Genomic DNA, 123,825 nt, shown 5'->3' with positions numbered 1-123,825 from the left:
AAAGTCAGTCACATTCCTGAAAGGTTGGTTTACCTCCTAACATCAAGATTAATATCACGTTTTGTTTGTCAAATCTTTATCACCAAACTGTGGATGTATTATTTTAACAAGCCACGGTGAAACAGATTCTTTCTATATTTTGCGGGATCATCCAAAATGAAGTTCAGTGATTGAGCAGGCATTCAGGGTTAATGCTAATGTCTGAGTGATACATCAGAGACAACACAGAAAAAGGAAAGTGCAAAGATTGACTGACATATGTCATGACACAGTACCTATACAGCTGAGGTGAATGACTGATTGAGAGGTTGTGTTTCTGTAGTTTAGATGGTGTGAAGATGGTTTTATTTGTCTAGAGTTTTTCTATATTAGCCCGCAGAAGGTCAGCAGATTTAACCTATTTTCAGAAAGAGCAATCAGTCTTAATAAAGAGTGTGACTTTGTTTTAACACTTAGACTCATCCTGGACTTGTTAATTTGTCAAAGGGTATACTTCTGTATTTTCTCACAGTAGTAAGGGTGGTGTAAAAATGACATCAGCTCATTTGACACCGGTCAAATGAGCTGATGTCTTGCGCTTTCACACGATAACCCACCACCTGGAGAGAACACAAGACAATCCCCCGGGTTAGTCAGTCGGAGCACGAGTCAATGATACATTCAGTCCATGTGGTGTATGTGTGTGGTTATTGTGACTCATGTCAACAGAAAGAACCAAGTGCTTGACCGATTGTGCCAGGAAGCAAGCGTAGAGAGCCAAGCGTGAAAGCGAGACAGGGAAAGAACATTGTAATTTCCTCTCTCAGCTGCTGGTCCGTCAAGAGTGCAAAGAAGGCGTGAAAAAATGAGAGAAATACTGAGCGATGGAGGACGATAGGCTGGAGGAATAGGGGTTAATTATTCCCAATGAAATGTTTCATTAAGGAGATGCAAAGATCTGAGTTGTGCAGTTTCAGGTCCACAGTTGCTTTTTGGTTTTTAAGTATTTGTCTTTCTTGTTATTAATGCATTAGTCCTGCATATGGGAACCATCAACCACATTCTTGCCACATTCTTGCATCACATTCGCCTAATATGTGAAGGATCCCTTGGGAGGGTTCTATCAGGAAGAGCTTCTGGTGTAAGAATATGCCAAATCAAATATACGGATCCATGTGTTGACATCTTGTGGATAAGGCATCAGCCAAAAGAACAATAGAAGAGGTATGCCCATCAATGAGCCACCTCTTTCAACTGTTATAACCACAGAGCACATTTTTATTAATTTCTCAAATTTCTATTTACTTTCTCAGGAAAAATGTAATATTTGAAAGACTTGGTTTGATACTTATTTGTGACCGTAACTAAATCCAGAGTAATACGATTTTATTTCTTCACAAAGATAAAAGAGCGCACACTAAATTTTCATGTATTCCTAAATTTTAAACATGTGTTCTTTTTTCATACTAATGCAACAGCTGATGTTGAGGGTAGGAATAAAAAACATATCACACACATGCACCACATACACCATAGAAATGCAGAATTCTTTTTGGTTTTTTTTACAAGTAGGCTGAACCATTACCTGATCACACCTGGCCTCTCATGCATGACGAAGAGTTATAGGATGTTAACGAGAAAATGCATTTTGGGATGTCTTGTATTTCTTAAGTAGACCTCCCTGCACATATACATTTCAAATCAACTTTGGTTCCATAGTGTTATAAAAGCATCACCAGTGAAGCTGTACTTGGGTTTGGGGTGCTTTGAAATAATTAACACATGTTAATGTGTATGCTAGAAACAGACTGTATATAAGTAAAGGTTGGACATAGTTTCCAGGTCTGAAAAGTGAAGCTAATACATAAAACTGATTTGTTCACTGCACATTGTTTTGAAGCTGATGGCTTGTCATTTGCACACTTTCCAGCCTCCAGTTGCCTAGGTGACCTTCGAACATATTTACTACCAGGTCATACATTAATCAGGGGTATGTTTCTTTCTCAATGGCAGAAAGATGCCTGGAAGATGAGAAATGTTTACAATTCAGTTTCTACGGTCTCTAGTCACCACAATGCTACAAATAACTTCGACTGTGTATTTAGCTTAAGTGTTTCTAAGTTGGCCAGAAGTGGGCAGCTCCTGGGGAAATCTGGTTTTATAGTCAGTTAGTTAATTCCATTTAATTCAATTCAATTCAGTTTAATTTTATTTATATAGGAACTGTAGGAGCCTTTTTGTGTTGTTACCTTATTTGTGCCACTAGGGGTCACTTTTTGTGTTTTTATGGTATAATATGTTTTATGGTACAGTGTTTAAGGTAGGCACATGTAATTAGTGTCAAGTGTTATTGGTCGGAAGGAGCAAAAAATTTGTGATCTCTGTGCTGTTGTGATTTATGTTAAATGAAGTTGTATACTAAGAGAACTGTTGAACTACAAATGCAACTGATGGAAAGCAATAAATGTGTTAAACGGACAAGATAAGTACAGCTGCACTCTCAAGTGTCATTCATGACAGTGGCATCATGTCACCTCCGCCATCGAACACCTCAGTGGCTTCAAGCGTAGGCTTAGTCTTTACAGGAACGAATTCACAATAATAGTCACCGCAAGGCACTTTATATGTTAAGGTAAAGACCCAATAATAATAGAGAGAAAATCCCAACAATCACATGACCTCATCAGCAAGCAATTGGTGACAATGGGAAGGAAAAACTCCCTTTTAACAGGAAGAAGCATCCAGAACCAGCCATCGGCCACTACCAGATAAGACAACATGGGACAATTTGAAAATAACACTTGGAACAAGGTAGTTTCAAGCATTTCTGGATACAGAATGAGGTTTTTCTATTTCATGGACCGTGTTGGAGTCAAAAAAAGACGATAAAACAGGATATGCTTTAGAGCAGGTTGACCTCACAATTGAGATATGAGTGTGCAGTGTTTCTCCTTCCCTCACAACATCTGGTTTCCAAACACATTTTGTTTCATAAAATGGTAACAGCCAAAATGCTCACCTAGAGGCTTTACCATGAGGCTCATGTCATGGTGGCCACATCCATGTATATAAAGTCTCTGATGCTAACATGCTCAAAATGCTAACATTAACATTCTATTAATGCACAAAACGTCCACAACCTGTCGATCGTGGTAGCACAACAATGGTTTAATTACATTTTATCAGCATACTTAGTTGGCTGTTTTAACAGTGATTTACATGCAAAAGAGCTTTCATCAATAATCCTCTAGCTGTTCGCATATCTTTATTTAACATCTGTTTGTCTACAATGATTGCAATATATTAATAATTATTTAACTGGAGAAATATTTCTTTACCAGATTTCCATCAGAACCAAAAGTTCAGTAATAGGAACAGGCTGTAAACACCTTATATCCACCAAAGTTACTGAAAACATGACATTTGTGGCACAAATTTGTGGCACAAAAAAGGGCGCAAAAGTATTTATGCTAGTAGTAATTGTAAGAAGGCAGTGTGATTCATGTTAAGTCATAAAGATCTTCATGAATGTCTTGCTATCGCGACATGAATGAGTAACACTTCTGACTTGTTCTTCATTCATGATGTGTCCTTATAAAAAAAAAATCACCAAATATGAGATTAAAACCTCGCTTTACTCACTGAACAGTGAGTCTGATCCACTGGTGCCACTGGTGACTGGTTCCGCTCATTGTGTCTTGAATACCATGAGGTTATGAAATCCCCTCTCAGACTTTGTCACACTTGCATGTGCCAAACTCCACATTTTGCCTCTTTCTGTTGGGTTCGCAGCTCCTCTGGGAGACTCAACATGTCACCAAGCTATTCTTGGAGTGTAGTCTCCTGCTCACACACACATGGCGTTCACATCAGTTTCTGTGCCAAGAAGACATGATCAGTGTTGTCACATTCAGGGATGAATTGAAGGGCTGATAGACTGAGTGAATGTTTGGATCATTAGCTATCATAACTAATGATAGATCTGTTGTGTAATTATTACTCATTTTAAGATTCATTCCAACTGTGACTTTCTAACAACACAGTGGAAAATTGATAAGAAAATTACTTCCTGGATAAAAAATACTATCATCGCATTTAAGCTTCTGTACAGTAAATTATTATAAGAGAGATTATAAGCCACTGCAAAGCATTTCTGTTGAATTGAATATTTTCAGATCAAACAAGCAAATTTGAAGCCTTCAAATATTGTAATTCTATCTGGATTCACTGGACACGAACAGTAGAGAAATAAAGAAGCAACGTATTTGATGAAATTGGAAATGTAAGTCTTCAAAAAGTGATGTGATCAAGTACAAATGAACCAGCATATACAACAGACACACACCTACACATATTTATGCAGACACACACAAATGTCCCAGCATGTGTTACAGTAATGGGCAAGTGGATTCCCCAAGAACCCAGTCTAATTAGCCTATCTTATTAAGAGCCACCCCAAGACTGGTCTCTGCAGGGTACAATAAAGTAATGAGAGCTAGGAGTAGGTGTGTGTGTGTGTGTGTGTGTGTGTGTGTGTGTGTGTGAGGGAGAGAGAGAGAGAGAGAGCTTTCACTTTTTCACAATTGAACACGTGTAGCCAACTTTATCTCTACACACAGTACCTACTTTGATTCAGGGACCTTTGTCACATGATAAACTCCACTTTCTAATAGTATTTCTGTCGTGAGCTACACTGTCATCTACACAACATATACAAAAATATCTCATAGTTCATTTCAAGCATTAGCAGGAGGATTAGCAGGACTGAAATCAGTAAAACAGTTTGTTATTATGGCTTTGACAAACACTTTCTGTTTAAATTATGCTACTAAAAATCCTCTTTGTTTCTGACCTCTTAAAAAGTTATGAAAATAATTTTCATCTTATTAAGTTGAAAATAATCATATGTTTGTTTTTTAGCATACATGGTTAATCATTAGATTGTTTCTCATTCCTTAGTGGCTGTTATCAGGTTGCTTTAAATCACGGTTGGCATCATTAAAACAGTGTTACCCTGCTTGACTTGCAACCAGGGTAACACTGTTTTGATGATTAATAACTAGGGAATAAGAAACAAGCTGGTGAACACCATTACCCCACGCCCTTGTTTTCATGAAGTCCTCACTCTACCTTTAAGACATATTAAGACATATTCCTTACTCCTGCTAGTTTGTATCTGTGCACAGCATAAGAAAGAGTAGCACAAATAAAATGTTAGCTTAGTACAAATAGTAAAAATGCAGAAAAGTTGCCCTATGTTGAAATTGAATACTTCTGAGGTTCACTAATGATCTCTTTTTAGAGATAAAAAAAAAATAAATTAAATAAAACAGCTATGGCTTTATGGGGAATCATATGTTGGAGTCCCCCTTAGAAAAGTGACATCAATTCTTCCACCAAACCCTCAGGAGAAATTAAGACATAATACACCTGTGGCGTGTCCATATGTCCCTTCAAGCGTGCACACATTTATGTTTTGTGAACACCACAGTTGGATATTAATGGCAGGTTTCTAAAACAACAACTTTGCCTCATGTGTCTCTGCTGATTCATGAGTCTTCAACACCTCACAAGGATCTCACACTCGAGAGGTGTAAAACTCGGCTGATTGAGATATTGAACATTTTGTTCATTTTACTGAATGCTGATTTAAGTAGGAGCTTTTCAAACTGATACACCGTTCTTGCATCACTGTATTTGATCCAGTGACGCACTTCCTGACAGTGTAGCTGGTCTCCAGCTGGTCACTTTTTAGCCTACTGTGTGCCAGTCAGGACTAATGAGACAACAGAGGCCAAAAGCAACACAGAACAGCTGATCCCCCGTTTCATTAAGAGGATCACATCTCTGTGAGAGGACGAACAACTGTTCATCGTTACAGTGTATTTAACAAATAATAATCTCTTCCTCAGGTCTGTCTTCCAGGAATGATAACTTATCAAGACTGAATTATCTAGATAACCTCAAGTTTAACTAACTGACTTTAATATTTTCAGTAACTTAGTTAAAGTTACAGTCGTGATTTTAAAGGTTTTGCATTACTGGATATGGTAATTGCATCTATGTTGAAGCACTCACAAGTGAGCATCACACTTGTGCTATCTTCAGCAACCTTATACTTGTATATAATTAAAGGCAGAAAAGAGAGAAAGCTAACCAGTTCCCTTATTAAAGCAACCAGTAAATCTTGGCTAGCCGTGTTATAGAGGGATTAACAGCACAGTTGGAATCCTTCTTTAATGAATCAGGTTGCATGGCTGGACTGATCCCAGAATATAGATAAAGCATCCCACTTTATGCCAAGTGTGCACTTCTACAAGAACTGCATATTTGATGAAGTATGCAACCAGTGATCACATTTTTGTCAAAAAGGATGGTTTATGGTCCAGTACTCTTTATCTGTAGTTGTCCAGATGTTCCATTCTGTCTCTGTTATGAAGCAGGAAAATGTGTTTGAGGGAAATCACTAGTGTTTGAGTCACAGACACATTTACTGACCGGCAAATAATGGACAATCATCATGTCAGAGCTGAAATTTTCTGTAAGGGCTTCTCTAGCTTTTGATGTTTTTGTGGAATTTATATTATAAAGATTATTACTATGTTTTTTTCCTCATATATTTTCGTTACCAACAACAAAATCCCACGAAGCAACACGCTGACCATAATACCAGTGATTTCTCAAACTACTCTTGTTTTCAAAAATATACAATTAAGCTAATAGCTTCCTCTACTCCCTCCACTTTCCGAGCCCTTGATTCATTGGTCAGACCAATCCATCTTTAGAAGTGAATTAAACTATCTTAGCTTTTGTTAAATAAATAATGACATGATGTAATATGTCATGTGTTGTTGCTCTTCTGAGGGTATTTTTATTATGTCCTAATAGCTGGGATGGGCTCCAACCAAACCACTAACCTGAATTGGATAAGTGGAAGAAAATGGTTGTAAATGGATGGACTGATGACCTGATATGAAAACTTTGAAACTAAGGTTGTACTTTTGATACACCACAGTTTTCAAAAGGAATTATACATCAAGAACATATTTCACACATAATGAGAACTGAAAACACCACCACTCCTCATTTGAAATAACATTAACTCAGAGGACCAGGACAAGGACAAAAATGGTCATCATTTTAAAATTTTACCATCAACACTGCTTTAGTCTGTCTCTTAGTATTGAGATCTCAAGTCCATTTTTCCCCACAGGATGCACAGTTTTTTAAATGGCTAAGAAAACATAATATTCCCTAAAATACCTACAATATATAGAAGTAGAAGTAGAGAGAGTAATAAGCCAGGAGTTAAACGATATTCATTGTTTTGAATTATAAACAAGAACTTTAATTATAGATATTTTAATTATAAATTCCACAGACATTTTGAAAGACAGAGAATCACATACAGAAAGTTCATGCTTTGAGACGCTGGCCCATATTTACTGGTTAATAAATGTGTCTGTGACTCAAATACTGGTGATATTTTATGACTTCATAACAGTGACAGAGTGGAACATCTGAACAAGTACAGATAAACAGGACTGGGCCATAAAATTCATATTTGATCACTGGTTACATACTTTATCAGCCATGTAATTAGAAGTGCACACTTGGCATGAAATGGAATGTTTTATTTAAAGTGAGAGAAGGACTCCAACTGCGCTGTTAATCCCGCTATAACACGGCTAGCCATGCTGTACTGGTTGCATTCACGAGGAAATTGGTTAGCTTTCTCTTTCTGCTTCGCTTCTGCCTTTAATTCATATACATATATATATATATATATATATATATATATATATATATATATATATATATATGATTGCTGAAGATAACGCAAGCGTGAGGATGTGCTTAAGTGCTGCCACTGCTTGTATATTGTGAATATATGTACTCTTATTTCAGTATATTCAGGCTTTGTCGCTAACAGTTTATTTTTTAATTAATTTTTAAAGGCATAGTTTTAAAACAGGAGATGCTTGATGAATGAGGATGCATTAACTCTAGTGGTAGTTCACAAACAACACGAACTTGAGCTTTCAAAATTCCTTAATAATAATAATATGGGTCTCTCAAATACCCTGAGCGTCCGAGCAGCACATGACGAGGTGGCCGAGTGGTTAAGGCGATGGACTGCTAATCCATTGTGCTCTGCACGCGTGGGTTCGAATCCCATCCTCGTCGGTCTCATTTTCGGGAGGAGATAGGAGATAGGTTCGCCCAATGATCGGGATGAAATGCGGGGGTTCAAATCCACCGAACGGCTCCCCTGAGGTACGTCTGAGCAAGTTACAGTCCCTACACTCTGCTCCCTGGGGGCTAGATTGGTGGCTGCGCACTGGGTGAATGGGTTAAATGCAGAGTTTAATTTCTCTACAGGGGATTAATAAAGTATACCAAAAAAAAAAAAAAAACAGTTGCCCATTAATATCCGCAGTTTGCTAATAATGTTTATGTAAAGTGGTCTAAACGGGACCAGTAAATGCGTCTGAATAAATTGTACAAAGTAAGCTCATCAGTTTATTTTCATTCATGTCAGTAACAGGCCACTTTAAGAAAACTGTTATTTACATCCAGTCTTTCCTTTGAGTCAACACATATTTCTGCATATCATATTAGCTACAGAAATTGCATCACTTATTAATGGCTGCCATGTAGGCCACAATACTGGGTACCATCTGGGACTCACAAACTGGCTCTTATCAATTTCTAATCAAAACATGACTCGGAGCTTCGGGGTTAATTCATGCATCCATCTCCTTATCATTTCTGAAAACAATCATAGCCCTATTTGTTCACCAGATTTACCAAATTTGGGAGTCTACATTTTGAGATGAGCCGATCGTTAAAATGCTTTCCAAATATTTACTTACAAAGCCATCTAATGAAACAAATGTCATGCATGATCATTTTGCAGGCTGAATTAAGGCCATGAAGATTACTTTCTCCAATTTGTGATGTCAAATGACGCATTTGAGCAAATGACAGGTATCAGGTGCTCTGCTTTGCCCATACAGAACCCATTAGACCTGTCTGCAATTCATTTTCATTACATCACTCACCTTTCATGACATCTTTTCTTGTCATTTATCAATTCACTTGCACTTTTTAGAGCCATATTTAAAGGTCTATGTTGTTTTTGACATAAAAAAGTGACAGAAATAATTAAGTCCTGACTTTTTAAGAAAGTGAGTAATTGTTGCGAATTGAAGTTAGAAAAGAAATTCAGCAAATGTAGCATCAAATAAAAGGCAGATAAAGTGAGAGTTAAATTAACACTGTGTAAATTTACAGGTATTCTACTCTGATGTTCTGGAAAGAGCTGCAACAGGTTCGCCGCACTGTTAAAGTGAGAGGCAGGGTAACGCCGCACTCGAGTGCTATCAACAGCACCACTTACAGACGCAATTTACTTTGCATCACAAAGCAATCATGTAGAGGGCTAACCCACTAATAAGATAGAAGCACTACAAAGGCCCCAAAATAGAAGCAACAGAGTGAATTCAATTGAGCTGCAACAGCTCTTGTGGAGCTTTTGCTGTTGTGAGTCATAAGTGTTGGTTCTGTGTCTTGATGACGCGGGCGGATGCGTGGGTGACTCTTGGGGAGGGTGGGCGGGTAGAAGTAGCAGATGCTGTGCTTGTGTTACCCCAGACCCTTGTCATCCACTCAGTTGCTGCTTCATTCAGTCGGTTGTTGCTACGATACTACGTGGAAGATGACACTTGAAGTGAACACGCAAACACAAAAAAGCTGTTACGTTTTTACACATTCTGTGTTTTTTCTTCTTTGTATGGTAGACACAATTGAAAAGTCTTGCGCACATCAGAGTGGTGTGAAGCCATACTGGGATTGCTTTGCCGTTAGCACTTTACATAATGCTGCCGTGGTCAATATAAATCACACACACACACATACAAAAAAAGCAAACACTTGACCTATTAATGAAACGCTGGAACACTCATGTTTCCACAGGTTGCTCTTTCTCTTGGGTGGATAATGAGGAGCACAGAGTTTGGGAGCTGTTTTGATCATCATGAAGCCCAGTGCACTTTACCTTTGGTATTTCCTGTGGTATTTCCACAGCTGAGCTGCAAAAGTGACATTTCTATGCAGAAGTGAAAGCAGCTTCATGGTTTCTAACTGAAAACCAAGTAGTTTTGCAATATTTTGACAAAGAATGCTTTATCCCAGCTATTCTAGGGCTGAAACTGGACCCTGGATAGGTTGTCAATGCTCACTTTGGCTATGGCAAATTTAGAGTCAGCAGTTAAACTAACAAGCATGTCTTTGGACTGTAGGATGAAGCTGGAGTACCTGGAGAGAACCAGCTCGAGCAAAGGGAGAATATACAAATCTCAATGTTGTCTCAAAGCGCAAATTTCAACTAACATATTCAAAATATATGTAACAATTTAAAAAACTGAAAGTCTGTTTTGGATAGATATAGAAAATGTGTCATTTATATGTTATTACATTAATTACTGTATCATTCTTTAATATTCAGTGTCAGAGTCTTTGCATGGATATATTAATGTCACATTTCTCTGGAGCCTCAGTGCGTGTATTTTGATCTCAAATGCTAATGGTGTATTTTGAGGTGTGAGCTACGAATGAAGCCATTCCCTGGGAAAGATGCAATGAATGTGCTATTATAAATTCTTTCGCCTGTGACATGTTCTCTGTTACACCTGAGCTGTGAGACTGATGGCTGCAGGCTGGTTTCCCATCACTCCGTTTTGCTTCAGTTCAGCTGTAACTCAGGCACACCCTCCTTTCTGCAATAGCTGTTTGCACATTTGTCAGACGGATTAATCAAAACGAGAAGCCCTGACAACGCTTCTGCTCAAAGTAAAACTCCCATCCAATTCTACAGCCACAAAGCAACCTAAAAGCAGTCCCACAGATCATATTGTTCTTGAAAGTAACAGATGCCTTTGGGCAGCATGAAAAAACATCTGGGACACATGAGGGATGTTTCTTCTTCCAAAGACAGACTTCTGTAGAGTTTCCAGTCATGTAAAGAGACAGTGACAAAAAGCTTTAGTGGTTAGGGACATGGACAAGACATGCTGACCAGTCAGAATGACAGATGCTCTAACTGTTTGCATGCTTGCTGCTTCGATTCTTCTTCCAGAGCAGAAACTCGGCTGGAGCTGCTTCCCAGTTTGGGGCGATGGGCCAAACTCCAAAGCCACACAGGTCCCAAAAGCTGCAGTTCCTCAAATGACCACTTGAGGCAGAAGGATGAGTCAGTCTGTTAAAACAACTAACTTTAAAGTTGCAATAAAAACATTTTGTAGGTATAAAAAGTGCTTTTAATCTCTAAAGTCAGTTTCTTTATATATGTTTGTGCTAAGGTCATAGTGGTCAAAGTCACATGGAAGTACTTCCCGGAAGCGCCGCTTGCATTGTGCTGAAATTTGCTCGCAGCAAATCATTCGTGCACAGCGCAAGCCAAAGTGTTGTTGTTGTGAGAAGGGGGCTTTATAGTGACCTATTTTTAGAGGTGTTGCTGCTTTGAGAGGCAGGTGCCAGAATGTGGTGCTTACATCTGTAAATGTACTATGTACTAACAGGGGGAGGGGGGTAAAGCAATTAGGTAAAGCAATTAAGCAATAAATCACCAAAACTATTGCCAGTAACAATATTTTACATAGTATATGCTGCTGCGCTCACTTCTGCAACTGGAAATAAGTCATTACTCAGTTGAGTCAGGAATAACACATTTGAGGTGTGGTCTATAGTCCGATAGGGTGCTGATTGTGCTGTCTGATGTGACGTCTGAAGTCAGAAATATAGAATTCATATATGACAGGATTTATAAGAACAGTAACCTCTAAGTAAAAACTCACGTCTCTGGCGTGAAACTCCAAGTTTGGGTTTGTTCTGTCAAGTTTAATCACTTTTGACATTTCTAAGGAACTTTTTGCAGCTGCTCATTCAAAAGTGCATTAGCCCGCTTTGAAATTCTTCTAACGAGTGTCGTAGTGATGAAACTGTGTCAATGTCACTTTGAACTAAAGGCCTTTATTTATAGGTTTAGAAGAGCCTCATTTTGACACCGAGACCTATTAATTGAGCTCTCCACAGACATCTCCCTGTATCTAAAATAGGTAGGAAGTCCATCGTGGAGGTGAAGAGGGACAAAGTAGGCCAAGGACTCTCACAGAAAATAGACTGCGATTCACTGAGGGGCCGGATCATCCCGAGAAAGAACAGGAAATGGGAAAGAATGTGGGTTAACAATAATTGTGGAAAATCACATGAGTACAGACACTCCACTGGAGTAATCAAGTGAAGAGATTTAGTAGGTATGATGTGATATTACATGCACTTAAACTTTATCTAACATTATCTACATGAGGGCTAGAGTTAGGCTGCATCAGGAAAGGAAAGCAACTAAATACAGCTGTTCACATTATTTACAGAAGTAATTTTAAAGACACTTAAATCTGAGGATTTTGATATTATGCTACTTTTTCCATCCAACTACATTTCAGAGAACCTTTGTAACTCCTGTATTTATTTGACAACCGTTAGCACTGTTTTGGTTGAATGTGAGCATTTTGACATTTGACCTCTTTATAAAATAGTTCTCATTGTTAGGGCCAAATGACCCATTTTTGCGCAAGATAAAATTAGCTCTATTTTGACACCATGACACTACTTGCATGTGAAGGCATCACTAATAATATATCAATAAAATATTCTGTATTGGGCAACAATAACAGCTGAATCCACAAAACTTAGTTGTGACTTGCAGTGGAATAATTTAGAACATACAATGCAAAAGAAGTGGATACCATTCATAAATCTATGAGAATTCCACTGTCTACCTGATATGAATTTATTGTTGAAATATGGATTTAGATCATTAACTTTATCTAGTTAATGTGTGCTTAGTTTCATCTAAATGTATGTTTTGTATACAGAGTTTTTTTTAAGTCCATGATTTTCCTTTGAAGTGTAAATTACCTTCTAAACCAAAGAACAAGAAACTTCAAATCACACTTTGGCACAGTACATGAGGAAATTTATTTTATTTTGTAAGTTACTTTGCACCAGTGCTAAAACTAATAGTAGGCTGCCTCCTTACTGAACTGAAGTTAGACCTGCCAAACTGTTTCTGAACAAAGAACCATCATGCCTGAATAGAGCATCAACTCCTTGGTTTACCTGCACTGCCCTCTTGTGGTAACGTCCATCACTGCATGGTAATTTAAAAAAAAAAAATGACACAGTTTCAAAACATCAGCACATTCTTTATTTACAAGTCCTTACATGACAAAAAAAAAAAAATGGTGTTGACAGGCTCAAGACTACATGGAGATACAATGGCGACAAATGCTCAAACTAGAATTTCAAAGCAAATGGAGTAAGTCTGACGACCGGTGACGCAGCTGGTAGTGAATGCGGTGTATGGGTCATCCTTTCAAGTCTAGAGACTTAGTAAATCTATTTAAACTTGCATATGGCATTTTCCTCAGTGTTCAAGTCAAGCATGTGACATGATCTACCAAGACTCAGCTTGGAGCCAGTTCCAGCAAGTCAAAGAAAAACTTGAACTCCACTACATGATGACAGGAATGTGCACATTCTTGTTCAGTTCAAACACAAATATCCTAGCAGTATCTTTTCACACAGCAAAACCACACCAAAGAAAATCCCCACTCCTGTCAGCCAGGACATGACAGCAACAACAGAGGAGGAGGGACACGTGTGGAAGTATTTTTCTTGCGACAACTTTCTTCTTCTTTTTTAAATAAAAAAACCTAACACTTGTGAATGTCACACATACACACAGCTGGTTAACAGGCTAACTGTATGCTTGGGAGTCTTAATATAAAAGCTGAGAACAAAGGGCACATTTAGGACAAACGGAGGGCAGGATGGATGAAACAAACCCATGGCACTTTGAATAAACAAGGGGATAAAATTAGGCATCTGAACAGGTAAGGCGTGGACCGATCTAAATAGACTTTCTGTAAAGACTCTGCACGATGTAAAAGCTCTCTTACACATAAGCTTAGTCTCTGCCTAAAGTAAAATCACCTGTTTAATATTACATTATAAACATTATACAGATGGTTTTCCCTACCAACTAGTCATGCTGCACACAGGCAAAATTGTTAAGAGTCTTAGTTGTACAAGCTTGCATCTGTTGTTGGCTTTACTGGAAATACAACTCAGGATGGGGGCATATTTCCCTCCTTTGTCCTCTTTATTATCAATGTAATCTCTCCCCTTTCAGTTGTAAAATCACTGACTATGGATCTGGATGTTACTCTGAAACTAAAGGGCAGAAGTGTAGTGGATCGAGCAATACAACAGTACATGATGCTGTGCATTTCCACAGACTCAGTACTGAAATGCACACATCAACAGCAAACAGCCTAAATGATTTTTATGATAAACCTGCAGTACTTCCCTGCATATGCACTACAGCTGTTTCATCTGTACATACACATTTTCAAGTATGCGAGAGGACTTCTTGACATAGCTAAAACAGGTTTGCATCTCCTTAGTGAAAGAACTGAAAACAAAACTAAGAAAGACGGGCAGTACCCTCTTCAAAGCGAGGGGCATTCCACAATTTGGGTCCAAAAACTAAATGATACTGGTTTAATGTCAGCCTCCCCGGTGTAGTATTATAAAAACAAAAGCAAATCAGAGTTACATGACCGAGTGATTGGTCATCATTGGGATCAAGTCTGTTTGAAAATAAAACTAAGAAATTTTAGAGAGAAACACACTGAAAGTGTTGTGTGACGCAGTGCTTAAACTGACTGTTACCAAGAGTTGGCTGTTCCCCTTCACAATGCACCCGCACTGGTTTTAAGTGTCTGGGACAAAGTGTTTTTGTTCTATCTCTGGCAGACAGCTATTGCCTTGGGTCTGAGGAGCGAGGTTGTGGATCCACGGGTACATTATCCACAGGCAAAGGCCTAAAAATCACGAGGAAAAGAGAAAAAAGCAACTAAGAAAAAACAGTTACCTAACACTTGTGGTCAAAGGTTTAATTTCTTTTTTTTTCTTTTAAAACAGGAACTACAAAAACTGAGTCTCTCCCCAGACTTACATGGAGCAGCAGGATTGGGTATTTCTTAACATGATCGCACTACTTTCTTTTCACAGAGGCAGCATCTTCATCCTTCAGGACAAACTTTTTCCTCAGAGCTTCTGAAATCAGCGAGGCCGAGTCCTCCTCCCTGAGGGAAGTGCAGCCTCTGTTGTACCTGCATCACAACACCAAAAACCATTAAATTCATGACTACAAACCTGAGAACTCTGAGGCTTTCTGCACATCAACATCTCCTACCTGTCTTTGCTCATCTTCATGCGGTTCATGTCCTTCAGGATGTCCATAACATCAGCAAAACTGGTGGACTTTGATAGCGACACTGTATCCTCCTCTGCCTCCCGGAAGTCCATGCTAGGCCTGTCCAAATCAAAGGTAGCTGATGCTGTCATAGAAACAGGGGGCAGAGGGTCAGGGACCAGCTCTGAAACCACAGAGACGGCATCTTTCTCATCTTCCTCTTCCTCCGGTTCTTCTTCCTCTGTGACGTCGCTGATGACAAAGGAAGCAGCCGCCGTGGGGGCCGGCTGGTAGGACGCCGCCTCGAAAGGCGCCATGGAAAAGCTCATGCTTGTGTCATCAGGCGAGAGCAGATCTGGGGTGAGGGGGTTAGAGCCTGAAAGAAAGCAGAGAAATGGTCTGTGCAGCAGTTGTTTAGTTTGTGCCTCTCAGCAATGTCCCACATAAACAACTGCACATTTCAAACTGAGCCATGTCTGATTATTTCCTTTGAATCTAATATAAAGTCAAAGTATAAACATAAACAAGCATAAAGCGTTTTAAGCACTGCTTCTACATCTTATTGTCCTAATTATTCATAGTTCACATAATCCCCTATGTGTGAGCTCCCTCCAGTGCTCACACATCACAGCTGTGCACAAAATCAATTCATCAGGCAGTTGGAAATTTTAAATCAGTACCTAAGTACTTAAACATCAGTTCCAAAGAACCACTTCAAGCTGGATCCACAGATCACTTGTTCAAGTGGCCTATTAAATAACAAAGGTAAACATGTCTACAGCTTCTTCGTTTTGGTTTCTATAGCCCATTTCCCCATTAATGACATTAAGGTGGAGGTGTGATCATACTCTAGTGCAGGGGGTGGGCAACTCCAGCCCATGAGGGCCGGTGCCCTGCAGGTTTTAGATGTGCCCTTGAACCAACACAGCTGATTTAAATGGCTAAATGACCTCCTCGATATGTCCCGAAGTTTTCCAGAGGCCTGGTAACGAATTAATGATGTGATTCAGGTGTGTTGACCCAGGCTGATATCTAAAACCTGCAGGACACTGGACCTCGATGCCTGGAGTTGCCCATCCCTGCTCTAGTGGAATTGTTTGCCTGATAGATGAAGACTTCCATTTTTTTAATCATAAATCAGAATTAAAATCAGAATCCATTTATTTGAATTATAATACAACACAAAGAACACAATGCAAATGAATAGAGCTCATATTAAATGGGTAACTCTAAGAGATTATCTTTACTCACTGACCTACAAACTGATGCCAAGATATCTTAGTACCAAAGAGCCATGCAAAATCAGGGCTGCTGACTTGGCAACAAAGGAAACAGTCATGGGAAAAGTAACTCTGTCACAGGCTCAATAAAGCAATCTTAAAGCTCCAATCCTCTGCGGACCTCATTTAACCAGACTGCCAGTTTCCACCCACCACAGCGCTATGGTTGATATAGCAACAGCTGACAACACCTTACCAGTGTGGTAGCAAATCTCTGGTTGTGTTACCTGAATCACTTGCCACAATTTTAGCGATCTGCGCTCGAAGTCTGCTGAGCTCATCCTGCAGTGCTGTAGTACGGTTCAGTGCAGTCACGCCGGGCTTCTTCAGCCCCTCCATCCTTTTGCCCTCACGGCGGAAATTGGGCACAGATGAATTCCTGTGAAGCACCAGGAGCGGTGTGGGTCGCCATTCGTGTTTCAGAGGACGTGTGTCACTTCTAAAAACAGAAGAGCAAGTGTTTACTGTCACAAAAAACAGATTTGAGGTGTTGAGTCTGTTTATCTCCCCAGGGTACAAATGTCTCCTTTTAACAACTCCCCAGAAGAGATCTTTGTCAACAGCTCATCAGATAGAGGTGTCTATTGTGAAACATTGGCACTGTAATTAATCCGACCTTTTTCAAATTTCATGAATAAAAGGACAAAAAAAAACAAAAAAAACCAAGATGAAGCAACACCTGTCTAGTACAGGAAAATAGGACAATATATCAGTTTCCTAAGTTGGAAAATAAGTGTCTGGTTTAATGCTGTTGAGAAGAATTAACCCGGCACTACTCCATAACCTTCATGTTTACCTTTCTATTCGGTTCAGTCTAGACTCACCTCACTCTGGCATATGTCTCCTCTTCATCTGCAACAATCCAGGCTATGTCTGCCAAGGTAGGAACCATAGGCCCGTCCATTGGACGAAGAGAAGGCAGACCTGGTAGCTCCTAATGCACAAAGACATTAATGTATACAGCAGCGTTTTTTTTTATATAAAAAAGGACAGAATAATTAGGAGAATACAGTATTTTTCATATACCTGGAAGCATGCCCTTTGAGGAGGTTTAAGTGGAAGAGTGGAACCTATTCTTCTCACAACACTGCGCGTGGATCCGTGAGGCTTATTTTGCCAGATGGGTATAACTTCCTGCAAACAATAAAAACACATAAGTTTTTTTTTTCTTGCTGGATTTGTTTTCCTGAACAATCCGTGTGTGTAAAATACTCTTTAAAACTTACCGTTTCTGCTTCCATGTTAATTGTGGATCAGTCTCATTCGTCTCATCAGGAAGTTGCACACCAAAGTTTGTTGCTGGGAGTGTCTGAAGACAAAGAATTTCAGTAAACAGATGTCATGTGAGAGAGACTGCCAGTTCTCGGGACCGAAAATTGCTTATTATTTAAGAGCAATGATGGGAATAGCGGCGTTACATGTAACGGCATTACTAACGGCGTTACTTTTTTCAGTAACGAGTAATCTAACTAATTACTATTCCTATCGTTACAACGCCGTTACAGTTACTAACAAGAAAATATGGTCCGTTACTATTTTTCAACAAACAGATGGTTGAAGCTGTGTTCAGCTTACTGCATCTTATATCAGTTGCACGGAAGTAGCTGTAAGTAATCTGGACGCTACAGCTTTAAGCAGCTGCGCGCACTCCCGCAGACGGTAATCACGATCACTGTCTAGCACAACACCTGGAGCTAAGGGTGCAAAACAATCGCATGAGTGCTGCTGTTTGACTGAGGAAGAATAAAGTAGTCGTGGTAAGCCAATCACATGACCACTTAAAGACAAAGCAACAAGGTGATATAAACCAGTTTTTAAATTGTGTTGATAGGCCACGTAAAACCAGAGTCATGATAAACAATATATACGCGGTGTTTTTTCCTCAATAGTTTCGCCACGTTTACTGTCTAAGCCAGGGGTGGGCAACTCCAGGCCTCAAGGGCCGGTGTCCCTGCAGGTTTTAGATGTGTCCTTGAACTGACACAGCTGATTTAAATGGCTAAATTAGCTCCTCAACATGTCCTGAAGTTCTCCAGAGGTGTGGTAACAAACTAATCATGTGATTCAGGTGTGTTGACCCAAGGTGAGATCTAAAACCTGCAGGACACCGGCCCTCGAGGCCTGGAATTGCCCACCCCTGGTCTAAGCACAGCGCTAGCAAGCACTCTCTGCTTATGAGCAAAAACCAAAAACCAGGGGAAGTTTTAGGAGTGACAGCGAGAGAGAGAGAGAGAGAGTTTTGAGGTGTGAGAGATGTGTGACGTTTAGCGTGTTTGGAGTGTGATACACCTGCTGCTGTCAGACCTGCAGGTATCAGGCTTTGATGTTCTCCTTTATAGTGGACAGAAATTCTTTTTTCGGAGTGGCACAAATAATTTGTGTGGCATCTTATTGAATGCAGAACAGCTGATTGTTCTGTAAATAGTTTGAAATGGTTATTTAAAAAATCAAGGTAGAAGGTAAATGGATGCAAATAAGAAGGGAGGGAAAATCAAAAGTAGTTAAAAATGGCCAATTATACCCTGGACCCCAGAGGGTTAAACGTTTTTTAAAGTAACGCAATAGTTACTTTTCAATTAATTAATTAATTAATTACTTTTAGAATATTGTAACTCAGTTACTTTTTTTGAAGAACTAACTAGTAACTATAATTAATTACTTTTTCAAAGTAACTTGCCCAAAACTGTTTAAGAGCAACAGGAAAAATCTGAACACATGGTTACTTCACAAGAACTAGTACTCTCCCATAAATTTGATTTTGCTTGTTTTAGTAAAATATGATATAAAGCAGTTGTGAATATCGATGACTTGTTACTTAGTACTAATGAAGGGCGATTCGTGTTACTTACCAAACTTTCCAAACACATCAGAAATCGCCATAAAAGGCTCAAATACACAGTTAAGTTATCAGCACTCATTTGATTGTGGCTTTTTTGAGAAATTTCTTTTTAAAAAACGAGTCGTAAACAGGTGTTATAAACTGTCACGCCTCGGGAGCTAGTCAGAGCTGGTACAGCTTAATCACACTCCATCGTCTATCTGGTAAACATCAAATAACGGAGTAATAATCGTGAATGCTAAAATAGCTAGGTAGCTAAAACCGGTAATTTTATTAATGAAAACGACGCATGCTACTTTGTCTGACGTTAAACTGGATGAAAGCAGGTGCAAAGCGGTAGAAAGAAAACATTTAGTCCTGTGATTTGCGAACAGCTTTGCTGAGTTTGTCATTAGCCGGGTAGCTAACCTAAAAATGGTCCCAAACACAGGCACCGTCACCTAGCTTTAGCAGCGCCAAAAACGGCCCCCTGCTTGACCCTCAAATGTAAAATTCACCAACATATCTCAGCATGTTTCGTACAACTTAACAGGAATTCAGCACAAGCTTGAAAACTGTAACTTACCGCTGATTATAAATGACTACAATTCCGACGATGAAGTGGAAGCAGCAGCTTCTCCTCTTCGTCTTTCAGATTGTTGTCGTTCAGCAGGCCGGAAACCTGTACCTCTCTGTCCTGCGATCTGATTGGCTGCAGCTTCACGAGCTTCCTTTCCTTGCAGGATTGGTTCTAGAGCACCTCCTACAGGTGGAAGTGAGCAGTGCTTAGAAATAAATCCACGAATATCTTTTACCAAAAACCACGAGCTGTTATTGTTGTCAAACTATGTTCAGTATATTGCTGTCTTGAGCCCAACCCTCAACACCACATGACCTACTTTTAAGAATAGTACAATTATAATTTGAGGGTTTATAAAGTCTTACAGGTGTTTAATGCTATTTACTACAAAAGTCGGATTATTTGTTGTTGATTATGAATTGCACAATGCAATGATATAAGTGGCCAAAAAGTACTTCTCAGTATAAGGTAGTGGATTTCAACATCCCGTATTGATTTATGTTTAAAACCCAGTGCAATTAATTTAGACATGATTAAAATAACCTGCTGCCAAACATCAGAATGGGGAAGAAAAAAATGTGTTTTAAGTGACATGAACATAGGATGGATGTTTGTGCCAAAAGTTTGGACTGCTGATCTGGGCAGTGGGGGTGGGGGTTCCTTCACAACCATATATATATATATACAACAGTAACTCAAACAACCAATGGTTACAACCAAAGTATGCAGATGAACCTCTCCAAAAGCACCAAACCTTGAAGAAAATGTGCTGAAGCCGTAGAAGACCACAGCTGGCCACTCCCAAGAGCTAAGAACAAAAAAATGAGGGTACATTTGATATTGACTCACCACAACTTGACAATAGAAGACTGGGATACAACATCTGATGACTCTCAGTTTTTGATACAACATTCCGGTTTTAGAATTCAACATAAAGAACATGAAATCATAGATCTATTGTTCCTTGTATCAATAGTTTAGGTTGCTGCTAATGGTGATGTAATGGTGTGAGGGATAGCACACTTTGGGTAACTTCATGCCAGCTGAGCAAGCCTAATTTAAACACAACAAAACCCTACTTAAGTAATTGTTGATGACCATGACGGGAGCGTTTCCATTTTCTAATGTCTGCTTTTGGCAGGATAACACATTATGTCACAAAACACAAATAATAAGGAGTGGTTCGTTGAACATGACATTGAGTTCACTGTACTAACACACAGACAGACTCAGTTCAATACAATGCATTTGGAATGTGGTTGAACAGGAAATTTGCATCATGGATGTGCAGCTAACAAATCTGTAGCTACTGTAAGATGCTGTCATGTCAATCTGAGGAATGTTTTTAGTACCTTGTTGAATCTGTACCATGAAGGATTTAAGACAGTTCTTGACGAGCAGGTATACCTAATAAAGTGAGTGGTTACCTGCATTATATTTTTCATAAATTGATTACATTAATTTTTTGTTTTTGCTGTGAAGCTTAACCATGTGCAGGTAAGTAGGAAATATTTTGTCTTTTATTGCTGTTTTGTTGTCGCATACTGTATTTCCCTACTTTATTTCAGGGAAACAGTAATCTTTTATAATATTTGTTTTTTTTTAGGAAAGAGTACTCTTTGATTATAATATTCTTTAAGAAATGCATATGCCTGTATTTATATCTAAATACATGCGTAGTATTGTATTCTCTGACGTTTATAGTAAGGGTTCTTTGGACAAACTAGTCCTCTGTAGCTGTGTCCCAAAACGTCGGCTGTATCCTGTCTCAGAAGCAATGAGAAAAGATGCGGTGAAAAGACAAGATGTTTCCCTGCTACATACTTCCGCCTTCGCCGTTGCCTGCCGATGGTGGAGGAACAATCTTGACAGGTAGCTGTGAATCGGCGCGACGCCGGGAACAGGGCGGAACTTGTTACTGTTGTCTGCAGTGATATCATAACACTGCAATATGAAGACGCGCTCATATGACCGCCACCCGTCTCCATCCCTGGGCTAGACACAGGTCAGTGAAGACAACACTCGGTTAACCTGCTGCTCCTATAAATCCCCCATCTCCCCCAAATCTGCCGCTAATGTATATAAATATATATATTTTTGCCATAGCTGTTGTCTTGATGATTCTGTGATGTCGTCTCAAATGCTTACTTCCTCCACGCTGATAATGACACCTTATACATTTACATGAAGCATGTTATTATCGTTTTTTTAACCTATGATCGTGTAATGTTCCTAAAGTATGCAGTACAAAGCTAAGCTAGCTAACACTGCTGTTGCCGCTAATTCAGATATAACAAATAACTAATCGCTCAGGGATGTGAGCTTTGGGATGCCACATGAAATGCAGGAATTAGGCTGTAGCTACAATGGTGCATATATTACGACGTGAACATAGTTTTAAGTAGTGCCTAAGTAGCGCCTTCCCCAGCTAAAAAGCCAGCACATACATTATCTGATCCATCTATAAGGACATTCCTGCATAACAATATCCTGTTTTACATAGTTACAGAAATGCAAAACAAAACGGTAAGCTGGTCAGCAATCTTTGATCACTATAGTTCCCATTGACTGTAAGCACGTATTTTGATGGATATTTTTATTGAACTGGAAATCTGTCTTAATTCCCTTGAGTATTCTCACCCTTTATTATCTCATAGTATGCCACTGGGAGAGGATAGAGGGTTAATAAGTCAGATAGTGTGTGTAACCTTACTTTATAGATCTCTCTGAGCAAAAAGACGGTGGTGAAGGAAAACATTAATACAGTTCAGTGTTGCAATATGTTGTAATATTGTTTTCCTGCAATATCCCACTGTTCCGACTGCGTAAAAAGTAAACCTTTTTTAGATTCAATGCTTATCTTGTTGCTTTCTTTCTATTGTGATAGTTGACCTATAACAGGGCTATAGTAGCATGTGACTGGCCGTTGATGAGGCATCATATAAGTTTGTGCTCTGCTTGTTTGATTTGAAGATTTAAATGGCTCTTTTCTTCCCAGGTCTTATCATTTTGATCAGGCTGCAACCTATTTAAGAGTGTGCCAAACATTTCTCCTGCTTGGATTAACCCTGTTAATGTGTATCTCACTTCTTTCTAGGGTAAAGTGTAGGCTTTTGCTTCACTCATCTCTCTTTCATAATTAGGTGGATGCTTGTAAAATCCCTCCACATTTTCTGACTTTATTGCTGTCTTGTGTAGGTGCCATAACTGGGGCAGGAGGTAGGCATGGGGAATAAAAGGAGGAGGAAGGATGCCAGCTGAGCCACTCGTCCCTCTGCATCTGCCACTGCTGCCAGCAACAGACTAAAGAAAAACAGAAAATGGCTCAGTCTGTGAGGAGGGCTGGGACTTTAGGAGCCATGGACCGTGAGCCCCAGAGAGACAAGGCGAGAACTAGCTACTTCGGCAATGTGAAGACCAGGTCAGGCCTCTAATACTTGGATTACTGGAAAGAAAGCAAAGAAGAAAGCATGTCTGTGATATGTTTGACTGATATTAGCTTGAGTAAGCTACAATTTAGTCCTTGTGTGTGATGCCTGACTACTAAACAGAATCCCAAAATGCAAATTTCCAACAACTCCACGCTCAGTCACATCATGTGGGTGAGAGCCATAGCATCTTGCCAAGAACTCTTTCAGTCTCTTCTCTAGCCATTGCAAAGACAACTCCTACTCCCCTATAAATAACTGGGCTCTGGCTGTGAACGCTGCTGTAGTCTGTTATTCACACTTCAGATACTCTAAACAACACAATCTTTGAATCCCTGCTGTTAAAGGGAAAGTCCACCTTAAAATATAATTTATATTTGAGTGTTAATATTCATTCTCGGCCAATGGTTACATGCATTTGTGGTTGGAAGTTTACATCCACCCATTATGGGCATTAATGTCATGGTAATTTTTGACTTTTAACTATATCTAGAACGGTTCTTTTTTCCAGGATGGAATAATTGGACATAACACTTCTTAAATTACTTTAAAATGCCAGAATTGGGTCACAAGGTTGAAGTTATTTTGGATTCTCTAATCCAGACAGGGTCAAAAGTAAACATAAAGATTCAACTATACACATCCACTTTTCAATAAGTGGTGCTGAAAGTTCTAAAGTGTTATTAAACTTGAAGGCCAAGGCCTATTAACTTCTCCTTGGTGATCATGATTGACTAAACCTGGTAGTTTCTCTTTGTTAGCAATAAAAAAAAGATTTGTTTGACAGGCTCAGACCAGTGGGAAGTCCAAGGAACTCAGTGAAGATCTAGAAAGCAGAGTTCTAAACAACTGCAGATTTCACGATCATCATTTCAAACAATTGTGCATAAGTAGATGTTATTCAGATATGTCACCACTTTTTCCAAAGTCTGGAAGAATACTAAATTGTTGCCTAAATTGACTTTGGTTAGGATGTTCAGGAACTACACAGGAACCAATTAAGGATTAAGCCTGCGATGAACTAGAAACTGCTGGAATATCAGTGTCATTGTCCACAGTGGAGGAAAGTTTTATGGTCAGACAAGACAAAGATTAAGCTTTGTGGCCACAATGGCAAGAGGCATGTTTGGAGGAGTAAAGGTGAGGCTTTCAAAACTAAGAACACTGTACCAGTTGTAAGCATGGTGGTGGTAGCATCATGCTCTGGGGGTGTTTTGATGCCAGTGGTACGAGTACACTGTACAAAGTGGATGAAATAATGAAGGAAGAGGACTACTTCCAAATTCTTCACCTTCTCCTCAAATCAACAGTTAGACAGTTAAAACTTGGACACAACTGGGTGTACCGGCAGGTCAGTGATCCCAAACATCAAAACAGGTTTTGGAATAGCTAAAGTAGGCTAACATTAACCTTCCGTAATTTCTTTCCCAATGCTCAGACCGCAATCCTACTGAAAATTTGTGCAGTATACTTAAAAGCTGAATCTGTTCCAGGAAACCAACAAATTTAAGTTAATCCTACCGATTCATCCAAGAAGAGTGGTCAAAGATCCCCCCAGAATTATGCAAAAACTTTCTTGGCAGCTACTAAAATGTTTGGTCAAGTTACATTTAACCAAATATTAGTTGGATTATTGGCGTGTTAGTATAGAGCCTTGTTAAACATTGCAGAGCTTTAATATAAAGGCATTAAATCTGTTTTTGATTCTCTGTGCCTCAGGTTGGGATCCAAGCTGCCTGCTGGTGTCTCTCAGCCTCCACAGTTTGCAAAACGGCCCTGGGAGACACAACCATCGGGCCGAGTGTTGCAGGAGGCTACAACCAGCAGCCAGCTCCAGCACCAGACAATTGTGTGTCGACCCCTCAACCACATCCCGCACATCAGAAACCCTAAGCTGCGGCAGTACTACCTCGCAGGTACTCCTGCAGTGTTCGATATCCTCAGGCAGGCTGTTTGCATCATGTAGAAGCAAAGCGCTGCTGGAAGAACTGCAGCTTGAATTAGCATTTTATAACTGACATGTAGAGCCTGCTGGCTGGTTCATGTTCATTACTTAAACTAGTATTCAAGCAGACTTGTAGTAACTGTGATATTAAGCTGCTTCCTCATACTTCTGCTGCTGCTCAGAGTGCTTTATCATACCAGAATGGCATAGCAGAAATGTGTGTTTTTTTTCCACACAGGGACTTCATGGGATCTGAACAATACTGTAGTGACAAACGAGCAAGTGGGTGGATCGTCAGGTGACGGCCCAAGCAGCAGGGTGAGTCACATGGTTTTCTTTTAAACTTTATTTGACCTTTTGTGGGTGGTGAGGCACGCAGCTGTGGGAATATGGAAGAGAAAATTTGGAATTTATGGATTTATTGGCTGATTTATGTAACTTTATATCATTGGGTGTCCCAGAGTTAGCAGCTTGAGGGTAGTAATTGGTTTCATAATTTATGGTCTTCAGAGAATTTGATAAAGATTGTCCAAGGTTCAGCGATGAGTTGAGAGTCAGATTCTTTGATTGAGAATCAGAAATCGCTCAGCTGTTGTCAGACACCATGGGCAAAGAGAGTCTGTTTAAGAGCTTCTGCAACAAATACAGGAGGATTGCATTCTCAGATGTTCATTCTAAGGTCTGTCAGCTTGGATTTTAAAATTGAATGACAAAGCATGTAGCAATGAGGTAAAAGATGAGAAGATTTGTTTGTCTGTCCTCCCTCTGCCTTCTCCCACTTTTAATCCTTTCCTTTTTTTTCATTGAAATTAAATTTGCTCTGTATTTATTTTAAATGCTGTTATGCTTCGATATAGTGTAGTTTTCTTTTTTTGGTAATTGAAATCACACTGGGAGAGAGTTGAATTGTATTCTATTTAATGTGTAGATGGCTAAAAGACTAAACATGTATTATCAGGGGTGATAAACCAAGTGAAGGAGCTACAGTGGGGCAAAAAAGTATTTAGTCAGCCACCGATTGTGCAAGTTCCCCCACTTAAAATGATGACAGAGGTCAGTAATTTGCACCAGAGGTACACTTCAACTGTGAGAGACAGAATGTGAAAAAAAAAATCCATGAATCCACATGGTAGGATTTGTAAAGAATTTATTCGTAAATCAGGGTGGAAAATAAGTATTTGGTCAATAACAAAAATACAACTCAATACTTTGTAACATAACCTTTGTTGGCAATAACAGAGGTCAAACATTTACTATAGGTCTTTACCAGGCTTGCACACACAGTAGCTGGTATTTTGGCCGATTCCTCCATGCAGATCTTCTCGAGAGCAGTGATGTTTTGGGGCTGTCGCCGAGCAACACGGACTTTCAACTCCCGCCACAGATTTTCTATGGGGTTGAGGTCTGGAGACTGGCTAGGCCACTCCAGGACTTTCAAATGCTTCTTACGGAGCCACTCCTTTGTTGCCCGGGCGGTGTGTTTTGGATCATTGTCATGTTGGAAGACCCAGCCTCGTTTCATCTTCAAAGTTCTCACTGATGGAAGGAGGTTTTGGCTCAAAATCTCACGATACATGGCCCCATTCATTCTGTCCTTAACACGGATCAGTCGTCCTGTCCCCTTGGCAGAAAAACAGCCCCATAGCATGATGTTTCCACCCCCATGCTTCACAGTAGGTATGGTGTTCTTGGGATGCAACTCAGTATTCTTCTTCCTCCAAACACGACGAGTTGAGTTTATACCAAAAAGTTCTACTTTGGTTTCATCTGACCACATGACATTCTCCCAATCCTCTGCTGTATCATCCATGTGCTCTCTGGCAAACTTCAGACGGGCCTGGACATGCACTGGCTTCAGCAGCGGAACACGTCTGGCACTGCGGGATTTGATTCCCTGCCGTTGTAGTGTGTTACTGATGGTGACCTTTGTTACTTTGGTCCCAGCTCTCTGCAGGTCATTCACCAGGTCCCCCCGTGTGGTTCTGGGATCTTTGCTCACCGTTCTCATGATCATTTTGACCCCACGGGATGAGATCTTGCGTGGAGCCCCAGATCGAGGGAGATTATCAGTGGTCTTGTATGTCTTCCATTTTCTGATGATTGCTCCCACAGTTGATTTTTTCACACCAAGCTGCTTGCCTATTGTAGATTCACTCTTCCCAGTCTGGTGCAGGTCTACAATACTTTTCCTGGTGTCCTTCGAAAGCTCTTTGGTCTTGGCCATGGCGGAGTTTGGAGTCTGACTGTTTGAGGCTGTGGACAGGTGTCTTTTATACAGATGATGAGTTCAAACAGGTGCCATTCATACAGGTAACGAGTGGGGGACAGAAAAGCTTCTTACAGAAGACGTTACAGGTCTGTGAGAGCCAGAGATTTTCCTTGTTTGAGGTGACCAAATACTTATTTTCCACCCTAATTTACGAATAAATTCTTTACAAATCCTACCATGTGAATTCATGGATTTTTTTTCACATTCTGTCTCTCACAGTTGAAGTGTACCTCTGGTGCAAATTACTGACCTCTGTCATCATTTTAAGTGGGGGAACTTGCACAATCGGTGGCTGACTAAATACTTTTTTGCCCCACTGTAATTCAGACCTGCTAGTTCTAAGATCTGACCAGTCCTCTGAACACTTATTAACAACTTACATAAACTCACAATGGACACACAAGCTCTCCACATATAGGTGTCACTCTAGGAGTGGCCTTTTCATAGAAGTGTATCTTTAACACAGATTAAAAAGTGCTGTAGTGTACTCGTCACCTGATTTAGTGCCGCATACACCACATCTACCTGTACCTATAATCCCATATCAACACATATTTTACACTCACACAATAAAACCTTTGACAGTTTGATCGGTGTCTTAGCGTCCATGTGATTAGACATTCCTTTAACACTGAGCCTTGAAACTTTTATCCAAATCTGGGCTTTTCTAAAAAGCAGGCTTAGTTTATTAAATAGCTGCATTTATGGGTACTTCATTCTTTTTTTTTTTTTGTTAATGATACATTTTCCCAGATATAGAAACGGGATCAGTAAGAATATGGATAAGAAATGTGTACTTTACATTAAAGATCTCATTAAACACTGACATTTCTTTATAGAAGTGCTTTACATGAAGACAGTAAGCCCGACTGCAAACATAAAAATGACATACGTAACATCTGATTGGAATAAATATGTAGCAGAGTATCATGCTGAAGCTCATAAATGGGTTTTAGCTGATGTACCCAGACAGGTGTCCGTGTTTGAGGATAAGAAGCTCACTAATGCTAAGTATAAATATGCAGTCCATATTTGTAAAAAAAAAAAAAAAGCTGATCTGCTGGAGGAGAAGCTACTATGTAACAATATGACAGGTTTCTGGAAAGAGGTGAGAGTTTGTAGTAACTGCAGGATATCGCTCCAAAATACAGTCGAAGGGATTTCTGGAACAAATAACATTGTTGCATAATGACAGAAGCATTATAGCACCTTATTTAATTGTTTTCCTAGTGAGCTGTAGAAGGTGGATAATACTGGAAGCACTGACTTCATGGTCATTAGGGCACATACTATACCTGAGCTACCAGGTAATAAAGCATGAAGGTTATGATCATTTTTGTCAAGCGTCATAAATATGCCAGTGTTAGGCTGACTTCTCTGTTTTCAAAAAGGTTACCCAAATACATCGTGACGGTTGTGGCTTATTCTCATGCCAACCAGCGGCTTCGAGTAAAGTCAGGAGACAGTGTTTCAGCTTTATTAGCGGCGAACAATGGAGTTGGACAAGGAGAGATTTAGTCTCCAGCTCTTTTAAATCTTTATGTTGATGTATGTCAAAGAAGTTGAGGACAGGCGTTTAGCATTGCAGATAATAAGGAAAAAGATCTGGGACATGTTATTACAGATTAAATGGCAGGTGATGATTATGTTTATAGGCAATGCCAGATTACATATGCATGAAATGTGTGTAAAGATACTGCGAAGATCTCTCTAATTACAGCATATTGTTCACCTCTGTAAACGGCACATGGAGAACTACAGGAAAGCACGCTTCAACTTCAGGTAGCTCATAATGACACTCTGAGGTTATTATTGAAGAAACCGAGGTGGCTCGGTGCAAGTGAGATGTTTGTAACGGCTGGAGTCAGTACAATTGAAGCTTTATTTAGAAGTCTCATGTGTAAGTTTATTTAGAGGCTCAACACCTCTGAGAATGAGAATGTGGGCTCAATGGATATGAGGTTTGAAACCACATACGTTATCCGTCTTTGTTGATGAGACACAGATGTAGTTGGCTGTTTGTGGGAGGGCGATTTGGGGTGTATTTTGTTTGTTTTTAATTTTGTTTCTTGTGTTTTTATGAGTTTTTTCGTCTCCACGGGCCAAGTTTCCGGAATAAAGACCGATTGATATACATTGAAATCTGGGTGCGTTCGCTGTTTTCTCCACTGCATCTAATATGCACTGTACTCACAGCACTTATGTGTACACTTAGTTGTCAAACTAAGGTATTGTGTATTAATGAGATGTTTGCTGCAACTCGCCAAATTATTGTGCGTTAGCCGGCACTAATGCGTACATGTCCATGTCCTAAGACGCGGCTAAAAGCCCACGCCCACACGAGAGCACTGTGATTTTCCACGGTTACATAATATGTCAGGCGCCACTAATAAAATTTAGGTCGATGGATCCATCTGTCAGCCGATGACAGTCGTTATGCTTTACTCCCACAGTTTCAAATTGATGATCTTACGTGTTTGTGTCTATGTGTGTGTGTGTGTGTGTGTGTGTGAGAGAGAGAGAGTCCACAGGTTTATTGGAAATTCAATCCGATTCACTGATGTTTGAACTTGTTTAAACTGGAAGCGCACAGAGGGCTCCATAACAAATGATGTCCTCATGTGCATTTAAGGAGGCTGTATTTATATTAAACCAACTCTCTGATAAGGAACCGAATGGCTTTTGCTGCACACAAACAATCAAATAAAAAAAATGCAGAACGATTATATATTTTATTTGGTCCCGGTAGTGTACTAGGCAAATCCAAAACAGGCCCATTTATATCTTTCATTATTAAAATATGACCTCTCCTTGTGTCGTGTAATCACATTTCAATTTACTGACGGAGACTTTCTTGTGTTTGTGTTTCTCCCCACACAGGGTCTTCCTCGGGATGGTGTGTTCAGCGTCTCATCTAAGTTTAACAGTAATGCATCCTCAACGGAGGAGAGCGACATGGGTCACCAGTCCACCCTTACAGGAACTAAACCGTCCTCGTCGTCTGCTACCCTCATCGCCAGAGAGGTAAGTGTCAACTGTAAGCACACGATAGTTGCTGACATTTGACTCACATATTTAGTGCGCCTGTTAAGCGTGTACACACATCAGAATGACACACCTGCTGCAGCTGATTTGAAATGCAAAGCAGTGCCTCCCTCTTGCCTGCCTGTGAAAGTGTTTTGTTTTGTTTTTTTTGCTCCACCTTAAACCCATGTATGCATCACTACCCAACCAGAACTTATGTTTATGAGAAAGAACAGGCTCAAAGTCATAATTTCTTTAAGTGTTGTCACATTAATGCTTTAAATTGGTATATTGTGGCTGTAAAACAAAGTGCCCAACCTCACATCCAGAGCCCTATATGGAGCCTAGATGTCACTACAAACAAAGAAGTAGGAAAATGCGGGGCTGTAGAAAGAGGAACTGCTCTGTTCTCTTCCAGTGTTACACGGTGTGCCCACGTGAGTGTCACAGCTATTCTTACAATGGCATTTTCTCTTAAGCAGCTGGTCGTCCCAAAAGGAAAAAACACTTCTCCTGGAGAAGGATCGTCGCATCCAGAACTGGATTCCGATACTAAGGAGAGACCAGAAGCGGAAGTAGATCAAGACCCTTTGAATCCACTCGCTGCTCAGCCTCAGTCCCCGTCACCAGAAGCAGAATACGACAAACTACTGGTAAGCAGAAATACAACTGATAATAATAGCATGTGGTGCAATCCCGAGAGTACTGATTTTGCAGTTTTGTTGTTTTTAAAAAATGTGACTGAAGTGAAAGTAAGTGGTAAAAGAAAGCCCACTTTTATGCTTCTTTATGGTTTATACAGATATACTTTGCTATTTGATATTTTCATAGCTGGAGATCATAGTTACTTTGTATATAAGATTATAATAAAGACTTTGTAGCATCGTTCAGAAACATGTGTCTGGGTCTAGACTTTGGAATCCACTTCAGTTTCCAGTTCTGCCTGTTATCAGGTTACAAAGCCATAATAAATGAGTGGGCTCATAAACATTTTCTATTTAAAACTGATGCATCAGTGTTTGAATCAGGGATAGTATCATGGCACCATAATATGGGACTCTGTATGACGTATAATTTATTTGGTTGGTTTGTGAGGCATTTAACTGTCCCCTGCAGCAGAACATGTTGTATTGTGTAAACATTTGGCCAGGGTAGCTGCAGAGGGAAATGCAGTAAATGCTTACAAAAAAATAAGTGGCTGTTTTGAACCATAACAGCTTCTCTTGATGTAATTTGTATTTAACCCTTAGAGGATCCTTAAAAATCCTGACTCTCTCTACTCTAAGGACAGAAAACGCCATCTTCCCCAAAACTGCTGTAAAAATATTATATAGTAATATTGTTTTCCACTTTAAATGACTCAGTCTTTTAAAAATATAGTTGTCCTTTGGATAAAATGTGGCATTTTTTTTGCATAGCTCAGCCATTTTAAGAAACTGAGACAACAATTCTTAAATTTACAGAAAATAATATCGTAAAGTAATGATAGATATGAGCTATATTCATTCAGAACAGCCAAAATAGCATGAAAATAACGAAATGGAATGGCACAAAATGTCCTCAGGATCATCTCAGGGTTAATCATTGTCTGGTCATAACATCACATAATCCCTTGAACTCCAAGTCGAAACGTTCCCTGTGGAGTTTTATTTTAACAAAACACCCAAATGTTTGTTTTTTTTTCCCCCGTGGCACCATACTGGAAAAAAACATTCTCTTCCAACAATTCAGGGACAATTCTGTTTAAATCTGTTCATTTTCTAGCATGTTGGAGCTGATAATGCTTAAATAGATCCCCGTCAATCAGGCTTTCACCCAGAAGCTGATATTCTGCGTGCCACAGAGAGTTAATAAGAAGAAGGCTCAACATTTTAAATACTGAGTCTCTCATAAATTAGATTTATTTGGCAATATAAGAATTTAAAACTTATGAAATGCTTACAATTGTACTTCAATATATAAAAAACACATGTGAAAAAAATCTAAATAAAAACCGAATCATCAAAAAAAAAAACCATTGTAAATATCCTCAGCACCCAAAGTATGTGTTAGATATGTTTGTTCATGGCATTAATTAATTAATGTGATGCCCATCCTTTTTATATTTATATGCATGAAAATATTCACTCATATTTAATATTTTGACATTTCCAAGTGACATTTTGATACCCAGGGTGCATTTTCGTGCTAACCTTTTGAGCTTTTTTTTGAGAGTCAGATTTTTATTGCAGATCTGTTATTAATAAAAATATTTATAAACTCAGATATTGGTGCTTTTGCTTAAGACCTGACTAAAGCTGAATATGACAAGGTGATCCACAGCCAAGTCAACGTGAAAAACGATGGATTAATAATAAAGAAGCTGAAGAAGATTATGATTGTAATGAAAAAAAACAAGAAGATTTCATTATGGGGCTAATAAACGGTTATTAGCCGTGGTGAGAAAAACATGAGGCCAGAAGGCTGTAAAATGAATCAAATGACTGTTACTGTGGAAACGAGCAGCAAAAACATCACAGCTCTGAGAACAGGCTGGAAAAGTGATGTGGGCAGTGAACAAACAGCAACATCTGACAAATGATGCACTGATACAGATATAAAATGCTTTTGATGTTATCTTCAGTTTAAGACCTTAAAAACAGAAACAGGTCAAACATTTACATTGACTAAAGCCAAAAAGCTTGTTGACTAAAAGTCCTTTTACTCTCTATTAAACGCTGTATTTTGTTGTTACCTGCGATCCCGACAGGATGTGGAGGCAGTACCGATGCCTGATGGGCAGCTCTGCTTATTGGCTCTGCCACCAGAGTGCTGTGAGGGGGAGGGACCAGAGCCCATGCCATATCTCAAACTGATCTGCCGCTACATCACTGATCGTAAGGTGAGTCTGAAGAACAGGTTGAGAAGGTTGGTTTTTTTTTTTTTGGACGTTTGTAAGTTAACGTTAGCATTTTCTGTCTCTCTTTGTCAGGGTTGTGTTTCAGGCATCCTGCTGGTGACTTCTAATAAATTCTTCTTTGATCCGTGTAAGACACATCCTCTGGTGAAGGAGCATGGCTGCGAGGAGTACCTTCTGTCATACTCTGTTGACAATCTGGCATCTGTCTCCTTCTTCTCTGATATCTCACATGTTCACTTCAACACCTCTCAGCAGAGGTCAGCAGGGATGCATAGTTAAGCACGTGGATATCGGATTACATGAAATGCCAGTATAACCACTTTTTTTTCACTTTTTTCAGGAGAAAAGGGAAAAAACTTTTCCAGAAGCTGAAAATGGCCAAAAAACAAGGTCAGTTGAATCACAAGGGGGAGTCGTGCCCACCTCTGGTGTCTGCTGCTCCAGCTGATTTATCCAAACTGGCTCTGAGCCCGACCAAGGAGGTTTCTGAAGATGAGGAGGCAGAGAGCAAGGACATGGCTGAAGCTGAACAGGAGCTGGATAGCAGCCCTCTGGAGGTGCTGACTGAAGCATCGGTCGGCAGCCTGGCTGTCCTGAGCAGTGCTGCCACCTTCTGCTGTGGAAGTCAAGAGGTGGCGAGCAAAGTGAACATGGACCAACTGCAATCTGAAGAAATGGAGAAGACCTCTGTAAAAAATCAAACTGCAGGTCTGAATGTGAATTATGTCTGTCTGGCGGATGTGTTAGATGTGTTATTCCTTTGACATGAGGCCATCGTTGCTCTTTGTTTCCTTCACAGCACCTAAGAGGTCATCAGCGAGCAGTCCTGGGGGTCTGATGTTCGTGAGGCTGCGGGTTCAGCCATCGGCAGGAAAGAAAAAGGGTGTCGGAGGTCTTCACCTCGGACCAGCCAAAGCCTTACCTAAAAGGGATACCTGGCTTGCACTGTCACAGGAAAGGTAACCAAAGCGCTTCTAAGAAAAGTATCAAAGATTTAAAGAAAAACTCCATCAGACTTAAAATAATCACTGCATTTCTTGTCATGCAAATCAGGAGAGCTTTTAAAGACTCCTAACCTTTACAACTGCACTTTATAATGAAAGCTCTTGGTTAAATCTCGAGCCCACGCCGCTGTGCTCTATAATCCAGGTTACTCAGACGAGCACATTCAGCCAGAGAACTAAAGTATTTAAATATTCCACCCTGTCGTCATTCTGTTACACAAGTCCTCGTCTTTCTGCTTTAGCAAATTCTCCGGCTCCCACAGTCTTGTCCATCAATTTCAGGTATCAACGTCATATTTCCAGATACCGATAAAGCACTGATCAACTTTTATTAACATAATATAAAATCTTCTGAGCTAGAGAGGACATGCCAACTATTTTAACTGGCTATGTTGTCATCCATCTACAGTGCTGTGAACACCCTGTGTGAAAAGTAAAGCCCTCCACTTGTTCATTGCTACTAGACCTGTTGAATAAAGAAATCACTTAAATAGAACCTGTGTGGCAAAGTTGAAGTGGGCTAATAGACCTCAAAAGCATCATATTATGGGGCAATCTAAAAACGCCAAGTCATTGAGACTCCAGCAAGAATCATTATGGACAGACTGAGAAATCTTGGAACAGTGGTGAACTTTCCCAGGAGGGGCCAGCATACCAAATTTACTCAGAGAGTGCATTTGAGGCTTATTTAGGAGGTCAGAAGAACCCCTAATATTTAAATTTGTTTGATGAAATGAAACATGTAAGTGTGACAAAAGTGCTTTTTTCCAGCACTGTACTCGTGCTAACAAGGGTCACTTCGTTAAATGCTTACTTGGCACGCTTATCTTTTGCCACTCAGCGAACAATGGACACATAAACATTACTTTGTCTTCAGAAAAATAGAGTCAGTCTGTCAGCTTGTGTGTGCATAATAAGGGCCACTGTGGCATCCAATAATAAAACGATGTTGGTCAGACTCGGTGCCAGTACCTGAATCTGTATAATGGTTTTAGTCAACTCTAGATTTCTAATCTATAACATTTCATAAATTCTAGTGTTTTTGTTTCACAGCTACATTTATCCTTCTCATCTATAGTATGAAGTAGTTCCAATTAGCTGTGCGTAAGCCAGCATCAGTAATAGTGATGCAGTAATAATAGAAACAATGTAACAACACTAAATTCGACCCTACTGCTGTTTTTCTTTCTGATTTTCTTACATGCTCTGGCATCACTACTTTCAAGTAAATGATTGTGAATACTTCTCACACGGCTATTCAAATGTAACATCCATGCAGTCCAAACAGTGACTCTTTAACTGAGCGATCCTCACCGAAGCACTGACTCCGTTCTGAGAAAGCTGAATCTCAGGAAAACAATGCAACCAGAAAATCTGCGGCAGTAAAAGGATAATTGAAAGCCACATAAACAAGCTGAACCAGCGTTCCCCACCTCTCCGCCTGCAGCTGAGCAGAAAACCACACCCGGGTGCCACGCTCTCACTGTGTTGGTGCAGCTGTCGTGTTGTTTGTCGATTCAACATTTCTGAGCGAGTGCCTTCTCCTCCCTGCTGTAGCTCCGACGAGCTGTACGCCTACTTAAAACACTGCCGACCAGACTTGTGTATGCTTGAGGGAGGAAAGGAGGACGGGGAGGGAGACCGTGATGATGAGGAATTCGTACTCATTGAAGACGAGGAGGAGGAGGAAGAGGAGGATGAGGACAAGCTGCTTCAGAGACACTCAGGGGACGATTGGGAAGTGAGTGGATTATTATTGTTTGGGTCTCACAGGATAGCAGACGATGAGAGATGAGGTCAGTCGGACTTTTATGCCGATAATGGAGAATAACATGTTTGTACGTTTGTGACCTGCACTGCAGGTTAAAACATTTGTTTCCTGATGAAGAAAAACTTGTTTTTATTAGAATATTCTAGAAGAAAAACAGCTTTTTTCAAATGTACAAGTGTCTTTTTGCAGATGGTGTTGATGGAGGAGAGTAGAGACAAGCCGCTCTTGGTCGTTGATAGAGACCCCGAAGGACTCAGTAATATTGTTGAGAACAGCCAGATTTTGGAGGCTTCACACGTCAGAGAGGTTGGTGACACCAAACAAGCGTTTATATGTGAGTTTTAAGTCATCTGATGATGTAAGAGCATCTAGGTTTAGCTTCAGAATTCAAGGGGACACAAGAAGTTAAAGGTTGTTTAAGTAAAGACATAATAAAGAAATTAAAACCGGGCTTATGATAAACAACAGCTTGTCTTTATACAACAGAAATTACTGTCCTTTTTGCCTTTTTGAGACTTTTTAAGTAAATATAAGTATTGATGAAACTAAATATGCATTTGAAAATCATTTTAGCCTCCCAAGTTTTAAAGGGTTTCATCAGATTATAAGATAAATGTAAAGTGGGTTTTTGTTTTCTTACTTTGAAAGAGGAATAGCTAACCTTATTTAAAATGATGTAAGAAAAGAACTGTTTGACCTCATAAGCGACAGTATAATACAGTTAGATTTACTGCTTAGTGTTTTATGGCCAAGTATCTTCAGGAGACTATTTAAAGAAAGCTGAGTTGGCTCACACACTGCTCTTATATAGATGTCCTAGAGTAGTGTCACTCATTCTGTGGTGTTTCTGCTTAATTAAAGGTTGACAAGAAATGTCTTGATGCAAGCTCAATCATGCAGTTAAGGAATTCCCAGAAAGACGTTTCTGTTCATGTGCATAATGACCTGTAGTCAGCAGATGCTGAAGGAGTGACTGGGATGATTCTCACACTGAAAACGCTACATTCACATGAGCAGAATAAAACTTGTGGGGTTGACACGGAAGAGATACCATTACTTTTTCAATGCCTGTTATTATTATTATTATTATTACAGGTAGTTCATTATTCAGAAATGAATAAATGCCAGTTTCCTAACATTTTCTAGAAAACACACACAGATGGTATCTCCAGTATTTAATTGCTATGTCACCCTTTCTAATGTTCATTGTGTGGATGCTTTAAGCATCCACACTATTGAGTTCCTGTTTCTCTTTATTCTTTATACTTTATTATTATTCCAGTTGCTTCCGTACACTTTTTGGCACTTAACTACTTCCACAATTTTTATGCTATTTTCACCGTTCAAATTTTATACTATTCTGCTATTTCTGCTAATGATCGCTATGATTTTTGCTATTTTTTGCTATTATACTTTTTAAAATATTCCACTTTTTTCCTTTAATTTGTCCCATTGAAATGAATGGAAAACTTCCAAAATTCTGCTAAATTTTGCTTGTTTTTGAAACTTAACTACTTCCTCATACTTTCGCCTAGAAAAACCATTCAAACTTTAAAATGTTCACAAATTATTGGGCTATTCATGTATGATTCAGCTTTTTCAAGTCTTTTACCGTTTTTCTTTTATGCCTCTTAAAGTTTTGAGTTGCACAATTGTGATTTTTCACAAAATACATGCGTTGTTATGGTTGCTATGCTCTTGGCTTCCAGTGTGTCACTGAAGGTTTTGCAATTTTCACTTCATGTCCGAACAACTTCTTGCTACTTGCTCAATTTTCACTCAACTTCCACAAATTATACATCAAAACGTAGGTATTTTTGCTGGCTTTCAGAAAATGTCACTATCATTGTTGTGGGATTTATAGAATTTTGGCAAATCTCCTCAGACCAACACAAGGTCTCAAAACTCTCCATATAAAGTCAATGGAGAGCTTGTTCAAAATCATCGCTGGATTTCTGTAATGAGAGGCATATTCGAATCGTCATATCTCCTTAACGAAGCGACTTTAAGACATGAGGCTTGTCCCGGTATATCTTCAGACACCCCTGACGCTCACAATTCAAGAATTTCTTTCTCACCTATTACCATTTGGCCATGAATTACGTTTGTTTGAGGGTAGGAAATTTGTCCCTCGCTCAGATTTCTTCAGATTTCAAACTGTGGAAATGAAGCACTTTTTTCTCTCGTCATAACTTTTTGTTGGATTTCCACAGAGACCTGAAAGTTTCCATGATTGTTCACCAAAGCCTGCTGTCTCTTACGGTGAAAGAATGATATCGATACTCCAAATAGATTTCGAGTTAGAAAGCGTTGTTTGAGGGCAAGTCAAAGCAGTTTTTGCTTCGCTCTGCTCAGTTATGGTGCATTAGAAGTCAAATATCTTTAATAATTCATATTTTAATGATAAATTGTTAACACTGGAAGATTCCCCCATCTCTTCTGAACAAAACGGTGTAAGAATGACCGCTCTAGCCCCTACGGTTAGGAAATTATGGTCATTTGTTTGAGGGCAGTCGTCACTTCACTATGAGAAATAGGCTGCAATAATCCTGTGCCTCTCTGTCCTGCGTGTGTAAAAAGGGTGCACCTGTTTTGGCGGGAAAACGTAAACAGCCACTCTGATTGGTGGATTTAAATTCGGCAGCTCTCTCCCTGTGTGTGTGTGTGTGTGTGTGTGTGTGTGTGTGTGTGTGTGTGTGTGTGTGTGTGTGTGTTTAGTGGGAGAGAGAGGACCCTGCCCTTATTTGGCAGCATGTCATTGTAGGATTTAAATTGAATATAGTTAGACTGGTTGACTGGATTAGAGCCTGTGTTTGTGTGTCCCTCTGTGCATTTGTGTTTCAATATGCCTCCATATTTGTAATTTTGTAAGTTATTACTATTCTGCTAAATCATAGTATTTCTGGTACTTTTCGGTACTTGTGCTAAATACAGTATTTCTGCTAAATCATACTATTTCTGCTTTTCATAAGATTTGTGCCTAATATAGTATTTCTGCTAAATTATAGTATTTATTCTTTTTATAGGATTTGTGCCTAACATAGTATTTCTGCTAAATTATAGTATTTCTGCTTTTTATACTATTTGTGCTTAATATAGTATTTCTGCTTTTTATAGGATTTGTGCTTAATATAGTATTTCTGCTAAATTATAGTATTTCTGCTTTTTATAGTATTTGTGCTAAAACATAGTATTTCTACTAAATGTAGTATTTATGCTTAATCATAGTATTTCTATATATTTCTGCCAGGTCCCCAGGCAGCCAATCCTCTGTGAGGACTTAGACATTCAAATTTTCAAATCAGGGCCTGCACGGTTTCCCAGCCAATCATATAAGTGTCCTGAGGCATTCAAATTTGCATATTGGGGCCTTCATGGCTTCGAAGCCAGCTAATCATATCTGAGGGCTGAGGAATTCAAATCCACAAATCAGGGCCTGCACGATTTCCCAGCCAGCCAATCATGTATGTGGGCTCCAGGTATTCAAATTTGCATATTGGGGAATTCGTGGCTTCTAAGTCAACAAGTCATCCATGTCATATATCTCTAAAAATTCACATTTTAATGATAAATTGTTAACACTCGAAGATGCCCCAATCACTTCTGAACAAAACAGTGTAAGAATGATATTTGAGGGACCCTCAGCATGTTCAGCATTTTTTCAGCTGTCCATTTTGCTTTTCCAATTTTTCTTTTTAACTTATTACTATTGTGCTAAATCATACTATTTCTGCTATTTTATAAGATTTGTGCTTAATATACTATTTCTGCTATTTTATAAGATTTGTGCTTAATATACTATTTCTGCTTTTTATAGGATTTGTGCTTAATATAGTATTTCTGCTAAATTATAATATTTCTGCTTTTAATAGTATTTGTGCTAAAACATAGTATTTCTACTAAATGTAGTATTTATGCTTAATCATACCATTTCTGCTTTTTATAGGATTTGTGCTTAATATAGTATTTCTGCTAAATTATAGTATTTCTGCCAAATTATAATATTTGTGCTAAAACATAGTCTTAATTTAAAATTACAATATTCATAGTTCATCACAGTGTCTCTGGTAAATCACAATATTTCTGCTCTGTTGTACTATTTTTCTAAATCATAGTGTTTCTGTAATGTTTAAGTATTTTTGGCTAAATATATTCTTATCTTATACTATTTCTCCTAAATTCTTGTATTTTTGAGAAGTTATCATGTTTCTGGTAAGTTACAATATTTCTGCTAAATTCTGCTATGCTATTGTATTTCTGCCAAGTATTATGTTTCCTCTAAGATATTGCAGTTCTGCTAAGTTATTCCATTTTAGCAAACTTCTTTTGCTTCTGCAAAGTTTTTACAATTTCTGCAACTTTTCAGCTTTTTCAGCTACTTTTTGCATACAGCTTCAGCTTTAAGCATCCACACTGCATTTTCGCAGGAAATGCAAATTTTTCTAGTTTCATTTATTTTACTTCCCGCCTTTCATCTGTTTCCAGCTGTGTAAGGAGCTTCCTCCCAGGACTGTTGGCTACACATGGCAGCTGGCTTACAGCACGTCGCGTCACGGCGCCAGCCTCAAGTCTCTTTACAGAAAACTCAGCGGCACGGACTCGCCTGTTATTATTGTCATCAAGGATGCGCTCGATGAGGTAAAAATGTACTGTCAGCTCTAGAGCCAGACCAGTCTAGGATTTCCATGACCGATATTTGGTGATTTTAAAATCTGATAAATCAGTAGACTATCAGCAGATTTCCCTAATGTTTGTTATGTGTAGTATTTATAAGTACTTGTTAAGATAATATGATTGTGCTTGCTTTATTGCCACAAGTCATAGATTACTGCTGAGAGCTTCCCATGAAGCACTGTTTCTTCTTCACTCACCTTTTCACTCACTATGTGTTTATACACCTCTCTGCATTTAATCTTTAGTTATTATTAATCGCTCGCTGTCTTCCACAGTCCTGTCTTCCTTCTTTCACCCCCAACCAGTCATGGCAGATGGCCCCGCCCCTCCCTGAGCCTAGTTCTGCCGAAGGTTTCCTTCCTACTGTCACCAAGTGCTTGCTAATGGGGGATATTTGATTGTCGGGCTTGGCTCTGTATTATTGTACTGTCTTTACCTTACAATATAAAAGGCCTTGAGGTGACTGTTGAATTGAATTACTTTTTCACGCTCTGCCGAACTCTCAGATCAGCTGGTTATTCTGGTTGTGGTGTTCCAAACACACATTTACAGTACGGAGGTTGCAGGATGCCCAACTCTGAAACATTAACGCGTATAATATGGTTGAACGGTGTTTCTCCCTTCTCATCTTTAAATTTATCATTCATCAGCTGCTATAAATGAATATATATGTATGTATTATTGTACGGTCTTCCGTGTTGTTGTGATTTGGCACTGTTTAAATAAAATTGAATTGAAAATACCAATATATCTGCAAATATTGGCCGATACTAGCGATTTACCAACATATCGATTGGTAAAAATGAACTATTCTGTCTCAAATAAACAATATATATCTTTAGTCTTTAGTTTTTTAATTTTCTCTTATGACTTTTTCTAATCAGATATTTGGGGCCTTCCTCTCTCACCCTTTGAGGCCTAGTGAGATGTTTTACGGTACAGGAGAAACGTTTCTCTTCATGTTGCATCCTCGCTTCAAGGTAACCAATCCAGATTTTTTTTTCTTTAGTGTAGAAAATATATTCTAAACCGTTTAAAATGCAAAATAACAGGATGGTATGACTGAAGGAATGGATCTGAGTTGTGATGAATGATGCTTCCTGGGAAAATGAATTGATGGAGGTAAAACAGAGACACTCCGTGTGTTATAAATGTGAGAAATGAGTCTGTCTTGCAGTTTCATCATGATTATCTGACGTCTCTCTGCAGTGTTTCAAGTGGACTGGAGAGAATTCCTTTTTTATTAAGGGAGACTTGGATTGCTTTGCTATTGGTGGAGGCAGGTAATTAAGTAGCTTTCTCGACTTCCACTTTTCCATAATTTATACTTCTGTGGCTTACAAAAAATAATATTGCTCTAATTTTCAAACCAAGCCAAGAAGGGTCGGTTTCCTTTCGCTAACCACAGTCTCCCTCTTTTTCCACAGTGGTCACTTCGGTCTGTGGGTGGATGAGAACCTATACCTGGGCCGTAGCAGTCCCTGCTACACTTTTAATAACTGCTGCCTTTCAGAAACCGATGACTTCCGAGTCATGGAGCTAGAAGTGTGGAAATTCAGCTGAGGAGATTGGACGACGTTTCAGCTTGTTTCACGTCGTCGCTGCTGATCGGCTTTAATCGAGACAGAATTATCACTGAGCGGAAACATGCAGCAGCTCCTTCATTTCATGGTAACATCCATAAACGAAAACAATCAACCTTAAACTTCTGGATTAATCCATGTGATTAAGTGCTGTGGATTTTAACAAAGTGAACTGAAATAAAGCTGATCCGTAACAGCCTACTGTCAGAGTGGGCTCTGAGGGTGGACTGCTTAGTGGCTGACTCATTCCTGTGGGTTTGGCAGACAAAAGTTGTGCTACAGTGAACTGTAGAGCTGAACTGGATTCTTTGAATCCTAATTTTTGGATGGACTACGTTACAAATGGAGTGAGTTACAAATCTCAGACTGCACTTTGCTGTTAATATAAATCGGTAACATCACAATATCCCATTATTTATTGTGTAAACGTCTCCCTTCATAGTTAAAGCATGTCCCCACTTCAATGCTTTCTGAACTGCATGTGTACAGCCCAAACTCTCGCAAACACTTCCCTTCCTTAACCACTAATCATCACTTTAATGGCTTTTCGTTCATCGGTGACGCAGACGGCTAAAATGAACGCCGAACACTTGGAGCTCCGCTTTTAGAAAGCCTTCTGAATAGAAGATCATCTGTACTTCTGACTTTAACAGCCTCATTTGTCACTATTCACCACTGTAGTTTCTGAACATGCAAAAATCAATACTTCAGATTTATGTAATTATGTCATTCGGCTGTATCTTACTCTGATAGACCAATCTACTCTAACTACACTCTACAGTACTGTAGATGCGTTAATAAAAATCAGCACAATGTGAATTTAAACGTGTGTGTGTGTGTGTTATAAAGAAAACTCAATTCTTTTTGTTTTAAAAAAAATGTTTTTGTTATACAAGTGAAAATCAAACGGCACTGCTAGTTACAGAAGAATATTGGGGGAGTTTTCTCTCTAAAGGCTCCAAGCAGCAAGATATTTCACATGGGTGTATGTGTGTGTGAGATCATTGGGCTCTTCTGTTCTGAAATTAGGACTTGAAGATGCCAACTGTTCTGTTTATACGATGGGAAGAGAGACAGAAATTATTTGCTCCTCACTAAAGAAACAATCCAACTGTTTTTCACCCTGATTTACACAGATATGAGCCATAATAGGAAAGCAGCCTAACAAATTCATCTGCTTACACAGTAAAAGAGAAGTTCTTTGGTGTGGTCATATCGTTCTGTGAATAGATTGTAACATTTGGTTTTAAACACAAGCTATATGGGAAAAAACGTCTGACTCATTCATTTTACGTTCTGCAGTCCAGTTTCTAAGTTCCTCTTCATGCCTTTGTCCCGAGTCAGAGAAGGGTGTTTCCCTCCAGCAGCCTCAACAAGAACATCAGGCGTTACCCAGCTCGGGGAGAGCTTTCAGGCAAAGCCTTCACTAACTGCAGAAACACAGCTGGAGGAAACAACAACAGCAGCTCCGTCTCTGGGTACACTCAGCAGAGAAGCTCAGTTAGTCAATAAATACTGCACATGCAACACCACCACATAAAAGAAGAAATACTGAATACAATACTGGATGTAATGCACTAAAGAATGGTACTGACACTAATCTGGGACTTGGTAGGCCTCCATCTATATCTTATAGCTAAGTTATTCAGCAGCTACAAGGATAAAGAGCAAGTCTAAATGTGTGACATACTGTATTTGTTCCTGCTCAGCGTGGAAGGCCTTTGGATTTCTACTTGTCACAATACAAATACTATATAAAACTTTTTTTTTTTTTTAACCGAGAGAGTCGTCCAAATAAATAGTAGCAAAGAGTACAGAAGGCAAAAATGTTTCCAGCTGCCAACACACACAGAAGAGGAATGCCACCAGATGCTTGGTAGGTTGGTTGATCTGATATCCTCGTGTTGGTGTTGTTCCCAGATCATCATACTAAATGTTGTTCCAGAATCAACATTGCAAGTGACCAATCAGAATGTTGTGACGTCATACCTTTGCGACTTCGGGAAAAACCGGCGTAAAACAAAAAACTGTACTTAAGCTGCGTGAAACCGCCTCTGTCCGCCGATCAACGGACCCTGACCCTAACCCTAACCGTAACCCTTTAATAAACAATAAGCAGAATTGATATTGTCCTTGCAACATTGGAATTTCATAAATGCACGAATGGCTTGGCGCGCAAAGGAATAACGTCACAACAATGTGATTGGTCACTTGCAATGTTGAACCTGGAACAACATTTTCATGATGGTCTGGGAACAACACCAACACGAGGATATCAGATCATCCTTAGTAGGTTTTCCTAATCTTGGATCATTTGCCCAGTCTGGTTAAGCTCAAACACATTACTGTGCCAGGTACTCCTTGGCTTTCTCCAAGCCCTCTTTCAGAAAGCTGATATAAGTGGATGTGGAGGGATCTTCGAAGCCGCCAGAGAAGCTGAAAGTTGCTTCTTCCTCCTCGGGTTTCATGGCAGTTTGATCTAAGAAGAAGTTGGCATTGATGTGATGAACCTGAAACCACATAAAAGAGGATAAAAGGCTTTAGAGGCTTCTTTCTTCTTCGCATCTATACTTTGTCAAGTCAGGGTTAATATGGCATTTTCAAAGTAAGACTTTCTGCAATAGCTGCTAATAAAACTGTAAATAACTTTCTATGTAGTACATTTTTGGCAGAGTCTTCCATATCTCTGCCAGTTTTATTATGCTTGGCTAGTGTGTGGGCACTTACAGGGATATGATGCATCCACATAAGCTAATGTTACCGTATTTCATTTTTATTATTTCATTGCCATCAGCCTCACAGTTGACTGTGTCGTTTCACTGCTAATGCAACATGGAGAATGCAGATAGCCAACATTTATTATCCTAATATTCCCAATAGTGTGCTTTTGCCTATGATTTAATTCTATGAAAAATAATATTTACAATGGTTCCATTGGGCAGAGCCACCATCATCTCCACAGGAAAACTGTACTTTTCAAGGTGTAAGCGAGCCTTTTCACTCAACGCAGGGTTTTGCTCATCAGCCTGGGAAAAGAGGAAACAGGATATTTATTAAGTGGAAACACAGCTGTACTTAAAGTAAGAGGATAAGCACATTTTTCAGTAATTGCCCAACTTTCTGGATTTTTCACCACTATAGCTGCTTACCTGCAGGTTCTCCAGCTCTTTGACCAGAGACCAGCTGCTTATAAAGCTCTGGTTGAGGAGGGCGAGGACGGGCGAACTTTCCAGGACTGTCTCCCGGAGAGTTCGCCCCGAACCTATAAAAGCGTGGGGAGGAGACAAGGATATGGTGAACATATTAGGAACAAGGTAGAACTCCAAATAGGTGTAATGGTCGTCAAAGTTGGCAGACTGAATGAATTATAATTAACCAGCACAGGTATTAATAATGACATGAGTAACTGTCACAGATCCTTAATTAACATAATTAGTACATCATTAGTAACACCTGTATTTACCTGCCATTTCAGAAAAATGGGCTTAAGTGCACTTTACAGTAATATTTAATTGGTAATGGTATGCCTTTAGAAAGCTAGCAGCTTAAATTTAATGACTGTGATGCACTTTTGAAGCATGACATTATCTCACCTCAGCATGACTGGTCATCTAAAGCTCCCCACAGCAGAATAGAGTGCACCAGCTTTTTCTCTGCTTGGGCTCGATCGAAAGCCTCTGAAAAAGGCAGGTAGGACACCTGGGAAGGAGCACAGTGTTACACCGACACTGTGTGCAATAACACAATCACCAACTTATTCGAACGTAGAGAATTACCTTCTTAAAGGGATAGAAGGTGACCTCCATGCGGCGAGCAGCTTCCTCCTGACTGATCTCAGAGGTCCAGTGGATTTCCTCAAAGACAAACTGGATGGGCTCATTGCTGCTGTCACGCCGATCAATGATATTACCCTGCTCGTCAGTGATGACGGAGGGAGTGGACGGGCCCGCCGACTGGAGCTCTAACTGCAAACCCAAGTTCTCGTTAGACATATTACACACGCTTTACATCAGACACTCTTGTGTGTCTTTTCTGAGGATCATCTTTTACATTCTGTGAAATTCCACACATGTCTGAGTAAATGAACAGATTCATAAGTATTTAATCCATATATGTATTTTAAATTAAAGTCAAAACAGGCAGTTACCGTGACATTAATACTGTTTGATTGACTGGAAATCAAATAGATGTGACTTAACTTAAAGACTAAGTTAGGACAGTCAGCCAGAAACAATACTGATGCAGCTACACAGTGATGAGAACAGTTAGTGTTGAGATAAACAGCCATACCTGTGGCAGGTAACCAATGTCCACCTCCATATTGCTGCTCTCACTAGCTCCGTAGAGCCACTCCATGTCTACATTCAGAGACCTGTAACACAGCACAGGTGGCACTCAAACTTCACAACGATCTATCGATAGGGGAGTATATGAACACTAGGGGTGCAACGATACACAAAATTCACGGTTCGGTTCGGTTCGATACTTTGGTGTCACGGTTCGATATTTTTTTCGATACAAAAAAAAAAAAAAAAAATGTTCATGCCTTTTTAATTTGTCATTTATTAAAATTATAAATATATATTTTAACTCAAAAGTACAGTTTTTAAATTTAATGTTGCTGAAACAAAAGTAATTAAAAAAAAAATATATATATATATATATATATATATATATATATATATATATATATATATATATATATATATATATATATATATATATCTCAGGGCTCTCAAAATTTCAAAATCCCTGGTAGCCCTTCGGGCAGGGACTCTTCAGTTTTTGGTAGCCCAAAATAAATGTAAGTAGCCCGAATAAAAAAGAGAGCAATTTTTTGATTGATGTTTTGTTTCCTGTTTTGTTTCCTTTACAATATTATACATTAAAGTATAATATTGTAAAGGAAACAAAACATTAATCAAAAAATCGTTGAAAAACAAATTACAACATTGTATAAAAATTACAATCATCAACTCAAATACTTGGTTCTAATTGAACAGAAATTTCTATGAACTTGTAAGAACTGTGTAGGACATGAATCAGTCTGTGTCAGATCCTGAATTTGAAATTTCCGCTGAAGTCACGGGTAAGAGACAAGTGGAACCAAGATCTAGGCCATTTGCTTTTTGAAGTTTGCAAAGACTGCTAAATTTTGCCAGTGGTAGTTCACTCTTTGCAACATAGTACGCTGTTCTAAACAGATTTTTCAGGTTTATTTTTAGTATGTTATTTGCAATTGGTGTTTGTTCTGGGAAAGATATTGCAGACTGAGCAATAATGCATTTCTTGCATTTCTCATGGCTTCTAATGGGGGCCTTTCTTAAAATGACTGGTCCCAGTAACAAAGGCGCTTGTCGACTCAGAAATCGAGAGAAAACCAACAACACACCCGGCAGAACATTATGTTATTTACACGGGTGCACATAAGTGGTTCGCATGTGCGCATTCGCTGTCAAAATAAAAGACGCGCACCAGATAAGAAGTTGCAACGCGCGTTTGCGTCCATATAAAAAGCACTGTTTTTGTCCGCTAGAGTGGGATTTTCACGGCACATTCTGCACCACATCTCTGTGCGTTCATCATTTGTTTGAAGCCAGCTCACCTCCTGCAACCACTTTTCCTACAATACGCGCTTCTTTTGTGGTTCGGACTCCTTCTGACATTTCTTTGGAGGTAGAGGAACACCAAAGTAATTGCTTAAAGGAGCTTCTTCGACATCTTTAAGAGTTTTAAACAAATGTCTGTCCTCCTCCAGAAAATCTTATGTATGCAAACACGCGTTGCAACTTCATATCTTGTGCGCGTTTTTTTTTTTTTTGACAGCGAATGCGCACCTGCGGACCACTTATGTGCAGCCCTGGTTATATAGCTTGTCGTATTGCAGCCACAGAAATTCTTTTGTCCATGAAACCATAAAGCTGCACTTTCTTTTTGCCTTATAGTCTGATTTGTCATAACTTTTCCGTTTTGTGGTAAGCTTTTCTTTGGCTGTCACTTCTTCACCCTGACCTGTCTTATTTGGCTCAGCAGAACTAAAATATATATGCTGCTGCTTTTACACACACACACATAACGCTCAGCGATTCTCTGCGCGATCAACCTCTCATATGTTTAAGCTTGCTGCGGGAGATTTCACTTGTCATGTTTGCATAGTAAGCTAACGATTGATAAGACGATGTCAGAGGAATTGGTGCAGAAATTATCATCACTCACCAATCAGTGCTGTCGCTCTCTAGCGATTTTGCAAGCCCTGTATCTGATTGAGGAATCACTCATCTTTGGAAAAGAGAGTTTATTACAGAGAAATGGCTCTTTCCAAAATAAAAGCTATACTATACGCTTCTTCTGGGCTATATTCTCAGCAGCATATTGTAGCGGGTCAGGGCTGTTCGGGGTTCTGTTTGTACAGTTATGTTTTGTTTATGTTGCCATAGTGACGGGTGACGCCCTCTCGCTGCGACGGTGTGTCCTTCCGGGGTCAGAGGGCGCCTTGTGTGTTGTTGTTGTTGTTGCTGTGCGGTTGCCACGCTGAGCAGTTAGCTAGCGGCAGTGTTCTTCTGCAGATGTCAATAAACGGCTGTGCTCCCTGGCTAGCTCACGGGAAGCAAGACCAAACGACACCTCCGTCTCCTCGTTGTCTGAGCTCGCCACATTGGTGTCAGAAGTGGGATGATGGTGGCACCCCATGTTCTGACCCGAGTGACTTTTCCCCCGCCGGTCGTGACCGGCCGGTGCGCCAAAAGAAGGCACCTGGACATTTGCAAAGTGGAAGCAAAAATCAAGCGCAAATTCAAACTCGATTTCAATATGTCACATATTGACAGTGGCTCACCGATGCCAATGACATAATTACCCAGCTACATTTCCGAAAGAATGCAAAAGCATTGACATATATTTTTCCTTCCTACAATAGCCCGACGGGCAGGGCAGAAATAGATCTTGGTAGTACGACTGGAAAAATCGCTAGCCCCGGGACGTCGGGCTAGCGATTTTGCGAGCCCTGTGTTACAGGCATGGCCCTTTAAGGATGAAGCCTGATGGGAAATGTATTCGGGATGTGTGTAGCGGGACTGCCTGGTGTGTGTGTGAAGAGAGAGAGCGGAGAAGGGGAAAAAGTAACGGTTAGCTACAGAGGAGACGAAAAGAAAATAAATAAAAGGAATATAATAACTCCCTCGACAGCCAGAGTTGTGTCGGCGATGCTCGCTGTGAGTAAACTGTTTCAGCCCACTGTACGCGGTGTTCGTGCCTTAGAGAAGAAATAAAGTTCGGTGAAGCAGTTTCCTACGCCTCCTTCGATCTTTTTGCTAGCGGAGTTGACCTGTATAGTAAGCTGTTGCCGGCTACGAGTCAGTTACAGAACCTTCAAGTAACTGCCAGAGGTTTTCTTACTACGGTTCGGGGCCGCGGATCTGGCGCGGTAACACCTGTATCTGATTGAGGAATCACTCATCTTTGGAAAAGAGAGTTTATTACAGAGAAATGGCTCTTTCCAAAATAAAAGCTATACTATACGCTTCTTCTGGGCTATATTCTCAGCAGCATATTGTAGCGGGTCAGGGCTGTTCGGGGTTCTGTTTGTACAGTTATGTTTTGTTTATGTTGCCATAGTGACGGGTGACGCCCTCTCGCTGCGACGGTGTGTCCTTCCGGGGTCAGAGGGCGCCTTGTGTGTTGTTGTTGTTGCTGTGCGGTTGCCGCGCTGAGCAGTTAGCTAGCGGCAGTGTTCTTCTGCAGATGTCAATAAACGGCTGTGCTCCCTGGCTAGCTCACAGGAAGCAAGACCAAACGACACCTCCGTCTCCTCGTTGTCTGAGCTCGCCACATTGGTGTCAGAAGTGGGATGATGGTGGCACCCCATGTTCTGACCCGAGTGACCCCGGCCGGTGCGCCAAAAGAAGGCACCTGGACATTTGCAGGACTTTGTGTGGGGTAATGGGGTCGTCGGGGACGACTGACCCCTTAGGTGGGGGCTATGTAGCGGGTCAGGGCTGTTCGGGGTTCTGTTTGTACAGTTATGCTTTGTTTATGTTGCCATAGTGACAGGTGACGCCTTCTCGCTGAGACAGTGTGTCCTTCCGGGGTCAGAGGGCGCTCTGTGTGTTGTTGTTGCTGTGCGGTTGCCGCGCTGAGCAGTTAGCTAGCGGCAGTGTTCTTCTGAAGATGTCAATAAACGGCTGTGCTCCCTGGCTAGCTCACGGGAAGCAAGACCAAACGATACCTCCGTCTCCTCGTTGTCTGAGCTCGCCACAATATTAAACATATCAGGTCCCCATAAGGAGAATCATGTGCTAACGGCTGTCTAAATGACTCGGGTAAAGTTTGTAGCATGCATGCTTGTTGTTTTTGTCTGCTTCCACTTGTCTTTGCACTAGGATGATGTCAGTGTAAATGTGCAGTCATATTCGTTGTGTTCCCACTAGTGCTGTCAGCGTTAATCTCGTTGAAATGACGTTAACGCCACAACACGGCAAATCTCCGTTAACGAGCTACCCCTGCGTGGGGCTAGACAGCCAACACATTAACGAGCTAACTGCGCTAACACACTAGTTCCCACCCATGTAATTGAGCATTGCGTGGCACATCCAACATACTGTTTTACTTTAGTCCATGACCTTACCTTCAGGGTCATACCTCACATGAAAACCAAAATAATTCCTAACGCCAGATCTGAATGAGGGTGGGGGAGGTTCAATTTGCCATGTTGCAAGGAGAGCTTAACTTCTGTCTCGCTAGCTTGCCCTGCGCTCTTCCTTCTGAAGATGCTGTCTGTGTTGAGCGCTCAGTGGATCTGCGCTCGACAGTGCAGCCTAGGCGGAGTAGTCGAACGCAGATTCACTGAGCGCTCCACACAGACAGCATCGTCACAAGGAAAGTTGATAAAATAAATTACAAATTTTGTATTGTTCAATACATATGCGTACCGAACCGAAAGCACTGTATCGAACGGTTCAATATCGATACGAGTATCGTTGCACCCCTAATGAACACGTGTGACAGTTTGTGTGTGTGTTAGAGGGATTTACCTGTTATTGGGGACATAAAGGTGGAAGAGGCGGACGTGAGAGGCGTCTTTAGAGAGGACAATGTTGCCAGTGAACTGGCCTGGTGTGAACCAGAAGGGAAAATCTGGAATATCATTGAGCTGGAATTCTGCATGAATCCTGCAGGGGGTGAACAGAAGGAGTAAAAATTGAGAGCACGCAAGTCTCTGTCGGAAATCCCTACAAGAACTAACCAGGGAGTCGGGTCATAACATTTGCACGGTGTTTTGATTTTCGACCTTCACAAAGCTGTCAGAGGCTTTATTTTACTACAGCAGCATCACAAAGACTTCAAACCACAGGTGTCAAACCTGTGAATTAACTGAATCCTACCCACATATCACTTTGGGCTTTCAGGACATTTTGGCCAGCCCATTTCTGGGAATGGTCCCCATAGCAACATGCATCTCACGCACACAGCAAGTTAAACAAAAGGGTGCCCTTCCACTGCACCTGCAAGCTACTAAGCTCAGAGTAACAGAAAAGGCCAGTTGATGCTGGAGGCAGACAATTTTGCGAGAGGTGGGAGACTGATTTTTTATTTACCAAGTGTAAGGAATGGTCTGTACAACCATCTGCAATGAGATAAAGGCTACTGTCAAAGAATTTTAACTACTATAACTACTAACTGTTTTTCTTTTAATTGAAATCTCCCACATGAGTACTCAGTTGTTGCTTTCAGGCCCCTGAAACAGGCTCTGTGAGATTTGTAGAAATACATGCAAGATCACAAGTAGTAAATCTTCATTATTGTGTTTTGTCTGATTGAATTTTGTCTTCTAAAAGCTGCCACTAGTTGTCACATTCAGGCTTGTGAAACGGGTTCTTGTGAGTTGATCGTAGGGCAGTCTACATATTTATTTAAAGCACATCAACATACGTGCTTTTCTCATTTTCCAACATGGCCTTTGAGCGAGTTTGAAACTTCTGCTTTAAATATTTACAATTAGAGTGCTTTTTCAATTCAATTGTATTTATACAGGACCAAATCACCACAACAGTCACCTCAAGGCGCTTTATATTGCAAGGTAAAGACCCTACAATAATAAAGAGAAAACCCCAACAATCAGCCCACTCCCTGTGACAAAGCACTTGGCGATAGCAGGGGGGGGGGCAGAACCAGGCTCACTCTGTCTATGGTTTGTGACTGTCATATGGAACTAAAGCTGGAAACTAAAAAGTCATGAATGAGCATAAAAACAAATAATTCCATCTTTTGCTTCCTTACTAACTAAAAGTGGAATTCATCCACACAGAATTCCTGTAAAACCTTTGACAGAATAATAAAGTGAACACAGTGACTCGTAATAAATTTAAAATTCACTGTGTGCTTTAGACATCAATCAGCACTAATGCATAATACACATATTTTGCAGTTTAATAGTTCAAACGTATTAAAAAACACCGCCATCCTCCTTACTCCCTCCTCACCTGAAGACAATGTCATAATAGAAGTCGTTGCTGGCTCGGATGCAGGCGACTGCGCCCTGCGGAGCAAAGCGGGTTTTGATGAAGGGCTGAGGGTGGAACATGCTCAACAAGGAGTGGATGAGGACCTGCACCAAGAGCCAAAGAACCATAAGCCACTACACAGTGCAATAATCGCATGTTACAATCTAACCATAGGCCAAACAGAGATGGATTTTTAGGCTACCTCTCTGCCCCTTGGTGTGGGAGGGTGATAACGGTTATTGGGCAGGTATCCAGTGAAAATGTTGAGCTCGCTGGGGATCACCCACCACGTGTCACCGACTTCTATCTTGTTCTTCGGGGGCAAGAACACCCTAAACTGGCTTGCAGAGAAGGACGAAGAAGGCACTGCTGGGCTCTTCCAAGACCGCAGCCCACTCAGAGAGCTGTGAGAAACCTGAAAGAGATGGAGGAAGGTAATTTTGGAAAGCACAAGCATTACAAATTCTCAGCAGTTTCATTCTGGATTCAATTCAAGGCTGCTTGCACCTTTTGAATGAGCTGCATTCACAAAGAGCTGAGTAAGACAGTCAGACAATGTACAAGCAGATTTATCAACAATAACTGCATCAACACGCTATAATTTAGCCCCTTCTGGGATTTTCTGTGCTGTGATTTTGATTAAAGCAGTCCTCTGCAGACGCTGTAGAGCAGCGATGAAAAAGAGAACAATAAACCAGCAGCATAAAGGAAGCACGCAGAGTTTGGTATTGTCTTACTCCAAGGAAACCATCTTTGCTTTTTGTCATGGAGTCAAGCAGGAGAGGCTGCATTTTGGCTTCCAAGGTTAAAGTCTCCCCGTTGCGATCATGGATCGCTTCCTCCTCAAAATCCGCTGGGTTTGTAATCCCTGTAAGTAAACCAGAGTCAGTGTGAGGCTATACATTTGTGGTCACAAGTTTACATACACTCATGTACGTGAATGTCATAATGATTCAGGGCATTTAATTTTTTCTTTGAACTGTTCTTTTTCAAGGATGGAACAAGTAGACATGCTTTATAGCTAAGTGGTGCCGAAGGTTCTGTAATGTCTTTAACCTTGAAGGCCAAGTCCAATTAACTTCTCCTTAGTGATCATAATTGACTACAGCTGGTAGTTTCTCTTAAAGATGTATGCTGTACAATCATTCCACCCTGAAAAAAAGAACTATTCAAACAAATCAGTAAAATCTGATTACTTTGGAATAGGGCTGCCACGATTAGTCGACTAGTCACGATTATGTTGACTATCAAAGTCGTCGACGACTGATTTAATAGTCGATGCGTCGTTTGAAGCTTTGTAAGATCACAAAAGCCGCAAGAATAAGTAGTAGGATTTAAGAGTGTAATACCGGACTGAAACAGAAGATAACAGCACTGCATGTACAAGGATGCCAGCTGCCGTTAAACCCCGAAGAAGAAGAAGAAGAAGAAGAAAGAGTACTTTATTGGTCCCCGTGGGGAAAATCGCTCTCTGCATTTAACCCATTCACTCAATGAAGCAGTGGGCAGCCATTGGGCGCCCGGGGAGCAGTGTGTAGGGACGGTACCTTGCTCAGGGGTACCTCAGGGTAGCTGTTCAGGGGAATCGAACCCCCGACCTTCCGATCATGGGGCCACCACTCTACCTACTGAGCTATCCCAGCTATCCCTGAAGAAGCTGTGTCCCAGAATTCATAGCGCAGCCCAGCTCAGTTTCCAACAATGGTGGCAGCTAGTTTTAATATTACTCGTATTATTCTTTCTGGGTCACAAAATAAACGTTTAACATATTTTCAGAATGTAGCTGTGTAAACCTCAAATATCTGCTCAGTTTATCAAGACACCACATATTTTGAAAAGCGCTCCGACGTTTTCGGAGACGTCTGTTGCCCACTAGCTTGATAGCTAGCCGGGGGCAAGGCTCACTGGAGCCCATGAGAACACCGGACTCCCGGCAAATCGTTTTCAAACCCACTGCCGTCTTTCGCTACTCAGGTTAAATATATATAATTCACTTAGATAACTTACAAGTGTTATTGTTTGGCTTTTTTTAGTATTTTATTTGTTCCTGAGTAAATCGGTTTGGCTGAGATTAAAGTTATAGTTTTTACACAGCTGAATAAACGTCAAGCAGACAACTGGTTATCAGAAGTGTGAGATGCTCGAGAATATACTCCGGTGTCCTGTTATATTTTAGATAGCAAGGAGTTTATTAAACTTCACCGAAACAATCTGCAAATTTCATTAAAATGTAATAAACTATCATCTTGTCTTTATTTTTAGTTAGCACATACCTTACACACTTAAAGCTGTAAGCTAATGATAGTTATATAAGAGCAGATGCATGCTGGTGCAATAAGCTGTACGTTTTACGTCCAATGGATGCATGATCTGATTAGTCGCTAGTCGACTATCAAAATAATCGTTTGTGGCAGCCCTACTTTGAAATTCATGCCTCATGAGTATATGTAAGCTTGTGACCACAACGATAGGTAACAAAGGAGACTGAAGGAAAATGATTGGACAAAAGTGACAAGCACAAAGAAAGGTAACATGATGCACCTGTGAGCTTCTCTGCAATAGGTTTAAACTCCTCCGGACTGAGATAGAAGTCGTGGTCGGTGTCTAAAGAGGAGAAGAGAAAAAGCCCCTCGGCACCCAGTGTCCGAACACTCTCTTCCTATTGGAGGGACACATGCATTAGACTGATCTTCACGGTCAATTCATATGCTTTTTTTTTTTTAATGCAGCATAAAAACATATTAGGACATTAAGACCCCATCACATGAAATGCAAATATTTTAAATTATTACAACTACAAAAACATTCGCTCAGATGTGTGACACATTTAAAGTAATGTGCTACATTATCCCAAATGACTGAGCATCCTGCCTGGATAAAGATCATCCCTGAGGAGGCAGATTCCTAGCATGCATTTCAGTCAAACCACCCTTTCTGAAGCAGACGCGTGCCTACCAGCGACCTTACAATGGAGGGAAGAGGGGGAGGGAGGTGCAAGAACAACTTGGAAACCCTCAGTAACCAAACAAGTCTGGATTTGGACAAGGGGGTGAGTTTTAGCAGCTGTGACAAAGACCCACCCCCCTATAATAAAACACTACGGGGAAGGAAAAACTGCAGATGTGGAGCTTTGTGGTGACTGCGTGTCCGCTAAATAAATAATCGAAACACATCTGTTACAGAGAAAACTACTGCAAGATAACAGCAGAATGTCCCTGCGCTGATATTAATGTAATCATGGGTCCTCAAAAGGACGAGAAGGTCACTGCAAAGTTTCTATTAACACAGCTAGACCCACCAAGTCGAGATCACTGTTAAACTGTGATATAACATAATTACAGATTTGGGTCTCACATGACGTTTGAGGAGCTGGGCATCTTGGTAGTACTTTATCCCAAAAGCGAACAGAGGAACAGCACAGACGACCACCCAAGTCCACATCCCCCTGCAGATCCAGGATCTCGAGCCCGGGCTCTGCTTCCCATTCTGCGGCGAAATCTTTTTCTCTTCCTCCGGGATTCTTTTATCTACGTCTGCGGCCATCCTCGACCTCCACCACAGCTATTTAGTCGAAGGCATGTTCGTCTTTCAGTGTAAACTTGCTCTTTTAAAAAGTGCGACGAGTCTAGCGGGACTTTTTCTGTCCCGCAGGAGAGGATCTCGCTTCTTCTCTGGCCGTTACCCCCGCTGGCAACAGCTGTGCAATGTTAGCTAGCAGCACAGATTTCTTATTTCCCACATCCAATCTCGAGCCATATGGATGCAGTTAAGGTGTCAAGCTAGCATGAAATTGGCACGGTAAAGCGGATGTATAGTGTTTTGGCGTTCAAAATAAAAGCGCGAGAGTGTCGTAATGTAGCAATTCTTTTGTAAGTTCATATTATGATCAACTTGTTTTGAATTCAAATATTTTTTTTAGCAAAATGCCAAAGTTGTTGTTGGTTACTGGCAAAAAAGAAAAACTCAATTAAACTAAGCTAAGCGCTACGATTTATTTTGAAAGTAATAACCGGAAGTATAACTTTACAATCTTTCTACTGGGTACACTGGGGCACTAGCTGTATTTAAAGACGTAGGGTTGCATTGTTCACGCAAGGAACAATGCAACTGTTTTATAATGAGTTAAATTATAAATGTATCTGCCAAATGGCTCTGTCCAAAATTTAGATTTTACTTACCTTTATTTTATGTAAGTTAATCTAGAAGCAGAGGTTTAACATTTGTTTCTTTTTATATTCTCTTTAATGGTTAGATTTGTCTGCAATAGAATTAAACACTCCATTAAAACTATCAAACCTTTACTTTGATGCTGTGTCATAAGCGTGTGCTAAGATGTAAGAAGCTTTTTGCTTAAAGTGAAAATCTCCGCTCTTACTTTTAAACAGAAAAATCAATTCATGTATCACTTAATTAATTGGGTTATCTTAAATGCGTTAACGGTTTGTATTTATTTATCTGCTGCTTTGTAATATATACATTGCGGGGATAAGGGTCCTGTTCAAGAGCCAAGCAATGGAAGCTCAGCAGAGCTGGGGTTTGAACCTATAGCTATAGCTGATCTATGGACACCTCCTCACCTCAAAAGGTGGCATATGAGTTACGAAAATCCATGGGTTTATAAATGTAAATGTATTTATCATTGATGTACAATAGGCACATTTAAAAGGTTACTCCCCCAAGCAAAAGGCACTAAAGTAGCCTTATCTCACACAGAATCCTCAACATTTTAGTGCAATATGAATTCAGTGCCACAGGATTACAGGCCTGTGGGACGTTGTGAAGACCCTGGAAAGACTTATCGTTGCCCAGCCCCGACCCAGTCAGGCCACATCAGAATCCCCTTGAGTTTGCTTGCCAGCCCCACCTCGGAGCTGAGGGCGCCATCATCTAACTGCTCATTCTTGTCTACGCCCATGTGGGCCAGCCGGTGAGACCTGTGAGGGTCATGTTTTTCAACTTTTCCAGTTCATTCAATACCATCAGGCCAACCCTTCTGGGTGATAAGCTGACAGTGATGCAGGTGGATGCATCTCTTGTGTCCTTGATTGTTGATTACCTTACAGGAAGACCACAATATGTGCGTCTTTAACATTGTGTGTCTAACAAGGTGATAAGCAACACAGGAGCACCTCCCCTTCCTCTTCACCATCTATATTACAGACTTCAGCCACTGCACAGAGACCTGCCATCTTCAGAAGTTTTCTGATGATTCTGCAGTGGTTGGATGCATCAATGAGGGTGATGAGATGGAGTACCGGGCTGTGGTTGACTCCTTTGTCACTTGGTGTGAGCAGAATCATCTCCAGCTCATCATCTATGTGTACACCATACCTTGGTGTACTCATAGAAAACACCAAACACCACTGCACTCTACAGTAAGGTCCAGAGTTGTCTCCATTTTCTGAAGCAGCTGAGGTCTTTCAATATCTGTCGCGCAATGCTCAGGAGTTTTACAAGTCTGTTGTGGCAAATGCCCTCCTCTACGCTGTTGCATGCTGGGGTAGCAGGTTGAAGGTTGCAGATGCCAACAGGCTCAGTAAACTGATCCACAAGGCCAGTGTTGTGGAGACGGAGCTGGACTCCCTTAGGGTGGTGTTGGAGAAGCGGATGTTGTCCAAGATAAGGACAATGCTGGACAATACCTTTGCACGCACTCCATGACCTGCTGGCCAGTCACAGGAGCACGTTCAGTGAGAGACTGAGATTACCCAAATGCACCACTGAATGACACAGGAAATCATTCCTGCCTGTACCTGTCTCTTTGTACAACTCCTCCATCTAATGCACAGTACACACTGCTATAGTTACACCCTTTTGTACATCCTCTACAGTAAAATAACAAAGACAAAGTTGTACAGGTTAGAGTAAAATGTTAATTATATATATTTGACCTCTGTAACATTTTTGATATGTATAAATGAGCTAATTCTTATACTTTTAAAAGTTTGTAATATATTGTATTATACAATTAGTGTAATCTGTTACTATTATTGTCTTGGAGCAACTGTAAACCACATAGTTTCCTTAGGGTTTATTAAAGTATTCTTATTCTGATGATAAACTCTGACTTTCGCATCTGGAGCCCAAAGGAGGACTAAAGAGCTACTTGTCTCTCTATGTGTGTCCATTACTCCTGAATGGCCAAGAACCTTACAGCGGTATATTCCAGTATTCTTTCTCTGGAACTTTATTTTGTGGTTTTTCTGTTGTTTTAAAAGGTACAGATTAAATGTCTTCAGTCTGTGTATCACAGTGTCCCTGAGAAAAATACTGAACCACAAACTGCCCTCAATACACGCACAGGTGTGTGTGACAAGATAAAACCACTGAAGTGCAAATATAAATGTGAACAGGTGAATGTGGGTTTTCATATACAGTCAGGTCAATAAGTATTGGACAGGGCAATATGTTGTTATGGTAGTTTTTCCTCTGTACACCGCCACAATGGATTTTACATCAAGTTAAGCTGTGATTAAAATGCAAACTTCCAGCTTTCATGTGAGGGATTGAACAAAAGTATTGCAGTGAATGCTTAGGAATTATAGCCAACTTTATACAATAATTGGACACCTGATAGACCTGATTATTCCATTAAAAATGAATAAAAGACCTGCAGTTTATTCCAATTTTTCAACTTGCATTTGGTAGCTGGTCACTGGATTTCTCGATATGAGGCCCAAAGAAATTATCAGGGAGGCTATGATTAGCTGAAAAGCCAGAACAAACCTATCAGAGTGGGAGCTAAAACTTTAGGGCTGACCAATCTGGTACAGTTCTGCAGGGGGGGGGGAAATGCAGTGACCAGCTCAGGAACGCAAAATGCCTGAAAAACCACACAAGACAAATACAGCGGAAGATCGCAGTTACTGCCTTGCTTCAGAATCCCCTTCAGGACAGCTATTTAAGTCAAGAGCACTGTTGAGGAGGAAGGAATATCATTATCAAAGTCTACAATCAAAAGATGACTTCACGAATACAGGATTTACAATTAAGTGAAACCCACTGGTTACACTCAAGAACAGGAAGACCAGATTAGGCTGCAAAGGAAAAAAAATTGTCAGAAAGATGAAACCAGTGAGATAAAAGTATGGAGAAAGATCTACACTAAACCACATTATTTTTCAAACATGGTAGAGACAATGTTTCGGCATGGGCATGTATGGCTGACAGTGGAAGTGTCTGCTGATAGAAGTAGCAGAATGAATTGTGAAGTGTACAAGGCTATACTATCCGCTCAGATTCAGCCAAATACTGCAAAACTGATCAAAGCTTCACAGATTCACAGTAAACGGATTCTTGTTCAACGCATACTTCAAAAGCAACCCAAGCGTTTCTCAAGACAAACATATGGGATATTTTTCAATCCGTCACCTGATTTCAACCTAACAGATTAGCTTTTCGGTAATTAAATTCAAAACTGAATGAAGAGACCCACAAACAAACAGCCGAAGGTGGCTACAGCACTGGTAACGCTCATGGACTGTAGATTTCACACAGCCATCGAGTGCCAAGAATTTCCACTGAAGCATTAAAAATACTCCTGATATTTAAAATTATGATAGTTTGCTCAGTTACTACGCCACTGAAAATAGGGGACTACGTGTGAAACCCAGTGCCTCCAACTAAAGCACAAGCACTCCAACTGTGTCATTCCCAATCCTTGTGACCTGTAAAATGAGACATGATGATATGATCTCTGTGCAGTGTTGTCTCAAGATTGTTTAATTAAGAACATTTAGAAGTTTAACAAGGTATAAGTTAGCCTGGTCGCAGACATCTGAATCACTATGCACATCTCCAATTCCCTCCATTTGAAGCAGTTACAAAATAAGGTCTATAGTACACAGCAGAATTACATTTTCTATCAATAGTCAAACTTAGTTAACTGTCCAGTATTTTAAATGAACAACTAGAGTGAAAAATAAATATTACTTTGTGTACAGAAATGCATGTTTTCCTCTATTTCTTTGTCTGGTAAGTTCAGGTACAGCTCTAACTGCACTGCTGTACTCCACATGTGTAATGTGACTTAATCAACTCCACAAAATTTATTATTGTAGAAAACATTCCACCATCCTTTGTATTTACATAGGCAGACAATGCATCTGATTGTAAGGAGAAGCCTTCTGAACTTGGTGATGGAAGTTTAACAACCACGTTTCTCACAGCTGGCTGAAAAACAAACATTATCTGTCACAAAAGGCATTTTCAGATTTGCTACTAAAGTATGTGACAACAATAACTGCAAGCATTAACTGCTAATGCCTCTTTTATGAGTTAATAAGTCCGTGGATTAATGTCAGAGGCTTTCATTCCATGTCCTCCTCTAATGGTTGGGTCTTCACTTCAACAACTTTTGGAGGGATGTATGAGCCCATGCCTGCTGCTCTCTCTGCCTCTTCCTGGGTGTAGGGCTCTTCTCTGAGCTGTTTCAGTCTGGATGGGGAAAAAAGGAGGTAAGCCATGAAACTTACATGGATAGGATTACGAGCTGTAAGTCCAAATATGTGACTGTAGAGTGGTCCGCTTACCGTTTTTTATGCACTTTAGTTTTGAAGTGCTCTTTCAAGGATCTCATATCCACAAAATATCTCCTGCAAAACAAGAAGAGCCATCACATTAAAATAAAATCTATATTTCTTAAAAATTTAACAGATGAACAGCTCACAGCATAAGAGAGTATAAGAAGAGGGCATTTCATTTTAAGGAAGCCATGAGGATCTGGAACCCTGGATTAGGACTGAAATTTGCTCGAATCATTCATCATTGGGTACGCCACCCTTTTCCAGCTGAGACCTGTGGCCTCAGACTTGGACAATACAGAATATTTCTCCATTCCAGCTTTTCATATGGGAAGATTTACTTCTTTTCCAACCCCAATGGGAAAAGTTCGGCAGAACTTAAGGTGAAATATTAAATATCTTACTAAAGGAAATACTGGTGAAGACTAAGAGTTTAGTAAGCAGCATATATATCAAGCAAAGTCAGTTAACAGATGGACTGTTACAGTAAACAGAGAAATACCTACGCGCAGTGTAAGCAGTAGTGTTGTGCACATCCGGTTACATCGTAGTCAACCTCCTGATGCAGCAGTTTAGCAGCTGTGTCAGGCTTCATGTCTGAGTGGATCTGATCCAGGTCTTTGGTCCTGCGCTTTGTCTTCCAGGTCTTTGCAATGTTCTTCTTCTTGCCATTGTTGTGGTTTCGGGTTTGTTTGGACTTCCCCATGATAACCAGTTGGTACTGTGTGAAACAAAAGGGTTTTAATCACCCAAAATGAACGCAGACACGTCACAGACTTGTGTCAACATTAAAATCTTTCGATTGTTTCACTGATACTTCCCAGTTAATATTCTTAGAATCTATTTACAAATACCGATCAAAAATATGCGTTTAACGTCTAATCAATCGTTACTGCAGCCGATCTACATCTAATAAGCCGTCGCAGATGTTATTTTCAGACTTTGCTTACCTTCCACACGTGTGACCGAGAGAAGTGAAATCTATTTCCGGGTCAATGGAGTAGAACGATACTACGCAGTCACCTCCAGAGGGCGCGAAACTCCCGGTCTCTAACAGTGGGGCGATAATAAAAACACCTTAACTATTTTAATTTAAACGCTAACAAAATTATATTTAATTGTAATTCACTTCAGATTAACATTTATTTTCCTAGAATATCGGATTTTTACTAATAGCGCTAGCTGAGCACTTATTTGGCATGCAGTTTTAGCGAAAAATTGCCACCGAAGTTGAATAAAGTTGAATAATATTTGATCAACCAATTATTACAATATTTTTTTTTTTTTGGGGGGGGGGGGGGGGTACAGTGCAGTTGATTTTTTTCTGGTCTGATAAACTGTCAGGTGTGTTATGCTCTATGTCACGCTACCTTTTGGTGCTTTGCGTAACTATCAGTGTCAGTGTACCACCCGAGAAAAGCTGTAATAGAGGTTATTATTTTCAGACTGAAAAAAATAGAATAGAAAGAGATGGATGTAAGAAAAAGCACACAGAGCTAAAATCAAGCAGAATAACTGAATTACTGTTCGCATAAATTTAGAGAGCAAAGTTTATATTGGATAGAAAATAAAGTATATCGATATTGCGGTTACAAAAGGAATAGCAACAACGGCCTGAATATAACAGTACAAGCCCACTTTGTATTTCTGCTCTTACCACCCCCTCTACTTACTTTTCAGGTGATCTTGGTGTCAGTTCAGCTGACGTATTTAAATATTCCGACAGCATTGAAGGGGTCGTCAGACTGCACTGCATACGCGCTGTGGTGGAGAGTGAAGATGGCGGAGAATAATGTCGAACCAGAGCACGAATGGAGCGACTGGGCCCTGGACACGGCCGAAGATACCCTAGTTGCAATGGAAAACCTGCTGGCCACACTGAGAGCTTTCGAGGACGTCCTCAGGCAACAAGAAATCTCCGTAGCGTCTTCCACGGAGTACTGCGATAACTTCTGTCAGGTAATGTGTACATGCAGCATCGAAGCTACAATTAGCCTATCGTTAGCTCACCCAGGACTGTTTTTTCCCTCTCGCATCCCGCAAGCAGAATTACCAGCAACGATTGCTGGCCTGTTAGCTAACTGGCCAAGTTTAGGTTAGGATTACACCCAATTGCAGTACGTTTATTTTTGCGCATATTTGCATATGCTTTTGTGTTTTTTGTCATTATTATTATTATTTTTACACCCAAACAACTCACGGCCGTTGGACTTATTTGCAGCTCAGTGATTTGTTGCTCAATTTGCAGGTTCGAGTCGCCTTACGTTCAAAGATCAAAGGTCTTTTAGCTTTGCTTTATTTGGGAAGTGATTATGGTGGCAACGAAGAAAATGTAATACAGATGTTTGTATGAATTTATTGACACAGTTTGCAGATCATATATTACTGCATGCCTGTGGGGCGGGGCAGCGTCGAGATATGTTTATCATAATATTTTTGTTGTTGGGGGGCGTTTAGCTACTAAGGAGTGTTGCATTTTGACCACTTTCAAGAAAATACGCTTTTCCTGTGCTCTTGAAATGTGACAGTTTCTAAACCTGCGCATCTGTCAGTTACGACAATGGAGATTTTTAGTCTCCCTTAAAGAAATCTTAGATTGGAGTCCAGTTAAAACACAAATCTAGTCATCATGGTAGGGAAATTACTGTGGCTTCCGCTTTCTAAAGGATCTGATTTAACTAAAAACTAGGTATCACTTTCATTTTTGCTGCTTAAGGGACTCTGCAAGTTTTTCAACCATTAGAGAGCTTCCCTTGAAACCTGTTCAGCAGCCTTCGAGAATGGTATAGCAGGGGTAATTCATTAGCTAGTTCACCCTGACAGGTCTTCTTTAATTAGGCTGCTTTTGAATATTTCTCAATGATTTCAACAGCTCTAACTTCCCCCTTATAAGTAAGTTGAAAGATTGTATGCGTTCCCATGTTTGGTGTTGGTAACTGTGTAAAATGACACTTGATTTAACACTAAAACTCAATTTCAGTACAGTTTTAACTTCAATCTTCCAGGTTTTCGTAAAACAAAGGCAAAAAGATCTGTGTGACTCCCAATTCCAGTCGGAAATCTCACGGATGTAATTAGTACACTGATGTAGGTCTTTAGGGCCTAGACTTTATTCCTACCTTCCTTTGAGAGGGTACTGTATATTTAGACAGAGGGGAATTAATTTAGTGCCTCTGTGGGCACGAGAACCACCTAGAAAAGTTCCTTCTATCTGGCAAATGAGACTCCTGGGATGCTGATAGCGCTATGATGATTTAATGTGTATACCCACCAACTACAAGCAGGTGACAGATGGGTGTAGATGTTGACTTCTCTGTTCCTGAAGGACAGCTGATCGCTGAGTATTTGCTCGAAACGAGACTTTCCTCCCTGTTAACAGTAAATGTTGAGTTATATAAAACACCTGTTTCTTGTAGGTAATATTAATTTAATTAAATGAATTTGATTCTGTTTTAAATTGTGTGAAATTATACCAGGTTGAATCATCCCAAGAACTCAAATTTAATGGTCATATACAGTATGAGATCATTATGTATGTGTGATGATCATGTACTGTATGAAGTCTTCCTTCCTTTTTTTGTTTTAAAGCAACAGTTAAGTCCCCTCAGGCCCAATCTGGAGCACAGCAGGCACACACCAGACAGTGTGTCAGCTGGGATCAATCAGGTATAGACAGGCATCTCCCTAAGGTGAAAACCTTTGATCATCCATGGCAAATGCTTCCTCTTCTGGTCGTAGTTTTTGAACATTGCTACTACATATTTCTACTCTACTTTCAAATCTGCTTCATCAACTATTTTTTCAGTTTCTGATGCCTTTGTGTGTCTTTGCAGGCACTGATGCACTATGCTGGAAGCAGGAATTCCATGGAACATGGGCTGCCTCTTCTGGAGGTCTACTGTCTGTCCATAAACTGCTTTGCTTCAGCTCGATCCCACCTCACGGCAGAGTCCGACAGAGTGGCCCTCGTTTTGAAGCGGCTAGCTTTGTGAGTACTGTAAAATATACTGAATTATGAGAGATAAGCAGTTGATTATCTCATGAGAATGTGTGCGAGGTGTCATAGGTGTCAAAGTAGTTTGAATGTCTGGTTTATGCATGGGAGCAATTTGAAATCATTTCAATATAACTTGTATAGACAAAGGCTATACGTATTGTGTGCATGTGTAATAGTCATATCACAACAAATGTCATGTCAGGTATATCAAATTCAGTTATTATGCTTTGAAACAAAAGGAATACCAACATGTTTTTTCACTAGTGTAACTTAATGTTTTTGGATACACAGCCTTTTTTTTATTTTTTATTTTAACATTACAAAAATCAACATTCTTGGTAGTGTGTCATACAGGCTCTGAGTGTGCACTGCAAAAGGAAATGAAAGCACCAAACAGAAAAGAAATGCAGTAGACTGGAGAAGTGACTGAGTCTGATACAAACACCTCCTGCAGGATCAGATTGGGTTATTTTGCATGCGTTCTGTGGGGGTGGGCCACCTGAGACCTGTTCACAGTAACATCCCCCCCTTGTGCCTCATTCCCCACAGCGAGAGGGATGGGGCAGGTGGGCCTGTCCTCTCTCTGTCTACTAGTTTCCAGTGAATAGCTCTTCTGAGAGTTTGTGTCTTCAGCCTTCATCTTCTCTGGTTAGACGGGAAGCTGAGGAAGCCTGTTTACTACAGTTCTATTGCAGGGCTCCATCTTTTACCACTTGCAAACGGCTTTACCTGCAACACCACAGAGAGAGCAGTTTTACACGAACAATATCCTCACTCCTGATCAGAGAAGCAATAATACCAATTCCTCGATCAGCAGGCAAATCATTTGGTCAAAACATATTTTATATTAATAAAATTCAAGAAAGGATTGTTTTACACAGACTATTAAAAACACATTTTCCTTTATTTTTTATATTGTTTTCTCTACAGCTGCACTCCCCTCAGCTTCTTCAATTATTTACAAAGTCCTTAATAGCCTGCTCACTCAACTTTGTCTAATGTAGCTCAAATTCAAGCATTTTCTGTAAACTCAAGTCATTACACCTATACAGCAGGCTTGTGCTGTCTGAAAATGAGATCAAGCGTTGACAATTAAAGACACCAACGCTGATTGTTTCTTTCCTAAGTGGTAATAACTATTAACCAGTGGGAGTGAATCTAGTCTCCCTCTTTTCCATCTGCCAATCCTCACAAGTACACTTTGCAATCTGACTAAATGCTTTATTCGTGTTCTCCATATGCCTGCTGCTATTCCGAGGCACTGATGATCCTGGCGCTTTTTTCCGTTCAGCCTTCTTAACATGTCTTTTTCTGTTGGGTTCAGTTTTATTTATTTATTTTCAGTTTTGCTTCCTTTTTTTTTTTTTTCTTTCTTTGCTTTGCTTAATAAATTCAAAGCAAAACATGGAGTTGGGAAGAATGTACAAATGAAATGTTCCAGATACGTCATTGGTCTAAGAACATTAAACAAATGTTTTTGCAGTATGTATATCAATGACTGTGTGCTTTTTTTTTTTTTTTTTTTTTTTTTTTTTTTTTTTTTTTTTTTTTTTCCCCCATATTTGAATGGGTAAAGAAACACCAATAAAGCACTCGTCCTGTAGAGTGAGCAAAGCTTTTATATGCATACAGGAGTCCAGAAAGAGACATAGTACAATAGGTGGCTTTCCTAATATGAAAGACTTTTAGCTTTCTCACAACAGTCCGAGTACAAACGAAAAACTAAATATTATGGAAATCCTCCAACCGATTTGGTGCAATTGCAGCCTGCCTCTGCCCAGGGCATAAAAGTACATTTATACGTTGAAAATGGGAAAACATTGCTGAAATATAGAGGGTAAATTGCCAACGCAGGAAATAAGTGGTTTTGTAAATTGATGTAAATGTCACAGCTATGGTTTAAATCTGAGGTATGCAGTGATACTAAGTGTAAAACGTAAGCAGTGGTAACTGTAATAATAACCTCAGCTAATTTTGTTCTTCATTTTGTGCACAGTTATATGCATCCTGTGCTTCCTGGTACTAACTGATGATTATTATTATTACTATTATTATTATTATTATTATTATTATTATTATTATTTATTTATTTTTTAAAGGCTATAGCATTATTGGTTTTGTCATTTAAAAATATTAGTTTAAGTAACTGTCATTTGCAAACCAAAACAAAAAGAAATCAAAGCTCACACTGACTGGGATTGAGTGGCTGTTGTTTGGGATTAGATGTGCTTCAAGACGTCCTTGAAGGGGCATTAAAGGTCTCGTACTACAAATGAGTTATCTAAGATATTTTGTGACTTTCTCAACATGAGCTGAACTAGGTCAGAGATTTGTGCCTTTGTGTTCATTGTTAGGACCAGTCATACGTCTTCAGCCAGGAAAGGTTTAGAGGCATGATGCGATCAAAGGTGTAGGGAGTTGTCTCATTACATGTGCACTGAAAATCCACTGTTATCCTGAATAAACTGTATTAGTCATGTGAACGGTATGTTAAACTTCTTCAGCATGCTGATTTGTTTTTAGGTTTAAAAACACTGTTGGTTTGAATGCACATTTTGTTTACCTGTTTTTGCTGCAGTTTGCAACATGTGGCCGCTTGCTTGTACACAAACTACACAACAATTTGCAATGCTAGGTTAGTGATGAAGAAAAGCATACATTTCTGGTTAGGAGGGATGCACGTACTTGTAAACATGGAATGCTGTTGTTGTTTTGTTTTTTGGGAGTTTTTTTTTTTTCTCTTTTCTCTTGAGGTAGCCAAAAGAATCTGTGGGCAGTCACAGACTGCCAGTCTACATGTAGAGGGTGTGCTTTGTCAGATGGAGTGGGCTACTCTTGCTTGTGTTGTTGTTGGTCTGTTAGCCAGCCATGGAGAAGAGCCAAGTTATAACATACAAAGACCTTAAGTGAAATCAGCCCACTTATTAACCAATCACTGTTTGACTGACACGTAAAGCGCAGTTATGGTGGTTAAAACCAATATGCTATCTGAACAGAAACTCGTATGTGAATGGACACATTTGTATAACCATTATTTGGTAATTAGACAATTTGTGTGCAAATATCTTTACACAAGCCTACAGAATGGTGCTTGAAGAATTAAAAAAAGCTGTGGACGTACGGTCAAACGAGTTGGCCACTGCTGAAAATGTTTTGATGCAACGAAACAAAATAATTGAAGCACCTTCACTTTTCAATATTTGTGTACTATGCAGTTATTGTCACTGACGTCATAGCGAGAAGATTTTGTATCTGGTCAGCTGCAGTGTTTCAGTGTGTTTGCATGTTCTCCATAGGTCCGTGTGGGTTCTCTCTGGATGCTCCAGCTTCCCACCACAATTGTAGTTGTCTGTGGATGTGGGTATAAATGGTTGCCTCTCTCTTTTTGCCAGCAACCGGCTGTCTGTTGAAGGCGCACCCCACTCTAATGTCAACGGTAATAGGCTTCAGGGGATCCTTGTTGGACAAGGATCCCCTGAAGCCTAAGTTCAAAGCTTGAACTTGAGATGGTTATTCATGCTTTTATTTCTTCTCGTTTAGACTACTCTAACGGCCTTTTTACTTGTTTTAACAAATCAGCCTTAAATCGTCTTCAGACTGTGCAGAATGCTGCAGCACGTCTCTTAACAGGCACCAAGAGAAGATCGCATATCACTCCAGTCTTGGCCTCCCTTCACTGGTTGCCTGTAAATTTTAGGTTTCATTTTAAAATTTTAGTTCTACCTTAGGCCTACATGGTCATGCTCCTCAATATTTATCTGACCTGCTGAAACCACATACATCTTCTCGGGCTTTAAGGTCATTAGATCAGAGACTGCTGGTGGTACCGCGCACCCGTTTTAAAACTCGTGGTGATCGGGCCTTTCAGACTGTGGCACCACGGTTGTGGAATTCTCTCCCACTGACTCTTCGCTGCACGGACTCCATTGATTCTTTTAAGAAACAGCTGAAGACATTTTTATTTAGAAAAGCATTTGATTAATTTCTTATGCTGTTTTTATAGTTTTATTGTTTTACATTGTTTTATTTACTGTTATATTGTTTTTATATTCCCATTTCCTGTGTTGTAAAGCACTTTGTGATTTTTATCTGTGAAAAGCGCTATATAAATAAATTTTACTTACTTACTTACAAGGATATTAATTGGCATGCACACAGATCCATGTGTACAGGAATATTAGTGAATATTAATATTGAATTATTAGGAACACTGCCTTGTAGGGGGGCGGCCATGGTGGCTTGAAGGTTGGATCATACTCTGCACACTCTTCATACTGTCGTTGGCTGTTCTGTTTTGTACTGTTTTATTATAGTGTCATAAAACATCTCCTTGTTTTTACTACAGGAGCTGTTTTGAACTGTTGCTGTCAGTGCCTGAGAATGAAATCCCATATGAAGCCTGGGTTCAGTTCCACCACTCTGTTCAGGTACAGGACCTTCAAAGCATTGTTTGCTGATGGGTGACTGCATAGAGAAAAGTAAATTTGTGTGTGTCTGTGAAGGGGGGGGTCAAGTTGAGTCTTTGGGCGTTTTCTGTAAAAGCCCTCCTAAAAGTAAACCCAAAGACGAGCTGTTTCAAATTGGTGTGGACAGCATTGTTTTGTTTTTATTTACCCCGTGGTGAGTCTAAAACATCTGTCTTTATAACCTCTCACTCTTCACAGGTTGTCAAATCTGTACTTCAATATGAAACAAATCTATGTGTGAATATCTTCAGTATCAGGCTTGAAATAGTTATTTTCTCAAAGGATTTAAAGATACAAGACTTAAAAAGAATAGTGTTTCAATTTTTCTTACATTCAGCAGTTTTGTTTCCAAAGGATGAAGTGAAGCGCTTTCATCTCATGGTGGGTGGGTCGCATGGCTGTGGACTTGATTTCTTGTGGCAAATGTGCACTGAAGAGTTGGCAGAATACGTTGCTAAATTGATTCAATATGTTCAAGCTGAGCAAAACTGTGACATACTGAGAAGATTTATGGGAATGTAATAGCTCTGTAGCTGAAGTCTCATATAGGTTTTTAAGTACTCTTACTTTCTTTGATACTAGATTTTGGGCTGCGAAGTCACTATATTAAGTTTAGTTCACCCACATGCTGAATGACATTGATTGATGACATTTCAAAAAGGAAAACAAAGTCTTAATTTCTACAGACAGACTTGTCAGCAAAGAAAAAGTAATTCTAAACCAGGCTGTGCTGAGCTGTCACCTGTTTTCCTTTTTAGATGTGAACAGTGACAAACGTTTCGCTTGGTGTAGAGCAGATAATGAAATATCGCTTGTGCTGAATCACAAACTGTGACAGCCTTTTGAGTTGTTCATTTATCATTTTATCACACATCAACAGAGAGAAAGAAGCACTGCTGCCTCCATAAAGGGAACATAGCCCTTAATAATTATATTTTTTGTGTTCATGAAAATGAATGTTTATAAAGATGCTGACCAAACAATTTTATTGTATTTAGCGTTACCATTTTTGTGTTGTGTGCAGATTGCCCATGATACCCTGCTACAGTATGGAAGCACAGACCTTCAAGCATTACTCCAAATCACAGGAGAGGGAGGGGCATGGAGCAACCCTGTCCTTACATCTCTCCTCACCGGGCAGCTGACTAACCCAGAAGAAGGTTAGGATCTAATCAACTAGGTTCTTTTTATTTGAAAACTACAGTTACTTAGAACTACGTTGGCTTTTTCTTTATTTGTGACTTGGATTTTGTTTGAATTCTGTCTTTAGTTAATGCATATATCAGCTTGGAGGGCGAGGGCTTCATGGAGATGCGGGTGAAACATCTGGAAAAGATGGGCGAGATTGCCAAAGCTGTGGTTTTGGCCAAAGCTTGCACTGAATGCAGCACCTTTTCTAATCAAGCCACGTTTCGTCAGACATATGTCTCCCTGCTTTGTCACCTGTTGCCCAACGAAGAGGCCATAATGGAGGTATTCCAGCAGTTTCTTTTTGTGAGCTGGGATTGGTTGCTTTGGTGACTTTTGGGTGTTTCAGTAAATTAATTAATGAGTTTCTACATTTATCATTTTCACCAAACCAACGTGCAGAGTATCAAAAATATAAGAAGCGTTCAGTGTGACACAGAATGTGTGCCAGGTGATCACGACTGTGATGGCCTCCCAAAGCTTTCAGAGGACAGACAAAAGCATCCATTCTTAGTATTCAGTCACACATACACAAGCAATCTGTAACTGATATTAGCTGATAAAGAAAAATGGGGCATATTTGCAAGTCAAATCTTTTTAGAATGAGTGTAAAAAATTTACCTATTCATAAGGGTTTTCTGCACTGACTCCAAAAATAGAGCTTCAAACCCACATGCAAATTGAGCTTTCAGTTTTCTGGCTTTCAGTTGGAGGACTCAGAAAATCCTCCAGCCGATAGAACATTTGGGTGCTTTGTGGCCTAGTTTCAGTTTGGCATTATATTGTATGCTGTAAAAGTGTTTTAGCCTGCTTCTTTGTACATAAATCTAACCCATGTGCACACAGAAGTACCTTAGCATAATAATTATTCTTTGTCAGTTACTATTGATAATTCCTGTACTAAGCAGTGTTTGGATTTGTTTTACATGCTGTCTCCTTTTATTCTTTTGATTACAGTGTCTCGCAAGTGTTTCAGATAAAAGTGCAGACTAGGTATAGGATTTGCATGATCAGAAAAGAAAGAAGTGTAATTTTATTACACACACAGAGTTGTCAGTATGTTGGGCATTTTTTTTTTTTTATATTCATACAAAAGCCACACAGCTTTGAACTCGGGATAAAAAAATGATACAAAAATAGTTTTGTTTATTCAAACGGCTCACATTTCCACACATAATGTCTAAGTGAGCGAAGAAAGAGGCTATTATACTTTATAAATATAAAGCTGTGAGGAAAACTTGAGTCAGCGGTGCAGTGATATTTAGATCGAGTGTCCTATTGCATTTTCTGTGTGTGTGTGTGAGAGAGTGAAATGGAAAAATGGCCTTTTAAATAAAATATAACATAATTTCTCTGCCATGAAGAGAGAACATTCATTATTATAATACAGTGAAGGAAAAAAAGTTGTGTTGTTTTGTCAGGAGGAAGTTTTTAGTTTGCTCTCTTATACATTTTATAAATCAGACTAGTATGAGAATATTATCCAGATCTTGCATGTGCTTTATTGTCTTTTTTTTTTTTTTGCTCCTGCCTCTGTGGTTCTCAGTTACCCCGCTTTTTCTATATGCCTCCAAGGGCATGCTCACCCCATTAGAGTTTAAGACCATTTTCTGTCCTCATGGGGTCATGAAATTCCTCCAGAAACATTTAAACATTTTAAAATGTTGTACTGCAGCTACAACAGCACTACTTCTTCAAAGGTCTGCATCTTAGAAAACAGCAAATTTTGTATTGAATCATACTGGGAGAACATTTTATCACCTTATTCTGGTGGTAGTATATGACGGACATAAAACTAAATATACAAAAAGACACACGTTGATCCATGGATGTTGATTTTTCTGGCATTTGTAACTTTTTGAGTGACTGGAGATGTGTTGCCTCTTTCGTTGTTTGCTGAGCAGCCAACATTATGTTTCCTGTAGATATCGAGACTGGACTGCAAGGACGTACTTGAGATCACGTGTAATTTGGAGACAGAGGGGGAGGAGAATACAGCGTTCATCCTGTGCACAACTTTCTTGACACAGCAGCTACAGCAGCAGAGTCTTTACTGCTCCTGGTGAGTGGGCTCTCTTTAAAGACAAGTTTTCTCTTTTTATTTTATTTTTTTTTTTAGACTTGATGTAGGAATTTATTTAAAAGAAAGTGATTCTTTGGTAATTTTTGCATTCACAAACAACTATATGTGTAAACTTTTTTTTTTTTTTTTTTTTTAATTAAAGGGAGTTGATTTTATTGTGGAGTAAGCTTCAGAGGAGGCTTGACCCCTCACCAGTGTCTCTTCTGGAACGATGCCTTCAGCTAGGTGCCATTGCCAAAACAGTCGACCATTTGCTTTACTTGGTCCGTGTGATTCAGACAGAGGTGAGTGTGAAAACCCGTGCTTTACACTTGTGATACTAAAATGGAACAGGTTGTTTGGCATTATGGGGGCAGGCAGACTATATTTGCATTACTTCTTACTTGACCGGAGATTGCAAACAAAGATGTATGAGACAGATTGGATGCCCTGCTCATTGATGCCCTGGCCCAGATCTGGGAGGACAAATTTTAGCCTAATGGACTAGCGTGCCTGTTATTTTTCACTTTGACTTTCAGGGTGTCTTTGAATTCAGCACTTTGTAGGTTTATCATTTTCAGTTTCATCAAATGATGTGGAATCCTTTTGTTCCTGACACAGTAACCAGTCCTTATCAGTGTAGATCAGTATGGATATGAGTCCCCTGCTGCCTTCATTGAAGTTGATGTATTTTCAAAGTGTTCCTTTAATTTAATTTAATTTTTTAATTTTTTTAGCAGTGTATTTAGAGGTTTATGTAGCCAGTGTAACAGGGTATTTTTTTTGTATTTCCCAGCACTCTATAATGGGAATATAACTCTTCATATCACTTTTTAGGCGGAGGAACCAGGGATACCTGCGTCGGTAGAGCTTTGCGTGAAAGCCCTTCAACTTCCAAAGCAGGATGACTCTGAATCGAAGATCTCTGTCTGTAAGACGGTGTCCTGCCTTCTTCCAGACGACCTTGAGGTTCTGCGTGCCTGCCAACTCACAGAGTTCCTGCTTGGCCCTGCTCAGGAAGCCTTCAGCTGTCTTGAGGAGCTCTACTTGCGCCCAGACCAAAAGTATGACCAGGACAGTGAGGTTATTCCCAACTCACTACGCTGTGAGTTGCTACTAGCACTGAAAGCTTACTGGCCTTTTGACCCCGAATTCTGGGACTGGAAAACTCTAAAATATCACTGCATCTCCCTTCTGGGGCTGAGGCCCGAGTCAGAAGGGGAAGAGGAAGAGGCCATTGAGAAGGATAAACTGCATGAGCTGCAGGGAGTCACTGTTAAAGTAGAATCGGTGCACCAAAATGGGATAAATGGAGGTCTTGACAGTCATGAACAGCTAGATCAAAAACAGTCTATTAACCAAACAGACATCAAAGGTGATTCTGAGGCAAAAAAACAGAAGTTCTGCTGTCACATTTGTAAAAGGTCTATCTCAGACACCCAAGTCATTCACCACTCAAAAAGACATGCAGAGGATAACAACCATCCCTGCCCTATTTGCTTGGAAAAGTTCGAGAGTCGGAAGGAACTCGTTCCTCACATTAAAAAACACATTGAGAGTGAAACACATCTTGTCAAAAATCATGCCAAGACTGAGGAAGTACAGAAAACGATAGAAGAAGATGACGACGTTGAACCGGGTGAGATCACCATCGATCCTTCTCTAATGCTGTATTACAAATCCACCCATGATCCAGATGTCTTGCAGCATATTGTGCAGCAAGCCAAAACGGGGACAGAGAAACATGTGGACAGCGACGAGCATGTAACTTTCGATTACATCGACCAACATTTCAAACTGCAGAACAGGGATGAGTATCCCTGTCCAGGAACTGGATGTACACGAACTTTTAAACATTCCAAGTACTTATATGTCCACTTAAAGTCGGAGCACAAAGGTGATGAAAACGTGAAATATTTTCACCAGATGAGAGACAAGCGGGAAAAGTGCGTCTTCTGTAGACGTCATTTTGTCTCAGCTTACCATCATCGCAAACATATAAGAGTTCACTATGGTGATCGGCCTTACGCGTGTGTGGTTATAGGCTGTGGTGCGCAGTTTAATACTTCCAATGAACTTGTCACACACAAGCAAACCCATGGCTATCAGCTCAACTACCAGTGTCAGCTCAAAGGCTGTTATGTCACATACTCTGACTTGGGACAGATCTATCACCATGAAGCACAGCATTTCAGAGATGCGGCATTTACCTGCTCTAGTACTGACTGTAGAAAGTATTACTTGTCCAAAAAGGAATTTATAAAGCATCTGTCAACACACAACATCACTTTCTCTGAAGAGGACTTTGAGGCTCAAAGGAAGGCAAAGCGGAAACTTTTTAAGACTGTTACTGATGCAGCCATTCGCCTTACTAAGTCAGTTGAATCTGACACTGTAAATGGAGACGTCCTGAATGCTTCGTCAGTGAGTTGCTCCTCCTCCTTGCAGGAATCTGACGTCAAAGAGCCCAAAGCAACAATGACCTTGGTGGCTGTGTGTTTTGATGGAAGTAAATTCACTTGTGGCTTTGAGAAGTGTGGCATGACGTTTTCCAGAGCCAGAGATGTCCAGAGACATCTTAAATGTGCTCACCCAGAACATCTCAAACTGGAGAACAAAGAACACAAACATGACAATGAGCAGGGATCCAAGTCCAAATGGATAAAGTCTGAAAATCAACCGGAGAATGAAGAAAAGGGACAAAACGACCCAACTCCATTTCAACCTGTGGACACTTGCCAAGAAAAAAAAGCTTCCACTCATCCCAAAAGCAGTGAAACAAACTCTTTAAGCCTTCAAACAAAAAACGATGCTCTCAAAGAGATTCTCATCGGGCTCAGTAGACTGGACCTGAATTCCGACAGTTTGCCAAACGAACCCACTCAGTCCAGCGTGGACTCAAACACGTCTCAAATATCTCTTCATCAGGCAATTATGGCAAAGCCCCCTGTTGTCTTGCTTCAGAAGAGACCACATCTTTCAGAGGAAAAGGTTAAAGTCCTCACTCAACAAGCAACCACTGAGGAAGGTGGCAGTGAATCACTAGCCAGTGCTAAGCCCTATGTTTGTGAGATGAAAAGTTGTGGCTTTAGAACGGCTCAAAGTTACAGCTTACTGCGCCACTATAACACCAGACATGGCCGTACCATTGAACAGGCCAAAAGGTTGACGTCTTTGAAAACCACCTGTTTTAAGCCTTACGTGTGCCACCTTTGTTCCAAGAGCCACAGGGAAAAACACGTGTTGAGGGCCCATTATATTCAGTTCCATAACATGAGTGAGACTTGCGTAGATCAGATTAGTGTAACATCTGTACAGCATGAGGGAAACAAAGTGTCCAAATCTAAAAAAAAACTAACATCGCCTTTGACAAACCACGGCCTAAAGGTAAAAAAGAAAGAGCTCCCCAAGTTGCAACACCAACAAGAGACCAAAAACTCAACAGCGATAAGTGAAAATGGAAAAGACTTTGATAATCACTCCCCATCTGAAGAGGAAGGGGAAGATGAGGCAAAGGGTAGAGAGGAAGATGAGCAGAGACAGGAAAGTGAAGATAAGACCACACAGCAAGTCAGAACGACAAGACGCTTGGTAGCCAAAAGTAATCTGTGCTATATACTTGATAAGTTCAGTAAACCTTTTCATTGTGTGGCAAAAAATTGCGATGCAGCTTTTTCCACCCAGGGAGGTCTTGTGCGCCACCTCCAGTTAGTACATCATTACAATCGCTCTCAGCTTTTGTTGGAAAAAGATATTGATGTGCACCACAGTCCAGAAGTGAGAAAAGAGCCTGCCAAAAAAAGGCCTCTCCCAAACTCAGATGAACCTCAACCCCAGTTCAAATGTCACTTTGCAAACTGCAATGCTTCCTACCACCTTAAAAGCAGCTTAGTGCGTCACACTCGTGATTACCACTCGCAACCACCTGAGCTATTAAGGTGCAAGTATGACGGCTGCACAAGAGTGTTCAGCCATGACGGTGCGCTTAAAAAGCACACTCTTTATAGTCACTGCGAGTTGTACGACTCGCTGGTGGTACGTCTGCAGAGCACTCACAAGAAGTCTATTACCGGGTGTCAAAAGAAGCTTATAGTCACACCAGAGAGTCCTCAGAAAGAGGAACCTGGTTCACCCACCGCACAGGCTGAGAGTCCAAAGCCTGAAGTGACAGCTACGTCAGAACAACTGGGTGATGAGGGTGCTGCAGAGAAAAAGGTCTCAGGAGAGAAAAAGCGAGCGAAAAGAAATTGTTTCAGCAGTTACGTGTTTAGATCTCACGAAGAAGCACTACAGATGTGCCAGGATCGCTGCTTGCGAGTGGCCTACCCATGCATGGTTCAGGACTGCGATTCTGTCGTCACGTACATGCACAGCTTGAACCGTCACTACCTGAAGGTCCACCACATGCGCCGAGAAGATGTCTTTAAGAATGAAGATAAGCTTGTTTTTACTGCCGAGCAGCTCGAAGAACTCATTCAAAGGAAGTCCGCCAGACCGACTGTTGCAGGCACGTGCGTCCCTAATGGGGTTCTTAAAATGGAGTACCAAGCAGAGTCGGAAAACGCAGGGGCACAGCCTGCACCCGTGAGTCTTCATTCCATCAAAGGGGACACGCAGGATGAGGACAATCATGATGCACTGAGCTTCCCTGGAGAAGAAGAGCAGGAGCTGCCACCTGTTGAGAGAAATGGTGTCCTCGTTGGTGCAGACGAGGTGCTATATGGTGAGCCGAGCACAGGCGGGCATGCTGAAGATGCTGCTGCAGGAACACAGAGCACTCAGAAACCAGAGGAGAGACTGAGCTTGGATAAAATCAAGCCTCTGCTCCGCCCGGTCACTGTTGACCTCTCACCACCATGTTCACTTCGTTTTACTACTGAAGAGGGCTTCCAAGACGGATCGGGCAACAAAGATGGTAGTAAAACATTAAATGGATCCGTAACGTTGTCCAGTCCTCCCATTCGCCAGCCCCTGAAAAGGATGAACGAGCTGTCTGAACAGCCTTCAAACGTAAAAGACTCTCAGTCTCGTAGTGCTTCTCCACGGGCTTTTGACATTGCTGGCTATAAGCCTATGGGGTTTGAGTCTTCATTTCTTAAGTTCATACAAGAAACTGCTCCAAAAGACAAAAATACAGGATTAGCAAAACGGCGGGACACTTTCAGACGTAGTTGTTCTGTCAAAGAGAACAACCAGCTAGGAATCTCTCACACCCGCAGCAGACGCACTCATTCCCCACTGCTGAAGCCCCACTCTATGACTGGGGACTTCACGTCAGTCCAAAACTTGAAGTCCATCCTGGACAAAGCCCTGGCTGGGTGTGGGGACCTGGCAATTAAACAGCTTCAGTACCTCAGACCCGTGGTGGTCCTGGGCAGACCCGTGTGCACCACCGCCCTGCCTGACCTCTTCCCAACAGACACCAACAACAGCAAACTGCTTCTTGGAAGTTAGTTTAACCGAGCACCTTTTTAACATGGCTATGGTAAATGACTTTTTAGTTTCACAGCTGTGTATCAGTATTTTTATTTCTCCCAACCATGACGATGCTGTTATGTTTTTGCTATTTTTAAGTTGCCAAACTGAACAGTTGTAGTAATTAGCATAAAATTAAAAAAACAAGCTTAAACACTGCACACTAGATCCAGCTGATTGTTTGGGTTTTTTAGACATCTGTAATGAAGCATTCAGATAACACCTATTATGTTAAATCCTGGTCACAAGTGTATATACTGTAGTTCTCTGAGATAAATGTACAGCTTTTCAGATTGTTAGAAATGGTCAGTAGCGAATTGCAAGGCCTTTTCACTTTTGTGAAAATGTGACTGAAAATATTTCCTTACTACAAAGTCCATGAAGGAATACGTTTGGTTATTTTTCACCTCAGTTTATAATAAGTCAGTGTTGGGTTGCAGTGGACAGGTGTTGGCCAACATGTATGTAACACTTTCTAATAAAATAAATGTGGAAATGAATTTACAGTCTTGACTCTCTGGATTGTTTATTAATTTGTTAAATTTCCAAGTAAATTACTAATTTTCTTATTTCTTGGTAAATGTTATTGTCTTCCCTCAGATTAAAACTGTTAATTGAAAAAGTAAGCTTAGCGCTTTACATTATTTTATGGATCAGGCAAAGACGGACATCGTTTATAGTCCCAGACTCCTAAACTCCAAACAGTCCAGCGTTAGCTGTGTCAACACTTCTTTGGGCTTACTTTTCAGTGAATTACAGTATTCGCTCATGAGAAGTATTCAGGAGGCCCTGCCGGAAGGTCTGTCAGAATCCAGTTTGCCTGGCACATGTGTGGTTAAAATTTGCAGATGCGACACTGCAAATAAACAGATTCTGTGCACGGGAAGGGATGAGTGCAGCTGTGTGGTTTTAGTATTTAAAATTTTACATGTCTAAAGTGTTTTTAATTAAAGGTAAATTATTAGGAATTTAAATCCATATTTATATAGATATGAAAAGCCACATTAATATATACACTTTAAATGTGTGCGTACTTTGTACTGAATAAAATGGGTGTGGTACAGGATCCGACACGTTTCCTGTTGTGTTTTAGTAAAAACCGTTATTTTATCGGTGGTGATTGCATGTAAATAATCAAAATGAACCGAGAAGAGGAATTAAGTAGCAAAAGTCAACATTTCCTGCGCTGCCACGTCTGTTTAGCTATCATGCTCATGGGATAAATGGGGCCGCTACCGCCAGCAATAAACGTGTAGTTCTAGTGCTTTAAAAAAAGTAATACTCTAAAACCTTAAATTATGCTTTATTAGGAGTTTAAATAGTGTGAATATACATTTGCATTCGTAGTTGCATTTTACACAAATATTTGTGTAGAATATTTATTAATGGGGGTTGAAATAAAGGTGTTTTCTCGAAATGCAAAAATTTGAACTCTTTAGTGAGTCAGTCAAATTAAGAAAATCCACTGCGGAACCAAGTTATAGAAGACGTTCCTTTGGGTGCCGAATTCGTTGATACGCATAACCAACGGGCTCGGTAGTTGAGATGAATGGAATGATGTTAGTTGTAAAAGCCTAGACTTTTCTTAGGAATGAAAACTGGATGCAAAGATCTAAACTTTAGTCTGTATCTGTCTATTTGACGGAGGGGCATATTTCCCATAATTCACGTTTAAAGTGCTGTCTGTCTGTGAGTGTGTGTAGAGCGGAAGCTAATTAGCTGCTAGCCTGCTTAGCTAACTGCTCTAGTAACACAGAGCAAAGATGGTCGAAACTATATTTGACCTGCCGGTGGAAAAGCAGATATTTTACGCTGTCCTAGGGTTTTCATGGACAGTATACCTTTGGGAGGCATATCTTTCTTACAGACAGGTGAGTCAATTGTTTATCAGATTAAATCCCTTTGCTTTATAATAAAAGCAGAGCGTAAATCAACGAACCGCTAATAGTGGTTAAAACGTTTGATTTTAATCTCCCGTGGACTCACTATGAGCTGTGTCTTTCATAAAGTCTGCATTTAATATAGGATATTCTGACAGTTGAATATGTGATGCGACCAAGGGGTCCGTTTAGCAGGGTTAGATTTTTATTGCTATTCAGTATTCTAGGTATTTAGTTTCAAAACACAACAGCATAAGATTTCTTAATACGAAACCACAAAGCTATGAGTCCATAATCAGCTTGCTGGAAATGTTTACTGGTCTATTTCACGCCCAGACATGTGGATGTGAAATATGAAGCTATTTGAATCCTATTAAAACATTTTTTTTTTTTTTATTCACTTCAGTTAAGCCACATTGAAAAGTATCTCACGACAGTGTTGGGGTGGGTGTAGTTCCTCTAGGAACAGGAACTGATGTAGCAAATAATACAGAGAACGTCTTTAACCGAGAACATTATCACGTAGTCTTGATATGCTAGTACACACATGGAAAGAGTGCAGAGAGCAAGTTTTATGAGAATATGGACAGGGATTCACACGATTATCAGACACAATTGGCCTTCCTGTAAATCATTAGATTCATGGCAGTAGGCAATGTTTACATGTTCTGTGAAATTTCTTTAGTTCAAATTTAGTGATTAAGAGCTAAAAGACTTCAAAGCAGATTTTGGTATCCCTAGTATAAAAAAAACCCCACACAAATTATTGGCCTCACCTACCAGCTCAAAGGTCGAATTGTTGCAATATTGTTCACACGATTGTATAGTATTGACTCAACAGGTTAAAAAGATGCTCTTTGAAACACATATTTAAAGGAATACATCAAATTGGATTAGTATTGATTATATTATGTGATACTTGTCAAGTTTTGAGTTTAACACTTGAAAAATACACATCTGAAATACGTAACTTGGACAGTTACACTGACCGCATTGGATCCCTACATCAGTACCTTGATGATTTTCACTGTTAATGTAACTTTATGCACACGTCTTCCTACACTGCAGAGGAGGATATATAGAACAACAACCCATGTACCGCAGGAGCTGGGCAAGATCATGGATTCTGAAACATTTGAGAAGTCACGTCTTTACCAGCTGGATAAAAGCAACTTCAGCTTTTGGTCTGGACTCTATTCTGAGACCGAGGGGACGGTAAGATCATTTAACTAAAAGACACCGTTGTTTTAGCCTAGTCTAACTCATTCTGTATGCCACACATTTAAAATATTGTGCTCAAAACGGTTTCAGCTGATTCTGCTACTGGGTGGAATACCATTTCTGTGGGCTGTCGCTGGTTCTGTGACTGCTCGCTTTGGATTTGGTCCAGAATACGAGATCACCCAGTCCCTCGTGTTTCTGACGCTTGCTACCCTGTTCAGTGCTATAACTGGACTCCCCTGGAGTTTGTACAACACTTTCGTCATTGAGGAGAAGCACGGCTTTAATCAGCAGGTACACTGGCTGGAATGCACTCACTGTTTGTTGCCGAGACTAACTTGAGTTTGATTGGATTGAAGTTACCACAGTTGATGGGCTCCAGAGCTCATATTGAAGCTGTGTCTTTATGTTGTTTAATGTCAAAAACACAAACGATTTAAAATGTAATAAGAACTTTGATGGACTGAAGTTTTTGACTGTGAAATTTTGTCTGTTTAAACCCAAAATGAATTCAAAGACCGGAGAATCTGTGAAGAAGTAAAAAGAAATCAGAACTCTAACACACTGTATTAATCTCCTGTTTACTCTGTTCTCTTTTAATGTCTGCTCTTCCTCTCAGACGTTGGGGTTTTTCCTCAAAGATGCCGTGAAGAAGTTTGCTGTCACTCAGTGCATCCTGCTTCCTGTCACCTCCCTGCTGCTGTACATCATAAAGATCGGCGGAGACTACTTCTTCATTTATGCTTGGCTCTTTACCCTGGTCGTTTCTCTGGTTAGTGGCGCATTCGCCTCGCTCTGTGAAAACATTGAAAATGCATCACTGTGTAATAAGAAAATGGGTTTCTTGTCAGTTAACTAGTGAGAAACTCAAAAGAAGTACATAGTTGATACTACACCTGTAATACATCCTGTCATCTCTGTCTTCTAAGGTACTTGTAACCATCTATGCTGATTACATTGCTCCCCTGTTTGACAAATTCACACCATTGCCAGATGGAGAGTTAAAGACAGATATCGAAGCCATGGCCAAGAGCATAAGCTTCCCCCTCACCAAAATTTACGTAGTTGAAGGTATGTCTTGAATGTGTCTTTTTAGTTATCATTCCCACTGTCACAGAGTGCTTGCTCATTGTGGGTCGTTTGTTGGGGATTTCTCTCTGTTGTTCTAGAGTCTTTTCCTTACATTATCAAGCCCCTTATTATTACATTGCAATCATTAGTATGTTTCTTTTTTGACATTGTGGAGCGATGGTTGGTTGGAGATCCATGAATTTTTGTCTTGTTTCCAGGTTCTAAACGTTCTTCACACAGCAATGCATACTTCTACGGGTTCTTCAAGAACAAACGCATTGTGCTGTTTGACACACTGCTGGAGGATTACTCACCTCTCAACAAGGCTGGAGAGTCACAGCCTGAGCAGCCAGAGAGTGATGAGACATCCAGCGAGTCTAAAGCCAAGCCCAAGGTTGCGAAGAATTGCACTTGATTCATAAAAACACTTTTAAAGACAGAGTATTCTTACTTGTCTTGAAACACACTTTGGTTGATTTTTGCTTGATAACAACTGGTCTGAGAGCTTGAAAGATATATCTTTTTGGTCATTAAGCTCTGTTTTGCTTTTAAAATCCTTTAATAAAGGATTGGGAAAAGCCCCAAGTATTAAATGTATTAATGTTTAGGCTTGATGTTGTTGGAAATTTTAGGTGACTGATTTTGAATCTTCTGTCACAGAACAAAAAACAAGGATGCAACAACCCAGAGATCCTTGCTGTTTTGGGTCATGAGCTTGGCCATTGGAAGCTTGGTCATACCGTCAAGAATATCGTCATTAGTCAGGTGATTTCTCCCAGATGGATGTCTTTTGTTTTATCCCAAAACATATAAAAGCCTGATTAGATCATACTACAGACATTCAGAGATTGAACTGAATCTATTTTTATCTCTTCAGATGAATTCCTTCCTGTGCTTCTCCTTATTTGCTGTTCTGATTGGACGTAAGGAGCTGTTTGTAGCTTTTGGCTTCGATGACAGCCAGCCCACATTAATAGGCTTGATGATTATCTTCCAGTTCATCTTTTCTCCTTACAACGAGGTATGTGTGAGATCATGAAAGTTTGAATAATTAAATCCTGTTGTTTTGAGATGTTTAAATATTTCTTTTCTTCCTCGCTTTTGTAGGTTCTGTCTTTCTGTCTGACGGTCCTGAGTCGCAGGTTTGAGTTCCAGGCAGATGCTTTTGCTCGCGGCATGGGCAAAGCCTCAGAGCTTTACTCGGCTCTCATCAAGCTGAACAAAGACAACCTGGGCTTCCCTGTGGCTGATTGGTTGTTTTCCATGTGGCACTATTCCCACCCTCCTCTCCTTGAGCGCCTCAGAGCACTGGGCAACACCAAGCAAGACTGACGGGGCAGGAAGGGGGAGCGGCGACCGCTGCCTCCTCCGAAGGGCCTCCGCAGACCGCTCCTGGCCCTGTGATGCACCCTGGTCTTTTTCCTTCCCTTCTGCCCCCCATTAGGAAATTTTATCTTATTTTATCCTTTTCTTCACTTGCCATACTTTGTTTTTTTTCTTTTCTTTGAAAGTTAGTTTTAAACAAAACCAAAACATATCAGCACAAGGCAACCATAGAAAAAATCTAAGCCTGTACTATTCTTTTTCTTTTATTCAGAAAAACCATTTACACACTTGCTGTGTGTGATAGATCTGGACAACGTGTAAAGAAAAAAGCAATTGTCAGAGCACATATCAGATTTCTCAGATTGCACTCATAGATTTGTTTTTAGAAATCCTTTTATTTTTGTACAATTTATTCAGTACATCATTCTTTTTCCCTTCTAAGTATGAAGCTCAAATGAAATTGACAAGTTATTTGGCTGTTAAATGTTAAGTTGTTTTTTTTTTATATATTAATTTAAGATGATTAGTCATACAGTATATTTACTCATTACAATGCTTTTTACAGATGCACGGGCCAGATTGATTTGTACAGCAAGTGCAACATTTATTGTCAAGTTCAAGTGAATATTCATGAGTCTACTCATCAATTCAGTGCTTTTTTTTCTTTTCTTTTCTTTTTTTTTCTTTTAATTTAAAGAGAAACTCTGTAGATTCTTTGTCACAGTGACAAAATACGAGTGCCTCTAATTCTCCTCTTTGTACCCATAATGAACACCTAGTGAACAGAGCGGTGCGACATGTTTCGTTTGAACATTACATTAGACGTGTTATTTTTGTTTTGTTTTTTACATGCAATGAGGGGCTGCTGTTTTAATTTTCTTAAGCACCTGCTTGTCATGTAGGGTCCAACCATACCTGTACATATGTAACTTTGGTGATTAGAGTAATGATATATGGAGTGAATTGTTGAAAAAAAAATGTTGAATGTGATTTGAATTTTTAAGTTCGTGTAGAGTTTCATAGTTTTTGTTTGGTTTTTCTCTTTGTTTCATGCCAGCGATACCTGGTAAGCAAAGTATTTATAGGGGACTTATGGGAGGGAGATGGCAAGATTTCACCACGTGAGCCAGAGTTTGGTTTGCTCAGAGAGGGGGTGTATGCTTTCTTTGCAGTGTTGAATAAAATCTTCTAAGCATTTATCTTATTTGGGGTGCTTGTTTTACTTAGAAAAAATGTTGCGAAAATCACACAAAAGATAAGATTTACATCCAGTGATGACTTTGGAATATATTTTTAATTTTACATATATATATATATATATATATATATACACACACACACACACACACACACACACACACACACACACACAAACAAAAAAAATCCTCACTGGACACTTAATTAGGCACACCTTCCTAGTAGCTGGTTGGACCCCTTTTATGCCTTCAAAACTGCCTTAATTCATATAGATATATTCTCTGTATGAATTGAGGCATTTTACACCATATCTGTAATGCATAGATTCAACAAAATGCTGGAAACATTCCTGAGATTTTGATAATTATATAATGGCATCACACAGTTCCTGGACATCCATGAAGCAAATCTCTTGTTCCACCACATCCCAAATATGCTTTATTGGATTGAGACCTGGAGACTGGAGGTCATGTGAGTACAGAGATGTTCTGATCTTTGGCTAGAAGGATGCCAAGAAAATATCCCCTGCACCACCAACACCAGAACCATTAATGCAAGGCAAGACAGATCCATGCTTTGATGCTGTTTTAAAAATTCTGACCCTAACATATGAATATGACAGCAAAAGGTAAGTCTTATCAGATCAGGGGAAATGTTTTTCCATTTTTTTCTTTTTTTTCCCCCAATTTTGGTGAGCTTCTGGGATTTGTAGCTTCAGTTTCCTTAGCTAACAGGAGTGGCACCTCATGTGGTTTTCTGCTGCTGTAGCCCATCTGGTTCACGGTTTGGCAAGTACATTCATGTATTAGAATTACTGTTGCCTTCCTACAATCTCTGTAAACTCTAGAGATGGTTGTGTGGGAAATTCCCAATGGATCAGCAGATTTTGAAGTACTTATAAAAACCATGCTATGGTCAAAGTTAATTAAATACCCTTTCTTCCCCATCCTGATGCTCAGCTTAAAAATAAATTGATGTTTTATAAACTTATTTCTTTAGATAAAAAATTACTGTGTACTAAAATATCAATTTAAAAAAATCCCAATTCACAAGTTATTTAATTAAGCTATGTAAAAAAAGTAGAAATAACCATTGTTATTGTTGATTTTGTTTTTTTGTTTAAAAAACATTTTAAACCCCTTTTTGTTCACTAGCTGTGAATGTATATAGTATTTAAATTAATTAAAAAATGAATTAAGAAATCACACATCGTGTTGCGTTATTGGTATGTAGCATAACAAAAATTATAAGGTCAGCTGCTACGTAAAGAGCGGCAATGTGGTGTCCATTTTTAAGACCATACCACTGCGGGAATTAAACACTGTGTTTTTCCTGCACTATGTTATTATTCCATGTTATGTATATGAAATATATTTAGCAGATAAATTGAAATAATACATCATCGTATGAATAGATTTTTTAAATGTATCATTTAATTGAACTAACGTATCTTCTGTTGGCACCCCCGCCTTGGACATAATGGCGCCGTCCTGTGGTGTATTTTTGTGGACAAGGACAAGCTCGACACTACTTGTCAGTGGTTTTTTTCATAAACATGGCGAGGTTTTTGAGGCCTAATATCAGGACTTTTGTCACCTCACAGCTGAGAATGTCATCCGACCAGGTAATAAACGTCCTGCAACCGCCTCACTTCATTGCAAACACCGTGTAACCGTTATACAGCGGTGTGACATGTTTAGCCTCATCATTTTTGCTAGCTGAAAACCTTAATGACAGGTTCACCTGCTGTAGCACTGTGGTATTAGCTTTCTAATTGAACATTATTACCTAATAATTATAGGTTATATATGCCAAGGGGGTTAATTTTGTATGCACTGCCACCTGTCAGACTATTCAGAAAAAGAATTTGGTTTTGTGAGCTGCTTTGTCCTCTCAGACGTTTAGGTTTTGCTCAAAAAGCGTTTCTGGTCTGTTCGAGATATCTCCATTATCACCTTGGAAACAAAGAAGCCTTTTAACCCACTCAAAAAATATAAAACCTTGACCTTCAACGTGGGCTTGTTTTCACAGTGTCCAGCAGATTCACCTTAATATCACACAGAAAGCCCTGATCACTAAAGTTGAGAAAGAAAGTAACTTTAAGAAATGTTTAATTTTAAGCTGCCATCTGTTAAAGAAATGTCTTTATAGAAAATACTCAGAGCTCTATTTTTTATTTATGCATTTATTATTGGGTTTTGGGGTTTGTTTATTTTTCGCTTGTTGCTGAGTTAATTCACTAAACTTGTTTTTCTCTTAAATACTTCCCCACCCACTCAGCTGGGTGAGCTGGGTAAAGGTGCCGGGAAAGGTGGTGGTGGTGGAGGCTCTATCAGAGAGGCAGGTGGATCCATGGGGAAGAAGCAGGCTGCAGAGGAGGAGATGTACTTCAAGTATGAAATTCAACTTATAGAGACAGTTTTTTGTCCACTTTTTCCACCTCTTCTACATGAAAATAAGCTTGCGTGATATCTGTCTTTCTTCATATAAGGCGCAAGGAGAAGGAGCAGCTGGCAGCACTAAAGCAGCACCATGAGGACGAAATTGATCACCACAAAAAGGAGATTGAACGTCTCCAGCGCGAGATTGACCGCCACAAGGGAAAGATCAGAAAGCTGAAGCATGACGACTGAGTGAAGCCTTTAAAATAAAACAAAAGTTTTGTTTTTTTTCTCCTCACTGTCCAAGACTCATTTAGTAACCACACTAGTTTCTGCGTGCACTGTGTTATGCCAGTCATGAATGTTTGAGTGATGGTACTTATGTAAATTCTTGAAAGGTATTAAAATTGATTAAAAGAAATGAGTACGGGTTCCATGGCATGCTCTCCAAGAACATTTTCCTGTGTGATGTTGTTCATTGGTGTGCCGTATGTCACAGGTACAATGCCAAAGTGAAAAAGACTAAATATAATCTGTGCTTCATGCTACTGTTTTATTTCAGTGAACAGTTTGTGAACTTGTGAGAAACATTGTTTTCAATGAGCAACAATAGGCAGCAAATCAAGTGATAAAATTGACTAAGCTGCAACCAGCACACCTTTAATGTGAGATATAAAAATGGTAAAAAAAAAAGATAATTAAAGTTGTCTGGCACCACAAATATGTGACCTGGTCAATATGTGTTTCAAACTGCTCCTTAAAGCCATCTTGATCTGAAGTAGGGTAATATAAATTTAATACTATTAAGATCTTTAAAAGTATTTAACACCTTTATGATTTCTTTTTTGTTTGTTTGCTTTTTGCCTACCTAGCCTACCTAGGATATTCAAATTGATATCATAGGTACATCTACTGAGTTTTCAAGCTTGAAAGGACTTTAACTAGGCCACTTTACCACTTATTTTTTTCTCCCTTCCCCTTTAGAAGTGGACACTGGTGCATTTTGGATCATTGTCCTGTTGCCTAACCTAAGTGTGCTTGAGCTTCAGGGCACAAACTGATGATGGAACATTCTCATTCAGCATTTTCTGGTAGAGAGCAGAATTACAACAAGTTGTCCAGGTCCTGGAGCAGCAAAGCAAAACTGCGATTGCTATATAATTAATATATAATAATATAATACATAATAGTATACATAATTTATAATACTGAACTTAATTCGCCCAACAGTGGCGCTATTTTTTCATAGCCTGTGAGCCACGAGAACGAAGGAAGCTGTCGTCACTTCCGCCCACCCCTGCCTTTTACCACGAGCAACCCCGTTTGTCTTTCTTTTCGCACATCATGGCGGACCGGTTCAATAAGGTGGGAAGCTGCTCTGGAGATATTATATCATTTTTCAGCTCTATAGGCAAAATAAAACCTTGTGTTTTGCAGTTAAGCGACTGGCGATAACTTGGGACAGCTTTGTGTAGTCGTTGTTTTGCTCAGTGTTTTTTCTGAGACCTATTTTTAGGGAATGTCTGAGGCAGCTCGCTATAGCCGAGTGAGCGTGCCTTTATCATGGCAGCTTCCCTGAGTCAACGCTGTTAGCTAGGTTAGCTAGGCTAGGTTTAACGTGTGTACTGGATATATGGTCGTATGGGAAACGTACCGGCAAACTTAACTAAATTTAATGGGTGGTATTTCGTTGCTTCTGTGTAGGGAACCTTTCATGACATTTCAACTCAAAAAATACAAAGTTAATCGTCAGCGCGGTTTCGTTTAGATGCTAGGCAAACGTTATGTCTCAACCGGCAAGTCAATAGTGTCCCATGTGCCATTTATCACAGTGACGTGGAGCCAGAAATACAGTTCAGTTCACAGTAAACCCCTTTATTAAACAGTGATGGGGTTAAATGCGTTTTATTACCGTTTAACTTGTATGTTAGTGCAAGGCTGATAATGTGACGATTGTCAAGTAGATAGTAAATGCAAGTTGATTAACATTACTATACAAGATTATAGGGGAATTACTAGGATGTTTTTTTCACGGTGAGGATAAAGCATTGATATCCTTTTCCCCCACCTCCACCTTTTATTTTAGGTTCTGCTGCTTGATGGCAGGGGCCATCTGCTCGGCCGACTTGCTGCCATTGTGGCTAAACAGGTTCTTCTGGGTAAGTTTTCAGAGATTAATAGGAATTTTTGGTAATAAACAATATAAATGTTTGATAATAAACAATTTAAGTTAAGTATACACTGTGCGATTTTTGGACTGTCCTAGTCAAGAGGTTCGAATTTAGCTGTTGTATCACGCTACATGCATGGACTCCTTGGAGCAATATCCTGACAGTGTCAGAAATTTTGTAGCAGTATCTCATGAGACTGCTGCTGTACCTGCTGACCATTCAGTAGGAATGCAGTGCAAACTAACCTGAAATAGCTGAGCCATTGTGGGGTGCTGTTGGAGGTAAACTGTGCAAAATAAGGTGGTTTGGATTGTAACACATAATCTAGTCTAGTTTTACACACCTGAACTGTGGACAGTGTCAGTAGTATTGTTTCTGAAAATACTCATGACATGATGTCCACTTGCTCTGGGAATTCTCTAGTTACTGGCTCTTGTTACATAGCATCAGTTAGGAATTATACGGTTATTCGAGCACTAGAAGGATGAGTATTTGATTTCCATTCCAAAAAATTTGATATTTGTGTCCTCATGTGTAGTTCAGCTGGGTAATGTCTTTAAAAAAACACTTGCATTTTGTATGTGAAAAATGACTGTTTGTGCAGAAGTCCTGCAGAGAGCATTGTATGCTCTTTCTACACATGGTCCAGATGCAATCACACAAAACATGCAGACGCACAGATGGCTACAAAGACAGACCTATGCTACGATGAAACTCTACCTTTAACTTCCAGACTTGTGTCAGATCCATGTCGCACAGTGTGTTTTGCAGCATGTAAGACTGATGAACAATGTGTTCATAGTTGGCTGCTGTTGTGTCATTCTGTCGATGATGACTGTATTAACTGCCTTGGTTGAGTTTAACGACAATGAGAAAACTCACATGCACTACCATCTGAGACAGGAAACAAACAGTATCTGCACCTGTTTGCTACTCTCTTTAACTGTTGGGATTAACTTTTGGCATTTTGTCTTTTAGGCCACAAAGTGGTGGTGGTGAGATGTGAAGGCATCAACATCTCTGGCAACTTCTACCGTAACAAGCGTAAGTAGGGTTATGTCCTATTTTCAGTCTTTTAAAATGCTCGTTGTCGGTGATGTTTTACTAGTTTGAGTTTCACAGACCATGAGAAAACCTTACATGCACTACCATCTGAGGCATCAGCATTACTTAATAAAGCAATGGTTGCCCCTTGCATGTATCTTGATGTATGTGTAATGTGGCTAATGTATATCTCTTCTGGATCATGTGCCTGTTTGCAGTGAAGTACCTGGCTTTCCTGCGCAAGAGGATGAACACCAACCCCTCTCGTGGTCCGTACCACTTCAGGGCTCCCAGCAAGATCTTCTGGAGGACCGTTAGAGGTGAGGAAGTGACACTACCGGCACATGAAGGGGTGTATTTGCATTCATCTATGATACTTGCTTAGCACAGTAAAGCTGTTTATAGCAAAGCTAATGATCTATTGATGAAGCAGACTTCAGACATCTGACTTTTTTTCAGTTTGGCATATGTTGATGGATACTGAGGTTGTTTTATTTTTTTTAAAGCACAATCTCTCTTTAAACAGGTATGCTGCCTCACAAAACCAAGAGAGGTCAGGCTGCTCTGGAGAGGCTGAAGGTGTTTGATGGTATCCCCCCACCCTATGACAAGGTATGCTGGTAATGTCTTTCCTTAATCTTTACGGCCCCCACAAGTGGCTTTGACTGTGCTGTCTGTGATGCCATACATCTTAACTGCCTTGTCTGAATAGTAACCATGAAAAGAAATGATGTCTGAGACACGCTGCCTATAGCAGTTCAGATGTGCTGTTGTCTTCGTTATCTGATTTTGCTTTATTTGATTTACAGAGGAAGCGCATGGTTGTCCCAGCTGCTCTTAAAGTTGTGCGTCTGAAGCCCTCTCGCAAGGTGAGCCTACAATGTTGTTTTTTGTTAAGGAAAGAAAATAAAGGGTGACAATAAGGTTACTCCATTTACGATTATTCGGCTGTAAATTTTGAGTTTGGCAGGCACAACCATTTAGTTTGTGTAACATTGTTCTCTTCAGTTTGTGAACTGTTGATTTCATATGGTTTTTCATTTCTCCCTCAGTTCGCCCTCCTTGGGCGTCTGGCACATGAGGTTGGCTGGAAGTACCAGGCTATCACAGCCACTCTGGAGGAGAAGAGAAAGGAGAAGTCTAAGCTCCGCTACACCAAGAAAAAGACACTGATCAATCTGACCAAGCAGGCAGAAAAGAACGTCGAGTCCAAGATTGCAAAATACACAGATGTTCTGAAACAATATGGAGTTATTGTCTGAGCTAAACTCATCTGGCCAATAAAGATGAATACATGTTTATAAAATGTGTCATGACTATTTTATTTCTCATTAAAGTAAACTGCATTTACTACAACATGAATATGTTTAAGACGAAGACACTGCTGTGAGTGCAGCTTCTCTTTAAAAATTGTGTGTAGGCAGTTGTATTAGTAGCTATCACAAGAAGGTAGCATTTGTGTATTCATGGTTATATTTACTTGGAATATGAAAAGTATCAGACTTTTGAAAGGGTTTTAAAAAATAAATTTGTCAAGAAGCATCACAAATGTAGAGATGTTCTTCAAAAACAAGTTTATGGTGCAGAGCTACGTGTAATCTAAGCCAGGAAAAGCACATTGGAGTTGCTTATTTTTCTTACATGATTTTGCATAATGTGTAAAATCAAAGCATAATAGGGTTGGTAAACATAATGAAATTTGACATCTGACCCACCAGTTTTTGAATTTTATAACAATTTGCTGCAGCTGTAGAGAAACAAAATTTAAAAAAACTGAAAAAATACAATTTATGCATGTGGGAACTTCTCATTGGAACCAAGCTTAACTACCAGCAGAGGGCAGTGTTGAACTGCGACACTTCCAAGCGTTACAGTTAACTAAAACATTTAGCGTTTTAGTTAAAGTAGTGTTCATATAACTGTAATATTGTTAAAGTATTATTCTCTAGAAACCGCTGGATCATTTTTATTTAGGACATAATCATACTGAGACTGGTTTTACTTATTGTTATTTTTTTAAAGTAGGCTACAGGTTATCGTGTGCAGCTTAAAATTACACTGAAGATTTGAACTGAAACAACTGAATCTCCTTGAATAGCTGGCTTCTGCTGTCTGCTCTACTTAAGACAGGACCAGCTCTGAGGTTAAAAATAACCAGGTGAGTGTTTTAAAGCATTAAAAATCCCTTGTCCTCTAAAGATTTAATATATAAAAGCAATCCAGTGAAATGAAAGCACCTGTTCAGAGATGGTTGAAAGACACTGTCGACCTGTTTTCTCAGTCATCTGATTAAGTGAATTACTTAATAACCCCATCTTTTGCATGTTGGGATTCTGCAATCATATGTTCAGATTATTTAAGCATTCTGTGCTGACTGTTGATAATAACTTAAATCAGCAAAGGATTTGGCTGCAGGTTCACCCACATTTATAAATTAACCCCCATTTTCCCACTATTGAGGCTTGAAATAAGAGAAAATTTAGAGATTTTTTTTTCCTTACATGGTTTCATCTGAAGGAGTTTTACACCCAATAAGACACAGAAGAGAACCAATCTTTCATAAGAAATAAAGGCAATTAATCATCTTCCAGGGTAGCTCAGTCATCAGATTTATATTGGGCTCATTACAGGAGCTCAATCATCATTTATTAATGATAATTTTATGTTCAACTGCTGTCTGAGTGTGGCTATCATCTGCTCTGTGTTTGAATTTGCCCAGTTTTTATGATATTGTGTACTAATTCTCTCTCTCTCTCTCTCTGCCTGCCTGCCTGCCTGTCAGTCAGTCAGTCAGTAATGTAGCGAGACAGATAGATATATGTCACATTCACATGAGGGAAAACTGGTTAGGATGTTCAGGAGTAACCCGGGAACAAGGCTCAAGGCTCCATAAATGAAACTGCTGGAAGAGCAGCGTCAGTATCCAAAGTGAAGCAAGTTTTACATTACCACAGACTGAGACGATGCCAACTAAGAAAGGGTATCTTTAGATGTGTAAAGGTAAGACTTTCAAACCTAACACTGTACCAACTGTCAAGCATGGTGGTAGCATCATGCCCTGTGGGTCTTTTGCTGCTTAACTATTAGATTGCTGTATTAGCTAGTGGTTTTACACCCTTACAGTAATGGTAGATGTTAGATCTTGTAAGCCCTTTTCTAACGTTGCTGTGTTTATCCGTGAAGTGATCTGACTCAATTCAAAGATTGTACAAAGACTCAATTCTTTGTACAGCTATGATAACACACATCTAGAATTCAATTCATTTGCCTAAAAATAGAGAAAACACATAAAAAAGTTGTAAAAAGTTCAATGGCAATTTCACCAATTTGATTCTTTCTCTGGTTTTCTCTCGATATCATAAAAATATCAATAATATTGTTATTTTTAATAAAATATGGTGTTGTGACATTCTGTTGTGGTGACTTGGTATATGTTGGTGAACTTAAGTTGCTTTTTTGATTGTGTATGGTTGCCTGTTTTTCTACGTCGCCCTAGCTGCTTTAAACTCACAGTGCATTGTGGGAGTTTTCTTTGACTTCTTTTTAAGTTAATAACCCAGATTCTCAGGTCACCTCTTCTCTTTTTCTGTCTGTGCTCTTTGCACTTTAATCTTATTATAGCACAACGGAACATGTGTGGTGACAAATCTGTTATACTAAAGCAGGACAGTACCATGTAGCTCCCGTCTTACTTCCTCTGGTTAGATTCCCAAGAATATCCTTTAGCAAAAAACCGCTGCATGCACCTGCCTTGGGTTTTTATTCAAGTACTTCGTAGTATGTTAAAATGATTAGTTGTGCATGTTTTGGCAATGCATTCGAGTCTTATAGTATTTCCTGATTTTACATGATTGTGACTGTGCTGAAAATACTGCTTAACCCCCTGATTAAAGTATATAGTCCATGAAGGAAAAGCTGATAACACCATCCTTTCTATGTTGGCCTATCCTGTCTACTTATAGATATCCACATACTAAAAGCACACATGCCTTCTATAAAAGCTCGCCCACTGAGGATCAGGCAGGAGGCCAATCTGCTGCCTGTCTACCTGCGTTAAGGAGGGACGTTATGTCTCCACCAACAGATGGAGAAATTACTGTGACGGCTCCAAAAATGAGATATTTTGTGATGCTGCCAGCAGCAGATCATTCTCTAATCACACCATCTGAAACAGATTGAAGGGACCATGATTGTCTGAAACTGCTCCTGCAAGCCAAGCCTATTATGGGTTCCAACATTTATAGACAATGCCCTACCCTCATCCCAAAAGAAGGTGCTTCAACTGTGAAGCTACTATAAGGAAAACATACAAAGTTCAGCTTAAATTTAAACTCTCCTCACGTTTTCAGAATAACATGTTTCTGGTTTTGAAACAAAACCTTATTTAAGCTTTAGTTTGACTTCATAAAGAACGTGAGCACTAACTTATTTGACTGGTCTTATTGGAGCAACACACCTGAGAAATTACAACACGGTCACCGTATATTGGTAACGTTTGCCTACGGTGTGCATTAAACTCACACAGTGTGTGAGTAATGAGAGCGATAAAAGACCTTTTCCCACATGCCAGCGTGAGATGATTAGTTTAAGCTTCTATTTGATGTTTTAGTAATGTCTTATTTCTACAGAGTCAGTCTCAAGCTTATACTGCTGAATCCTTTTTCAACCAAAATAGCTTTAAATCAGATTAGCTAAGAGGAGCACGTCTGGGTCACAGTTTGAATAACATATCTAATTTATTCCTGATGAAAACTTCCCATTTTTTTTGTATGTGGATCCACACAGAAGTGCTCCAGAGGGAAGATGTCCTCTTTGAACCATCCGGTGAAAGGTTTTGCCGTCTCTGTTGAGGTCACCCTTGGACAACTTCTCAGTAGTTACTTTAAGAAAAAGATAAAGAGCAAAAGGAAAAGATGGAGATGTTGTTTGGTGAGATGGTGAAAAACACGAGCCTCGCTGAGAGTGCAAGCATTCAAAAATCGAAAGCTTTCACACATTTCACACATGCTATTTTACTAGAACTGTTCTCTTCAAAATCTATAAACCATATTTACAGCATAAATGCATTCAATAACTACTTCTACTGTTCCCCACAGAAAAAAAGTCCGAGGATTTTCCCCACAGTTCACTGCGCCGTGGGGAAAATACGACACTCACATGTATTATTTTTGCATTTACTCTTGATTAGCAACACATTAAAACACAACTCTTCACAAATAATACAGATAAATCATCAGCCTTCCTTTCGTGCATTCAGGCTTTTTAAAAAAAAAATTATATACACCTTTACTTCTGATTATATGAATGATGATATAATAATAAAAAAAATAATTTCCCCATTAAAATAACCTGCAGTGGTTAGGATGGGTTGGTTCTGTATTTAATCTCTCCCTCTGCTTTGTCTCATTTACTTGAAATTTACTGGATTTCTGGAATGAGAGATGATGGCTGAGTTTTTAAAAATTATTAATAGACTTGTTCATTAATTACTAATGTTTTGTGATTTGATCATAAAAAAATTGCCATTTACCAATATATTCAAGAGAGGACAAACATTTCTGCAAACATGGGCAAATTTTTAAACAAGATCTAGTCTAAATCCAGCATTGATTTGGAAGTTTGGTATCGGAGTGATACTTCTCAGTAATTTATCTATGCATTTGAACCATTTGAACCATTAACATATTAAACGTCACTGTTTATTCACTTATTATCTCTTATGCAGATAGCTTACACCCATTTAAACTGTAACAGCTGCATGGTGAGGATCAGATTCTCTGATTTTTTACTGTATTTAACATGTTTCAGCTGCTGATACTGAGAGAGAAGCTACCAGAAATGTCAGCAAACACGTCCATCATCTCATGGATTACTGATTACCTGACAGACAGGCTGCATGCAGTATGTGAGACTGGGCGGTGCTTTGTCTGATTTGGTGAAGTGCAGGCGGCCCACAGGGGCCTGTACTGTCTTTCTTCCTGTTCATGTTGTACACCTCAGACTTTCAGTACAACTGCGGGTCATACCACCTACAGAAATACTCTGATGATTTTGCAGTGGCTGGACAGCTTAGTGATGGGCAGGAGGAGTACAGAGCACTAGGGGATGATTTTGTGGAGTGGTCTGAGATGAGATGAGATAGCCTTTATTTGTCAGTTGCAGGTCTTTTGCCAAAACCGAGATGACAGACCTTGCCGGCCGTACATACAATACACAAACATCACATTGGGGAGACAGGTCAGGCTAGGTAGCGAGGAAAAAAAACATTGAAATGTGTTACACAAAAGGATAATACAGGAATGCACAGATATCAACACACCATAGCACAATAAACACAGACAAGCAGCATGGGAAAGTGTTCCAGTGTGTACATCTGATCTGGGACCGCTGCAATCTTCGACTGCGCCTCCAGCTGACTCGATGTCCACATCAGAGGGGAGGTAAGCGTTGGAGGTGCGTCGGTGAGTGCTTATCAGTATCAGTATATTTATGTGTGTGCGTGTCCATAGTTCAGCTGAGACAGTGTCCTTCGCCCTGCCAGGCTAAGTAAACAGTCTTCCAGCCAACCCAGGTGGCCTTGCATGGAATGGGAATGGGAATCCCAGCGGGCAGCCTTGGGGGTGTTTGAACAGCTGGTTCCGCTTTCTTAATTCTCCGATAAGCCAGGGTCAAGCCAGCTCCGATCAGCTTCAGTTTCAGTTTTCAGTTTTATTTGTCATATGCAAGTTAGCACAGGGTCAACATTGCAATGAAATCAGAGATCAGCGAGAACCCTGTTATCATGGTTCCGAATAGGTAGATATCTTCAGCGTCCTCGATCGACAGTGATCTGCTTCTGAATGTGAATAACATCACAGAGAGACTTCAGAGAGAAAAGGACAGCTACATGGCCTATCCTGGGACAGGATGTTGATGTGGTGGATGAGTATAAGTACTTGGGCATCCACACTGACAACAGGCTGAACTGGAAGACCAGCACAGAGACTGTATATAGAAATATTTCTATAAGGAAGCTGAGATCCTTCTATTTGTGCAGCAATACACTGAAAAAAATGATTATCTGGTACTTCTTCTTCTTCTTCTTATTGTTACAAAAACGTATTTCCCATTTCATAAAATGTTTTTATTATTTTATCCTATCTCAACAGCTTCTGCTTTTAGCCTGTGTTTTTAGTCAGTATGCATATATATGCATGCATATACATTTTACAGAAAAAGTGCATGTAATGATAGAGCGTGTTTATGACTGCAATATACATAACCACATGCTCTGAACCCACATAAAGGTCATAAACACCTTTCAAAAAAAATCCCTTGCAAGATGATGCATGCTCAAGGTGTGCAGCAGCAATACGTTGATATAAACATGAGGTGCAGTAGGCCATGTCAGTGCCTTATTTATATTCACTGACCTCTGAGTGTAATTGAATGGATTTATAGTGACAGAGGGGCAACTCTGTTCATTCAGTTAGTCATTATATCCATTGGCAGACAAGAGCAGCTGTAAAATTCAGAGACAGCAGTGATCAGAGATTGCTACTGGGTTTGCAGTCACAAGTTGGATTCAGAAATTGAAATCCATGATGAGAAAACGACTAATCACAGAAACTGTATGAAGCACTCCTGACTGATGAGACTGTCCTCCCCCATAGGTCATTAGGGCCTAAAGTTATGCTTTAAAGGTTGATGGCATTACCATGACAACAGAGAGTTGTCATGGTAATGAGAGTGAACCTTTTTAACATCTAGTGTGTAACTTCACCTAAACTATGATCCCAAGTTTGGACTTCAGTATCCTGAACAAAAGTCAAGTGCTCCCTGTCTTCTGATGTGGACTGTTTAAAAAATGGGAAGCACTTGCTTACCTTGTTTCACGACGTGATAAGGCTGTATTTTGGAAGACTTGTTTCATCCACTGTGGCAGCAAACCCGTATGCACACTTTGCTCAGTGTTCTTAAGCAAAATAAAACCCTTCAGTGGTTGCAGATGGTCGACCCAGTACTTGTTCTTTTTTGTAAACGCACATGCACCAGTGTCTCATGGGAAAGCAGAAAGAAAACAAATCCCTAATTACATAGTGTGTGAGGCGGTGCAACAAACTAAATCAGTTCCTCTTTTATTGCTAAACCCAGATTCTACAGTATTGAATTTGTGTTGGAAAAACTGATCAATAACATGCTAAATCGAATGCCACATGTGAATTAACTATGCTGTTCTGGCTGCAAGGGAAATGGTAGATGGACTAGAGTAAAAAGTATCCATCGCTGGGGTTGGGTGGCTTTGGACGCTGCAGGCAACATCAGTAAATGTTTTAATCATATATTAGTCTACGGGACTAAAAGCAAAAGAAGTTATGACAGAAAAAAACTACGAAAAAACAAAAAAACCCCCCCAAAACTGATCAGTCCTAAGATTGGAGCCAAATATCAAATATCAAATATCAAAAGCATGATGTCAGAAATCTCATAAAAAAGTGAAAATTATGAATTAAGTCTATCTATCTATCTATCTATCTATCTATCTATCTATCTATCTATCTATCTATCTATCTATCTATCTATCTATCTATCTATCTAAATTTCACTTGGTTTGATATAACTGTATATTACTGTATTAGTGACACTGTGAAGCTGAAAGTGCTGTATTTTTGTTTCACTTTTATTTCTTTGAACTTAAAATTATAGCAGCTTTAGAGGGAAGAACGAAGAGAATGCCTGCTCACACGAACTTTGTAGTGACCCAAGGTTTCAGCCAACATGATCTCAGGCCACAGTGCAAAAAGGCCAACCTCCATTTTACTCCCACATACTGACAGATCCCTGAACAGAGAGGCGTAAATGGTCAGCAGCAAAGCTCCAACTCTGGGTAGTTAAAATGAGAAAAGGTACAAGGAATATCTTTGCCAAGCCAAAAAAATAAAAGAACCTAAATGGGGTTGGCATTCTTCCCTCATCGTTTAGCATCACTGATTTTGTTGAGCCTAGGAGGTGCTCTGCAGCTCCGCTGATTATGTAACTTGGCTTTGCAGATAGGGGTAAAGACCTGTAACTGTGCAGGGTTATCAGAGCTGACAGACAATTTCGGTGTATTGATTGTGATTTTCACATAATTGCAAACACAGAGGAAATATGGCTACCATTAAAGTTAAAAGAGTGTATTCTTTCAGTGGATTTCCTCAAATAAATATCTAAGCGTATGCCGTAAAGCATCGCCATAAATAGGTGATTCTCAGATGAGAAGGCAGTCACCCTGGAGCTACAGTATGTGAAACAAATGCATTTCACATGTAGTTAATGTTTTTGCCAGAGGCATCTGGAAAGCTTTACTCTTGCCTTTTCATTCTTTGTCAGCAGGAGTAGAAATTTCAAACTGGCATTTGAATGAGTATGCAGGTATGTGTCTATCCTGGTGCTCACCAAGACCTCCCAGCAGCATAGCATGTAAGCCAGTAAAGCTCACGATATACCCATGCACCTTCAAGGTGCACACGCACACACAAACCACCTTCACCGATGGAGCTCATCCAGGGCAAATTCCTTCTCTAATGAATCAGTCGGAATCCTGCACTGTGAGCTGTGAAATTCAAAATTATTTTTGTTTTTGCTTGCACAAAATGACCTGTAATAAAGCAAATATTGAGTAAAGCTGTTGGTGTCACGCCAAATTCTAAACTAATATCTGTACAGATCATCATTCATATAGACAGAGGAAAGTGATAAAAGTGAAAAAACTGATTTCAAGAGACTTTCCATGTGCTTTCAGCAAAGATTTATGGGAAATTTCAAACACAAATTTGCTTTTTAATCAACTATTGCAAATTTTTCACTGATTCTGAAGGAAATTGATACACTGAGAAATGCAAATAAAACAGAATATATTGATTTGCAAATCCCATAAAACCCATATTTTATTCACAATAGGACACTGACAACACATAAAATATTAAGCTCACAAAATGATGATCACATCATCCCAACCTTTTCAGATTTGGATTTGGACATGCACGAATACAAATACAATGTATGGTAGGGAAATGAAACAGAGAATGCTTAAACATGATGGTGGTCATACCTGTCAGCCGTCTGTTATCTACACAGCCAGTTTGTGTGTCAAATCAGTGAGATGTGGACTTTTAATAGCGAGGTCACCTTTAAAAGCTGGAGTTAAAAGACACCATATATTTCCCGTGTAATTTGCATAACATCCCAAGTGTGTAAAATATATTATCCAAGCTAATGTGCTCCAACTTTAATTGACAATTTATGTCTTGTTACATTTAATCCAGCTGAAATTGAGACTCACCAGACCATGCAATGTTTTTCCTGTCTTCCGTTGTCCAATTTTGGTGACCCTGTGTGAACTGTAGCCTCAGTGTCCTGCTCTGAGATGACAGGAATGGCCCCTGATTTGAGCTACTACACATCCTTGGTTGGAGCCAGGTGAGATATTGAAGGCAGTCTGAATGGCACCAACAATCGTGCCGCTTTCAAAGTCTCTTATAACACCATTCTTCCCCATTCTTATGCTCAGTTTGAACGTCACCAGGTTGTCTTGATCATGTCCACCTGCCTAAAAGCATCACGTTGCCCCCATGTCGGTAGCTTGTTAGATATTCGTCTTAATGGGCAGTCGAACAGGTGCACCTAACAAACCTTACCTCAATAAAGAAACAAAAGCTTACACGTTCCATGCCAACAAAATAAATATAAATATTAATCTTAGATCAGGGAAGACTGATGGTGAGAGCTGAGGAATTGCATCGAGTCACAGGAGCCACTTGGCTTTGTCTTTCTCTGCTTCATACATGCACCATTAGAGAAGCTGAAAAAGCCCTAACTGCCTGTTCGACATAACTTTAAAGTTTTTCATTAACAAACTGAATAAAACGGAAAGAGTTTGGCAGCGCTTTTGCAGTTTAATGAGAAAAGTTTAGCTGACTTCAAGCCTGCAGACAAACCGGGTTTTCTCACTGTTTTACTGGTGGAGAATCTCAGAAGACACACACAGGGAGTTAGGAAGAAAGATGTTTGCATACAGAAGCCCCACACAGTGATGAACATCTCTAATGAGGCCTTCAAGCTGGGACGTTAAAGAACAGCAGTGTATCCGTGTACTCAGACCAAAGCGCTGCGCTCACCCACATATCCACCTGTGAGCTGGAGAAAATAGTTTAAAAGCAGGTTTTCCAGGATATTTTTCCTCCGTTACAAACAAAAAGGAAAATGATTTCTATAAGAACATCAAGGGAAGAGGGAAGAAAGGCTCCCAGAATCAGGAGTTGCTCATGATAAGCAGTAATGAAACACTGAGTTGAACATTTAGTATTGATTTTTTTCTCCTGTAACACTGTGTATGGAGACATCTCCAGTCATATTTAAGCCACTCCTTGACAATCATAGACGGTTGTACGAGGGAACAAGCGCCGTCTCTATTCCTATATTGCAATGCAGTCACATGGGACCCTCAGCTTTTTCCATGTTCTCACTACAGAGACATTAATCAATTCTCCAATAAGGACAGGGCTTGTGTTGCAAGATCTGCTACCATCCACCCTCACAACAGTTCTCTTTGTACCCTTTTATTCCCTTTCTTGCATTTTTGTTATGTTTTTTTTTCTCACCTTTCCTTCATTTTTAATATTTAGATTGAGAGAAAAAAGGGTAAAGCTCTGAAGCATTTGGCACTGAGGTGTAAATCCACAGTCCACGCATTGTATGCATTGATCTTTTGATCAGTTTTTGTTAAAACAAACACAGCAAATGCAGAGACAGCATTGAGAATGACCCAAGGAGAACCCACATTAAATGAAATGCTGTCCTTGTGTCCATACTGCCGGCAGGCTAACAGAGAGAGCACCATGGGCTGTCCTTTAATGAAAGACACTTTTGCTAATACCCGCAGTTTCTGAATATCCACCAGACAGTCTTTGTCCAACTATGTGCATGTTTTTCTAAAAATATAAGCAGAGTTAGATAATCCAGAACAGTAACAGTAGGAGCATTTTCAAATAAGGCATCATTTATTAGTTTTTATAGGTTGTAAAATGGCTTTATTAATGCTATTAAAATATTACTAATGAAAAAGTTATATACACAGGAGTTTCACTGAGTAATCAACCTTTAAATATACAGTAATAAAACGTTAATAAAATCTTAAAACGAATGACTGGAATTCCTGTAGCCTTTCTGCTAAAGTAAGGAGCTAAGAAGACAAAGCATGTGTAAAAGATTTTACATGCCCAGACATCAAAAGTGACTGACTATAAAAAAGCAACATGTCGCAACTTATAATCAACACTCAAGTCGTAAAATGGATTTTCATGTGTCTCAGTGTCACCATGAGTTTGACATTTATGCTCTCGCGTGACAATTTTAAGCATGGCAGCCACGAAATCTGGTCCCCACCTTCATGTCTTCTGCAGGATGAATTATAATTACTGTGTTGATATGTTAACATGCCAAAATAAAGATGCTAGACATGATAAAGATAATACTTGCTAAACATCAGCATGTCATGTTCAAAGCATCTCTTTGCCTATAGGTCTCATAGAACCAGCAGAGGGGCTCGTCCTTGTCTTTCTGTTAAAACAGTGGGTGTCTTTGCTATGTGCTATACAGTAGAATAGGAACGCCCTCGCCTGAAGTTTTTAATAATCATTTATATATATATTAATGTTTTTTGACAACGCTAATAAAAACTGCTCAGTTACTTCTCTGAAATCTCTGCTCAGTTGGTGGTATTGCATCTATAATAAAACACCATCACAGATAAAATGCTCTGAAGCAAGACACTGAACCCTGAACCGCCTTCAGGGATGCTGCACCGCGGGGCATCCACAGCACTCTAATCCAGTGTGGAGGGCTTCATTAATTCAAAATCTAAACACTGCAAGTTCATGATGAAATTTTATGGTAACTTTTATACCTCTCATATACAGACATAACATGGCTTCTCTAAATTCCAATAATACTTTTCCTTTCTTGTTCATCCTTTCATGCGGCTCGCTGGGCTGTTCTGCTGGCTTCAAGGATCATTAAAACTCCTCAATGCTGTTTTTCTAGTGAAGAATTGTAGGCGCACATTTGTAGGAAAGACTGACAGCAAATCCAGAAAAACAAAGAGTGGTAAAATGCTTATTTGGAGGTAAATAGTACTATCTGAGTGAGAAGGTTAACTTGTTTCCTGTCCCTATTTAAACTGCCCGACAATATTTGCCTTTTTCCCGATTTTACAAGATTTTCACTTTGTAGTCCAAAATTCCTCCTCAATGACACGAGAGACAAAATGATTAATTCATATTGTTGTTAAAGGTGGTGATACAAACTAATGAATCGTGGGGTGTACTTGGTTTTTCACAGGACTGATTCTTAATTTTGGCTGTTGCTAAATAAATAATGACACCGTGTAATCTGTTTTCCTTCACCTGAGGTTGTACTTAAATGATTTTAGATCACGTTAAGGATCAGGAGATTTTTTTTATTGCGTCCTGATATGAAAAACCTTACAGTTAAAAGAGTGTGTGTTGCACCTCTGGGAATGGGAGAGTATAATTTCAGTTAAGAACAACACAGCGACTGTTCTGCTCCCAAGGCAGTATATTAAATAACGGGGATAGGAACAGCGCTCCTCCTACAGGCTACTCTGAAAAAAGATGCTTCTGGAGACTAAAGGCTTTTCTAAATAAGATTACAGAAAACTATCAAACCCACCCCTATAAAGTAAATTAGTCAGGCTAATTAACATCCTATTTATTGATGTTTTACCTCATGCATTTGTCTGTTACATGTGCACTTTCTTTTTTACTGTATGCCCAGAGCAGAGAGCTGGATTAAGTAAAAACAGCACACATACAGGGAGTGCAGAATTATTAGGCAAATGAGTATTTTGTCCACATCATCCTCTTCATGCATGTTGTCTTACTCCAAGCTGTATAGGCTCGAAAGCCTACTACCAATTAAGCATATTAGGTGATGTGCATCTCTGTAATGAGAAGGGGTGTGGTCTAATGACATCAACACCCTATATCAGGTGTGCATAATTATTAGGCAACGTCCTTTCCTTTGGCAAAATGGGTCAAAAGAAGGACTTGACAGGCTCAGAAAAGTCAAAAATAGTGAGATATCTTGCAGAGGGATGCAGCAGTCTCAAAATTGCAAAGCTTCTTCTTCTTCTTCTGAAGCGTGATCATTGAACAATCAAGCGTTTCATTCAAAATAGTCAACAGGGTAGCAAGAAGCGTGTGGAAAAACCAAGGCGCCAAATAACTGCCCATGAACTGAGAAAAGTCAAGCGTGCAGCTGCCAAGATGCCACTTGCCACCAGTTTGGCCATATTTCAGAGCTGCAACATCACTGGAGTGCCCAAAAGCACAAGGTGTGCAATACTCAGAGACATGGCCAAGGTAAGAAAGGCTGAAAGACGACCACCACTGAACAAGACACACAAGCTGAAACGTCAAGACTGGGCCAAGAAATATCTCAAGACTGGTTTTTCTAAGGTTTTATGGACTGATGAAATGAGAGTGAGTCTTGATGGGCCAGATGGATGGGCCCGTGGCTGGATTGGTAAAGGGCAGAGAGCTCCAGTCCGACTCAGACACCAGCAAGGTGGAGGTGGAGTACTGGTTTGGGCTGGTATCATCAAAGATGAGCTTGTGGGGCCTTTTCGGGTTGAGGATGGAGTCAAGCTCAACTCCCAGTCCTACTGCCAGTTTCTGGAAGACACCTTCTTCAAGCAGTGGTACAGGAAGAAGTCTGCATCCTTCAAGAAAAACATGATTTTCATGCAGGACAATGCTCCATCACACGCGTCCAAGTACTCCACAGCGTGGCTGGCAAGAAAGGGTATAAAAGAAGAAAAACTAATGACATGGCCACCTTGTTCACCTGATCTGAACCCCATTGAGAACCTGTGGTCCATCATCAAATGTGAGATTTACAAGGAGGGAAAACTGTACACCTCTCTGAACAGTGTCTGGGAGGCTGTGGTTGCTGCTGCACGCAATGTTGATGGAGAACAGATCAAAACACTGACAGAATCCATGGATGGCAGGCTTTTGAGTGTCCTTGCACAGAAAGGTGGCTATATTGGTCGCTGATTTGTTTTTGTTTTGTTTTTGAATGTCAGAAATGTATATTTGTGAATGTGGAGATGTTATATTGGTTTCACTGGTAAAAATAAATAATTGAAATGGGTATATATTTGTTTTTTTTCATAAGTTGCCTAATAATTATGCACAGTAATAGTCACCTGCACACACAGATATCCCCCTAAAATAGCTAAAACTAAAAACAAACTAAAAACTACCAAAAACATTCAGCTTTGATATTAATGAATTTTTTGGGTTCATTGAGAACATGGTTGTTGTTCAATAATAAAATTATTCCTCAAAAATGCAACTTGCCTAATAATTCTGCACTCCCTGTACTAACAGACAAAAACACAGTACTGTGAAAAGGGAGAAGGGAGTCTTTTGGCAAGAACTTGAGTGGCAGTGCTTAATTTAATTTATTGTTGCTGGACATCATGAGCCAACCTGAGGTTTTGGCGGGCTCGTTTTAAAATTGCTTTTACATCAAATGTTGCAAAGTAGATAATTTCCTGTATTATTATAACCACATATAACCTCCACTGTACCATGAAAAGCACAAGTTCTTCATTTACCATGGAAGAAAGTAGTGTTATATACAGTTGACATCTTCTTGTGTGGTTAGAAATTCAACTTTGGGAAGATTAATTTTGGGAAGATTTTAAGACTCAATACAATGCTACTCAGATCCTTGGACCTTTTTTGAGAGTGAAGTCTTACCCTTTTCTCTGATAAATGTTGAATAGATTTGGAATTATGACACGGGCATTATGGAAACTGTATAGACTTTGCCTTGTAGGGCAGAGATTCTGTAAAATATGAGCTGAGTTGTCTCTCTGAGATGCTGCAAGAGTAAAATATCCACACATTGTGAACAGCAGCACCCCTCCCATCTTTTCTCCCCAGGGACAAGACCAAACAATCAGAAAGCCATGTATAGATGCTTACCTAACTGAATTTATTCATGACGTTCCGGTGGAAAGTCAAGGGAATAAATCACTTCTTTCTAAGAAACCGTTCACTTCTGGTCCCCATCTCCCTTCATTTCTCAGGAGTTTTCACTCAAAGCAACAAGAACTTGTGGAGACAAAAACAGAGGAAAGCAGAGGGGGGAGAGAAACGGCACAATTCACTGCCCCGGGAGGTGTAAACTCAAAGTACAATATGTTTGCTCAGTGGTGCGTTAGGAGAAAGATGCCGGTAACGCTTCTTTGAGTGGACATAATCACCTAGATGTAGAGCATTCAGATATAAGAAAAAGACAAATAGCTCAAGAGTCTTCGGCAAGATCACCATACAAGCCAGCATTTCAAGTCCATCCATCCATCCATCCATCCGTTAGGACGGAGCTCAAGCAACTCTTTGATATATTTGATGGTCACACTCTGTTAAGTACAAGAAGTGGATCGAAAAGAAGTTTTGTCTCAATCGTGGGAATGCTCCATTAAGACACCACACTTGTACCACAGATTCGAACTTGGCTAAATCTACGTCATTACAACCCGCCACTAATCCTTGATCATTGTGCCTCAATGCTGTTAAATCTTTGGCATCTGAAAAGCCAAATGTTTGAAACATTTAGGGGTCTTTGTCACAGTAAACGTTTTCCGCACTCCATCTGGGTTGGAGCAGGGTTCAGAGGCCATCTGGCTGACTCTGGCTAAATCCCCTTTTCTTGATGCGCTGGTGTCCAATAGTATATAACTTCCAATTGCCAGTTAGGAGGAATCTGAAATGCATGATTAAGCCTGTGAGAAGCCATCTGTGTGACCGCCTCATCTGTTCTGGCCTGCGCTGGATCCAATTACCACAAGAGGATGGAGAGGCTGGTGTATTTAAACACAGATTGTGGGTGACGGAAAGGAATGAAGAGAGAGAGTGCAGGTCTTCAGTGTGGCAACACGTAATCAAATGTATGTCAATGTGTGACTTGGTACCTGTCTAATAGGCAACATTCCCACAGTCTCCTTTCCATTCAAGGCTGACTCTCTTCTCAGTGCCTTCTTTCTTTTAAATCTCAGCCACTGTGTCAGCAGACATTGTGAGAATCTAACAAAATGCAAGTCTTTTTCTGAAAAAAGTGACACAGGATATGAACACAAAAATTAGACATATTTGTTACAAATAATGGGAATAAACATCCTTCTTTCATTGTATTTTCCTCCCCACTGTTGTAGATAGACACACCAGTTGTACATTTTTCAGTCCATCTTTTCTCATGCATTATGTCATTAGAGGAGTAGGCTTCTTCTTCTGTGCTGCCAGTCTTCTACGTGAATTTCCTCTGGGACTTTGGTATAAGCTCTAACAAGCACAAAGGCAGGAACAGTATGCCAGCATGAAGGTCCCTGTAGGGCAATGGCGCCTGAGGTCATAAACAAAGAAAAAGTTGATGTTTGCAGCCTAGAAAAAGAATAAAGAAAAGAAAAAACAACAACAGCGAGCTAATGTTAATACAGTGTCAGCTGAACAAAGTATCTCAGATGGGACACTCATGAGGCGAACAAACTTCCACATGCTCTTCAACACCAGTTATTGTCTGCCACAGACTGATACCAATGACCCATGTTGCAAAAATAACAACCAGTAAGTCTGTCAGTAACAGCTCAGATCAGGCCATAAAAAATATACAACCAAACTGAAGAAATGAACATAAGCTGGTTCATCTTTAGGACAGTGAACTTTGTTTAAAATATTAAACTGTAAACTAAGAATTTCAACTTTGACCTGGATCCTCTGACGAGTAAACTTGCACCACACTGTTTTTAACATCACACAATGTAAGATTTTGCATGGCAATAATTAATCAATAGAGGGACCCCCAAATATTAATATCTTAACATATAATTAGAAATCTGAACTGAACTTTTTAGTAGAATAATAAAATTACTTTTTCAGTCCCCCAACATGGTGGTATTGAGGTTTTTTTTCCTGCTGAGGTCAATAGAAGTGATGGTCAGCATGGAGAAGGAGGCTTATCTATTGAGGATCTTTGGTGTTTTTTTTTCTTTTTCTGCAAACTGATTCCAGAGCACCATTTCGACTTTTACAGTAGAGTCATAAGATGGCTTGACGACAGATGTGACAACACTAAACTGCCATCAGATTAATTTATAGGAGTGTCGCTCTGCAAGGTGGTTACACAGTGGTGTTCTGTCAGAGCCAGCAGGGAAGCAGTGTTTGTCCAGAGAAATATAAAAATAGACATCGATTAAAAACCAAAGCGAAAGTGATCGCTCTCCCCATATGAGTTATGTATTATATGCTTCTCATTGCCTGTTTGCGCTGTCCTTTAAATTACTGCCATCTTGGAACGAAGGTTGCCTGTTGTCTCTGGAACCAGGAATAACTCTGCTTGCATCTGAATCCTTTGGAATGTGCAACTTTCTATTTCATGTCCATGTCCTGTTGCATGTTGTAGATAAAACTCTGGTCTTTGATGGGAGATTGATTGATTGAGACTGACGGAAAATCAGTAAAAGTCTACGTGTTTGTGGAAACAGAGCTGACATTAGCAAGTAAAAGAATCCACTGTGATTTGTCATTTTAAGAGACAAGTTTTCTTATTGCTCCTTTTGCATGTTTGTATTAAAGTCTCGACAAAGGAGAGGAAGCAATTTCTGCTAACTTCAACGTTCCTGTTTAATAAAACAGGAAACTTTTCTGAGAAGTCACTTTCAGATGAACGTACTAAATTAACCTAGCTGTTTTGCTCATACAGCACCTATTTTTTAAAATATTTTTTTTATTGCCTTATAGATATGGACAGTTAACCAAGTTACACATTGCTCAATCCTTTTATTTCAACTGTGATTTGTAAAAATTATTATTTTTTAATCATTATTGATATATTTTAATATTATTTTTTTTTTTTAAAAAGCATGTGTAGACCTGTTTTACTGAACTGATTAAAATCTGTGTTTTTTGTTCATCGTCTCTAGTTTCCTTTCTGTAAATTGACCACACAACACTGGACACTGAAGGAAATTGAATGATAATGGCAGAAAAGCTTCCTGACTTTGTGGTAAAGAAGTTACCAGTTATCGCTGTATAAAAACTAACTTTTTGATTTGCGTTCTTCTCAATTGGGAGCTCTGCTCAGGAAAGAAACTGCTGACTTGCACCATCATTTGCTCTGAGAGGTTGACACAGAATCATGAGTTGCTTGCAAGTCAACAGCTCAACTTGAATAAGATTCCCATGAATAACCCATCAGCAGAAGCCATGGTATGAACAAATCTCTTCCTCAAACTTCCCTCTTTGCAGAGTCAGGGTGAAACCCGGAGGCAAGACACGAGGAATGACTCACCTTCTTTGCTTTTACTGTAACCTGGAACTGAACTTCAGGTAGTTTCCTCTCTCGCTTCTTCCACAGTTGCGTGTCAAAGGCCCTCGAGAGATCAAATGTACTGGTGAAAGAAGTAGTATCAGAAGAAGAAGTGAGAAAAAGAAGATATATTTTAGATGATATTGTGTGTGTGTGTGCATATGAGTATCAAGAAAAGAGGTAAAGGGAGACAACAGGGTTCTGGCTTTCATCATCAGTGGTGAGGTGAAGAATGTTGGAGGGGCCATGAATGTTGTTTGTCTTGACAAACAAGCCAATGATAGGTGCCGGTAATCACGTTTCCTTTATTGTTTTCCGTCACACTCTGCTTCTTGCTCTCTCTTTCTGCCTGCCCTCTGAAAATCACTGACTGTTCATGTACAGCGGGTCCTCTAGACTCAACACCCTGCTCACTAAGTGAAATACTGCATCGAAAAAAAGATGGAGTTACTTTTTACTTATTTGTTTTTAAACTGCAATAGAAAGATCAACCTTCAATAGACATATTAATGTGGACTTCCGCTGACCTTTTTTATCATTTGCTTTTGAACGAATCCTAAAATATAACATGCATCCAGCTTGGCGCTTGACTGTAGCTGCTCTCTGTGTGTCTCTGCTTTTTCTTGACAGTCTGTGTAGGCGAGCTCCATTTACAGCTGTAATCCACTGTCAGATTAAAAGAGTAAAAATCCCTCATGATGAGAAAAATAACAAAGGTCTTTTCTTCGGTCTGACAAAAACGACAACTGGGAGCCGTAGTGAGGGAAGAGACGGAGAAAACTGATGCAGCGTTACTGTGACTGGCTTTGCTGCAGTGCAGTGTAGTACATAGATGTAGTATATAGATGGGTTTATTTTTATGAGAATAATACATCTTTAGTACTTCTAACTAGTGAAGTAGTTTAACGCAGCGGTCCCCAACCCCCGGGCCTCGGACCGGTACCGGTCCGTGAGTCGTTTGGTACCGGGCCGCGAGAGTAGAGGCTCAGGTGTGAAATGTATGGTTTTCAGGGTTTTTATCGGTTTTCAGCGTTATTTTGTTATCATTTTTATTGTTAACTCGGTTTTCCTGGGTCTTTTCATGTGTGTTATGAATAAATCTTCTTTTTTTGGTATCAGGTACTAGTTTTATTTTGTTGTATTTATCCGCGACACCTTAAAGGCCGGTCCGTGAAAATATTGTCGGGCATAAACCGGTCCGTGGCGCAAAAAAGGTTGGAGACCGCTGGTTTAACGTTCTGGACGTGCATATAATAGTTTCTAACATAAACCACCATATGGAAGACAGAAGACATGCAGGCCTTTAGTACACTTTCCCGTAACACACAGTTCTGCTCACGCCATGCACTTTCTTTTGGTAGTATGTGAATTGTACAACAGAAATGTTGCCTTAAATTGAACATGGTGTGTTATGAACTTACCTGAAATTGTGTTTGCAATGTTTCACTGAGATTTCATGCTAGTTTCTGTATCTTGGTGTGACTCTTACCACACAGCTGCTTCCATAGATGAGAGTTTAACATAGATGAAGAGCTGCTGTGGTTACAGTTGTTTTTGGAATATCTAGGAGGGAAGAAATTTCCCAAACTGACTTGTTGCAACGGTGGCATCCTGTTCCAGTTCAAACTTTAAAAGTGAGCTCTTTAGAATGAAACATTCATTCAAACACTTTTTGCTATGCACCAAGATAAGGAAAAAAAAATCCACCACTGTCCTCATAGAGCACTTCAGGTAGCCATGCTTGTAAGTGTGGATGCACTTTCTACTCAAAATAGCAAGTTTAAGTATGAAAACATGCAATTTAAGAAAAAGATGTGGTTTATAAAAGGTTTACAAATAGTATAAAATGAGAAATATGAACTTGTCTTCATGTAGTTGGTTTCTGAGATACGCTCAAGGGGTCTTTTGGTGCCCCAGTTTCAAATTGGTTTCACATTTTAACTGACCCGTAAGTCTGCACATCGCTGTAAACGGTGTGAAGGGGTGTATTTTAATCCAAATCACAATCTGTTCCTAGCCCCAACTAAGTAGTTTTGATGTCAAATGTGAAATGAAAGTACACAGCAATGAAAATATGTTTTTTTGAAAATCAAGTACAGGAGGGTTGTACAGTGTTTCTGAATTTTCTCTGGTTGCTTTTACGTTACGGTTCTCCTGCAGTCTCTGTATTGGTTGTGTGCATCGAATGTGTATCAGTGCTACAGCAATGACTCTTATTTATTTGAAATGTAGAAAGAAAGAAGAGGTGATCAGCGCAATGAAGTGGCAGAAAAAACAAATTCAGACCATTAATCATGACAGCTGATCGCAGTCTGCAAGGCAAACATCTCAAATTGCTTTCCTGTCCCAGACAATCTCATTAACACTGGTCTCCTTTTTCTGTCAGTCTTTTTCTCCTTCTTTCAGCATCTTCCTTTCCCCCCTTGTTCTACTTTTTTATGTGACTTGGAAAGAAGAACCCACTTGTACTAAAATACTATAAATCACTGTCAGTGTAGTTTTTAATGAGTAATTACAAATGCAAGCGAAACTTTGAGTGTCATCTGCATCAATGCTAATAAGATGTTCGAGTACAGAAAATAGAGCAGGTGTTAACAAGAAGAAAGCTTTGATAGTTTTAAAACACACACACACGCACACACACACACACACGCACACACGCACAGGATGACCTAGAAAAAGACAAAGCTTGCCATGATTCAGAGAGCACCGCAGGTCAAAGCAAGGCCTAAAGCAAACAAAAAAACAGCACAATTTGACCACATTAAATGTTAATCAAACTAAGGCAACGAGGTGAATTAAGTGAAACTAGATTTACTTTGAAGGGTAATTTCCTGAAACTAGGTGACAGTACAATTTTCATGAGTGAATGACCGTGACCAACACATGTTTTGCTGTTGGCGACCACAAGCATAAGTGAGATCTGGACGCAGCACAGCGCAAAATGGAGAAGAACCAGGGTTACTACTTTTATTAGCTAGAGTAATAGAGTACTTAGATGTGGGTGACCTTGAGAAAAAACACACACATCACATCAGCTTGGTAAGGTGCTGTGTCTAAAGGAGCCTATTTCACAGAAGCTGCTTGTGTGCATGGGTAACATACAAATCACAAATGGAGGCTATAACATGTCAGTGTTCAAAAATCAATTTGCTGACAAATTAAATTTGCAAATACACGGCTGTGTTTGTGTAGGCTGAAAGTCTGCGTGCTTCGTAAAAATGTTACAGAATTTGTGACACAGTCAAAAATATGCAGTATTAAGTTTACAGTAATGTGCAAAAGTCTTGAGCCCCTCATTTCTTTATGTTTTGCTTCCAAGGAGCCAAGACAGTGCTGACATTTCAGTGTTCTTGAGCAATACATCTCGGGCCTTTTGGAGGTCTTTCAAAGATTCTCGTTGGAAATTGGCTGCTTTCAGTCTGTGTTCCTGACTATTTTCAGAGGACTGTCAGCATTGACTTAAGAATAATTCAAGTGTAAAAAAGGCACTTAACTCATAGAATTAGGCAGTGATGTTTCTACACATAAGGGCTCCAAGAATTAATTTTAAATTGTATGTTTAGGCACTAGCAGCCTGTCACAAAAACACAATATGGTTCCATTTCCTTGGTTAAGTCTATGAAAAATGCAGTTTAACAGGCAAAAAATAGTATTAGGACAATAACAAAGTGATTCCCAGAGAGCTGTTAGCCCAAAACATGGCATATCTTGGCATAATGTGCAGTCTATTCTTGAACTGGACATGTGGAAGACAAAAGAAGGTGTAATGGGCATAAAAAGCTCTCTGAAAGCCATATTTTTAAGAAACAGGAAAAAAAAATCCAGCACACGGGACCTGGAAACCAGACTGAAAAACAGTGGCTACAGGACTTGTGCTGTGATGAATTCAAATTTGACGTCTTTGGTTCAAATTGTCATCAGTATGTAGAGAAGAGGCCAGAAGAGACAACAGTGAGTGTTTACAGCCATCTGTAAAACATGGCAGCGGCTCTGTCATGGTTTGGGGCTGCAATTCAACAAGTGGTTTAAGGCAACGGTCCCCAACCTTTTTTGCACCACACACCGGTTTAATGTCCAACAATATTTCCACTGACCGGCCTTTAAGGTGTCACGGATAAATACACCAAAATAAAATGATACGACCAAGACAAAAACTGTGGTATTTTGTAAATATAATAATAAATGCAAATTCACTGTGCAACTGTGTAACCTTATTAGCAGCGTCCTCCTGAAATGTGCCAACAACATTGAGAGTAACATCCTCCTGTCTGCCCCTTAATGCTCTGTGGTCACTATGGTAACGTGTAAATATTTCTTTCAAAATAAGACACACAACTACAACACGGGAAAAGACCCAGGGAAACCGAGTTAACGATAAAAACCCTGAAAATCATAAATTCCCCACCAGAGCCTCAACTCTTGCGGGCCGGTACCAAACGACTCACGGACCAGTACCAGTCCGTGGCCTGGGGTTGGGGACTGCTGGTTTAAGGGATCCTGTCAAAATTTCTGGAATGTGCAGTCAGATTTTGAACCACCATGCAATGCCATCTGGAAAGCATTTGAATGCAGCAGTTTAATTTTCCAGAATGATCCCAAACACATTTCCATAGAAAAACACGCAGTGGAACACTATCAGTCATTGACTGGCCTCCCCAGAGCCTGGACCTTAACATGACTAAAGCAGTGTGAGATCATTTTAACAGAGAACAGAAAAAAGGCATCCAACATCCAGAGAAGAGCTCTGAATGTCCTTTATGATGCCTGAAGAACTATTCCTGAAGATTGTTTAAGGAAGTTACAAGAAAGTTCAGAGTTTTTTGAAGAATAAATGTGGTCATACCAAATATTGATTTTCAAGCTGGTTATAAATGCACAGTCTATGTTATTGCCTTATACATTTTCATTTTATAGTTCCACATTTTTTGATAAATTGCTCCACCTATTTCCCATTTTCCTCAGAAAATATAAAGAAATGAGGAGTGGCCCAAGGCTTTAGTGCAGCATGTGTCTTATTACTTTTAGTAAGTTATAGTTTGCTCACAATAATATCTCTACTGCAAATACCGTGGAGAAGAAAAAGCACACAAATATGCACCAAGACTGATAACTCCATGCAGTATCACACATATTGGACAGAAAATATAATTTTGTTTATCTAGTGGAAATGTGGTTTTGGTTGCTACTAAAGAAGTACAGTCAAAAGTTAACGACTAAACATAAATGTCCCGGTAACTGAGAAACCAAGAAATGCATGAGCTGTAACCATATCGTCATTTTCCTGATTACTTTCCATGAAAAATGATGTACAGGATGGCTTGTACTGTGCAATGAAGCGTGCCTGGGATACACGAACCCCCACTGTGAATCACTTTACTTTCACATTTACCCTCCTGCACAGAGGCTTGTCTTACAAGCAACACATCTCTGGGAAAAGTGTTCCTATATCCTATCTGGCAATTCAAGTAATGGAAGCAGAGATAGAGGGAGGACAGAAATGAATTTAAAACAGGCAGCTTTCTGTTTCACAAGTGTTCAAGGAAAAAGTTTACCACCGTTCATCCCTTTCCAATGCAAATTCTTTCTTCATAATATATCACAAAAAACAAACAAACAAACAAAAAAAATGGTTGCAGCAGAAAAAGTAAGTATCACACTTTTCTTGCTTCTGGAACTGCAATACACACTTACTAAAAGAAAAACAATGAGCAGCTGACACATCGCCATCTGCCAAATTAGTATGGCAACCAGTTGCAACAATCTTAGACATTATGTAAGTTAAAAAACAAAACAAAAAACAAAATATGGAGAAAATGTAGGAGCTTGAGGAATACTTCCAAAAACGACTGCCTCTCCACCCAATTAGCTTGTGTTGCTAAAAGTCATCATCTTTGCAAAGTCGCTGACAGTCTGCAGGCTCGTGAATCGTGAAGAAACAAATCTTAAAATGCAAATCATTGTCCTCATGTGGAGGAAGGAGGAACGAGCTTCAGAGCCATGAAAAAGAAGACTCGACTGGAATGAGACCGGCTCTAAACTAACTACATTCAATTTGGAGGCTAGGTTCTATTTTTACGTCCTCTAGCTACAACATGTCTCCAAAGTTTTCAAGGACTTAATTTTCACAAAGGAATGAATGAGAGCAGTAATAACCCTGCCCATACGGAAAAGAAATAGCAAAAACTTATATGTGATTACTCATGAAAGTGGCCACTTTCGCATTACTTTCATACATTGTTTTAGTAAGTATCCAAAACATACAAGTTTCATTATATAATTTTTCAAGGGATCTTATATCTGTTTTCACACTTATATGCTTTTCATACAAGTTTCACACAAGACAGATACAAACTTTATAAGATTTATATATATCTTTTCCATATGGGTGGTTACACGTGGATCCTGTATGACAGCCGCATTCAGTCATTCAGATTGCCTGAGCCTTCAGGTGTTTTCACACCAGCAGCTCTGCTCTTGCTGGTAACTGTGGGAGCAATTCAAGATTGAAAAATGCCAGCCAGTCTTGCAGTGGGAAACTGGCACAGTGATAAGAGGTGTTTTATAACTTCATATATGTTCAAAGTGTTACCTAATAAATGATCACAAAGAAAGAAGAGGAGTGATAACATAAGCATAACCAGCTAATGCAGCAGATCATGTAGTAAAATGACTACAAAGAAGCACGGGAGTCAAACTTATTTTACATCATAGTTCACATACAGCCCAGCTTCATTCATTAAGTGGAAAGGAAAGCTTAAGTAAAGAGTAAACCCAACACCCCATGAAGAAAACAACTCCAAATTATTCTCCTTACTTGAAGTGTAAAGAACTTAAATAGAATCCGTCACACGACTAAGAAAGAAAAGTGCAGTTTCAGCAATAATTTTTATCGTGTGTAATTTCACTGTAAATAGTGAAAAACTGGCAGCTTTAAAAACAAACAAACAAACAAAAACGGGGACGGCGATAACAAAAAAAACCCCAAAACAAAAACTGCCCACATGATTTATTATTATCGAATATTGTATTTATTACTTACTTTGGTCTATGGCAGGGGTGTTAAACTCAAATACACAGTGGGCCAAAATTCAAAACTAGAACAAAGTCGCGGGCTAACGTTAATATTTACTGAAATATATTTATTCCTCCAGATATAAGAATGAATCTTTTCTTATGGACTCAAACACGTTTTGCTGAAAAACTGAATATGGAACAAGCAAAGCTTAATACTAAACAATATATATATTAGCTGTATAATACCAGTAGGCCAGCTCTAATAGTAATTTGGTATGGCTTCGCGGGCCAAATGTAATTAGGCTGCGGGCCAAATTTGGCCCGCGGGCCAGAGTTTGACACCTATGGTCTATGGCATACCATGGTCTATGTCTTTGTCAGTTAGCGGCATAAAGATTTATTTTCCACAGCCTTACACTGGACACCGTGAACTCCCTAGAAACAGCCTTTTTAAAAGCTCGATGTCGACTTTTATCCTGCATCTAATTCCTAATTAGAACCACAAAAAACTCCTCAAAAAACTAAATTTTGAGTTGGTTTTGTAGTCAATTTCCTTTGTTTTCATAATTGTGATTTTATATATATTTTCTCTTCCAGTAAAGACAGTGGTTCTGAATCAGTTAAGGTGCTAAAGACATTTGGTGACGATAATTCATGATGTGATTCTCCTGTTCCACCACATCCCAAAGATACTCTATCAGATTGCGATCTGGTGCCTGTGGAGGTATTTTGAGTAGAGTGAACTCATTGTCATGTTCAAGAAACCAGTTTGAGATGATCTGAGCTTTGTGACATTGTGTGTTATCCTTTTTTGCATACCCTGTTTGTAATGAGTGGCTGTTTGAGTTACTGTTGCCTTATGTATGTGTGCATTTCAATAAAAGGAAGGAAAAATATATATAAACGTCAACTTAATTTTTTAGGTCCTTGAGATATTACCTATGAAACTGTGAGAGCCATGCCATTCAGAAATCTGATATGAAGTCACTCACTCATAATAACATTCATAAACCATGGGACTTGAATGCACAAACACAGACCAAGTAAAAGTTCAAAAGTGACGACTTTACTGGTAGAAAGAAAATGGGTTCAGTACACTGGTGTTCAGTCAAGCAAGGCAAATTGAACCAAAGGGAGCAGGCAGAAACTAGGAGAATAAAAACAGGGTCAAGTGAAAAAGGAGAGAGCATGCTGGAACACTCGACGCACGGTACAAAGATGATGTGGCACAGAATAAATGCACACAGGACGGAGGGCCACACATTAGCTAAACGTGGGGAAAAACAGGAGGGCTGTTTTTTTGGTGCTCAAACTGGACAAGAAAAGTACAGGAAAACATGAAGAAAAATACACAACTTAGAACTTACCTAATGTAAAGCACTTAATTGCAGAATTTGTGCTTGTTCATTGTTATTTTAGTCATTGTTATGGTAATTGGTGAAGCTGTGGCAAAGGCACTCAAGTTTTCATTACTCGCACTTTACTCTCAGAGATAGTTGCTCCTTATCATCAGTACTTGATACATTTGAGATTGTTTAACTGAGCTTTCCAACAGCCTGAGGACATTTTCCAATATCTTGAAGTACAAGTAATAAGAGAGTAAATTCCAGCCCGAAGCAGCTCCAGCGGTGTTCTTATTATGTTTGTTTGAACCCATTTTCAGCCGTTTTTAGAGCCTTTATTTCTTTGATCCTTGTTGTAATTATGACAGCGGATTCATCGATTTGTCACGGGGAATGTCTTTTTGTTTGTAATTCCCATTTTTGTCTTTGCGAGACAAATCAATCCGGGATTTGATTTCTTTTTATGGGCACACAACCTTTTACGGGCTGTTTTTTTTTTGCCAGTGCTGACTGTATTTGGGTGTAAAGTCAATTTTGAGTGACGTCTGTGTTGATATCCATGGATGCATTGGTATTTTTGTGTGTTGACGCACATTGCTTGATGCATATTTGGCTCACGCATTTGTTGCTGGATATGTGACCTCCTTGTCGTTGCAATATTATTAAAGGACTGACAAAAGTTTTCAGAGTGAATTAAAGTAGCTGTTTGACTTGTAAATCAAACACTGCACAGTTTGCACACATAAACAGATACATTCACTCGTCTGAGGTGATCCTTACAGCTGTATTTCTATTCTCTTGAGTGAGACAGCAGAAAGGATCTGTTGTTTTCTTTCAGTTGCAGCTTGTCCAGAGTTCAGAGTGTCTACAAACCAAACCCAGAGCTGTAAACACAAAGCCACACTGACTGAGAGCTATCTCATTAATTGGAAAGTTTTGGTGACCTGTCATTCTGTTTTGCACAAACCCACATGGGAGAATCAAAGCAAAGTCTGATAGACAGGAACTCATAATCTGTAGTGGGAGGATTTGTTTATCTTGACTGGTGTTCTGACCAGCAGAGAGCAAAAGGTGAAATACCAGGATAAGAACATTAGTCTCCAATAGAACCAGACAGTATCCATCACAAATACGAGAAAAGCAGGGAAGATATTAAAATATACAGAAATGTTGGACAGGGAAAGAAACCAAAAGCACAGTTTAAAGAGATTTGATCTTTAATGGCTTCTCCATCCATCTTCTTCCACTTATACTTATCAGGGTTATGGGGGCCTGGAGCTTATCCCATCTACCACAGGACAAGAAGCAAGGTAAAACCTGGATAGGCTCCCAGTCTCACACTCACATCTATTGGCAATTCAGAATCACTAATTAACCTCAATAACTGAACTGTGGGAGGAAGCCAGAGAACCCAGTGGGAACAACAGACAGACCCCAGCCACACGGTGGATTTGAACCCAGGACCTTCTTGCTTTGAGGCAAAGGTGCTAACCATCATATCATCCATCTTCTTAATTGTCTTTTCAATTCATGGTCATTGGTCAAGAGTCAGGATGCAACTTGGCCAGGTCAACATGCAGATAGCAGGCCAGCATATTTAAACCTTCTTATAAGCTAATCACAGCACCACTGCACTACCCATGAAAAACACAACACTGAAGTAAAATAGGAAACTAGTTAAAATTAATAAGTGTGTGGTAATAATAATTTGAGAAATCTGTCTTGTTAATTGTTCAACTGATCTTCTTCAAACTTAGCAGGTGTATGTTTCTGGGTTCTCCTGTGTCACTCTCTCTGAACCGGCACTGTAATTTTAAAAGACAGAAAATGGTAATTTCTATAAAAACCATGAAGGAAAGTGTGGATGTTCAAGTTCTCATGTCTGGTGCAGAGAGAAATTCTTGGACTCCTATGTGGGATTAACAAAATAGCCACGCCACGAATGCAGAGCACAACATAGAAGAGCTGCCTCAAGAGGCTACGAGTCAGCGGTAGAAATGCACCTAAAGGGCAAAGGTCACTCTTTCGAGGGTGCCAATGTTCACATTTTGGATTGAGAAGGCAGAATGTTTGAAAGGGCAGTAAAGGACGCCATCTTTGTCCACTCCCAGCACATCATTGAACACAGGTGGTGGCTTACGACACCAACTATCAGTCACCTGAACAGCTCACAGTTGTCTCACCCTTAATCCCTGGTGATTGGTCGACGACCATCTCCAAAGGGGTTTAAAACTTTAAACTGTTTATCGGAACAGCTGCTTCTGAGTGCTGCATCAAAACACAGAAAACCGGCATTTGCATCTTCATTAATGCCAGTATTTTTAACCATGTATCTGCTCTATTTTGCTTTTGAAAAGAAATGATGCAGGTTGAGGTTTGTTCAATTACTCCACCATATATAGACAGCAAGAAATTCATTTTTAATCACCCTTTGATCTTTTTAAGGAGCCGTTCCCCTTTCTAATCCCTGGAATTTAAAGGTTAAGTTTGGTTCACCATGGAACATCCTTTTTTCCAGATTTCTTTTAAGGATGATGTTAACATAATCTCACAGTCGTCCACATTTGTGTTTCACAGATTGCATCAGTCTCATTTTGGCCTTTAAAGTGTCAAAATCTGGCTGCAAAATGCTAATTGCTGTTGTAGGCAATTTTATTGCAATTAGGTTGATTTTTTTTGTGATTTCTCAGAGGTTTTCCCAGTTTGATAACACAGGACAAAGCTTTCATCTGACAGCAGTGTGGGTGTGATAGCCATCAAGTCACCATACAACAAGCTTTAAGTCAGCATGGTGGCCAAATAATCAGGTGGAAGAGAAGTGTGGGAAGAAGAAGAAGCAGCCCACATTCACCTCTGTGGCGACCATAACCAGCTGTTACATAACTGCCTCTTTCGATCGCCTTACAGTTTCCAGAGAACGACGAGTTTACCACAAATCAGACGCATTGCGTTCATGATAGATTTAAGTTTAAAACGATCACACTTGGTGAAAACACAGTCTGAGTCACTGCAGCAGAGCTCATCTGAAAATGTATTTATTAGGACGCTGCCGCTCTGGGTTGTTTAGCATGTAATTAATAAGAAGCTGAATAAAACAACTAGTCACTGGGGTTATCACTGTTTGTCCGGTGAGAGGCTTTTCATCTTCACAGAACAAAATGTGCCACAGAGAATCCTCTGGTGTTAAAGGCCAAAGGAAATTTAAAAAAAGTAAAGCTCAGCTCTGCTATACTGCAGAGAGTCGTTTTATAATATCTTGAATGTTTATAGCATAAATTCTCATATTCATAATAGCAGTGCATGTTTGGGGTAAAACATCTCAGTTGAGGGCACGAACATTAAAATTCTCTTAAGCGTCTGTCTCCTATAGTGCACAAGGTTAACTGCCCTAAATATTTTTCCAGCTGACAGAGGCATACAGGTTCAGGCCCGGGGCAGCTTTGAGGTTTCCGTGGGAAAAAGAGGGAAGCTTTCAGCTGCTATTATCACTCTTCACTGAAGATTTTTGCAAGCATTCACAAAGTCATTCTCAGCAGAATCACAAAAACATTGTTACCTTTATAAAATGATCTCTTCGGTCTCACAAAGGTAGACAATACAAAGCACATAAAAAGGATATTTTAAGGCTGCTTCACTGAAGTGCTAATTGCATGCTTTTACTGGCAAAATAAAAAAAACAAAGCAACAACAAAAAACCCCCAAATAAAAGGCAGATAAAAAACATACTATATTGTGTATGACAGGCTAGATGCTCTTTAGCAACATCCGTGTTTGCTTCTTTCCCCACTTTTATTTGAAAATGTGGTGGGACTTTATAATACAACTAAGGTTGTAATTTGACTTAAAGTGTATTTTATCTGCAATTACAATGTAATTAAACTTTCCTACAAATGCTTACTGATAGATTCACTAGAAAAGGGGATTAGAGATTCAAGTTTTTATAGCGAAGAAGAAATAATAATAATATTTGTTCTGTCTTGTAAATTGTATTGCAATTATGCATTCTTGTGGTTTGCATGATGGATTGTTGACTATTCAGTTACATTCTCTTAATATATATACAAATGTGATAAGGACTGTTCTGTCTTTCCATTTTATAATAAAAAAATTAAACTTATCCTGACAAGTTAGAAGGTTTAGTCACTCCATAATATGCCCTGTCTGCCTAAAATACTGCGTATTAACAGAATAAATTGTATTTGTTTTACACTAAAATACACTACTTAAATAATTTATCCTATGTTAAATCATATTCTAATATATCTACCAGTAAACATTTGTAGATAAATGTAATGATATTGTAATTTCAGATTTAATACAATCAAATTCAATTTAATTCTAGGGGAATTACACTGTTACTGGTGAGATGTATTATACAGTCCCATATTGTCAATAACACACAGCTGTAGATTTTTCTTAAAACAAAAACCACAAACTGTTTAATTTCCTAAAAAAAAAATCTCTAAGACTAAAGACTAATTGGCTGGTTTCACAAATGTTTGTGGCTCCCAAAGGACTAATTTACAATGTGTATTGCAGAAGGTCTGTGATCGAGTTAAAAGATAAAAAGCATCATAGAGGATGTTTTTCCATCAATATAAGTATTTACCATAAATTCAATAGGACTGTAGGTGTTGCAAAGCTGCCTTTACTGGGCATTAAAAGGCTGTATCAGCTCCTGTTACTGAAGATTTTGTGGGTTTTGCTGTGGACAATAAAACCATTATGTGAATGATGGTTTTATTGTTGCATGTGATAAAAAAATAGAAAAGGGAGTATTTGACTAGAGAAACCAACTCTCAGCAGTGTTGTGAGGCTGCTGAGCTCATCTCTCCCTGAATAGCTCACTCCTGCTCTAGTAGGTAATCAGAGCACATGAGATCAGGACATTCACTTAGTACACAAAAACATTAACACATAAATAAAAAGCCTTTTCCCTGCAAAATTTCAAAACAAAAAGAGATGATGGC

The 123,825-nt window shown here is 39.7% G+C and overlaps 8 protein-coding genes and 3 non-coding genes across 15 annotated transcripts; 8 read left to right on the top strand and 3 right to left on the bottom strand.

Moving 5' to 3' along the window:
* The first annotated feature begins 8,084 nt into the window (after positions 1–8,084).
* On the top strand, positions 8,085–8,166 carry trnas-gcu. Its single transcript has one exon. It is a non-coding gene; the product is annotated as a tRNA-Ser (tRNA).
* A 5,060-nt stretch (positions 8,167–13,226) lies between these two features.
* On the bottom strand, positions 13,227–20,121 carry mtfr1l (mitochondrial fission regulator 1-like). The gene is made up of 8 exons (XM_040041728.1): positions 19,989–20,121; positions 17,811–17,893; positions 17,611–17,718; positions 17,409–17,518; positions 16,812–17,023; positions 15,305–15,680; positions 15,065–15,221; positions 13,227–14,930 (listed from the first exon to the last, which is right to left on the bottom strand). The coding sequence occupies exons 2-7, from the start codon at positions 17,823–17,825 to the stop codon at positions 15,104–15,106; spliced, it is 939 nt and encodes a 312-aa protein (XP_039897662.1). The 5' UTR covers positions 17,826–17,893; positions 19,989–20,121; the 3' UTR covers positions 13,227–14,930; positions 15,065–15,103.
* A 1,598-nt stretch (positions 20,122–21,719) lies between these two features.
* si:ch211-15d5.11 (oxidation resistance protein 1) lies at positions 21,720–43,398 on the top strand. Of its 3 annotated transcripts, none has more exons than XM_040041723.1 (16): positions 21,720–21,987; positions 23,181–23,403; positions 25,130–25,326; positions 25,594–25,673; positions 30,505–30,648; positions 31,128–31,301; positions 33,398–33,529; positions 33,620–33,804; positions 33,888–34,255; positions 34,347–34,506; positions 36,109–36,292; positions 36,512–36,628; positions 40,808–40,960; positions 41,881–41,976; positions 42,206–42,279; positions 42,424–43,398. In XM_040041723.1, the coding sequence occupies exons 2-16, from the start codon at positions 23,303–23,305 to the stop codon at positions 42,557–42,559; spliced, it is 2,301 nt and encodes a 766-aa protein (XP_039897657.1). In that variant the 5' UTR covers positions 21,720–21,987; positions 23,181–23,302; the 3' UTR covers positions 42,560–43,398. The 3 variants fall into 3 exon arrangements, with proteins under 3 accessions (XP_039897657.1, XP_039897659.1, XP_039897658.1); XM_040041725.1 differs by having other exon boundaries at positions 21,722–21,987; positions 31,131–31,301; XM_040041724.1 differs by lacking the exon at positions 21,720–21,987 and adding an exon at positions 22,047–23,080.
* Positions 43,399–43,611: 213 nt separating this feature from the next.
* On the bottom strand, positions 43,612–56,843 carry selenon (selenoprotein N). Of its 2 annotated transcripts, none has more exons than XR_005697290.1 (13): positions 56,433–56,843; positions 55,620–55,737; positions 53,816–53,946; positions 53,281–53,493; positions 53,058–53,182; positions 51,609–51,746; positions 46,870–46,951; positions 46,356–46,544; positions 46,173–46,278; positions 45,729–45,841; positions 45,504–45,605; positions 44,865–45,089; positions 43,612–44,451 (listed from the first exon to the last, which is right to left on the bottom strand). XR_005697290.1 is itself a non-coding variant. In XM_040041727.1 (13 exons), exons 1-12 carry the CDS (start codon positions 56,619–56,621, stop codon positions 44,922–44,924), a joined length of 1,674 nt encoding a protein of 557 aa, XP_039897661.1. In that variant the 5' UTR covers positions 56,622–56,843; the 3' UTR covers positions 43,619–44,462; positions 44,876–44,921. The 2 variants fall into 2 exon arrangements, 1 of the variants encoding a protein (XP_039897661.1); XM_040041727.1 differs by having other exon boundaries at positions 43,619–44,462; positions 44,876–45,089.
* A 3,925-nt stretch (positions 56,844–60,768) lies between these two features.
* On the bottom strand, positions 60,769–62,650 carry znf593 (zinc finger protein 593). The gene is made up of 4 exons (XM_040041306.1): positions 62,551–62,650; positions 62,107–62,321; positions 61,610–61,672; positions 60,769–61,514 (listed from the first exon to the last, which is right to left on the bottom strand). The coding sequence occupies exons 2-4, from the start codon at positions 62,304–62,306 to the stop codon at positions 61,388–61,390; spliced, it is 390 nt and encodes a 129-aa protein (XP_039897240.1). The 5' UTR covers positions 62,307–62,321; positions 62,551–62,650; the 3' UTR covers positions 60,769–61,387.
* A 669-nt stretch (positions 62,651–63,319) lies between these two features.
* rlf (RLF zinc finger) lies at positions 63,320–79,294 on the top strand. Of its 2 annotated transcripts, XM_040041302.1 has the most exons (8): positions 63,320–63,559; positions 65,434–65,588; positions 69,943–70,024; positions 71,088–71,223; positions 71,334–71,536; positions 73,177–73,313; positions 73,477–73,618; positions 74,151–79,294. In XM_040041302.1, exons 1-8 carry the CDS (start codon positions 63,380–63,382, stop codon positions 78,765–78,767), a joined length of 5,652 nt encoding a protein of 1,883 aa, XP_039897236.1. In that variant the 5' UTR covers positions 63,320–63,379; the 3' UTR covers positions 78,768–79,294. The 2 variants fall into 2 exon arrangements, with proteins under 2 accessions (XP_039897236.1, XP_039897237.1); XM_040041303.1 differs by lacking the exons at positions 63,320–63,559; positions 65,434–65,588; positions 69,943–70,024; ... (1 more) ...; positions 71,334–71,536; positions 73,177–73,313 and adding an exon at positions 71,549–73,142 and having other exon boundaries at positions 73,556–73,618.
* Positions 79,295–80,282: 988 nt separating this feature from the next.
* zmpste24 (zinc metallopeptidase, STE24 homolog) lies at positions 80,283–85,490 on the top strand. The gene is made up of 9 exons (XM_040041304.1): positions 80,283–80,659; positions 81,737–81,883; positions 81,980–82,183; positions 82,509–82,661; positions 82,819–82,960; positions 83,179–83,354; positions 83,621–83,725; positions 83,838–83,981; positions 84,068–85,490. Exons 1-9 carry the CDS (start codon positions 80,552–80,554, stop codon positions 84,290–84,292), a joined length of 1,404 nt encoding a protein of 467 aa, XP_039897238.1. The 5' UTR covers positions 80,283–80,551; the 3' UTR covers positions 84,293–85,490.
* A 1,481-nt stretch (positions 85,491–86,971) lies between these two features.
* Positions 86,972–88,412, top strand: atp5if1b (ATP synthase inhibitory factor subunit 1b). The gene is made up of 3 exons (XM_040041307.1): positions 86,972–87,107; positions 87,764–87,876; positions 87,975–88,412. The coding sequence occupies exons 1-3, from the start codon at positions 87,039–87,041 to the stop codon at positions 88,114–88,116; spliced, it is 324 nt and encodes a 107-aa protein (XP_039897241.1). The 5' UTR covers positions 86,972–87,038; the 3' UTR covers positions 88,117–88,412.
* Positions 88,413–89,168: 756 nt separating this feature from the next.
* rpl13a (ribosomal protein L13a) lies at positions 89,169–92,385 on the top strand. Its single transcript, XM_040041305.1, has 7 exons — positions 89,169–89,229; positions 89,951–90,023; positions 91,014–91,079; positions 91,298–91,399; positions 91,606–91,691; positions 91,889–91,948; positions 92,132–92,385. The coding sequence occupies exons 1-7, from the start codon at positions 89,209–89,211 to the stop codon at positions 92,339–92,341; spliced, it is 618 nt and encodes a 205-aa protein (XP_039897239.1). The 5' UTR covers positions 89,169–89,208; the 3' UTR covers positions 92,342–92,385.
* Positions 90,857–90,939, top strand: LOC120740531. The gene has a single exon (XR_005697393.1). It is a non-coding gene; the product is annotated as a small nucleolar RNA Z195/SNORD33/SNORD32 family (small nucleolar RNA).
* Positions 91,122–91,197, top strand: LOC120740532. Its single transcript, XR_005697394.1, has one exon. It is a non-coding gene; the product is annotated as a small nucleolar RNA Z195/SNORD33/SNORD32 family (small nucleolar RNA).
* Positions 92,386–123,825: the final 31,440 nt, after the last annotated feature.

The sequence above is a fragment of the Simochromis diagramma genome, unplaced genomic scaffold, assembly GCF_900408965.1.
Source record: "Simochromis diagramma unplaced genomic scaffold, fSimDia1.1 OVJJ01000304.1, whole genome shotgun sequence".
NCBI classification, from domain to species: domain Eukaryota; kingdom Metazoa; phylum Chordata; class Actinopteri; order Cichliformes; family Cichlidae; genus Simochromis; species Simochromis diagramma.
This window is presented reverse-complemented; position numbering and strand designations above follow the sequence as displayed.

Coding starts and splice junctions, on each gene's coding strand:
- rpl13a (XM_040041305.1), top strand. CDS start 89,209: ATGGCGGACCGGTTCAATAAG. Junction 89,230..89,950: donor TGGCGGACCGGTTCAATAAG/GTGGGAAGCTGC, acceptor CTTTTATTTTAG/GTTCTGCTGCTTGATGGCAG. Junction 91,949..92,131: donor GTCTGAAGCCCTCTCGCAAG/GTGAGCCTACAA, acceptor TTTCTCCCTCAG/TTCGCCCTCCTTGGGCGTCT.
- si:ch211-15d5.11 (XM_040041723.1), top strand. CDS start 23,303: ATGGCTCAGTCTGTGAGGAGGGCTGGGACTTTAGGAGCCATGGACCGT. Junction 30,649..31,127: donor CTACCCTCATCGCCAGAGAG/GTAAGTGTCAAC, acceptor TTTTCTCTTAAG/CAGCTGGTCGTCCCAAAAGG. Junction 36,629..40,807: donor AGGCTTCACACGTCAGAGAG/GTTGGTGACACC, acceptor ATCTGTTTCCAG/CTGTGTAAGGAGCTTCCTCC.
- znf593 (XM_040041306.1), bottom strand. CDS start 62,306: ATGGGGAAGTCCAAACAAACCCGAAACCACAACAATGGCAAGAAGAAG. Junction 61,673..62,106: donor CACTACTGCTTACACTGCGC/GTAGGTATTTCT, acceptor CTTGTTTTGCAG/GAGATATTTTGTGGATATGA. Junction 61,515..61,609: donor ACTAAAGTGCATAAAAAACG/GTAAGCGGACCA, acceptor TTCCCCATCCAG/ACTGAAACAGCTCAGAGAAG.
- zmpste24 (XM_040041304.1), top strand. CDS start 80,552: ATGGTCGAAACTATATTTGACCTGCCGGTGGAAAAGCAGATATTTTAC. Junction 82,662..82,818: donor TTACCCTGGTCGTTTCTCTG/GTTAGTGGCGCA, acceptor CTGTCTTCTAAG/GTACTTGTAACCATCTATGC. Junction 83,355..83,620: donor AGTCTAAAGCCAAGCCCAAG/GTTGCGAAGAAT, acceptor CTTCTGTCACAG/AACAAAAAACAAGGATGCAA.
- atp5if1b (XM_040041307.1), top strand. CDS start 87,039: ATGGCGAGGTTTTTGAGGCCTAATATCAGGACTTTTGTCACCTCACAG. Junction 87,108..87,763: donor TGAGAATGTCATCCGACCAG/GTAATAAACGTC, acceptor CCACCCACTCAG/CTGGGTGAGCTGGGTAAAGG. Junction 87,877..87,974: donor GAGGAGGAGATGTACTTCAA/GTATGAAATTCA, acceptor TCTTCATATAAG/GCGCAAGGAGAAGGAGCAGC.
- mtfr1l (XM_040041728.1), bottom strand. Junction 17,519..17,610: donor CTCAAAGGGCATGCTTCCAG/GTATATGAAAAA, acceptor TTTGTGCATTAG/GAGCTACCAGGTCTGCCTTC. Junction 17,024..17,408: donor GAGACATATGCCAGAGTGAG/GTGAGTCTAGAC, acceptor TTCTGTTTTTAG/AAGTGACACACGTCCTCTGA.
- rlf (XM_040041302.1), top strand. CDS start 63,380: ATGGCGGAGAATAATGTCGAACCAGAGCACGAATGGAGCGACTGGGCC. Junction 73,314..73,476: donor CAGAGTCTTTACTGCTCCTG/GTGAGTGGGCTC, acceptor TTTTAATTAAAG/GGAGTTGATTTTATTGTGGA. Junction 73,619..74,150: donor TCCGTGTGATTCAGACAGAG/GTGAGTGTGAAA, acceptor ATCACTTTTTAG/GCGGAGGAACCAGGGATACC.